This window comes from Mytilus californianus, unplaced genomic scaffold (genome assembly GCF_021869535.1).
Source record: "Mytilus californianus isolate M0D057914Y unplaced genomic scaffold, xbMytCali1.0.p SCAF_1, whole genome shotgun sequence".
NCBI classification, from domain to species: Eukaryota; Metazoa; Mollusca; class Bivalvia; order Mytilida; family Mytilidae; genus Mytilus; species Mytilus californianus.
Genome location: NW_026262581.1, coordinates 24128285 through 24250180, shown reverse-complemented (window position 1 = coordinate 24250180; position 121896 = coordinate 24128285). Strand labels below are relative to the sequence as shown.

The 121896-nt window shown below is 33.0% G+C and overlaps 5 protein-coding genes across 5 annotated transcripts; 4 read left to right on the top strand and 1 right to left on the bottom strand.

Annotated features, from left to right (window-relative positions):
• The first annotated feature begins 232 nt into the window (after positions 1-232).
• Positions 233-4107, top strand: LOC127717593 (uncharacterized). Its single transcript, XM_052223306.1, has 2 exons — positions 233-2690; positions 3225-4107. The coding sequence occupies exons 1-2, from the start codon at positions 314-316 to the stop codon at positions 4097-4099; spliced, it is 3252 nt and encodes a 1083-aa protein (XP_052079266.1). The 5' UTR covers positions 233-313; the 3' UTR covers positions 4100-4107.
• Positions 4108-11863: 7756 nt separating this feature from the next.
• Positions 11864-59456, bottom strand: LOC127717587 (slowpoke-binding protein-like). Its single transcript, XM_052223294.1, has 14 exons — positions 59332-59456; positions 55120-55193; positions 54296-54393; positions 50747-50824; positions 49545-49693; positions 46730-46840; positions 45995-46090; positions 45593-45678; positions 43737-43843; positions 40409-40506; positions 20151-20204; positions 19068-19133; positions 18657-18721; positions 11864-16511 (listed from the first exon to the last, which is right to left on the bottom strand). The coding sequence occupies exons 1-14, from the start codon at positions 59365-59367 to the stop codon at positions 16208-16210; spliced, it is 1422 nt and encodes a 473-aa protein (XP_052079254.1). The 5' UTR covers positions 59368-59456; the 3' UTR covers positions 11864-16207.
• On the top strand, positions 27564-29338 carry LOC127717582 (tripartite motif-containing protein 45-like). Its single transcript, XM_052223289.1, has one exon. It carries the CDS (start codon positions 27596-27598, stop codon positions 29072-29074), a length of 1479 nt encoding a protein of 492 aa, XP_052079249.1. The 5' UTR covers positions 27564-27595; the 3' UTR covers positions 29075-29338.
• On the top strand, positions 31323-34886 carry LOC127717575 (tripartite motif-containing protein 45-like). The gene has a single exon (XM_052223276.1). It carries the CDS (start codon positions 31839-31841, stop codon positions 33540-33542), a length of 1704 nt encoding a protein of 567 aa, XP_052079236.1. The 5' UTR covers positions 31323-31838; the 3' UTR covers positions 33543-34886.
• A 36681-nt stretch (positions 59457-96137) lies between the features above and the next one.
• On the top strand, positions 96138-115511 carry LOC127717570 (uncharacterized). The gene is made up of 5 exons (XM_052223262.1): positions 96138-96235; positions 104056-105509; positions 107479-107629; positions 112233-112371; positions 112730-115511. Exons 2-5 carry the CDS (start codon positions 104056-104058, stop codon positions 113431-113433), a joined length of 2448 nt encoding a protein of 815 aa, XP_052079222.1. The 5' UTR covers positions 96138-96235; the 3' UTR covers positions 113434-115511.
• The last annotated feature ends 6385 nt before the right edge of the window (positions 115512-121896 follow it).

Genomic DNA, 121896 nt, shown 5'->3' with positions numbered 1-121896 from the left:
AAAAGAAAATATGAGGCGTATACGCCAAGGATACAACAATCTAATGATACAACACCCCAAATTATGAAAAAAAAATTAAAAGACGAATAGAGGTCAACATACGGTCTTCAACAGTTGCCAAGTAAATTAATACAATGTAAATATTGATTAACCAATGAAAATTGTACTGTTTGTAATTTAAAATGGTTGCTGCTATAGATAACCCTCATTTTATTTTTTTCTGAAGTGCAATCAGTAACACAGATGAGTGTTTAAAGCATTCGTCAAGACAAAAAACTAGCAATGGGCTGATGATAAACTTTAAGCTCTCAGAATGTCCGGAGGTAAAGAGGCGGTTTTTAAAGATGTCAATATTGTAAAACCCAATTCTAAAGCTACACAAAACAGTCAGCAGACAGAAATTGAACAACCTACAGCTGGAAGTTCAAATGTTCAGCAGAGTCCTAAAGGCAGGAGTCCGGAACACATGATAGATCATTGGAAAAGTTTTCTTGCAGTTTCTTCAAAAGAACCTCCCAAGAAGCTACAGCAAAACGTTTCTCCTAAAACACAGACATCACAACTATCGGATATAACACAGTCTCTACACAATAAAGGCGAACAATATAGTTCAAGCAATGTAGGCGCAATAATATCAATACCAAACAATACTGTACAATTTCAAAAATCAGAAACAAGTCCGGTTAATATCGCTACATCTCGCGGAAACCGGATTATTACCGCAGATCAAAACCAATATGGTATTCCTGAATATCAAGTTCATACTGCTGGAAATTTTCAAGATCAGAATATAAATCTTCGGCAACAACCAATAACGTTTATCAACAGTTCGCCACAACCAGAGAGCAATGTTTCTTCCCCTGAACACAAATTAGTAATTGCTGAAAATATAGAACAATCATTAGTTCCCACAAAGTCAGTATCTCCGACAAAGACACCAAAAAATAATGTTAAATGGAATATGAATAAATTAGTACAAAACGATGATGATATGTCAACTGAAAAGAACAAAATACTAACGAATCTTCATAATGATGAAAGTAAACCACACCATGGTATACTGAAGTCAACTCAGCCAGCAAAGGTAGAAGACAATCGTTCCTATTTTCATGGAAGTCAGAGAGGTCAGCAAATTTCTGAACCAGGAAACCGGGTAAACCTTATGTTCAAACAACCAATACGGCAGCATGAAATATATAAATCTGTACATGAACAACAAAATGCGCAAACGATGAATTATCAAAGTCCATCACCACAGCCAGCTAATCCACAAAACGTCCATCAAATACAACCTCAATCACAATACCTTCATTCTGTTCATCAACCAGATCAGATTCACGGTCAACAGCCTAATAAGCGTGAAAATAACTATCCGAATCTACAAATTAACCACGAACAATATACACCACACAATCCTTATCAACAACTAAAATATCCACCGAACATGCCGAATCAACAGCAGCAGAACCTACATCAACAGCTTCAATATCCACCGTACACAACTGACCAACCGTTACAATACCTACCTAACTTGGCTAATCAACAACTACAATATCAAACGGAAACGGCTAACCAACAGCTTCAGTATTCACCAAACACTTCTTATCAACAACTACAATATTCATCAAACATGGCTAATCAACAGTTGTTCTATTCACCAAGCACGGCTAATCAACAACAACAATATACGCCACCGAATACGGCTAACCAACAGGCGCAGTATTCACATGACACTGCTAATCAACAACTACCATATTCATCGAACATGGCTAGTCAACAGCTACATTATTCACCAAACACGGGTAATCAAAACCTACAATATACATCATTGAACATGGCTAATCAACAGCTACAATATCCACCGAAAATAGTCGATCAACAGCTACAATATCCTCAAAACATGAGCAGTCAACTGTTTGGCTCTCGCGAACAATATCCACCAAACAAAGCTAATGAAGAACGTGTTCAAGTCTTGCAACCCAAACACGAGAGTTTCAACAAAAATAGAGATGACCAACAGGATTTTCGACAGTCAGGACAGAAACATGAAAGTTTTTACCCTGACCATCAGCTAACACAAGATAATTATTACCAGCAGGATGCAAAGATTGAAAGGGGACAACAAGGAAAAAATCGTATTGAAATTTATCATCCTAATTTAAATAACCAACCGACTGCTCGACAGATACAAAACCAACAGACTGAAGTTCAAACAAGTTCACTATCAAGTCAGAAACTTCAACACACGCCAACACAAAATGGAAGTATATATGCTTTACCGTTTACACAACCGATAAGGTGTACAGGTCAGGCTGCTACAGCAGATATTCAACATGCCGAACAAAGGTCGACGATACCAAATGCACAAGCGGCAGAATATCATAAGAAAGAGAATACACAGTCCCAAAAGAGAAAGTTACAACAAAAGCGTAATAAGAATGACAATACACAAAAGATAGAACTTGATTTTATTGCTTCGCCACCTGTACTATTTACTCCTGAATATCTTATGTTAAAAATACCCAAACAAGAGACATCGAATGCAAAAGCAGTGAGTAATGAGAAAAATAAAAAGCGAGACCAGTCTCCAGTCGATGGTGCAGAGAGTTTCAAGTCTGGGCCAGTGAAGAAGTTGAAGTTAGAGGAAGTTAGAATAAGTACTGCGAATATAGATCAGTATCCCGAAAGCGGTAAGTAATTATATTGAATATAACGGGAATATGCATATAGTACATGTAATGTGGCGTTTCCCATACCGTGGGGCTTTTAAAACGGTTTTTGGATTATCCATTACTCGTTTTTTACGTACCGGAATTATATAAATTGCATCTTGTTTTCCTTGGGTGCATGCACACATATAAAACACACACGTTGTGCCGAATTCTATTTTGTATATATACATCAAGCTACTATCGAGGACATAAAACAATCGAATATCATATGTTTTTTAAAGTAAAACATATAGAAATATAAAAAAAAAAAGGTTAAGAGACTAGTGTGTGACTAATTATCAAATTATTATCGAGTAAGTTTACTTGACCTTTATTTTTACTGTAACAGTTCCTCTTTATATGATTTTGGATTTAAAATGGTGGAGTATTTAATGAAAAGAAGTAGTATTGATATCATCAGAGACATATAATACAAGAGATTCGCAATTGTATTATATGTCTCTGATATATCATACAACATTAGTTCTTTTTTGTTTTAAATTCTAATTATAGAAGTGTCCAGACGAAGTGCTCAAATTTACAAAAGAGGATTTAAAAAGTATTTACTATCAAGATATGAAGAGGATAAGAGAATTTTAGTACATTCTAAAACTAAAATCCTGTGTGAGAAGTCCAGTCCTCCACCAAATAAAGAGTCTATCATTCATGCATCGTCAAATATACCATTAAAAAGGACACATGCATCATGTGACCTTGCACCGAAAGACCCGGAACCAGACGACAAAAAGCCTATTAAAAATGTGCAAATGTCTGTTGGAAACAAGGAAGATATTAATCTATTGTTAGACAAAAAAACAAACAGAGAGTCAGCAAAACAACAGAGTGAACAGTCCGTCGGTCAAGAACAGATTTTAGAAGACTTAGACAACATTACGACTTCCATACCTACAGAAAATGAAAGTGACGTTTCATTGGATCAAATCAGATTAGATCTTGCAATGTCATCGGACAGTTCAATGGCTTCAGATCATGAATCAAGTTCCAAAAATAATATTACTTCACGAGATAGTGATACATGTAGTGAAACAGCCGATTGCGCAAATTCGAGATATCTTGGACATGAAGATAATTCTTCTAATGCCCGTGATAAAAATAACCATACATCCTCAAAGCCTGTTACTGTCATATCGACATACTACAGCCAAATAACCAATCATCAGATTTTGCCATCATTTGACCAAGGTAGAAACGTTGGTTTTTTGATAGATTTCAAACCTCGGCGATTCGGTATCGTTGAACATGAAGACCATCAAGGACTAAATTTTAATGCAATTCCTGCTAAGGATACATTCAGCTACAGAATAATGCCACATGATCCACCATGGAACAATCTTTCTGCACTCCGCAAAACGGCCATTTTTTACTAGAAACATACTCAGACAGTACAATTATTTTCCTCAGATAAATTATGTATTTTGAATAAAGAATGTACAATAAATAAAAACTATTAGTGGCTGTACACGTCTCAGTGGCGAACTGATAAACGGTCGGAGACGATGTGGAAATCTTAAAGAGTCTAACCTGCATAAGGGTACCCTTTTATCCCAATTAGGAACTACATCAAGTTGTAATTGAAATGTGTTATAAAAACTGAATTCACATAGTTACATCAATGATAATTTTGACTTAATTTGAAAAAAAACCCAACATAATTGACAGGTATAATACGTTTTTCTGCAAGCCAAAACTCAATAACAAAAAAAAAAAAAAAACACCACACCAGCCACACACTTGACTATGTGAATTACGATTTTTGCTCTATTCTACATATCGGTCCTTTGATATTGTCCCTAAAAACTAAAAAAGTCTTACACTTAATCTTTATATTTTGCTTTGAGACCAGAATATTGTCGAAAAAATAATTATTTAAAACAAAACTTGCGTTTTAGATTAAGAAAGGGTCCGGGAAACGCTTAGAATGCACGAGTTTATTCCAGAGCTTCTCGCCGAAAAGTTTTGCCTCGCTCCACTCGGCAACTATATGTTTCCTCACCTCTAAAACAGGCTAGTTACGGCCCTGGAGAGTATTTCACGTTTAAAAAAAATGTTTACCATGAAAATGAGGTCAAGGACAATGGACATATGACAGACGGAAACTTTGTAACATAAGGTATCTGCATACAAAAGTATGAAGCATCCAGGTCTTCTAGCTTTTAGAATATAAAGCTTTATACAAATAGTTTAAGCCATCGCTGCCACCTCCGGATTGTAATCCCTTTGTCTCGCATTTTGCGACTTTCCTCGCATGCGAAACAAAAAAATCAAAAAGTATAATAAATCTACCAAAATAACACCCTTCAGATGCTCATATTATACTAGTCTGCCAGATATCAATATTCATAGTTTTGAGTTTTGCCTAACATATTTGCACTAATGCTTTAAACTTCTTGAATTTAGTGCAAAACTGCAAAAACTGCCAAATAGGGATAATCCTCAGTTAGAGGTCTTGTGATTAAAGTTAGAGTTATGAGCAACATCTTTACCCAAACAGATATTTTTGCAACAAATTATATTTTACATAGACATAAATGGGTGTAAAATATCTTTTTGGGTTACGGCTGTTTCACATTTCTATTTTGCCCAAGAATTGTGCATAAAATGAACAGTTGTCAAATATGTTAATTTCAACAAATTTATGACGCCATCAATATCTCATAAGTTAACCTTTTGCACTGAAGCGTCTATTATCCTGTTCATTTATCAATTGTGAATCAACCTAATTTTGAAAGTCCCGCATAATTTGATATATTTGTAACTTCAGTGGCCTTATAATGTCACGTGTCATACTTCATCCTTTACAACAATTAAAAAACATAAATAAAAACAAGAATGTGTCCATAGAACACGGATGCCCCACTCACACTATAATTTTTATGTTCAGTGGACCGTGAAATTGGGGTCAAAACTTTAATTTGGCATTATAATTAGAAAGATCATATCACAGGGAACATGTGTACTAAGTTTCAAGTTGATTGGACTTCAACTTAATCAAAAACAACCTCGACCAAAAACTTTAACCTGAAGCGGGACAGACGGACGGACGGACGAACGCAAAGACCTGAAAACATAATGCCCCTACTACTATCGTTGGAGGGGCATACAAAAAATCAAACAAATAAGTAAAAAAAAAAAAAAAATGTAAAAAATAGTGTTTAGAGGGAGTTCTTTTTACAAAGGTATGGAAAAAGACAAAGAAAAGATGTGACTTGCAAAAGCAGTCAAACCTGAACTTTGATCAAATAACCAGAACAATACTAGTAGTCTGAATCCCTCTCTTGGGTGTATTCTGCCAAAATACCAAAACATAGTCTTTAACAAATTGTACGAACATATGCGGCAAGTAATTACTGTCTAAAGAATTTTTTTCACCCGTTCTTAGATAGAAACAAAATGTTACTTCCAACAATGTTTCAAATTAAAAATTTACCTCTGCTGGTGGCCTTTTCTTTGATCTTGTCTAAGGTAACATCACTGGTTACATACCTTAACATGCAGAAACATCCAGGTTCGTTTAAATTGATTCAGAAGTTCATAAAAAAGAAAATACTTAATTTTTGGTCGCTAGAAGCCAAATTGCATCTTACATCAGGACCAAAGAAACAAAACTTGGAAAGTACCTTCTTCAGTATTATATTGTTTTGAACGCAAAGCAGAAGATATTTGCCCATAGAGTTTAACTATAATCTTTGACCTCTGTTAAAGGCCATATTTAATTTCAAATTGGTTGCCATCAAAGTAAAAACACTTATTAAGGACTTTTACAGGAACATAACTGGCAAATTTGGTTCAATTGGTCAGATATATTTATACACATGTATATATGTCTCTGAATTGGTTTAATAGTTCTTAAAAGATGATCTTTGAATATCAGACCAATTGCTCCCCCTTTTTGGCACCTTGAATCCATACTAGACTTTTCATCAAGTCCAAAATGATACCACTTGGTAAGTACCTTCTAATGGGCATGTGTAAATATTTGTTTATATTTCATATGTTCTTTTCAATAGCCATTTAAATTTTGACCTCAGCTGGCAGCCAGTTGAATTTCCGATTGGCATCAAAACGACAACACTTGTTCAGCAACTGCACAGGAACGTATCTGATTAATTTGGATTAAATTGATTCAGCTGTTCTTGAGAAACTTAAAGTCCAACCAATCAAAAGTTAGTGAACACCATGGGGACATGTTTGTTTATGAATCCAAACATGCTCATTTAAACAAGAACACGAGGCGGGGGTAAATAACCTCTCAGCTAGACAGATAAAACTTAAAACAATTCTATAGACCAAATATATTTCTTGAATTACCAGCAGAAACCTAGAAACTGACCCGGCAAAGCCACTAAACTTAATGTCCTTATAGCTTGACACTGATCATGAAAATTGTGCATTGAACCATAAAAATATAGATTAAGTCAGGCGACTCAGACAGACATCTGCACCTTACAACGAATCTGAAGACCATACATTGCTGACCTATTACTAAAAGCAGAAGTACATTGCTCATGTTAACAGACTTCTGCAAAGAGTAAATGAGAAACTGACCTAAGCATGAAAAAATTATATTGCTAACTGAACCATTTTTTTTTCTTTTCCATTTAAATATTATTCTGCCTTAAGATCGTTCCATGAGATAATTGTGTGGGCTAGCTACTTTATGTTGGTGAAACTCGACAAACTTTGCGTAAAAGGATGAATCAACACCGGTCTGATAATAAAGATCCGCAATTCAGGGTTCTTTGATTATAACCATTTTAATCAACCGGACCATGATCCTTCTTTATCTATGAAAGTACGCATCATCGAGAAAATTTATCACCACACAAATTGCCCTGTACTAAGTACTCGATCCTTTCCGAAAAGATAGAGAAAATTTCTGGATAAGGGAATTAGGTATTGCAATGCCATATTGGTTGCAATGATAATGTCAAAGGAGTAGGAAATTTGTCAAGTCCAGCCTGCAGTGATGTTAGTGTAATGAGTTTATTTGATACTACCTTACGACAACAACGTAACGTAGTCATTGGCAAAAACATTACCATCTGCCTAATGTAAAAAAAAGTCTTCCAAATCTAGATCGCCCTCTGGGAGCTTTAATGACCTTCTTTCACATCTTCATCATCCGTTAGGGTTACATTACATTAGAACTATTCCCTTTTCACTGCCTGTTAATTTTCTTAAATGTTTGAGAGATTATGCTCTTGACAAAGGATGCATTAATACATTTTCTCCAATATACAGACTTGTCAGTATAATTTGTGATGTAACTCTTTTCCGTCTTTTCAAACCAGTAAGATCGGAACCTTTACATGAGGAAAAGAGGAAATTCCTTCCTGTTCACTTTACCAATAGAGGAACTGATGCAATTAACATCTGCAACGTTCTACATCACAAGGAGGTACCATCTAAAATTCCTATTTATTTTCAAAATTAGTCTGTTCCTATTGTATCCTACAGTTACACCAAAACCATTGCACCCAAAGTATTTAACTATAAACAAGCATTGCAGGACCTTGATTTAGAACAATACCTAAAAAACCCTCTTACATGTGACTGTTCCCACTCGCCTTATAATTACAGCCCCTCTGGCCATGTTATTACTGGGGATCTTAATATAATTCAACATGAAAATCTCTGAAAGGTGATTTCTCATGGTCCTAAGTTTAGAGAACCCTAACACATCAATTGGAACCATGACTTCAAAATGATTATGGATTCCATTGAGGACTACGCCAGAGCATGGGCTAAACGAGAAGATTGAAGCTGAACTGTACACTTTGTCAGAATGGGTCAAAACAATCAGGTCTCTGATAAAACGTCGCATTCATAAGTTGAAACACTGTGTGAATGATCGACCAAAGTCCATTTTCAGAGACAAAGAGGCTGTGAAATGTTTATCATCTCTTCATGATAAGTATGTTGTTGTTCCTGAAGACAAAGCTTCAAATAATATTGTCTTTGTATGTAAATCGAATGTCTTGTAAAAGAATTAGGAATAAATGAGCACTCAGGTAATCCCACATACAAAGACATGTCATTTGACAAGGATGAGATTTTGGCGAATCATAAGTCCTTCACGGCTTCAATGAACATTACATTGAACAACAAATCAGAGGACTTACCTTGTTTGTATTGGATACCTAAGCTTCACAAAATTCCGTACAAACAACGGTACATTGCCTGCTCATCTGTATGTTCCACCAAAGAATTGTCCATTAGATTGACTAAAATATTGTGTGCAGTGAAAGAGGGTCTTCAGAAATACTGTGAAACTGTTTACTCGCGTAGTGGTATTAATCATATGTGGATTCTTAAAAATTCTTAAGAACTTCTGGATAATTTTAAATCTCTGTCTTTTTCTGAAATTAGTTCTATCAAAACTTTTGATTTTTCAACCCTGTATACCACCATTCCCCATGTGAAATTGAAAGAAATAATCCACATTGCCTTTCAACATAAAAATGGTAGCATATGCTATAAATTTATTACTTTGGGATACCACAGGCGCTTGGGTATATGATACAGAAATTTTTATTTTTAATTTTTTTTTTATTGATTAAAATATTCAATTTTCTATATTTATACTACATATCTATCACAACTGCGCATGTCTCACCTAGTTTCGAGTGATTTTACTAACTTTGAGACAAACCCCCATTTTACAATCCACACTAAGTTTCTTAGTGTGGAAAGTAAATTTGTCTCAAAGTTGGTAAACCCCCATTTTACTATCCACACTAAGTTTCTTAGTGTGGATAGTAAAATGGGGGTTTGTCTCAAAGTTGGTAAAATCACTCGAAACTAGGTGAGACATGCGCAGTTGTGATAGATATGTAGTATAAATATAGAAAATTGAATATTTTAATCAATAAAAAAAAAAATTAAACATAAAAATTTCTGTATCATATACCCAAGCGCCTGTGTGGGATACCATAAGGCATATTTTGTTAATAGCGAACAAAAGGGTAAAACATGCTACACAGAGGAACAAGTGATCAGTATGCTGGAGTTTCTTATCGACAACATTTTTGTTGAATTTGGAGGTAGACTTTTTCAACAAATTGTCGGCATTCCTATGGGAACGAACTGTGTGCCTCTCCTTGCCGACCTCTTCTTATTTTCATATGAATCGGATTTCCTTCAGACACTTGTCAAAAACAAGAAGATCAAAGAAGCCAGATTATTTAATTTCACTTTCAGATATATTGATGATGTTCTTTCCATTAACAATCCGAACTTTTCTGATTGGATTCCATTAATATATCACCCAGAACTAGAAATTAAAGAAACAACAGACACGGCTTCCTCCGCTTCATTTTTAGACTTATACCTCGATTTTTGACATACACAGTCATCTCAGTACCAGAATCTATGACAAACGAGACGATTTTAATTTTAAAATTATCAATTTCCCCCACCTTAGTAGCAATATATATACCAACTTCACCTGCATATGGGATATACATTTCCCAACTTATTCGGTATGCAAGAGCTTGCAGCTCCTACTCAGACTTTTTAAAACGTCACCAGTGTCTGAGCAAAAAGTTGATGAACCATGCAGGGGTATGTCAAAGAACATCTCGTCCTTTTTCTAAAAAAGTTCATCAGAAGGTACCAAGACCTTGTTGATAAATATTCCGTATCAACTTCAAAATAATAGATGATGGTCTTGAAGTAGATTCTGCGTACTGACCCTGTTTATCATCTTAATAACGTGTTATTAGTGTTCTTTTATTTGTCTTTATAAATATTACTTTTACTGTTTGGTCTGTTTTTGGTGATATACATTTGACGTGGCTCTGTACTTATGCATCCCGTCATTGTGTTGTTTGTATTATTTTTCATTTTTACTTGTGTGCTTTGTCTGTGTGACTTTTTATGTTTCTTTGATACATATGACATGTCTCTGTACTTTAAACATCCCACCATTGTGTTATTGTTCTATTATAATTTTTGCATACTTTGAACGACAAAATTATTTTATATCTCTACCGGTGTGAAGTTTACATTCTGACGTCAAACACACGATTCTACGCCAGAGTTAATGTTAAAATTACGATTCGGTCCCAGTGCTTAAAATCCCTCGATCCTTTATGGGTTGATTTGGCATACATAAATAAAATACAAAAATAAGTAAGCAATGAACAAGGTTGTTAAATGTGATATATGCTTTTTTGTGCTTCTTTGTTAAATATTTGTTGACTGCTGTACCCCTATTTTGACATTTTTACCTATTATGTCTGTTTGTTTTATTCACGCATCGTTGTCAATATAATGGAATTTGATGCGACTGTCATACAAGTGAGAGGTTTAGCGCTATAAAACCAGGTTCAATCCACCATTTTCTACATAAGAAAATGCCTGTAACAAGTCAGGAATATGACAGTTGTTGTCCATTTGTTTGATGTGTTTGTGCTTTTGATTTTGCCATTTGATTAGGGACTCTCTCAATTTTAGACCAGTTTGTGTACAAAAATTTCAAGAAGAAACACACCTATTCTTGGCCCCCATTCCTTTCCACATTAAAATTTTTCACTTTAAGCATTTATGGGGGGTGGGATCAATATTTCGTTATTTACACACCAGACCGTACTGGTTTACCGGAACTTTGGATACACCAAACCAAGTACTTCATATCTGAGAAACAGGCAATATATGCACTCAATTTTAGAATTCATTCATAAATTTTTGAATTATTCAAAATCATCAGTCAAAATGTGTTCTACAAGGATCACCAGTCCTTCACCTTTCATTTGATACCTAAACTGACCAAATATATTCTACATAGCTTGATATTTACACCTATGCATAGAAACTATTTTGTTTTAATATGTACTACTATCTAGTATGTTCTTTTTGACACATTTTAGCCCGATTTAGTAGTGATACATCTAACAAATTCTATCCGAAATTATTTTGCAAAGAATTCCACTCAAACCGGTGCTAAGGGCTGCCTTAAACTTGCAGTGAGTGTGAGAGTTTTTTTTGCTCCGTGTTGAAGGCCTCACTGTGACTTTGAGATGAAGAACAGCAATAAAAGCGCTATTCCTTAGCTTTTTGTGTTATTTTTGCTAAATGTTGCAGTTATAACTTAAAGCAAAACAAACACTTGGTTTATAAAACATAAGATCTAAAACTTCAATAAATTTATTAAATATAATTAATATATCTTTACATAATTTTAATAAAAATTCTTAAAACAAACATGTCATTTTTTAACAAAACAAAGAACAGAGAACGACAGTCGAACCATTCACAACTTTTCAGTAAAATATCACAGATTCTAATACTAAAGAAAATCCTAAGGCTGACCACTTTTCTTACAGGAGGTCTATTTTATAAGACCTATTATAAACTGCTAGCATAGAAATGAAAATTGCTCAGATGTCTATAAAAACTTTGATTCCCCCAAATTATTCCAGAACAATTTTAATTTCAAGCTATCAGTTCTTACAAAGGCTTTTAAAAAATGGGCCACTTTCAAGATAAATGGTTTTGCTGAGATCAGCATAATACAACCACAACATTTCAACATACTAGTATACAAAAATATACATATACAAGACAACTTGTGTACCCAGTATTGTGTTTGACCCAGTTATGTGCTTGGCACAGTAATAGGCTTGAGTATTTATCAGCAGTTTGTACATTATCCCTTTGATCCAACTGCCCAATATTTTTTTAGATCATGGATAGGACTTGAGACTTGAAACAACTAGATATCATTGAGATGGGAGCCATCTCTGTGGCTCCTCTGTGAATAATGTGTGGTAAAAAATTTGTATCTTTATCATTTGACATGGGGTTGTCAAATGAAACCAAAGTTTTTGACCTTGACCTTTGACCTAGGAAGTTGTACATAAATTATGACACACCGTCTGGTGTTGGTTTATATACATATGAAGCATAAACTTTGAAATCATTACGGTTCTCAAGATATAGAGCGGACACAATCTTTATCATAGGACATGGGGTTGTCAACTAAAACCAAAGTTTTTGACTTTGACCTTTGACCTAAGAAATTGTACATTATATTATGACACACCCTCTGGTGTTGGTTAATATGCATGTCAAGTATAAACTTTGAAATCATAACGGTTCTCTAGATATAGAGCGGACACGATTTGTTACAGACGGACGGACGGACGGACAGACTGATCACTTTAGGGCGTCTGCCATTCGGCTGGGCCCTAATTAAAAAATGACATCACGTAACACTGCAGCAACTTCACATGTTTGTGTCCTTTTCCGTCAATTTATGACTGAAATGGGCCCAACTTAATTCATACAACCGAACAACTATCACAACATTTTGTACACATAAAAATAAGTTTTCCTAACTATTTCATTTTGTTTCATATTCACAACCAAAAAACTTATTGTTAAGACAAATTGCTGATATAAAGAATAATGGCATTTTCTTATGTGATACTGACTTTATCAACTTGAATATCAGCTCGCTCTAACGGGCACGCTTGATATTCTTACTGATAAAGTCAGTATCAAAATCAAAAATGCTATTCTGTATATGCAATGTTAAAGTGTGCACCTGCATGATTATACACCTTACTATAGATATAATACAGCTGCAAAAGTTGCCATCAATTGAAATTGATGAACAAATAACTGGACTTTGCTGTAACAGGACAAATAATCACACAAACTGTATACTAATTTTGACTAAGAATTCTCATTGTATTTTTTCAAAATAAAATATACTATTAAATATTCTTGTGTTCTTGCAAAACATGCTTCATAATACCCTCCACCCGGAAAAAAGAAGATCTTGAAAGATGTTGCTATAACTGTTCCCTATAGCTATTTATAAAGAATATTTTCTTACGTAAAACTATTCTGTTTAAAAATAAGATTAGATCAAATAAAGGAAACTTCATTTCTAATTACTTATTCAAATAATTTAAAATTTATTTTTGCAACTTCGACAAATAATTTGAGATTTTGTTCTATCTCTGGGCAGAGGTCACACATAAAAGTTAAATGGGAAAAATTGTGTAATTTGGCATTTATTTCTACAGAAGAGAAAAACTATCTTAACTGAATATATGATATAATTTGGAATTTTAGTCACAAAAACTTTAGAGCCTAAACAAAGATTTTCAATTCAAAGGTTCCAGGGAGAGTGTATATCTCATTCAGTTCTTTCCTCAAAAATTTCATATTGATTTGGTAATAATTTTTTTCGATAAGGTAGATGATAACTAAAACAAACTACCAAGACTCTGCCCTTATTGGCTCTGTATTTATAAAAAAAAGATTAATATTGATTCATACTTTTTGTACAAAATGTTTTAATTCACTAAAATCTTGTAGCACTTTGTCCTTCTAAAGTACAATGGGAAATTTTGTATTAATATGAGTTTTTCTGTATATTTGAAGAGATGTCCTTCTCATTTGGAAAGAAATAAAAGGATATGGCCATCAGTATTAAGGATGTTCGCTCCTCTTGTTTTTGAATTTTTGCAAGATATTCGGAATCCTCTGGTTTTATCCATGTAGTGCCATTAAAAAATTTTGCCCACTAACCCCTACTTTTCTTTTCATAATCTGATTAAATATAGTTTAAAATGCCATCTTTGAAAATCTTATTAAATCCTTGTTATTTTTTCATACTTTTAGATAGAAAAAAGGTGCCAATGTTAAATGTATAAAAAATCTAGAGAGAATCATTTCCCGCCAAATTTTCAATGGCTTATATCTCGAAAAACAAGCACACGGACCCTTCATTTTTATCTGCTTTTTAAGTTCCTTTATTTATATACTTTCAATTTATAACAGTCTTTTAAAAAGCTTATTATTTTGAAATAGAGTAGCGAACATCCTTGAAAGGAGTAGATTCTGTTGTTTTTAAAAAAAATATGGATCACAAATTAGACTGACATGTTTATGACATATTAGGTTTTTTGTGAAAATAATCGCGGTTCTTCATCTTGTAGTTGCTTTATATCCATGCACAAAACAGTTCATCTCAAACAGGAGGAATGGTATAGACTAGAATCCACTTTAATAAGTGTTACTCTTTGATAATCATTGCTTCATATGACTTTGAAGGAACATATGTGGAAGTAATACAAAAATAAATTTAATTTAGTAAAAGGTAACACACAATCTGATCAAAATATGGATCCTGTGTCCAGGCTTTGCTTTAAAGGATCTGACAACACTTTGTTCTACTTTCTGTTCTGGTAATTATTATATCAGCCAATGAAATTCCAGCCTTCATATCTTTAAAAGTGTGTGTTCATCAGGACAAAACCAGAGGATCCTGAAAGCTCTCTTAAACAGGAGCAATGTCAAATTCTTATAAGTAAAGCAGGGATACAGGCCCTGTATTTCAATCGACTGGGTAACACAGTTTCTTTTTTCACCTAAAATTTGACAATTATTAAAAAAAAGTATAAAAAAATAGTTCCATCTTATACAGAATGATATATTCAACCTTTAAATTTTTTGCATTATATGAAAACTTTTCATCAATTCATTTTTCTACACAAAACTACATCAATTACATCAATTCAAACAAATCATAAACTTTAATAAACAAACTAAACAAAACATATATCATAATTACTGAAGCACCATACAAGCTTAAAATAAATAAATGGCACAATATTTGATATCACAATAAGTTCTTTTCCGACAAACAAAGGTACACAGACTTTTAGAACATTCTCCATTAAAATCATTAGAATGGTGATAGCTTGAAAACATAAACCCCCTTGTTTCCCCCCAAATCCCTTTTAAGGAAGTAAGGACTATAACTCCTAAAATAGTCTGTAATTATAATTTGCTAATTTTCAAAATTTTCTTTTGAGCATGTATTGTTATTCTTATTAACATAATTTTGTTGGGAGCAGGACAAAAGCCCCCTGTTAAAAGTGACAGTATTTTAGGAATTTCATGTACCGGTAGTAAATAAGTGTTTGTTTTAAGATTCATTTTTCTTTGTGTAGTTATTTTTTCATTTTATCTAATATTTTCATTCTTTTGTTACTTTCATTGCAAAGACAACATTATTTTTTTTTGTGTGGTACTATTATTAGTTAATTCAAAGCTAACTTGATACAACAATATTAACAATTTGTCTTTAATTGTAGATCATCAGGAAGAATACATTCATTTAATTACTTTTAAAAGCCATACAAACCCTATGAGGGCTTTTGTCCTAGATCCCCTTTTGTTACTGTAGCTATCCATTAATTTTACTCCATATTGTAAAATACCTGATATACAATAAAATTTATACATATTACACATGCAATACTAAAACAAGAGGATGACAAAGTTGTATGAGCCAAATTGTTTTTCCAAGTATCAATAAAGTAACTTATGCAAATAGTTTTCAACAATTTTGAGAGTACCTTTAGGAATATTCCTTTTAAGTATTTTGAATCATTATAAAATTTGATTAACCTAACATGTATAAAATGTCTAACAGATATGAGAATGGCACAGTTTTAAACTTTTGGAGCACTTCTATCATTAGTTGTGGTCTTCTTCAATTTCCTTCCGTGTCTGATATCTCCTAAAAGTGCACTTCTTTCTTTGGTAGCTGCTGGAGCATTCACTGCTGGTGGTGGTGGTGGACCTTTAGCAGGTGGTGGAGGTGGAGGTGGAGCTAATGGAGGGGGTGGAGCTTTGGATGGAGGCGGAGCTTTTGTGAGCTGAGCTGAAGACTTGGATAAAGATTTTGAAGATGAGTGCATTTTAGCATCTTTGGTACTTTTTTCTATGGATGTCGTTTTTCTTAAGGAGGACTTTCTGAAATTATAAATTAAATGCATCATATGAAAACAAATATGAAAATTTGCAGAAGTTCAGCTTTTCTGTAAAAATCAGTATGCTCTCTTCACTGGAGAAAATGAAGAACCTCATAAAGTTAGCTGCTTATTCTGGAAGTATGACCCTTCATGACCGAAACTACTGATTTCAAATTTAACACCGTGAAGATATACCTTAAGTGATACTTAATTTGTCTTTGAAAGGTTTCAGCATATAATCTTCAATTTAACTTAATTTTTTTTGTTTTTCTTTTAGTCTGTTATGTGCTGATTTGCAGTCTCATATAACCCACATCTCTTTCTCTGCATAATCATAGCTGCAAAATTATGTATACATCTTAAAGCTTTTAACTTTCAGCTCAGATCTTTCCTGTTAAAAACAAGTCTAAAAGAATAGCCTTCAACGTATTCAAATGCAGAAACTTTTGCATATTTAGTTTTGACTGACACTCAATAGTTCTAAATTGCACTCAAACCTCTTAATTTTATCCTCATTTAAAAAGGTTTTTAAGGATGTTCGCTACTCTGTTTCAAAATAACAAGCTTTTAAAAAGACTGTTATAAATTGAAAGTATATAAATAAAGGAACTAAAAAAGCAGAAAAAAATTAAGGGTCTGTGTGCTTGTTTTCGAGATATAATCCATTTAAAATTTAGCAGGCAGTGATTCTCTCTAAATTGTTCATACATTCAACATTTTTTTCTTTCAAAAACTGTGATTTTCAAATATGAAAAGAAAAGTAGGGGTTAGCGAGCAAAATATTTTAATAATGGCACTACAAGGATAAAACCAGAGGATTCTGAATAACTGGCAAAAATTAAAAAAACAAGAGGAGTTAACATCCTTAAACTAAATGTTATGGTTATTTGTCCTCAATGTTAATGTTGCAATGCAAAGTATACAACAAGAGTGCACAGGCTGAAATGTCTCGCCTGCTTTACTGACTATTGATTTTATGTTGATAGTCCTAGACATAGAGCTTTACTACAAGTATCACATAAACTTAACATGATCATAGAAAAAGAGGTCAAGGTCAGATAAACCAAACCGGAAATACATGTACACCTAGTTACAATCATTCCATACACCAAATAAAGTTGACCTATTGCTTATAGTTTCTAAGAAACAAACTTGACCAGGAAAACTTAACATTGACCATTGAACCATGAAAATAAGGTCAAGATCAGATTAACTATGCCAGACAGACATGTACACCTCACAATTAATCTATGCATTAAATATAGTTGACTTATTGCTTATCATGCTTATAGAATCTAAGAAACAAAGTTAACCATGAAAACTCAACATTGACCAATGAACCATGAAATTGAGGCCAAGGTCAGATGATACCTGCCAGACAGACATTTACAGCTTACAATCATTCCATACACCAAATATAGTTGACCTATTGCTTATAGTTTAAGAAAACAGACCAAAACACAAAACTTAACTCTAAGCAATGAACCGTGAAATTGAGGTCAAGGTCAAATAAAACCTGCCAGACTGACATGTACATCGTAAAATATTTCCAAACACCAAATATAGTTGACCTATTGCATATAGTATTAGAAAAAGACAAAACACAAAAACTTAATTTTAACCACTGAACCATGAAAATGATGTCATGGTCAGATGACACCTGCCAGTTGGACATGTACACCTTACAATCATTCCATACAACAAATATAGTAGACCTATTGCTTATAGTATCTGATATATGGACTTGACCACGAAAACTTAACCTTGTTCACTGATCCATGAAATGAGGTCGAGGTCAAGTGAAAACTGTCTGTCAGGCATGAGGACCTTGCAAGGTACACACATACATGTACTAAATATAGTTATCCCATTACTCATAATAAGAGAGAAATTGACATCACAAAAAATCTTTACTTTTTTTTCAAGTAGTCACTAAACCATGAAAATGAGGTCAAGGACAATAGACATATGACAGACAGAAACTTCATAACATAAGGCATCAATATACAAAGTATGAAGCATCCAGATCTTCCACCTTCTGAAATATAAAGCTTTTTAGTAGTTAGTTAACTATTCCTATGTCGAGCTTTCTGCGACAGAAGTCGCAGGCTCAACAAAAACCCTTATAGTGACAACAAATATTTACTTTGAAATCTGTCGCCCTTTCTTTACTGTTTTCAGTAATGACTTCATGGGTTGTGAGTAGCTGATCTACAAATGTATATAAAACAAATTTATTTCTAACCAAAGTACAGTGTGCCGTGCAAATAAACATGTGTTGCCAGAGTGGCTAAGAATTTAAATATTCAATTTGTACTGGAACTATATGACCACTGAACCATAAGATATATGATCACTGAACCTGAATAAAAAATATGAAATTGTAACAGAAAAAAAATAGAAATCTGAAAATTAATTATTCACTTTGACGTTATATATGAAATTTGAAATATATATTAAATTTGTTTTGTAAAAGATAAAAAATTGTAGTTTTAACTGATTCATATTTTGCCATGGACTAATCATAATCAAAAGTTATATAATTTAAAAGACTTACAGGTGCTGGATTAAATTTGGCTAACTCCAATAATTTCTCATGACAAAAAAAGTCTAACTCAGAAATCTGCAAGATAAAAAATAAATTAATTAAACATGAATATGAACATAAATAGCACATTATTTTGTTAAAATCATAAAAAAATAATAGATTCAATTTTTTAAAGCATCTTGACACACTTATTGCTGCATGACATAGGAGTGAAATTACAGAATTTCTATTACATGTTAAACTGTCACATTTTATTTGTTTGGGAAACTAGGGTATTCCATTGTAACCAAAGTGATAATATTTATTCTTTTTTAGTGAAAGAGTTCTTCAGTTTACCATGGCTTCAATAACATAGGTTTAACTATACTTTCAAAGCATATTATTAGATTTGTATTGCATGTACACTTCTTTTGCTTTGTAAACAAAGCCATGTTATATATTCCAATAAAACAAGGGATGCATGTCCTGATATCAAAATTAAAATTGTAACATCAGTTGTATATTGAACACACACCAAAAAATCAAAATGGACATTTCTGTTGGTGATGTCGGCTAAAATCAGTTTAAAAGCAAGCAAGTCATATTTGTACCATTTTTAATCGAAAAACTGGGGTTTTCAAAAATGTTTTTTCTTTATCAAAACAAAATGGCTTCCTTTCTACGTGTCTTATAGGTCCACTTTTGAAGTACAAAAGTTTTGCAATTTCCTATTAGAATAGAAATAATTCTTTCATGACATGCTCTACATATATATGCTCATTCTAACATTGACAGGCATTATATTTGTCAACATCTTACACCTTACTTACACTGGTATGTAAGTTCCATGAGATCACCCCCCAGATTTTGGTGGGGTGTGTGTTGCTCAGTCTTCAGTTTTTTATGTTGTGTTTTGTATACTGGTGTTTATCTTTTGGTCTTTTTCTCTTTTTTGCCATGGTGTTGTCAGTTTATTTTCGACTTCTGAGTTTGAATGTCCCTTTGGTATCTTTTGCCTCTCTTTTTACTTACACTGGGTTTAAAGATATTGACTACCCTTATTAAATGAGCATAGAGCATAACATGAAAGAGCTATTTCTTAAAGTAACATACCTCTTTGATTGATGGATATTTTCCACTTCTATTTTCAAATATATAATTTAAAACCTGTAATCAAAATACAGAACTAAACTAAACTTTTTACTTCTAATGAACAATGAATTAAAAATGTTTTTACAATTAAATATCAATACAAAAGAAAAGAAAGTTGCAAAACATAGGTTTAATACATAGCTGTGGATGCAACACAATCTTAAATATTTCAAATAACAGATAACACTTGCAAATATTAAAAATAAAAGCCTTCATTAAAAGTTGCAGCATGATACAAGATTACTGAGATACTAGATATCAGATACCAATTTGGATTCAAAGAAAAGTGGACACAGCATTTGACTCAATCAGTACTGTAATATCTTACCAAAATGCAAAGAGAAGCCAATAAAAATCAGATAAAAATTTCTTTAAGCAATTGTTTCTCTCAACATTTTTAAGATTCATATTTTAGTTTATATATCACGCTTAAGAGTTTCCATTGTTAATTGATGATTCATCTGTGGCAAATGCAGTTCATTATGACTCAGCTATGTGAATCCACATTTGACATTAGCAACTCTTCAACTACAGTACTGTTATTCCTTTTCTAATGCATTTTAATAAAAGAAATAGTGTATTTAAGCTAAAATAAACTGCTTCGCTGAGCGCAGCTGGATACGCCCGCAGAGGTCCAACCCTGAACAGTTGGGGCAAAAATGAACACAATATTCAAGCTTGATACAGGTCTGAATTTGGATTGTAATTAAATATTTGATATATTATAGGTTTCTGAATAAATGAGACAAAGAACTCGAAATTGGTTATATGAAAGATTCTTGCTGTTGTGCAATGCAAAAAACGAACATAAATTATTTATGCAATAAAACTCAACACATGTATCAGAAATGAGCTCTATCCTTGTGAGGGTAGCATACTTTTTATTAACCAATATATAATATGAATCAAACAGTTCGTTTCAAAGTTCATTTTTAAGCGCAATACAGCTTATTCTCAGTCGTTATTAATTAGGTATAAAAACAGTCATACAGGCTCGATCACAGTCAGCCAACCATTAATACATACAAATATACACCAATCTACAAAACAAGAAATACAACTTGAATAAATCATTATAAGTAAAACATTACTTTCCACATAAAAACAATAGATGGTCTTGATGATGGTGGGTGGGTGGGTGGGAGCTTAATACAGGCAAGGCAGTAGTACGGAGTATGCTACTCAGCGTAAGGCAGAACTTCGAAATAATAACATTATAAATTACATTTAATTTATATCAAACAGCAAGCACGAGAAACACGAGCCAAAATCATACGATACATAGAATACCTGTTTTAAATTTGCAATGAGACGAATTTCATCCAATGGAATACATTGTAAAAATTACAGGTATTCTAAAAACATGTCTTAATGTAAACAAACACACGTGTTTTACCAAAACATATACATGTGCTTCCATACTATTATTAAATATATTTATGTTCTGATTGGCCAGACTTAAACGAACATAAATTATTTATGCAATAAAACTCAACACATGTATCAGAAATGAGCTCTCCTTGTGAGGGTAGCATACTTTCGAAATTAAAGGGGGGGAGGGGTCATATGCCAAGGTTTTTAGAAACTGTTAATTTTTCTGATATGTTTTCCTGAACATACCCATCTTTTGCAGTTTCAGATGCCCATCTTCCATGTTTCTTGAATAACCTGCCATTTATACCAGCAGCGGCTGCAGCCATCGCACCACCTGCTCTCAAACTGTGTAAACCAAAATTAGATTTTTCTAGACCTAAAGATCCAAGAGTGTTTAACAACAACTCTCTAGCCCTTGTATAAGATAGAGGAGTAATTCCTCTTAAAACATAAGTGTTTGTTTTCTTACGAAAAGTTACTGCTCTAAAAATGAATTCGTTAGAATCGATTGCTATGTTAGCTTGTGATAAATATGTGTGTAACATAGATACCGGACATGTTATAGAACTAGTCTTTGAAATCAATACTGTACTACCTTCTCTGTGCTGGTCAGTCTTACTTTTTTCGATAAATAAAGACATATAAGTAGGATAAAACTGTATATCTGATCTTTTCAAATTAACAATCCTGCATAACTTAAGAGACACATACAGGCGATTCTTCTATGATTTAAAGTACTGAATTTGTTACCGTACTTTTGTACAATCTGGTACAGAATTTCAGGTGTAATAGGCTCTTTCTTTTTTACAATGTAATGCCCGATTGACCTATGAACTCCTTCTTTAATAGATGTACATAAAAAAGAATTACAAGGATCGGCAAATCAAGCTAGTTTATGTGACCAACTAATTGCATAGTAAGCTCCTTCAACTATAGATGCAGATTTGTGTTTTTTACATAAATGAATCAGGTATAACGAAACATCATAGTCTGATGCTGGTAAAGAATTAAGATTAAATGAATTACACCATCTACAAAAATTGTTAAAGGCGTACCTGTACTTCTTCTGAGCGTTTTCAGCTCTAGAGTGTAGACAAAATTCTGGAAGACACTTTGCTAAATTTTGTAATGGATGGTGTGGTGAAAGAATTTCTGATGACCACCTACCAACGCTGAAAATATCTGAAAAATGTAAAAATTCAAACAGATAGTGAATAAAAAAGTATATAATACATGACAAATGCGTTTAATATATAATCATTACTGACCTTGCTCCGTACTATAGCCTTGTCAGATTTCTAAAAAAGACCTCGCTATCATTTCTATAGCCTTGTCAACATGTTTCATGTGTATGTCACAGTAAAACAAAAACAGTTATCTACATTGTTCTTAGCCTAACAGCTCAAATATCAAAATTTAAATTCTTAGAGCCAAAAATGGAATTCTTGTTGTTCCCTTGAAGAAATATGCATTGTTCACTGGAAAATTCAATTACTTCCAATACATAATGACGAAATTCCATGTTTCTTCTCAATAATAAAGTCCAAAACGATGAAGACAGCCATTTTGGTACTATCAGGGTACCTTCGGCTTTACAGAGTACTAAATGATTTATACTTTTAGTAACTTAATCAATAGGAGGGACTATCCAATTATTTTCATTTTTCCAATTTTGTGTAAAAGCATTAATAGCTTCACTCCCGGGATTCCAAAATTTTGAATTAAATCGCTTCAATTTTGTATTAGCAAAATTGGCAAATCTATCAACAGTATAAGGACCCCATAAATTATCCATGAATTCAAAAAACTCCAGAGATGTTTGCCAGTCATCTATATCTATCATTTTAGACAAAAAATCAGCTCTACAATTTTCTGATCTAGGTACCCATATTGGATGTACAATGACTCCTTCCTTTGAACAAAATTTAAAAATGTCATATGCAAAACACTTTAAATGCATCTTGGTGCTACCTCTATTGATTATTTTTACACAGTTTTGATTATCAGTGTGCCATTTGACAGTACTGTTTTTTAAAACAGATTTAAATGAATACAAAGCTAATTGAATAGCCCTTAGTTCTCGCCAAGTAGAACTCATGTTTTTCTCATATTCGCTCCATGTGGAATGAAAAACGTTCATTCAACTCTACAGTAAAAGCACCTGGTGCTACATTACTAGCATCTGAATACACCACTATATATGTTTGGTAAGGTGTCATTCACAAAATTCTTCTGATTAAGATTTGTCAAACTGTCTGACCAAAATCTCAACTCTGCTAATACACACTCAGTGTAAGCAATATTTAAATTACCATCCCATGATTTTCTGTTCTCAATTGCAAAATATAAATGCCTTGTCATTAGGCTTGTGACATTGCCCATAACTGGAGATATAGAAATAATTCTACCTGTGAATTGTGCTAACTGACGAGCACTTATAATGGGAAATTTATTCAAAATATTGTCAAGCGATTCTTTTGCATCATTTAATCTACGTTCAGACACTGCTAAACTAAAGCTTTTCGAATCCCATATTAATCCGAGCCATTCCAAGCACTGAACTGGATCAAAAATAGATTTTTGTTCATTTATAAAAAAAATCCAGCTAATTCCAATATAATTCAGATATATTTTGACATTCTAAATACCCTTCTGACATACCTAAACCATCATCTTGATAAAGCATTATATCTACACCGTTTTCACGCCAGTATTTAACCATAGGTCGTAAATATTTTGTAATTAAAGAACCTTCGTGAGCCACGTCCCCACATTGTCATTGGAGAAATAAAATAAGTGTAGGAAAAACAATTGAATCATAATTTCCTGTCAATATGCACATCTACATAGTATGTCCTTACTATCTACAAAGTTCCATGAAATTTCTGTGGTGTGGTTTCAGAGGAGTTGCGATGACAAACTGTTGCAGTAGTACATTGAAGCAAATAAGTTCAAAGGGGCGTACATGTAACTCCTAGAAAAAAAATTGAATCGTAATTTCCTGTCGATATGCACATCTACATAGTATGTCCTTATTATCTACATAGTTTCATGAAATTCTGTGGTGTGGTTTCAGAGGAGTTGCAATGACAAAAGGTTGCAGTAGTATATTGGGCAAATAAGTTCAAAGGGGCGTAACTCCTGGGAAAAAAATTGATTCGTAAATTCCTGTCGATATGCACATCTACTTAGTATGTCCTTATTATCTGAAAAGGTTTCATGAAATTCTGTTGTGTGGTTTGAGAGGAGTTGCGATGACAAGAAACAGGACTGATGGACTGACGGACGGACAGACAGACAGATGGACTGGTCCAAAACATTATACCCTTCGCAAAAAATTTGCGTGGGGTATAAAAATGTAAGGCGCTGAACTCAAACCAAAAGCTAAAACTGAAAAACAATAAAACTTTCCGTTCCAAGAGAACCCTAAATATGTATGTTGCTCTTTGCAGATGTCCAAATGAAAATATCCAGATTTTAAATCAAATTTAATTAGGTATATATCTTTCTTAAAAAATTGTTGAGCAACTTTCCAATCTTCGAATTTTATTTTATTTTTCATAACGTATAAATTCAATTCAGATAGATCTAATAACAATCTCTTTTTCTCGGACTTTTGAATGGCAACACTTAATGGATTTACTACAAAAGGCTGGAATGGTACTTCGTGTACGCATCCGTTTTTCGAAAGTTCAAGAACAGCTTCGTTTACAAAATCAGTATTATCAACTGCAGATTTATTATTGCGGAATTTCATAGGAGGTGGTAAACTCACAAAAGGAATCATATAACCTGATTTTATAGTATTAATTATAAATTTGCTTGCTCCAATGTGCTCCCAAAAAGCTACATTTTTAGATAAACTACTTTTGACCCCTTTGGCGAATTTGGAAAAATCAACTTTATCAAAATACTTAACATGTTATGAAGTATATTCATGTGCTCATGCAACAAATATTCATCTACTAAATTAAGATACTTATCTTTTATCTTATGCTGCTGGGTTGTTCCTTGGTGTAAATTGCTTGCTGCTTCTATTGGGACAGTTTGTCCTCCAGTGTCCAAATTGGTGGCATTCATAACACATGTCATAGGAAGTCGCCTCTCGGCGACTGTTCCTCTGAAAGGGTGGCTGGTTGTACTGTTGAAGAGGCATATCTGCAGTATTAGTAGGAGATCTGGAAACAGTAGCTGGAGGCTTAGCGTAAGGTTTAGTACGATTTTTCTTCTCCTTGATGGTTTTGAGATCTCTGCTTTCAGCTTGTCAGAGTCTTTTCTCGTCATCTGAATCTGATGCTGTTTCGGCACTCTCGTACTCACGAACTGTGGTCCATCCAGCAGGAGATTTATCGGCTATTCTGATGAGCTTATTTCTTTTGTTCAACTTTAAGATAAGTCCAGAAATTAAATTTATAGAAACAAAATCTTCCTTCGAAAAACGTTTTTGCAGCTTATGTAGGTCAGCAAGGACTTAGGAATTGAACGTAAATTGGATTTGATTACCTTCACTCTTTAGTTTCACAGACACTGCCTTTTTCAACTTAGTGGCTATGGAGTCGTTGCCCGACACTAACTCGTTCTTCAGCGCAGATATTTTAGAATCAAAGTACGACGTAAAAAGTTGAAAAGTGCTGTCACTTATTTGACGCTGTGGCGCTGTTTGCTGGGTTGCTGTTGACGGTACTGGTATAGGCAAACTAGGAAATGCAGCTTCTGTGTTAAGAACGAAAGGAGTTGTAGACTCGTGTAGTAGTAATTCGTCTTCGTCTTCGGAACAGTGGTCTGTCATGGTTAATACAGGCAAGGCAGTAGTGTACGGAGTATGCTACTCAGCGTAAGGCAGAACTTCGAATAATAACATTACATTTAATTTATATCAAACAGCAAGCACGAGAAACACGAGCCAAAATCATACGTTACGATACATAGAATACCTGTTTTAAATTCGCAATGTGACGAATTTCATCCAATCGAATACATTGTAAACATTACAGGTATTCTAAAACATGTGTTGATGTAAACAAACACACATGTTTTACCAAAACATATACATGTGCTTCCTTACTATTATTAAATATATTTAAAAATGCTACCGAAATCCTCCATTTTTAAAATACTTCACAAAAATGTTGCACTATATTACTATTTGAGTGAAATATCAATTAATATTAATACGGACAATCAAGTACACATGGCCTACTTCTTATAATTATATAAATTTTTTGTAAATGTGTTTAATTGTGATATAAAACGTAACTGTCGTTTGCTCTGGTTAGACTTTGTAATCATTGATATTCAAAAGGTGTTTATTTAATCATTGATAAAATTATTGTTTTCTTAATTGGTACATGCAGTGGTTGAGCTCTAATTGTGGTAGATCCTGCCTGAGACTATAATTATCTCACAAAAGATATTAATGCAGTGGGTTTTATGTTAATTAGGCAATAACCAACAAAGCATAAATTTCTATTCTTAGAAACTGTCTTTCAAGGGCAATTACTTCTATAAGGGGTCAATAAACCATCTTAGCAGCTTCACCCTTTTGTTCTATTTTTAGAAACACTGAATGGCGGCCACAATGTCAATGGATGGTGAATCAAATCCTCCTCTACAAATTAAAAACTAAAATTCCAAGGAACATTCAGGTAAAGTTTGGATAACATTTATCTGAGAAGTTTCAAAATTTATTTTAATAGGTAACATTGACAAATAACCACACTGACAAGTGATGGCACTGGCTCACAAAATCTTTTATGTCAGAAGAGCTAAATAAAAAACCTTCTGAATAAAATTGATCTATTTTAAATCTTTTGTTAGCAATCATTGTTCTCAAACGATTCAATAGTTTAATTACTATACACTTAATTTTATCAGTCCTTTAAATATTTGTATGATAAAAACTTTTGAAGTATTGATCAAGTCATGTAAATGTATTGTATGACCCTGTTATCATTTTACCTGCAGATATTATCTTGCAATGAGGAAGTAAAATATATTTTTAAATCACAAGTAGTCAGTGAAGAAGTATAAAAATGGCGTTTTCCCAGTCAATTGGGAAAGCACAGACTCCAGCGGTGTGTCAGTTCTGTGAAGAATTGAAAGAGATTAAATGGAAGTGTATTAACTGTGAACTATTTCTATGTCAACTGTGCTGTTCAAAGATACATAGTAAAATCAAGGCATCTATGGAACATGAAATTATTAATTTAAAAGATTTTGAAAAGGAGGATTTTGCCACTTCAGTGCGTAAAGTTGACCTTGAAAACATGGAATGTAAAATCCATCCCAAACAGAAATGTTTTGTTTTCTGTAAAGACTGCAGTGAGCCCTCTTGTTCCAAATGTTTAATGGAGACTCATAAATTACATGACTATAAAGCCATTGATGAAGAGTATAAAGAAATAATCTCTGAAATGAAGGAACTAATAAAACAATTTGAAGTCAATCTTAAACTCTTTAGTAATGAAGAGGAGCAACTGCAAAAAAAGCTTTCAGATGGTGATAACAATTTCAAAGAAACAAGGGATTTAATTTTGAAAACTGAAAAAGAAATGAAAGAGGTCATTTCAAAACATGCCAAAGACCTCTTACAAGAACTTGAAGCAAAATGGAAACCGACAGAAAATATTATCAAAAGAGAACTTTCAGCCATAAAAAAAAATGAGGAAGAGATTGAAACCAGGAAGAAAAAAATATACCAAGCAGTGCAGTCTCATCAAGCCATAGACATTTTCTCTACAAGTAAAACTTTAGATAAGTCATTGCCACATTATTCAGTTAAAAAAATCAAAGCAAAGAACACAAAGTTCATTCCTACAAATATAGAATTGCAAAAAGGAAGTCAGTCAGTGTTGGGTGACATTTATACTATTCCAGTCATGGAGGTGATAAACACTTATCATAGTAATATTGAAAATGTGACAAACATACTAATATGTAGTGACAAAACAGCATTTATAGGAAGCACCAATAGTAAGAAAATACAAAAAATAAAATTTGAAACTAATAATATCAAAGTAGAGAGAGGAATTCAGATAAAAGTACAAGATATTGCAAGGATTAACGATGATGAGATACTTGTTTCATCTGGAAGAAGTGATCTAAAACGATATATCAAAGATGGACAATTAACTCCAATCAAGTCCTTTTCTCCCTTAAATACTGTATGTGTTCATGTTACTAAAGACAATGAGATAATAGTAGGGTTAGTGGATTCTAGTCCTGATGTATTTCTAATTACAAAAGGCAGTCACAGAAAAATTGTGATTATGAACCAAGATGGTGACATTCAACAAACTATTGAATATGGTAGATACAAACAGAGACTGTTAACAGGTCCTCATAGAATCAAAAGTTTCAATGATAAGATAGTAGTTGTAGATATTATAAACAAGGAATGGGAGGGTAGGGTAGTAATGTTTGATTATGGTGGGCAAATTCATTGGACCTACAATGGATGTAATACTATCATTTCTGATCAGTTAAGTTTTATCCAGCAGATGTGTCAATAACCTCTACAGAAATGATTCTAGTTTCTGACTGTGGAAAGCATGCTATACATGTATTAAATCCTGCTGGAGAGGTCATTGTATGCAAAGACGTAAAAGTCATAGGAATAGAATTACCTTTCAGTCTTGATATTGACAATAATGAAGTTTTATGGATTGGATGTAACACCTCGAACAAAGACAAAATTAAAAAGGCTAAGATAATCTGTGTTAAACTAACTTAATTTGGAGGCTTTTGTCAAAATACATCAAACATTATCACTTAAACTTAGAACATTTTTGTATCAATCTGAAACTGGTAAGATCTATGTTATAATATAGGAATGTTTACAAAGACGGTAGGGGACCCATGATAATATAGTTCTCTCAATTTCTTTGAATTGTTTCCCCTTTGACAAATGTATTTCAAAAAGCAGGAAGCAGGTATATTATTTGGTAAGAAAACTTTCATGACCTGGTCTGATTGGTCACTAGAATAAGATCTTTATCTAGGTAGCCGATTGAACAGCAATCTAAGTTGATATTTTAAAGATTGAGCTGATCTGCACATGAGACTCCCAATGTTTAAACGAAACAAAATGATCATTAATCATTAATCAGGATTAAATTAGTTTAAAAACACACTAGTATTTTAGCTGACATCTAAACATACATGTAGGGTGGTCTGGTGTTATGATTAAATTCTCAGCCACCCTGAATAATAATAATATTTAGGTCCAAATTCACAAGAATTCCTGATGACAAATTCTCTGTAGAGAGTGATTAACATGTAAACCAAATAAAAAAAATAACCTCAAAAAATAATGTGTCTATTCCCATATCACAATATAATAAAGTCCAAAATTCCCAACAAAAAAACTTGCTATTCCTGAATTTCCCGCAAATTAAACGGCTTAATTCTAATTTCCTGTATAAAGGTCTTTCTGCTCTCTCTCTCTCATCAATTTAACTAAAAGATGTTATTATTTTCATAGAACAATGTAGTTTGTAGTTTAATAATGTTCATCTTTGTTGATAGTCAGTGATCATTACACATGCATATGTAATTTATGAAATATCTCAACAGTTTTTTTGTTCACTGGTGCAAAAGACCAGTTTGAGCTAAAATGCCATCATTTTGCATCCATCCTTCCTGTATTTCGTTTGTCTATAAACATTTAATTTTTTTGTTACTGAAACCAAACTACATCCAGATCATCCTTAGGGTTTCGTACTTTAAATCTATTCTCCTTGTCAATCAACTAACATTTCTGATGTTACATCAAACAGAACATTGGGGAAATACAGGCAAAAATATTCTTATATTCTGAATTTTTTATGTAAATTTAACTATATGTGTCTTTACAACACTTAAGTTCTTATCTGCAGCCCTATCTTAAATAAATAATCTTCGTAATTCATACCACATGTGGTGTGTATCAGGGAGATACAGTCTGGCAACACTATGTTATGTGTTTGTAATGTGGCTAACAAGATGAAACTGAGAAAATCATTATGCACTTGTTGAATGGGAAAAGTCAGTAAACCTGAATGACAAATATTGATAAAAGAAATTTCAAATTCAATTAACAGTAACCATTTTTGAAATATCATATTCTTAGATACATGTTTTAATCTATATTCCCTATAAGGAGCATTCAAGTAAAGTTTGGCAACATTTGACCAAGAAGTCTTAGAGAAGATTTTTTTATTAAGTGTGCGAAAATGGATGGATGGCCAGATGGAAAAAAGATGACAAGTGATGGCAATAGCTCGCATTGCCTATTAGTCCAGATGAGCTAAAAAACATCTTCAGAAACAACACTTGACTCTAGTATGCAGCACTTTGATGAAAATACTGTAACAGCTGACTATATGCATTTTAATGTACCAGTAAACACTTACAAAATATGAAAATTAAATGTATCATCAAAAATAATTTTGATAATGCAGGTTTACAGACACCTACAGAATTCCACTTGTATTTTCATTAAGTGACGTAATGTAACTTGCTTACTGCAAAAAAACTACACTTTTGGTAATGATCTTCTCTTGATTCAGATACAGATAAAACAGTTCTTTTTTTCAAGATCCTTTAAATTATAAATTCTACTCTAATAGAGCTCACAATTTTTTTAATCTCTGTGTGGTACCATTTTCTTTTTTGTTACACTCATATGAGTATATATTCTCATTTAACTTTTTACTTTTTATTTGCTTGAAAGTATGAATAGTTAAGTAGGGATTCAGACTGAACAGTTAACAAACATGTTATCGTTCTTTTTTTCCTGAAAAGTAATTTGTATTATCCATTTTGAGTTCCTATCAGTCTACAATAAAAGTATCTTGTTGAAATATGTCAAAGTTGTAAAAATTAAAGGCATAGTACATGTACAGTTTGATATATCACACTGAACAGTGATGGCAATAGCTAACATAGCCTTTTATGTCAGGGAAGCCAAAAAAATGTCTGAATAAAACTGAGGATTTCTTTCCTTATAATAGAAAAATTCTCAATAATTCAATCTCCAATGCTTCTTATGTTTATACCCCCTTTTCATTTTAAATCTTTTGTTTGCAATCATTGTCCTCAAATTATTCATTGGTTTACTACACATTTACTTTTATCAGTCCTTTAAATATTTGTATGATAAAAACTTTTTATAGATTTTATTAAGTCATGTAAATGTATTGTATGACCTTGTCATCATTTATCTGTAAAAATCGTCTAACAATGAGGAAGTCAAATATATTTTTAATCACACATAGTCACTAAATACTTATAAAAATGGAGTTTTCTCAGTCATTACCAGGAAAAGCACAGACTCCAGCTGCGTGTCAGTTCTGTGAAGAATTGAAAGAGATTAAATGGAAGTGTATTAACTGTGAGTTATTTCTATGTCAACTGTGCTGTTCAAAGATACATAATAAAATCAAGGCATCTATGGAACATGAAATCATAAATTTAAAAGATTTTGAAACAGTGGATTTGGCCACTTCAGTGCGTAAAGTTGACCTTGAAAACATGGTATGTACAATCCATGACAATCAAAAATGTTTTGTCTTCTGTAAAGACTGCAGTGAGCCATCTTGTTCCAAATGTTTAAGGGAGACTCATAAATTGCATGACTACAAAGCCCTTGATGAAGTGTATAAAGAAATAATTTCAGAAATGAAGGAACTAATAAAAAGATCAGAAGACAATCTGAAACTCTTTAGTTATGAAAAGGAACAACTACAAAAAAAGCTTTCCAATGGTGACAACAATTTCCAAGAAACAAGAGATTTAATTTTGCAAACTGAGAAAGACATGAAAGAAGTCATTTCAAAACATGCTAAAGACCTCTTAAAAGAACTTGAAGCAAAATGGAAACCAACAGAAAATATTATCAAAATAGAACTTTTAGCCATCACAAAGAATGAGGAGAAATTGGAAACTAGGAAGAATAATCTATTGCGGGCACTGCAGTCTCATCAAGCCATAGACATTTTCTCTACAAGTAAAACTTTAGATAAGGCATTACCCCAATATTCATGTAAAAAAATCAAAACAAATAAAGTAAAGTTCATTCATACAAATATAGAATTGAAAAAAGGAAGTCAGTCGGTGTTGGGTGACATTTATACTATTCCAGCCATGGAACTTAAAAACATTTATCGCAGTGATATTGAAAATGTGACAAACATACTACTATGTAGTGACAAAACAGCATTTATAGGAAGCACCAATAGTAAGAAAATACAAAAAATAAAATTTGAAACTAATAATATCAAAGTAGAGAGAGAAATTCAGATAAAATTGTTTGATATGGCAAGGTATAACGATGATGAAATACTTGTGTCATCTAAAAAAAGTGACCTAAAACTATATACCAAAGATGGACGATTTACTTCATTCAAGTCTTTTTCTTCCTTAAGAACTACATGTGTTCATGTAACTAAAGACAATAAGATAACAGTAGGGTTAGTGGAATATAGTCCCGATGTATTTCATATTACCAAAGACAGTCACAGAAAAGTTCTGATTATGAACCAGAATGGTGACATACAACATACTATTGAATATGATAAGGACAACCAGAGACTGTTAACACAGCCTAAAAGAATCAAAAGTTTCAATTATAGGATAGTAGTTGTAGATATTATAAACAATGAACGTGAGGGTAGGGTAGTAATGTTTGATTATGGCGGACAACTCCATTGGACCTACAATGGATGTAATAGTATCATTTCTGATCGAGTAAAGTTTTATCCAGCAGATGTGTCAATAACCTCTACAGCAATGATTTTAGTTTCTGAGTGTGGAAAGCATGCTATACATGTATTAAATCCTGCTGGAGAGGTTATTGTATGCAATGACGTAAAAGTTTTCGGAATAGAATTACCTTTCAGTCTTGATATTGACAATAATGAAGTTTTATGGATTGGATGTAACACATGGGGGGAAGATAAAATTAAAAAGGCTAAAATAATCTGTGTTAAACTAACTTAACTTGGTGGTTTAGTCGAAATACATAAAACATGATCACTTTAGCTTAGTAACATCTTTGTATCAATTTGAAATGTCAGATCTATGTTATGATCTAGGAATGTTTACAAAGACGGTAGGGGACCCCTGATAATATATTTTTTCAATTTCTTTTAATTGTTTCCCCCTTTGACAATTGTATATCAAAAATCAGGAAGTGGGTATATTATTTGCCAGAAAAGTTCATGACCTGGAATCATTGGAGTGTGACCCTGTCATTGTGATGTTTTAAGATAAAAGTAGCTGATTGAACAGCAAAGATGATTTTTTTAAAACTGAGTTGATCTGCCCCTGAGAATTCCCATGTTTAATGCTACAATTTTAAAAAGATCAGTAAAAATTTTGTTAATTAGGATTAAATTATATAAGAAGATGCGGTATGAATGCCAATGAGACAACTCTACATCACAGTCACAATCTGTAAAAGTAAACCATTATAGGTCGAAGTAAGGCATTCAACACGGAGCCTGGTTTAAATTCTCAGTTACCCATAATAATAATGAAAATAAAAAAAAACTATTTTATTAAGGTCCAAATTCACAAGAACTCCAGATGTCTGATAATGACAAATTCTTTGTAGAGAGCGATCAATATATTACCAAAATTCAAATGTTCATTTGATAATTCATACCTGTTAACTGACCCATATCCTGCGGATGAAACCCGAGAATTTCACCTCTCACCCGGGATTTTTAAAATACACGGCGGGTTGTTAAATAGCCAGGAAATTCGGAAAATGGCCCATTTTAACTCGGATTCTTGAGCCGTTAGACTGATTTAATAAGTGATTCTCCTTTGAAATAATAGCAAATTCATAATTCATCTTGGACATGAGGTTTAACAAGCTGTGTTAACTGTCAAATTAAGTGACCCATTAAGTGCATGGCTTTACTTGACAGCTTATGTGTCAAACACACTGTTAATTAACACCAATTACCTTACCATAAAGTCATAAATAATTTGTGCATTTCAAAGTTGCTTGACAAAAAATTTTGAGTTACTTCCCCTTTTTTGGCACCTTTCACAATATACTCCTTAAATTTATGGTTTTTTTTTGTAAAATGATTAAATCTAAGGCAAATTAAATGCAAATACATATCAGAATATTACTTTCTATTATTTTTTAACCTTAGAACAATTAAAAAATTAATATTTTGAAAATTATTTTTTTCATCTCTAGTTCCTTTGAATGCTTAAATTATATATTATGATACCAACTACCTCTATTTTCATTATGATTCTTATGTAAAGTGATGATACATAACCTTAATATACTGTAAAAAATATGGCTTGCGCATCTCAATAAAACTAGAAGAGGGGATATGGCCTGGCTTGAATTGAAATAGTTATATTTTGATGGCTCTTATATGTATAAATGAAAAATTAAATATAAAACACTTCAATTATTTTTAGTTAATACATAACCATGTGAACATGTTTTGGAAACTGTTAGATTTAAAATATAAAAAAATGTCCCCTAAATATTTATATTCAGCTAAAAAAAAGTTTATACACGTTATGACCTGAGATTTTCTCCTTCAATGCACGTCTAGACCCTGGTAATTTTATTTCCAAATATATTTTTACAGCAATTACATTCTCTTTAGTGTTAGAAAAGGTCTTATAACTAAAAGATGAATTAAACGTACAATATAAGTAAAAAATGTTTCAAATATAATTATTTTCATAGAACAATGTATTTTGTAGTTTATGATATTCATCTTTGTTGATAGTCAGTGATCATCACACACATGTAATTTTTGAAATAAAGGAATATCTCAACAATTTTTAGTTCATTAGTGCAAACGGCAAGTTTGAGCTAAAATGCCATCATTTTGCATCCATTGTTCCTGTCTGTCTATGGTCTGTAAACATTTAAAAAAAAAAACACTTTTTGACTGAAACCAAACTGGATAAAGATCATCCTTATGTTATTGTTGTTTTAACCTATTCCCCTATTACTCAACTAACATCTCTGATGTTACATAAAAAGAACATCGGACATTCAGGCAAAAATTTTATTCATATCTGACTTTTTATGTTAAATCAACTCTATGTGTCTGTTAACCTAAAATGTTCCCATCTGTAGCCTAATTGTCAAATAAACAATCTTGGTAATTCTTATTACAATTGTAAGGTGTATCACGGAGAAAACAAGATGAAGATCAGAAATTCATTATGTACTTGTTGAACATGTTGAATGGGAAATATTGAACAAAGAAAACTGAAATTTAAACAACAGTGGCCTAATTTGTTGATAGGTCAATCCCCAGATAAAATTTTTAATCGAGATTCCCTACTGGGCATTCAGGTAACTTTTGGCAACATTTGGCCTAGTAGTTTCATCAGAGAAGATTTTTTTAAAAGTGAATGATGAAAGAGGGAGGATGACAGATGATGATGATGATGACAAAAGATTGCAATAAGGTACATGGCCTATAAGTCCTTGTGGGCTAAAAAAAAACTTGTCAAAAACAATACCATTTGACTATAGTGCAGCATTTTGATGAAAATACTGTGACAACTGACTAAACACATTTTAATGTGAACACTTACAAAATAACATGAAAATTTAATGTGTCATCAAGAGTAATTGGAATAATGCTTCCTTACAACAACAACAGAATTCAACTTTCATATTCCTTATGTGACATAATACAACTTGCTTACTACAAAGAAAATTATACTGTTGGTTATGATCTACCCTTGATTCATAAACAGATAAGACATTTCCATTTTTAAGATCCTTTAAATTATAAATTCTACTCTAATAGAGCTCCATTTTTTTTTAATCCCTGTTTGCAGAGATCATTTTTGGGAACGCACCCTGCCCCATTGGCGAAATACTTATTGAAATGTCCCATTCTGATTTTGCAAAGGGGTTGAAATGACGCAATAAATTAATACTAATGGAGTTTACTTATGTAACAATGAGCGCCCGGTCCTAACAAAACAAACTTGAACATCATCATCAAGATGGGGTAACTGTCATGTAGGTATATTTTGTTACTCTGAATATCTCCAATTTCCTTTTAAAGAGAAACGATGAAATATGAGAATCCAGAACATCTTTTTGATAAAATCATTTCAGCATTTGATTTGAATATCAATTGGCCATCAATGTGTTTAAATCTACTCCACTCACATCATCCCACCCAAAAAATTAAGAAAACTCTCAAAAGGGCCAACAAACTCTATCTTTTTGATCACCTGCAATTTCCAAGAATACTGGAAATGTGGGTGAAAACAAAATAAGTCTCAAAGGCCTAGTTTGAACACAGCTATGTCCAGGGACAAGGGCGTGATTTGAAAAAGTATCTGCTATCAGAACGAGCTAACACTATACATGTATATTGATATTTAATTTATCTTCTACTTCTTGGCACTTTGATTTTTTCTCATTGATATATATAGGAAACTAACAAATCAATTAGAAGAAATAAAATTCTCTTATCTAAGAAAATCTTGAATTTATTTTGACAGAAAACAGTTTGAAAAAAAATATTTGCAGAACAATAACTGAAGCATCAAAATTAAAGACATGAGTACACACACTGAAATGTCTTGCCTGTTCTGCTTATCATTGAATTCATTTAAAAAGTCTGTAATATGAAGCTTTTACAACAACTATCATATAAAATTTACATTATCAATGTTTTATGAAAATGAGGTCACTGTCAGTTGATCCCTGTCAGACAGAAATGTACACTTTACAATCATTCTATACACCAAATATAGTTGTCCTATTGCTAATGGTACCTGAGAAACAGAACAAACCACAAAATATTAATATTGACAATGAAAAAGAGATCAAGATCAGATGTAACCTGCCAGTCTGACATGTACATATAACAATCATTCCATACACCTAATATAGTTGACCTAATGCCTATAGTATCTGAGATAGGGACTTTACCACGTAACTTTAACCTTGATCACTGATCCATGAAATGAGGTCGAGGTCAGATGAATCCTACCTAATTGGCAAGTACTGTAGAGGTTGCAAGGAACCCATATACCAAACATAGTTATCCTATTACTCATAATAAGTGAGTATTTCACTTTACTAAAAAAACTGTAATTTTTTTTCAAGCAGTCCATCACTAAACCATGAAAAAGAGGTCAAGGACATCACATATGACAGATTGAAACTTCATAGCATAAGGTATCTGTATACAAGGTATGAAGCATCCTTGTCTTCTACCTTCTGAAATGTAAAGCTTTAAACAAATAGCTTACGCCGACGCCACCTTGTAATCCCTGTGTCTTGCATTCTGTCGCAGGCGACACAATAAACTACATGTTTTATAATCTAAAAAATATATCAACTATGATTCTTGTAGTAAATGCTTAAGGATGTACTTAGGTGAGGTTTTGGAATTTGTGTCAGATGTTCGGACTCCTTGGTTTTTTTCCATACGATACAAGGTAAAACATTTCTGGCCCCATAACACACATTTATCTTTTCATATAAGTCTTAATAGCTCATAAAAGGTCATTTACCAAAATTTAAGCAGATTCTTGATTTTTTTTCTTTTGATTTGAGACCCAAATAATACCTATGCAAATATAAGGTAAAAGTCCGAGTCAACCTTTTCCCGCCATATTTTAAAAATCAAATATCTCGAAAAGGAGCTCCATGACCTATCAATATTTTTAGCTTATTTTGTTCATTAACTAATGCTCTTCCGACTTATAGTATCAATTTTAAATTTTTGATTTTTTTAATTTCACCTAAGTACATCCTTAAACTTATAAATGGACATACAAAGGCTGTTGGACATACAAAGGCTGTTCAGCATTGGAGAACAGTGAAGAAAAGAGTTATTTTCAACAAAAACAAAATTAACTCTTTTTAAAAAAGTTATTGAGATAATAAAAAAATGTTCCCAGGAAATTGCATCTTAAGTCTCTCCAAAACCAATAAATCCATTTTTTTAATGGGGTCTTTGCCTCCTGGACCCCTACCTTGGTGCTGCCCCTGGACATTGGCCCCTTATACCCCTGGCCTCCAAATGAACCATTCTAATTGATGGAAAAAATTCCAAGGAACCCCTGCTGTGTGGTACCAGTTTCCTTTGCTATGTAACACTCATATGAGCATATATTCTCATTTTTCCATTCAGCTTGTGTTTGCTTGTTGAAATCTGGTGTGTTGACCCTAATTGGGACACCTCATATGTAAAGCTGTGGTCACACCTTACGGGATGGCTGGAACGGACGCCGAACAGATGAAAAAAAAGTTTTCCGTTGACAAAACTTTTATCTGTTGGGAGTCCGTTGGTGTACTGACCAAATAATACGAGTACCGTATAAAACAGACACCTAACACAAGCAAACCGGATAAAGCGGATGAACAAGATAAGCGGAAATTTAAAGGCGAACAATAATGATACATGTAAATCACATACACATGACCTTAAATAATTAGAAAGTTTCCGTGTAACTGGTTTTAGTTTATTCTTCAAAATGCTGCCAAAGGGTAGGGGTGGAAAAGGAAGAGGATAAAAATGTCAGAGAAAAATGCCAATAACGCCGCCTGACCATGATTCAGAAGTTGAGCCGACATTCATGACACTCAAGAAATCTGACATACCAATAATTGGCATTTCTGATGCGAAATTTTCAATTGGCATTTGTCCGTTTTACATTAGGTACGTATCCATTTTATCCATTATCCTTCCGTTTATGTCCGTTTCACATCCGTTCATCATCCGTTTTATCCATTATACGTCCCGTAGAAGTCCGTTGGTGAATTGGTCCACCAGACCTCCAACGGATGTGTAACAGATACAAAACGAAAAAGGAAACGAAACGGACGAGTACCGTAAAAAACAGACGCCTACCGGACGTTCAACAGACACTTCATCCGTTGGACGTCCGTTCAAATCTTTGAACATGCTCAAAATTTTCCACCGGACAGAACAGAGGTCGACGGATAAAACGGACATGAAATGGATATGGACGGACGTCTAATGGATAAGAACGAATTGAAAAAATGTTATCCGTTCGGCGTCCGTTCGCTTTCTCCGGTAACATGTGAATGGGGCTTTAGAGATATGCAATATCCATTCCATACCAACATCAACTTGTTTGATAATATGTTCTCAATCAGAATTTTCACGCCAACATTTGGGAGTTAAATTTTGGTGTTGTTGGAAAATATGTTGGACAGTGAATCTATACTTACAGGTCAAATTCAACAGAAAAAAGCAAACAAAATACAAAGCTAGCTTTTCTACATGTAAAAAATATTACAAACAAGAATGTGTCCATAATACACGGATGCCCCACTCGCACTATCATTTTCTATGTTCAGTTGATCATTAAATTGGGGTCAAAACTCTAATTTGGCATTGAAATTAGAAAGATCATATCATAGGGAACATGTGTACTAAGTTTCAAGTTGATTGGACTTCAACTTCATCAAAAACTACCTTGACCAAAAACTTTAACCTGAAGCTGGACAGATGGATGAACAGACGGATGAACGAACAAACGCACAGACCGAAAAACATAATGCCCCTAGGTGGGGCATAAAAAGCTGTGATAAAACCATTACAATTTTTAGATTTTTCGATGCAGGGTTCTGTTAAGTCAGTAATGTTTGCCTGTGTTTATCATTGCAATTGTTGAAAAATGTACAAAAAATTAATATTCAGGAATTGTTGCATACAAATTATGCTATACAAATGAAAGTTTTTAGTTTTGCAATACCTATTCTGTCTAATTTTTTGTCATAGCTAAATAATCACAAAATTTTCTGAATTTACATCAAATAAATAACCATTGATACTAAGCAATAAAGTTGATAGATGATTTCAACTCACATCAACAGCATCAGGACTTTTACACTCAGACAAGGCTCCTGGTGTTGGGTGGGCTGTCTGTAGTTGTTTGCCAGTACACATCTCATAAAACAAATGACCTGAAATATCATTTACAATGTACTTATAATAAATCTTCAACTCACAACTGTCAATCTGTAAAGTGTTTCACAGTAACAACTGGATAAATCCTGTTAATCGTTGGGCCAAAATGAAAATCTAAATAAATGGAGAATGTGTCTATGGGACACAGATGATGCCTCTGCTTGCATAAAACGTTATAAAGGGACACAACTAGAGAACTGTAAATGCGACCTCACCCAAATTCAAAATTGATCTGTGGTTTGTGGTAATAAGCTTTTTGTATAAGTTTCATAACATTTGGTCAAGGAAAACTAAAATTAGAGAACAGAAACCAATTTCGGGATGAACAGACGTACAGACGGACAAGGGTAAATCTTAATGTCCCCTCCCCTATGACGGGGGCATAAAAAAATAAAAGCTAATCGTTTAGAGAGCAATTAAAGTTCTTTCCACCTACAAATTCACACTTGTTGATCATTTAAGTGGAAATGAACTTCAAACTAGAGGCTCTCAAGAGCCTGTGTCGCTCACCTGTATTTACTGATGCTTTGGAAATCATGTAAAATAAGGTTAAAATCATAATTAATAGTATTAGATATTAGATATCATAATGATATCTAAGATAATAACAAAAAACTGCAAAATTTTTGTAAAATTACTAACTCAGGGGCAGCAACCCAACAACAGGTTGTCGGATTCATCTGAAAATTTCAGGGCAGATAAATCTAAATCTGATGAACATTTTTGCCACCTGTCAGATTTGCTCTAAATGCTTTAGTTTCAGAGATATAAACCAAAAACTGCATTTTACCCCTATGTTCTATTTTTAACCAAGTCGGCCATGATGGTTGGAAGGCAGGGTCATCGGACAAATTTTTTAAACTAGTTTACCTAATAATGATTATGGCTCAGTATGGTTAAATTTGTCTCAGTAGTTTCAGAGAAGAAGTTTTTTGTAAAAGATTACAAAAATTTACAAAAAATTGTTAAAAATTGACTATTTAGGGCAATAACTCCTAAAGGGGTCAACTGACAATTTTGGTCATGGCAACTTATTTGTAGAACTTACTTTGCTGAACATTATTGCTGTTTACAGTTTATCTCTATCTATAATAATATTCAAGATAATAACCAAAAACTGCAAAATTTCCTTAAAATTACCAATTCAGGGGCAGCAACCCAACAACAGGTTGTCAGATTTGTCTGAAAATTACATGGCAGATAGATCTTGACCTGATAATCAGTTTTACCCTTTGTCAGATTTACTCTAAATGCTTTGGTTTCAGAGATATAAGCCAAAATCTACATTTTACCCCTATGTTCTATTTTTAGCCATGGCAGCCATCTTGGTAGGTTGGTGGGGTCATTGGACACCTTTTTTTAACTAGATACCCTAATGATGATTGTGGCTAAGTTTGGTTAAATTTGGCCCAGTGGTTTCAGAGGAGAAGATTTTTGTAAAAAGCTAACGACGACGGACGACTGACGCCAAGTGATGAGAAAAGCTCACTTGACCCTTCGGGCCAGGTGAGCTAAAAAGATATGATTAAAAAAGATTTTTTTTTGTAAAATAGGGGAGAAAAATCATATCAACTTATAGGTCACTTTAGGCATTAAGAGAAAGCTTAGCTTACACTTATTTCAAATATACATAGGTTTTTGAATCTTTCTAGTACAGGAGAAAATCAGCTTATTTTGATTTTATCAAATGATAGCTAACTTTACACTGATTCCAAAAATATGAGGTTTCTATATATAATTTTACTCAAAAAAGAGAGAGAATTTCCTATTTCAAGTTTTAAACAATATGTATGCTTACAATACACTGATTCCAAAAAATACATGCACTTTTGCTTGCAATAAGGGAGATAATTGGTTACCTCTGGTTTGAAAAACAAATTTTCAGGTGTCATATGACAGCTTACATTACACTAATTCAAAAAACATATGGTTACTATTTTCTTTTACTTGAATAAGGGAGATAATTTGCTACGACTGGTTTACACAATGTCACTTCCGGTGTTACATCATTGGTTACTTATGCTGATTCCAAAAATATAAGGTCTCTAGGTACTCCATGGCTGTGAAGCTATTATAATAACTAATAAATCAACTTTTTGTATTCATCATGAAGCTCCATAAACATTACCCTTCCCAAGTTTCTAAGTCTCATACAAAATATTTGGATACTGTGGATTCATTTTTATTCATGGTATACCAATTTTCGTGGGTTTCGTGGGTCACAGCGAACCACGAATTTAAGAATTCAAGGAAGAATAATCCCGAGAAATGTGTATGGAGTCGGATGTTTATTTCCGGTTATGTTATGCAGTTCTAGTATAGTGTTGACTATCGATAAACACTGTAACATAACATATGTTTTTATTAAAAGAAGATACAAGTATTTTCATTAAATCAATAATAAATATATCGAATATCAGTGATAATTTACTTTTTAAAATTGAATAAAACTGTTCATGGAAAATAACTGCAAGTTGTTAATTACCGTGTCATAGTGTGGTTTACTGTTGATTAAAAATCAATAGGATTAAGTACGTGGATATTGTCCGTAGGTAATATTGTTTATGACAGGAACATTTATTTTCACACCTTTTACTTATATGACTGTTTATTATATCGTGATTAGGGAAATGAGCTTTCAATCATAGAGTTTTGAATGCCTTATAAAATTCCAACAAGAATTTATAAATTGTAAAACAAACAAATAATTAGTTGTCTCTGTCACTTATTGTAATTGAAGTTTTCAATGAACACTTTAACCTAGAATGACCAAGCGAGGATTTTTACAATTCAAAACTTTTTCAATGAATTCCTTCTTTTTTGTTTGTTTGATTATTGATCAAACCAAGGAGACTAAATGATCTCCTAAATTAAAAAGAAATCCACGAATTACGTATCTGAATTTTTTTTTCTTTTTGTAATCAGCGATCCACGAATTTACGTATACCACGAAACGCCTTTTTTTCTCTATCCACGAAAATTGATACCCACAAATATAAATGAATCCACAGTATAGTGTTGTCAATTTATTTTTGATAGTTTGAATGTCATTTTGGTATCTTTTGCCTCTCTTTTTTTTTTATATTTTTCTGACGCAGTACATATATTTATCGTACATTTTCTATGTATCACATATGTATTACTATACTACATGTACTATAGAAAACTTAATTTTGCAACATTGTGGTGTTGGGTAAAACACTATATAATGAACTTATAAACTTACCAAAAGAGACACTGTCTATGGCATCCATTTGTTTACTAACTTTTTTCTGTATGAGTGGATACAATTTTGATGTATATCCTAAGAATGAATTCTCTATGGCAGCCAACCTACAGATAACACTAAAATCATGTAAAAAGTTTATTTTACTACCAATTAGTCAAGCAACCTTTTCTTTAATAAATGTGCTTAACTATGACTGGCAGTGTTTGAAAGCTATTTGTTTTCCTTTTAATATGATATTGACTAAAATATAATCTGGCATATTTTCTAAGTTGTGAAAAGGTACAGGTTCTTTACATGTCAAGAAGTTTGGAAAGAGTTATCTCTTCTTTCAGTACAAAGCATATATTCTTGTACAGATACTGTTTGCAGAGTTTGCAAGGTGGTGAATGGTAAAACAGAATTTCATTCAACCCACTGAACAATTGCAATTTACTAGTCTGAAAAAAATAAACTGTTAACACAGAGATATGTCTCGCCTATTTGTTATTTTGATAATGCAAATGTTGAAATTAAAATAGCAATACTCTAACATGTAAGTTATGCAAATATTCAAAGTCAATGAACCATGACTGAAGGTACAGGGCTAAACAATCTCCATGGAAATGAGATGTGCTAATGCTAATACAACTGCAAACCAAATACCATTGACTTTTCATAAGTCGTTCCCTTTAAACAAACCTGAACACAAACATTAACTTGTAAACTATGTAAAAGTTTCAAAGTCAATGAACCATAATTAGGGGGTGGGGTTATATAATCTCCATGGAAATGAAACTTGCAAATGCCAATACATTTGCATACCAAATATCATTGACTTAACATTAGTGGTTCATCTTAAACTGAACTAATCACAAACTAATACATGTAAACTAAGCAAAAGTTTCAAAGTCAATAGACCATGATTGAGGGGTAGGGACTCAATAATCTCCATGGAAATGAGATGTTCTAATGCTTATACAACTGCATACCAATTATCATTGACCTACCACTAACGGTTCCCCTTAAACTGACCTAATCACAAACTAATACATGAAAACTAAGCAAAAGTTTTAAAGTCAATAGACCATGAATGTGGGGGGTGGGGCCAAATAATCTCCATGGAAATGAGATATGCCAATGCTAATACAACTGCATACCAAATATCATTGACCTACCCATAGTGGTTCACCATGAACTAGACCTAATCACAAACTAATACATTGTTGACAAGGCGAGACAAAAATCACTGGATGACAATCAATCATTATTTAACTAAAAATTCTAAAATCTATAGAAACACAAAGGATATGGGGTATCCATCCACGACACAAAATCAGTACATGCACAGCAAAAAACACACAAAAAGAAAAGGAACAGGGCTTTTATTGCTGTTCTTTATCTCAACCACTCATCCGAGGTCAAGTGTTTCGTCATTTATTTGGAATGCATGAACTACGTTATGAGATTTGTGTAAACCAGATACTTTGAACAGTGTGCCTTTTTTCGATATGACACTTTTTGATAGTGTAGTCAATCTCCATATTTTTTGGTCCCTCATATTAATTAAACACACAACTTGACAAGGACAGATACAAATCATGCACAAAAAAATCAATAGTAAACACAAATATTTGATAAACAGGAAGAAACACATGATGTATGATACCAAATTTCTTGAACATCTGATTTGTAGTTTTTGAGAAAAGTGTGAACAAAACTTTATGTGACAACAGACAGCAGGGGTATAATTATCAATACTTCTTCAAATTAATATCCTGAATCAGACTGGATATAACTATTAAATCAACACCTACAGTCAAATAATGTCTTTGCTAGATTGATGTTTAGACAAAAAAATGAATACTGTAACTCACGTGCAACATCCGTCTGACATCATAACATTACTAGACGTTAAATGCCCATGTGTTGGAAATCCTTTGCTGTCTAAAAAAAGTAATGCCTAAAAAATATAATTTTCATCTTTTTTAAAGCTGTAGTTTTTACTTGACACCTTACACAGATCATTTTTATTTTATTTCATTCTCTAGTTAATATATAATACATTATTACAGATAAAAATATGTCTATGGTCAAAATTCAGTTGAACAATGGTAATAAAAACTTCGCTCATTTTTACGTTTTACAAACTGTAGGCATTAGCTTTAAACATAAAGAATCCTGTTGGGAAAAGATTCAAAGACTTAGTTTTTGGATCATTGTGAGGTCCTAAATATACCATCAACTGTACAAAAATCAGATTCATAATACATTTGTACCTCCAAAATCTGTCTTCCAAAGAGTTTTACTTGAGTATTTATTAATCCCTTAGTTTTCTGGAAATATTTCTCTTGGTAACTTGTCGAATAGCGTTTCTGAAAGTGATAAAAAAGAAAATTAATAATGTCTATAATGAAAGAAATTCAAACTAACAAGATGATATGTGAGCTTTTGTATGATTTATATATCTAGCCTTCTTTTAGCTTGAAATCAAAGGTTATCTGTTAACACTTATGTTGTTATAATATTTAATGCAAGATTTAAGATGTTTTTTTTATGTGTGTTGGGTGTTTAACATCACTTGTGGCACTCTTGGCTATTTCATGATGGCCAACTTATATTGGTGGAAGAAACCAGTGTACCTATAAAGAACCACTAACTTTAGAAGGAAAACTGGCAATCCAAGTGTCGAAAATATCTCACCATGAGAGGGATTCATCTTCACAACCTCAGTGTTAAAAGGCTAGAGATCGCTGTAAATGCTGTTCTCATGGCAACTGTTCACCAAAGATGCCAAGATTTAGAGAAAGATGTTAAAAATGTTCTCAATACTGTCAAGTTGATCTTCAAAACTTTTCCACCAAGCAGAAAAAATAGTAATTATTCTCAGGCAAGAAACTGCATTGCATAAAACAAATAAGCTATCACATTTACAATTTCTCATACTATCTGAAGTAGGCAGGACCAAGGTATCAAGCCTTTTGTTAAAAATAGGCTTACATATAAAATTTTACCTGGAAAATATAATCTTTAAGTGACCCTCTGCTGGCTACAGGCTGAACAACAACAATAAGTTTCTGGTCTATCACAAAATCTATATCAGTTGTTGGGAAAATGTATGGATGCTGGAAAAAGAGACAACAATACTTATATTAAGCAGTAAATAATGATTAGAAACTGTTAATATTCTGGTAAAATAGTTTATCTACCACAATTTTTAAATACAAAAATAAGAAAATCTAGTATGATTGCCACTGAGACGACAAATTACCATATTTCTTTTGATATAAAAATAAGATGTGGTAAGATGGCCAATGGGATGACAACTATCCACCAGAGTTCAAATGACTTAGATTTAAGCAACTATAGGTCACCATGCAGCTTTCCAGTTCACCCATGACCAAAACTGATACTACATAGATATTATTAGCCCCTGTTACTGAATTTGCCAGTACCAATTTCATGCAACAAAATGTGCAATATCCAACTCTACAATAGATTTTCAGTTCGAAATTGGCCTCTCAGTGAACAAACACAGTTATAAATTCATACACATAATAAAATGCTCCGTAGGGCACAGCTTGATACGACCACAGAGGTCGAACCCTGAACAGTTGGGGCAAGTATGGACACAACATTCAAGCTTGATACAGCTCTGAATTTGGATTGTGATTAAATATTTGACACAGCATAGGTTTCTGACACAGAATGAATGTGGTTTAAGAACTTAAAAATTTTAAATTGGACATTCACCTATTATGGTCCAATATCCAAAATCTAAATACATGGTTAGATTCAGCATATCAAAGAACCCCAAGAATTAAATTTTTGATGAAATCAAACAAAGTTTAATTTTGGACCCTTTTGACCTCAATGTGGACAAAGTTGATAACGGGGCCCAAAAATCAAAAATCTAAATACATGGTTAGATTCAGCATATCAAAGAACCCCATATATTCAATTTTTGTTGAAATCAAACAAAGTTTAATTTTGGACCCCGATTTGGACCAACTTGAAAACTGGGCCCATAATCAAAAATCTAAATACATGTTTAGATTCAGCATATCAAAGAACCCTAAGAATTCAATTTTTGTTAAAATCAAACTTAGTTTAATTTTGGACCCTTTGGACCTTAATGTAGACCAATTTGAAAACGGAACCAAAAATTAAGAATCTAAATACACGGTTAGATTTGGCATATCAAAGAACCCCAATAATTCAATTTTTGATGAAATCAAACAAAGTTTAATTTTGGACCCTTTGGACCTCAATGTGGACCAATTTAAAAACAGGGCCAAAAATCCAAAAACTTAATACACGGTTAGATTCAGCATATTAAAGAACCCCAAGAATTCAAGAATAAAACCCCATTGAAATTGGTCAAGAAATAAGCAATTTATTCGAAGTATCTTCTTTTGCACAATACTGTGCAATTGAATATTTCTTGCTATTGCGCAATACTGCACAATTGACAATTTCTTGCTATTGCGCAATATTGTGCTATTGGATAGTTCTTGCTATTGCGCGATACTGTGCAATTGAAGATTACTTGCTATTGCGCAATACTGTGCAATTGAAGATTTCTTGCTATTGTGCAATACTGTGCAATTGAAAATTTCTTGCTATTGCACAATACTTATTAATAATAATTTACACATTCTGTTTGGTGTGTATCTCCTACCATATCATTATTATTTGCTTTTAAATATAAATCAGAAATAACCAACTTAAAATGGAAAATTTTAAAAGAAAAAAAAAAGGAAAAAAAGAAAAAAAAGGAAAAAAAAAAAGGATTCCCCCCCCCCCCCCAAATTTTTTTAACCCCCTAATGATTCATCACCCCCAAATTCAATCCCAGCCTTCCCTTTGTGGTATGGTACCTTGCAGTACAATTTCAGAGAGATCCATACACTTGAACACAAGTTATTGTCTGGAAACTAGAAAAATGTGTTTTTTGGCCCCTTTTTGGCCCCCAATTCCTAAACGTTTCGGGCAATTACCCCCAAACTCAATTCCAGCTTTCCCTTTGTGATATGGAACCTTGTAGTACAATTTCAGAAATATCCAAACACTTACACACAAGTTATTGTCATGAAACTAGAAAAATACTTGTTTTTTGCCCCTTTTTGGCCCCTAATTCCTAATTTTTTGAGGCAATTACCTCCAAAATCAATCCCAGCATTCCCTGTGTGGTATGGTACCTTCTGGTACAATTTCAGAGAGATCCATACACTTGAACACAAGTTATTGTCTGGAAACTAGAAAAATGTGTTTTTTGGCCCCTTTTTGGCCCCTTATTCCTAAACGTTTCGGGCAATTACCCCCAAACTCAATTCCAGCTTTCCCTTTGTGATATGGAACCTTGTAGTACAATTTCAGAAAGATCCATACACTTACACAAGTTATTGTCATGAAACTAGAAAAATGCTTGTTTTTTGCCCCTTTTTTGGCCCCTAATTCCTAATTTTTTGAGGCAATTACCCCCAAAATCAATCCCAGCATTCCCTTTGTGATATGGAACCTTGTGGTACAATGTCAGAGAGATCTATACACTAACACACAAGTTATGGCTGGAAGTTACAAAAATGCTTATTTTTGGCCCCTTTTTGGCCCCTAATTCCTTAACTGTTGGTACCATAACCCCCAAAACCTTCCTTTTGTGGTATTGAACCTTTTGGTAAAATTTCATAGAGATCCATTCACTTAAACAAAAGTTAGAGTGCGAAAACCAATGTGTCTTTGGATGACACAGGACGACGATGACAACGACGTCGACGACGCCAACGTCATACCAATATACAACCGCAAAAATTTAAAGGAATATTTTACTTTTAATATTGAAAACAATTCTTTCAATGTTCTTCTTGTTGATGAACTGAATGGTATTGGTATGTTAGAACACAACTGTGTTATTGTTAGAACTTGTTCTTTATTCATGCTGTCTTTGACACTAAACCAATGACGACCAAATCTAGAACCTGAAAAATAAGAAGAAAATTAGAACTCACAATGCGAAAATTTATTCAGCCATAAGTATTATGAGATTCAGACCTCTCCATACCATGGCAGTTCTTTTCTGTATTTAAGATGTGCAGATGCCTTTCTTATGATCTCCAGTTATTTGCTTAAAGGTTCTAAGTGTACCCCACATCTACTCTTATCTATAAGGTGATAACTATACAAGCAAACAAACCTGTCAACCTCTGAAACCTTTAAAGAGTGAGATCCCACCCCCAGCTATGATAGCTGAGGGGGGATTTTGCGCGAACTACATTTTCAAGTTAAATATATGACCTGTTTACTTATTTATCTACAAAACACCAATAAGAGTTAATAAATATACTTTATTTCTTCAATTCATGGTTATAATCTATAAAGTTTTGTTTTTTTTGCCTTTTTCATTACCTCTGAGTCTCATAAGAAGAATAAGAATAAGTATAATAATTCCTTGGACTATTATACTTTCAATATTTGAATTTTGTTGTGAGTCTCACACTAAGCATGCTTTCAAACGTCGTACAGACCATCAGAAGAAACTGAAAAGTTGATTGAACATGATGTGCAAAATGAAGATTCATTGTCAAGTGTTGAAGTGAACTTGGTCGTAAAAATTGAAAAATCTTTCATTCAAATTCTGCTTGACATTTCGATTTGCAGCTATCTATTTCGTCTTTTTTACACTGCCGCTTGGTCCACACAAAGACCTCTATCTTGTTGGAGTTGACATAGCAGAAATGAATTTCGATTACTTATAAATTGAACATAAAAACTACTGACCAAAGTTTTCAAATGATCGCCGATTGTTTATTTATTTCAATTGACAGTAATGAAAAAGCCAGAGAATTACAAACACGGGTCATTCTAGGTTAAATATCCGAAAGCAGGAGTTTTTAAACTCCCACGCACAAGTGGACCGGCAAGCAAGATATTTCCGGAATTTAGTTATTTGCGCGGGAAACTCCCGCTCAAAACGGGAGGGTTGGCAGGTTTGCAAGCAACATAAAAAACACATCAGCTAAATTGTGACTTACCAATATTTTCCATCCTTTGAACTGAATCATATTGTGGATTAGATCTCATATAAAACTGACAACTCATCCATGCTTCATCTACAATTCAAAATAATATATCTTTCAATGCATAACTAAGCATTTAGCTGTGGGAAGAAATAAACTTTTGCTATAAACAAATTTCTTTGGAAGGAACAAATCTTCAGAATTTCTAGAACACACAGTCTTAAATCTAATACCAAAGTAACATTAATTTGCTCTCATTGAATAAAATTACATACAGAAGAAAAGTATTCAGGATGCTTGCTATGTACACAATTTTTTAACATTCCTTTAATATTTTGTAATTCATACAGCTTTTCCCTAGGTAATATATTCGAATAGCTTGCTCAGCAACCCAAATTTATCTCAATATTTGTTTTTAAAAATACGTCTGAAATACTCCTCTGAAAAAATAGTTTTCAATTCTTGTTTCTGTTATGTGTTTATTCAGTTTGACATTTGTTTCCTCTAATACATTTCAAAAGAATATTCCAGAGATAAAACTTCTAATTTTCTAAATATTTTGTGTGACTAAAGATCAAGTGCACCAACAATCCTTTTTTAGTACAATTTTGCAATATTATACATTTTCTATTGAAAAAGACCTCATTTCTGAACATATCTTTACTTTCGGCGAATAATTCTATCGACGATATTGACCCTCTACGAGCAGATATACGTTTTGAAGGCAACACTCTCACCGACTTCCACCCTGCGTCAATTGATGAAGTGTCGAAAATAATTCTAAAAGCGTCAAGTAAATCTTGTGAACTCGACCCAATCCCGACTACGCTTTTGAAAACTTGTGTAAACAGCATTGCCAGCAATATTACGATGATCATAAAAAAGTCATTATCAACTTCTACTGTACCAGTATCGTATAAAGAGGCTATTGTGCGACCTCTGTTGAAGAAACCCGGTTTAGATAAAGACACACTGAAAAACTATCGCCCGGTTTCGAACCTTCCTTTCGATTCTAAAGTTCTCGAAAAAGTTATTGAAAGTCGTCTAAAAGAGCATCTATTGTCAAACACTCTTCATGACCCTGCTCAATCTGCCTATCGTGCGGGACACTCAACCGAAACAACGTTACTTCGAGTTCACCATGACATTGCAAGTGCGCTAGACAAAAACTGTTGTGCCGTTTTATTGATGCTCGACCTTTCTGCGGCGTTTGATGTGATTGACCATAACATTATCGAAGCTAGATTAGAATATGCTTTTGGAATCTCAGGTTCTGCTCTGAACTGGTTACTCTCTTACCTCCGAGATAGGACACAGCGTATAGCAGTAGGCTCGGCCCACTCCAACGAATTTCGTCTTAATTGCGGTGTGCCGCAGGGCTCCGTGCTTGGCCCAAAGCTATATACTATATTTTCGAAGCCGATCGGCGAAATCTGTAGACGTCACAACATGTCTTATCAATGCTACGCCGATGATACGCAGATCTATTTAGTTTTCGAACCTCTTGATAACTGGAAAAACACATCGAATCGAATTGAGGACTGTTTGGCCGATATAAGTTCCTGGATGTGTGTAAACATGCTTAAACTGAACGAGGACAAAACGGAACTGATGCTATTTGCTCCGAAAAAATGAATGAAAGATTTGAAGGATTGCAATCTCACCTTTAAAGGAAACATCATTACAAGTTCTGAGTGTATTAAAAATCTGGGTGTTCATTTTGATACGACTCTGTCAATGCACCAACAAGTCAGTTCAGTTTCGAGATCATGTTTTTATCAAATACGAAATATAGGCCGCATACGTCCGTACATCAACGAGGATGCATGTAAAACTCTGGTCAATTCGTTAATCATTTCTAGATTGGATTATGGCAACGCTTTACTCTATGGACTACCAGCTTACATGATTCAGAGACTACAAAGGGTTCAGAACACTGCTGCTTGAGTGGTTACAAGAAAAAAGAAATACGAACACATTACTTTGACACTTGAGTCTCTTCACTGGCTGCCTGTGCAATACAGGGTGCAATACAAAATATTATTATATGTATTCAAGTCCGTGAAACATGAAGCGCCATTATATCTTAGTGAACTTGTAAATTTATACAGGCCATCAAGATCATTAAGGTCTGAAAACAACTTAACACTCGTAACTCCTATTGTGCGAACCAAAACCTACGGCAATAGAAGATTTGATCAAGCAGCGGCCATCCTTTGGAATGCATTACCAAAAAAACTTCAAAATGCAAAGTCGGTGCCTGTATTCAAAAAGAACTTAAAAACTCACTTTTTTCGACAAGCATTTTTAATTCCTTAAATTCGTTTCTGTGATACATTGTGCCATAGACGTTAGCCTGCTTTTGATTTATCGAACCTTTCTTTTAACTGGAGATATGTTTCATTTATAATATGAACATTGTATGTTTTTAGTAGCACACATATTTTTCATTTCAGTAATTATATTTTTACATGGTAATATTCCTTTTTCATCTTTTGAATACGTTTTCAAATTTTTAACTTATATTTGATAATTTTTAATAGCAATCTTATTTTAGACTTTTTTGGCTATTTATTTTACCAACTTTATTCAGTATAATTTTATTTTGATTCATTGATATATATATTCCACTTTTTTGTAAAAATTTCCACATTATTAATCCTTTTATCTAGAAAAGTTTTAACACTTAAATATTTATTTTGTGTGTTCATGTTTTATATTTTTATCACTGTCTGTGTGTATATTTCGTTTAACATGTGATGTAAAGCGCTTTGAGTAATATTGTTTTAGATTTAGCGCTATAGAAAAATTGTAATAATAATAATAATAATAAATATCTAAGGTAAATCATCACTATATAATTTCTCAGATAGAATTTTCTTTTACTTTGCCAAATATAGATTTCACCATAGTTTTTTCAAAAATATAATAAAAAGTTTGGATCACTATGCTATTTTTCAAGCTACAAGTCATGCAAATTTGCCCAATTTTGCATGGATTATTCATGAAAAAAAATCTTTTTTGAGAATAAAAAAGAAATCTTTCGATAGAATTTTAAAATAAAATATGAAGATTTGGTCTTATAATATGCTTTGAAAAAATATAGGGAAAAATTGGTGTCACCCAACTTGTTTTCTTGCTACAAGTCAAAATTAAAGTTTCATTAAGATTCCTCTATAATATTTTTACTATAAGAGTTATATCCCCTTATATGGCTAGGTTGAAAAAGTGAAGCGTAAAAAAGCAAATGTTAAGTTTTGTTTAAACAGTTTGAATAGTACAATAAATCTTTGAATGTTTCTCTATTTTAATAAACAGTTTTAAACAATAATTGCCAATCAGTTTCAAAACTTGCAGATTTAACATGTTTAAGCAAAGACATAGCCTGATTGTCCGACCGTGCGAGACCCTCATGGGTAGACAAGGTTGTTAAACATCCCCTTGGTAGTAGCCTGATTGTGTATTGATATTTTACAATCCAAGATGGTGGTACACAGCCTTACACACTTAAAATCTGAATAGCTGTTTATTTCATCTATAATTTCTAACAATATGAAATCAAACCTCTCAAAATATTTTCCTGTTGAGTCTTATCAAATCTGATTTTCTGTGGTAGCGACTGTTCATCCCTCAATGCTGTGTAGTCAAAACGATGACATCGTCTATAAAGAGAATTTTTTTTAAACATTTATGAATTATTCATATGTTAGATTTTAATTGCAGGGTTTGCCATTTAAGGTTGTCCGATTGTCAAGGACAAGTGAAAGTCATTCTAATCTAAGCTGCAGCATACTTGTCTGATGAGCAGGTAACAAATGAAAGTTGAAAACATGGAAAAGTACCAAATCTAGCTTACACATTTCTATTTCGTCAATAAATCATTTTCTATAGCAAATTCAATAAAATTGGCCAATCAGAGTATGATTCAGTCGTTGATGCACATTTTTGATGAACCAATCATGAGACCTAGCTATTGCAGGAAAACTATTAACCATTTTGTAAGACTCAATAATAGAAAACAGAAATCACCTAAAAATTATCAAATTTTAAATCTCAAACAAATGTGAAATTACAGAAATAAAAAAAATAAATAAATAAATAAACACATTTATTGAACTCCTTCAAATTCAGTCCCTTCTTGGGAGACGTTTCTTGTTGGTAAAAAAATAATGTATAAATGTATGACATGTAAGTTTAACCATACAAAAACTATCATTTCCCCAACTGTTGGTAGCAATAATGGCTTTTTAAAGGATTTTCTATTGAATTTGCCTATAAACTATTTTTGTAATAATGGTGTCCTTGTTTAAATGCAGTTGGAGTCATCAACCCAGCAGTAATTTCTAACATTGTGTCCAAAGGGGATTGCTCTTCATTATATAACATACCTACATCTGGTGCAGATGCAATAAATAATAACAACTACAGCAATCAAAAGGACAACCCCAGCTACTATTGGAACCTGTAAAATAATTTTAAATCGATGACCAAGAAAACAAGACTATGCAAAATATAACAGTACACATAAGGTGATTTGGTGCATAATTACACCTTATGTAAGAATCCTGGGTTTTGATTGGTTGATAGCCAGTGTATTTTTCACCAATTTACTTTTATCAAATGAATATCGTTCATTTTTAAACAGCACCGGGGTATATGCAAAAAGGATATGCCTTTTTTACCCTCTCTGCCGTGGTATTTGCCAAAAAATACTCTATCCGACTGGACGCTTGTAATGTCACGATCATCAATGCGTTTTATGACACGATCATCAATGAGTTTTGTACGTTAACATTCGGTGTAATTAAACAGATATAGCATGTTCTTGAGGGGTATTTGCGAAAAATACCAGTCTGAAGAATAAATTTCCCTCGCATTACGGCTCGCGAAATTTAACATTCTTTCGACTGGTATTTTTGGCAAATACCCCTCCTTAACATGATATATCTGTTCAAAATACCACAGTACATGCAAAGTGATTCAGTAACCAAAAAAAATATTACCCACAAAGTGATACAGTATAAAATATAACTCTTGCTAGTGTTGGATAATCGGTTGAAATACATATATTCCATATCATTGCAAAGTTTTATATGTTCATATTTGATCTTTTGTTTCCTTTCCATATTTTATTTAGCAATTAAAACAGTGAAGCAATTAGAATTATAATTGAATTTATTTTGTCTTATAATAACAACTATAACACTAAAATGTCTTCATTTCAATGGTATCATTCACATTATAATTTTAAATACATAGCTGTATCAAAATCTGAATGCTTCTCATTAAAAAAAGATATATAAAGTATTAAGCAATTTAAAATTAATCAATAAATAAAACAATGCATTTGCATTGAAATATATACATTCAACTAAGGGGATCCAACCAATGTCTGGTAATTCATGTGGTATGTGTATTTTTCACTTTTGTGATCATTATTCTTCTGTCAGCTGTGTCATTCGTGCGTCTATACTTATGATTGTAAGAATATAGAATTGTTTCAAAGTTGATCTGTTTCCGATCTGTGATTTGTATATATTATAATGGCGGACAAACCAGGAAAATTTACAAAAATAAATTATGTTTGACAAGCAATTGGAAAGAATTATGACGTTTTTAACGCAACAAAAAGGCAATTTGCACCACGTTCTGATGTAGCAACAAATTTATTTTGTTGATAAACTGAATGATTTGATGTACGCTCTCGAGTAACAACTACCAGAATTGAAAGAAAGTATTTCATAAAAAGTTATTTATTTTAAATAAAATACGATCAATCTGTACAGTCAATGCTTTTACCACGTTTATAAAGAAAGAAATTGCTTATGTCTTTGATCATAGGATGTTTGACATTGTTATTGTCATCTACTGATATTATTCTTTTACAATTTGTTTGACTGCGCATGTAAAATGCAAACTGGAAACAGACCAGAAGTTGATATGCTAAGGTTCCGGAAACTATAACGAAAATCGATTAAATAAATTCCCAATTGATTATAGACATCGCCAAGCCCAACCAAATGATTACTAACTAATTCCGATCATTGGAACAACACTAACTCTTGCTGATGTGATATTCACCAAGGCTCTAAATTAGTGGTCAACAGGTCGCTAAAAATGACATAAAATTGTGAAGGGCAACTTAAAACTTTGCAAAAAAGTCTTGATTTTGTAACTGGGGTCCAAATAGCCTGGAATTATGATAACGTCATCACCCATACTTTGAGACCAATTATGCATTGTACTGTCATGACTATGACTTTCTGAATAAGGGGGAAGACCATTTGATATTCTGAAGGGTGGGGGTGCAAAATTGAATTGAATATTCATTTATAATTGCTGCTATGGCACATGCCTATTTTTTTCACTTTTGTACACAATTACTTCTGAATTTTGTGTTATAATGTATACATTTTCACCCTGTCTTTTGCAAGATTATTGATTATTTCTATTCAACTCTGTCAAGCCTTTCCGCAGTCCCATCCTCTCCCCCCTAAAGATGATGTATTGCAGACAGACACAATAAAATCAATAACAGCAGAGGAAACTTGGTAAGAATTTGTTATAAAAATATATCTATAAAACATGTATGCATTTTAATTTAGTCTTAAGTTTTCTATGTTGTGTTTTGTGTACTATTGTTTGTCTTTTTCTTTTATAGCCATGGCGTTGTCAGTTTATTTTCGATTTATGAGTTTGAATGTCCCTCTCAGGTATCTTTCGCCCCTCTTTTAAAGATCATTTATCATGTTTATCTATTCTTGAAGACTTTATGTTGACTGAACAGTCAGTCAGGGGTACTACTTGTACAAGTAATTTTTATTTACTTGAAGAAGTAATTATAATATACTTATATAAGTAAATTTGTAGGATACTTATACAAGTGTATTTTATTTACTTGTATAAGTAAATTATTTTTTGGCCTAGTTATGTCCCTTAGACATTCAGATTTTTTTACTTATACAAGTAAAAAAGTCATCCTATCTTCTTTTCTTGAATTCTTAGAACTTCTTTGCTCTAACAGAATTTTGAATTGTCTGTCCTTTGTAGATGTCTTTACTATTCATTTAAGTGTAATTTCATGGACAATGAAAATCTCATTTGTCTGTTATCTTTAGAACACTGCTCATTTACAAGCCCCCAAGGAGCAATTTTTGAAGGCCTTGCGCAAATACTTAAGATCTTTGCTCAATCAGTTTCTTTGTTGAATTAATGAGATGAAACATTGAACTCTTATCCAAAATTATGAGCTAACCTGAGAAAAATTGTTAAAGGCATGATTTTACATCTCAAAACTTGAGAATTTTTGTGGGATTGTAAAAAAAATTTACTTAAATACAAGTAATTTTTTTTAGAAAATTAAGGGGAGATTATTCAAACAATATAATTAACTTGTATAAGTATATTTTATTTACTTCTTCAAGTAAATAAAGATTACTTGTACAAGTAGTACCCCTGACTGACAGTGACAAATTATAACAGCTGAATGTTTTTCTATTTTTTGTGTTCTTGGATAGCTATCTCATTGATGTATGATAAATTGCATCTCCTGTTATTGTAAATATGTGATATTAAAATGCTATGGGGTTAATTTTTTAAATGTCAGGAATCTTTAATAGTTGGGTAGTATATGGAGGTGATTTTCTCTATTTTAACTGTTTAAGGTTCATGTGGACCCTTTGACTAAAATGGCTGCATTTTCATCCAAAATTTACTCTGAGTACAGATAAACCTCGGGAGTATCTGGAAATATGTTAAGGCATAGCATGCTCTAGATAAATAATACTCATACACATTTTAACTGGATTTTGCAGTGCACTTTTTTTCATTCCTCCAGAAGGGGCCAAAATAAATAAAGTTGGGAAAGAGGTTTGAGAACTTCCCTAAGGAAATATTGAAGTGAACTGTATTGATTGCCGTCAGGCGTCAAACAGTCTTTTTGGCAACCGATAGCGTCAAATTGGTTAAAATTTTATCGTGATTCATCAAAATATCCTTATCATAATTCGTCAGAGGTATGAAATATTTAACTGTTACCTTTAGTTTAGGAAAGAATTTAATGTGATTTGTTAAAATAAGTTGATTTTTTTTTTATCGTCACAAAGAAAAGGTTCATTTTATTGTCATGCACCAAAAATTACCGATAATCATTGGCAAGATTTTTTACAATTGTTCGTCATGAAAGTATCCCCATTAGTCATTACAACCCTCATAGATGGACAATAGATACCTGACAATAATTGGTGATTTAAACTGTTTACTTGAGTGGACCATATCAAGTGAAACTCAACTGTTTGTTAAATTTATCCTCTTCTGCAGGGACAAAAATAGTGCACAGCAAAATCCAGTTAAGTTTTGAATTTTCTAAAACATAAAATGCATTTGAATTTTATTTATCTAGGGCATGATATGCCTTAAAACTTTTCTTCAAGATACATAGGTTAGTCTGTATTGAGACTCAGAGTAAATTTTGAGGTGAAATAGGAGCAATTTTAGCCAAAGGGTCCACATGAACCTTGTAGTTGTATATGTTTATGACTTAAGTTTCGTTCAAACTTTTTTCCTCGAGATTTATGGAATTGTGTGGATCTATTATTTACCCAGACATTATCCTCTAAGAAATTTATAAATGACATTTCTTCAATTCAGCAGTAACATCATTTAAACTTTGAGATGGTGCATCGTGTGTTAATCGTTCAAGGGAGATCATATGACAGACGACGGAAGTTCACACGGAAGACAACTCCAATTTGTCAATTTTGACATTTGGCGGGGTTACACTAATGACTGGACCGAATGACAGGACAATGACAGGACCAAAATGAAAAATGCTAATAATTTTTTTTTATTTCTCAAAGGATTTATTACATAAATTACAAAAAAAAATTAAAGATTTTTTTTTTAAAAGCTTGCGAAAACGTGACCTGACCAACGCTGACAATGACAGGACCAAATGAAAATGCTAATAAGTTTTTTATTTCTCAAAGGACTTTTCTCAAATTTGAAATATAATAAGATTTCACCATTTGATACATAAATATAAGAAAAAATAGAGAAAACAAATATTTAAAGCTTGCGAAAATGTGACCTGACCAACGTTGACGATGACCTGACTGATGAAAAGTCCTATAATGTCTTTGTTATTTTAATTACAAAATTTGTAAATGATTAAATGTTGAACCATAGTTAATAAGATATTACTAAAAAATCCGAAAAAAAAAAAATTTGGTAAAAAACTTGACCTGACCAACGTACGTTGACTGTCCTGACCGTTATCATGACCAGGAAATATGACTATATACCTATTTATATGTAATAGTATTTGCTTCCAATTTACAGAAATATTAAGATTTAAATTTAATCATTCATTTTATCAAATATAAAAACTTTAAAAAAAAACTCATCTTGATCATCAATGTTCTAATTATTCAATTCGTCCAGACTAATCTAAATTAAATTATCAGCTTATTGTAATTAGAAAACGGACTTCACCAATTCAATTATGATCAATGGACATCTAGTAGAGAATATAAGCATAGATATAATAGCCATAGATAAAGTACTGAACCCACATCAAAAGCAGATGATATTTGCCGAAATTTTATCACCCTCTTATTATATACATGTCACGCTTGGTGTTAATTAGCCTTCATTGGCAATTGCCGTCTATCGATATCTAATAAATTGTGAATCGGGAGAGTAATATGTCATTCTTCGGACAAGTTCGGTAGTTATCGTTATCTTCCGGTACATCATTTTTTTTTTGGAATGTTTATATACGTGCTTAAAATACAAGTCAAGGTGATCGATGTATAATTACATTGTTCTTATAAGTCCTGAATATTCATCAAATATTTTCCACCGAACGTTGTGAAATCAACGATCATATAATAAATCACAGTAATAGAAAATACACAACTAGTTTCATACCAAACCAAAGAAGTTATAAAAATAAAGTACATAAAAAGTACGTTGACAACTAAACGGGCAGACTTACGGAGGGTTATATAGCCGTATTTATAGAAAGAATAACACCCCTAACACAATTCTAAGAAGGATATATATTGTTTACTTCAAAAATGAAATCGACAATCAGATTAAACCATCCGCTATTTAATTGCAAAACAAGCAACAACAAAAATGTAAGCGGAAAAGTATTATATATATAAAAGAAAAAAATCAGAGACATGATAATTGTGCTATTTCCCAATTATTTAATGTATTCAGTATGTCCACCACTTACGTTTTCTTCACCAAACGGCGTTTTAAAATTTATAATGTATTCATTTTTTTCTCTTTATTTTTCAAAAACTTCGTGTTACCGTTACGACAGAAAGTTTCAACACTTTTTTTTGTGTTCTAAAATATTATAATTTCGTTTTTCTGGTTTAAAATGTGATTATACTGTTTTGAATCTCGATAGAAAAGAATTGTCTTTAACTCGCCATAGAAAAATTCGACCAGGTTCGACCTCTTAACCACGTATACCATCAGTAGTTGATATGTCTCCTCTTGTCAATCATACAGGTCTTATTTCCCGAGTGCAACCGATGCAAGTGCTATGGCAATTTAATTTTACGTGCCTGTTAAGTCCATTTTCCATAATTTCTCTATTCTATTATTTCAACAACAGCATAACCTTTTTATTTGTTGACCGATTTTCTCCAAATAAATTACAATCCGAACAGTTTTTACAACCAGACGCTTTTCATTGCTACCGCCTCGCGGCATATTTTTACTTGAGACAGGTAACGCATATTGATTATCAGCTGATAAGACGCGTGCCCGATAATTTAAATATAATTATGATAAGAAATTAGTCTATTGGGAGGATGTCGGCAGATATCATCTACATCACAGGTCACTTCGCGCCGTGCCGTGCGTTTGATATTTCAAAGGAAACTACATGGGGCTCAGTGTGATATATTCTGAGTACTTTATCTATGGCTATTATATCTATGATATAAGTCAGGTAGCGTTTAATTCCAATATCAAATTTGTGTATAATCTATATACTGATTCTGTAAAATAATTCAAACTGTTTCGCTAGCATTCTGCATGACACAATTTAGTCATCCCAGAGTACAGGACGAGGACCTATAGCTAGCAGTGTACCCCACCCTGAAATAAAGAAAAATAAGTATGATTAAACATGCAAATAGATCATTAAATATGTACTTGTAAAAGAACAAATAAAAAAGTAAAACTTTTAATAAATGTATAGATCACAATAAAAATAAAATGCTCCGCTGGGGCGCAGCTTGATACGACCGCAGAGGTCGAACCCTGAACAGTTGGGGCAAGTATGGACACAACATTCAAGCTTGATACAGCACTGAATTTGGATTGTAATTAAATATTTGACACAGCATAGGTTTCTGACACAGAATGAATGTGGTCTAAGAACTTAAAAATTATTAATTTACCTATTCAAACCATATCATTATTATTTGCTTTTATATATAAATCAGAAATAACCAATTTAAAATGGAAAATTTTAAAGAAAAAAAAGGGAAAAAGAATCCCCCCAAATTTTTTGAACCCCCTTATGATTCATCACCCCCAAACTCAATCCCAGTCTTCCCTTTGTGGTATGGTACCTTGCAGTACAATTTCAGAGAGATCCATACACTTGAACACAAGTTATTGTCTGGAAACTATAGAAATATGCTTATTTTTTGCCCCAAATTCCTAAACGTTTAGGGCAATTACCCCCAAACTCAAACCCAGCTTTCCCTTTGTGATATGGAACCTTGCAGTACAATTTCATAAAGATCCATACACTTACACACAAGTTATTGTCCTGAAACTAGAAAAATGCTTGTTTTTTTTACCCCTTTATGGCCCCTAATTCCTAAATTTTTGAGGGAATTACCCCCAAAATCAATCCCAGCCTTCCCTTTGTGGTATTGTTCCTTGCAGTACAATTTCAGAGAGATCCATACACTTGAACACAAGTTATTGTCTGGAAACTAGAAAAGTGCTTATTTTTGGCCCCTTTTTGGCCCCTTATTCCTAAACATTTTGGGCAATTACCCCAAAACTCAATTCCAGCTTTCTCTTTGTGATATGGAACCTTGAAGTACAATTTCATAAAGATCCATAGACTTACACACAAGTTATTGTCTGGAAACTAGAAAAATGCTTGTTTTTTTCCCCTTTTTGGCCCCTTATTCCTAAATTTGGAGGCAATTACCCCCAAAATTAATCCCAGCATTCCCTTTGTGATATGGAACCTTGTGGTACAATGTCAGAGAGATCTATACACTAACACACAAGTAATGTCTGGAAGTTACAAAAATGCTTATTTTTGGCCCCTAATTCCTTAACTGTTGGTACCATAACCCCCAAAATCAATCCCCACCTTCCTTTTGTGGTATTGAACCTTATGGTAAAATTTCATAGAGATCCATTCACTTAAACTAAAGTTAGAGTACGAAAACCAATGTGTCTTCGGACGACGACGACGACGACGACGACGACGACGCCAACGTCATACCAATATACAACCGCAAAATTATTTTGCGGTCGTATAAAAACTACGTCTATGTTTGAAAGCATTAGAAATCAAAATTATGTGATAGAAATTATCCTACCTATAAAAATAACTGAAAGGTAATGCATGTAAACGATTATCAAACATATTAACAAACGAAAAATTTATTGACTTTCGGGAAAATTTAAAACTAAGAAAGATATCCTGCACAAGGCTCGGTCATACTTCAAGCAGTCCGCGGAAACAATTATTTACTGTTATGAAAATATTTAAAACTACACAGTTAAATACAATATACTACTATAAATACAATAAAAAGTTCAAATAACGCGGTGCTCGTCACAGTACCAATCTTACGAAAGGGGAAAAAAGGCCATTCATTTATAACTATATGAGTTCTTTTATTTAAGTTTCCTCAAATTATAAAAGCTGACCAAATTTCCTTTATTCTTTTATTGAGACAATGATCACCAATTATCCTACTAATCAGTAGCTGATTACATTGAATGTATATTGATATTAATTGGATTAATAAGCCAGTAATCTAATCAAATCTAATCACAATAAGCTGATAATTAGATTAGTTTGGACAACGTGTGCATTGGTAAGGTCACGTTTTTTTTTACTCCTAAACTGTTTTTTCCACCGTTTTTTTTTTATTTGATAATAAACTTAACTGTTTAATCTTAATGTTTTTATAAATTTGAAGCAAATCATTCACATATCAATAAGTATAAAGTAGTTTCCCCGTATCAGTACGTACAACGATCAGGACACCGTGGGCAGTCAACGTTGGTCAGGTCAAGTTTTTTATCCCCCCAAAAAAATGTCCCCGATTTTTTTTGTAATATCTTATTAACTATGGATCAACATTTGACCATTTACAAATTTTGTAAGTAAAATAACAAAGAAATTAGGACTTTTCATCGGTCAGGTCATTGCCGATGTTTGTCAGGTCATTGTCAACGTTTGTCGGGTCGTGTTTTCGTAAGCTTTAAAAACAAATTTCGTTTTTTTATTCTCGCATATTTATGTTTTAAATGATGATATCTTATTATATTTGAAATTTAAGATAAATCCTTTGAAAATTAAAAAAGTTATTAGCATTTTCATTTGGTCCTGTCATCGCCGATGTTGGTCAGGTCATTGTCAACGTTAGTCGGGTCACATTTTCGCAGGCTTTTAATATTTTTTTTTTTAACATTTTTCTTATATTTATATTAAAAGGTGAAATCGTATTAAATTTCAAATTTGAGACAAATCCTTGTGTGAATAAAAAAGTTATTAGCATTTTCATTTGGTCCTGTCATTGTCGAGGTTGGTTCTGTCATTGTCAGCGTAGGTCAAGTCACGTTTTCGCAAGCTTTTTTTTTTTTTTTTTAATTTATGTATTAAATGGTAAAGTCTTATTAAATTTCAAATTTGAGATAAATCCTTTGAGAAATAAAAAAGTTATTAGCATTTTTCATTTTGGTCCTGTCATTCGGTCCAGTCATTAGTGTAATTTGGCGGGAAAACCGATTAGTAATTTTCAAAGTGCCTGTACACAACACAATCAATCGTTTAATGTTCTAATACTGATCGTCTTGAAGAGATTCCGGCGAATATGAACAGTATATATATATATGATCGAATTTATTCATCACATCATGAAACAACGCAATTATAAAGATAGGATAGTACTACTTTAATGGAGTCAAATCTAAAATGTTATGAACTAAAATTCCCCTTGATTAATTAATGTGCGAGTCCCCATTTAATAATAATAATGGAAAAAAAACATGATAATACACATCCCCTTTCAGTCAAAATATAAATATTGTTGCGGCCAATTCCGTTGAATGTCTGCAGAGACATATACGTCTCTAATATAGACAAAAGAATGAAGATGTTCATAGTTCAAATAGTTGGCGAATAAACCAAAAAACTGCACCAGTCTGCACCAGTGTTGACCAAAGGAAATTTAAGTTATAAGACATTGTGAAAACTTTTGACTTGCAATTTGACGAAGTAATTTTTTTCAGACAACACCATAACGGATAGCATTGGCAAAGGTACTTTTCAAAAACAAGATAAAATATATATGTCAACACATATGATTCATCCACGGCCTAATCTCACGCTTCCACTTAATTCAACCAGAGACATATATATGTCTCTGATTCAAAATTATTAAAATTTAAATTTCTTCCGATAATTGATGAGGAAATCGTAATTGGTTTTTAGCGTTCCCAATGAAGGAAAATTCAGGAAAATGTATCGGACTCCCCAAATTTATATTTATGTTTATTGTACATTTTAGACCTTGGTATTGAAACTTCTCATAGTGATATTGATATAGCCGGGTAAAATGGCGTTCCGACTATATTAAATCAAGAAATATATTTAATAATAATACGGAAGCACATGTATATGTTTTGGTAAAACACGTGTGTTTGTTTACATCAACACATGTTTTTAGAATACCTGTAATGTTTACAATGTATTCCATTGGATGAAATTCGTCGCATTGCGAATTTAAAACAGGTATTCTATGTATCGTATGATTTTGGCTCGTGTTTCTCGTGCTTGCTGTTTGATATAAATTAAATGTAATTTATAATGTTATTATTCGAAGTTCTGCCTTACGCTGAGTAGCATACGCCGTACTACTGCCTTGCCTGTATTAAGCCCCCCCCCCCCCTCACCCCCCACCATCATCAAGACCATCTACTGTTTTTATGTGGAAAGTAATGTTTTACTTATAATGATTTATTTAAGTTGTATTTCTTGTTTTGTAGATTGGTGTATATTTGTATGTATTAATGGTTGGCTGACTGTGATCGAGCCTGTATGACTGTTTTTATACCTAATTAATAACGACTGAGATTAAGCCGTAATGTGCTGAAAATGAACTTTGAAACGAACTGTTTGATTTATATTATACATTGGTTAATAAAAAGTATGCTACCCTCACAAGGAGAGCTCATTTCTGATACATGTGGTGAGTTTTATTGCATAAATAATTTATGTTCGTTTAAGTTTGCCGATTTAGAACATAAGGAATATTTCGCTCCTTAAACTTTTTATTTTAGCAGTCTGGCAACTCCAAACTAAATGTAATGTAGCATACAAACAATAACAATATATATATAAGCACAAGCAATTAAAGGATTAAGAAGATTAACAGATGCCAAAGAGAAATAACAATAGATTAAAAGAGTAATTATTGTCCGACACGTATATGTAAATTATTGTCCAAACTGTCACAGAGCATAAATAATTAAATGAATAGACTAAATGAAATTCAGTCCTTTGTCCAAGATTATGACACTTAATCTGTGTAAAACACTTATGTCTAAAGTTACGACAAAGTCCAGAATAATATATGCAAAATATGAAAATAGTACGGAAGCGCCACCCAACTTTTTTTTTAATATATCTTCCTATGTTTGCGAAATAACGCAAACCTTTGCGAAATAACGCAAACCTTTGCAAAATAACGCAACCATTTTTTTTATATCTTATTTCTTATATTAAGAATCAAAGGAAGCAGCAGTTTTAAATGGAGGAGACTGCATACATTGAAATGTATCCTCCTTTGTACTCATAACAAAGAAAAATGCTTGAATATTTAGAACATATCATTGACTAATAATGAGGAGGATAATAGATATAAGAAGATGTGGTATGAATGGCAATGTGACAACTCTCCATCCAAGTCTCAATTTCTATCAAACCATTTAATATAGGTTAAAGTAAGGTCTTCAACACGGAGCCTTGGTTCACACCGAACAGCAAGCTATACAGGGCCACACAAATTATATACTTGATAATACATGTATATATATTACAAAGAAAATTGAGTAAATTGAAGTTGTATCGAAGAATATAAAAAATCCACCCTGCTAATATAGCTATAGCCAAATATAAATATACTTCCAAAGTAAGCTCTCGTTTGAGGATTGTGTAAGGTTGGTTAGATCCAAACAAGCTACCTTTTTGCAATAAAATGAAGATGTTTTATTATTAAAATTATGTTCTCTGCATTTAAATTGCTATACCCAAGTATCTTAAAGTTACTTCACTAGATCGAAATAAAAATTCCATGAATTTCTATCAAAGAATCTTGATCATATTCTGAGATTTAAAAAAAATCTTGCATCAAAATTTAAAAAAAAAATGTTTCTTTATTAATAATTCATTTTAAAGCAGAAAGATCATTTTGTCTATTTGACTTGAAAGTTTCACAAATGTATGACATTAGTTTTGCTCTTTTAATTTGAATATGCCTATACCATATCTATTTTCTTGTGAAATTATATACTTTTTCTGATGCACAAATCATTCTTAATTTATGTATAATTGCACTTCAAGTATTCCATTATTCCTATGCAAATTTATTATAATGAGTTGACCTTGTAGTTATGGTTCTTTTCCTATCTACTAGTAAATCACAACCGAAATTAATGACGACGGACATATATACAAAACTTAATGAATAATTGAAATCAAGATGTTTGCGTTATAACTCAAAAGGTTTGCGTTATTTTGCAAAGGTTTGCGTTATAACGCAAAGGTTTGCGTTATTTCGCAAAGGTTTGCGTAATATCGCAAATGTTTGCGTTATAACGCAAAGGTTTGCGTTATATCGCAAAGGTTTGCGTTATAACGCAAACATAGGAAGAAATATTAAAAAAAAAGTTGTATGGCGCTAATACGCTTCCGTTAAATAGAGTAAAACACTTGAAATAATAAAATGTTGTATAAAAACTTATTTCGCACTTCACAGTACAAATAGTCCGGTCAAACTTATATCATAGTTTACGTCCAACGGGACAGATTTTCCTGTCCTTGATTGTAACATTCCGTCTGTTTCTATATTTTTTTCGAATTTAACCTTATTTGTGTTTGCTAATATAGTATGAAATCATATATACTTGTAGCCAAGACCCCCCCCCCCCCCCCCCCCCCCCCCGGCTATGTGGCCCATACACTTCAAATATTTAATGAAAATTTAATTTGACAGAAATGAATACTACAAATTTTTAGGTTCTGTCAGAGTACAGACAATCAAAATCCCTCTCCTCGTGCAATAGTATAACACATTTGACTTCTACATCTTTTACATAAGTACTTCATATTTAGAATTTTTAGACACAGGGGCGGATCGAGCCATTTTTAAAAGGGGGTTCCAACCAAGGATAAAATAGGAGTGTTAGGGTTCAACAATATGTCCCCATTCAAAAGCATTGATCGTCAAAAAAGGGTGTACTAACCCCCGGATCCCCCCCCCCCGGGTGCGTCTAAACACTGCTAAGGAGTCCTTAGTGCACCAAGGACTTATAATATGCCACTAAGGACTAGATGGGGTGCTGTTACCCAAGGATTATTTTTTTTCAATTCAATCGTAATTCGTACTAAGTATGAAGCAGTAATAGAAAGTGGAAAAGCCAACACCAGGTTTTATAGTTTTTTCAGAATTTAATCATATTTTTTAGTGAAACCATTTGTATTTACACCCATCTTTGTCGGAATTAAAATAAAAACAAAAAACTTATAAATATATCTATTCCTTTTGTCTTGGTATCTCTTACATAATCATTTAACAAGCGGTGTCTTCCCGATTGTCCCACTTTTTGAAATTACAGGTAAAAAAGTAATGAAATTTTGTGGGACAATCGGGAATATGTTTGTGGGACAATTGGGAAGTTTAAATGTGGGACAATTGGGAAGTTTAAATGTGGGACAATTGGGAAGTTTAAATGTGGGACAATTGGGAATTGTTTTGATAGTGATTAATTTGTTTTTATAGTCTGTATCAGTTAATTACAGGTTACTAATCACTGTAACTTATAAAATATGAAAAAAACCATGAACAAATAATAATACTTACATATTATATTTTGCACATACATGTAGTAGGTACAATTGAAGTATCATCAAACATGGAATGTAATATGAAATCATATAATTTTAGCCTTAGATGCATGATTTTTTTAATTAGTTTTTATTGGCTTTGAACTAGCTGTCAGTAACTGCGAGTACTCTAAGATCTGTACTTAGTGTCTTTGTTGTGGGGATGTATAAGTAGCCGTCCACGTCCATGTCCACTCTGTGATTTGTTAGATGTATTTCTGTCTGTACCCATCTGATGAGATAAGCCTTTTTCAACTTATTTTTTTTAGTTTATTCTTATGCTGTACTGTTACAACACTGTCCCAGGTTAGTGGGAGGATTGGCGCCTTCAAATAAGTTTAACCCCGCCACGTTCTGTATGTGTCTGTCCCAAGTCAGGAGCCTATAATTCAGTGGTTGTTGTTTGTTACTGTGTAACACATTTGTTTTTCGTTCATTATTTTGTACATAAATTAGGTCGTTAGTTTTTCTAGTTTGAATTTTTTTACATTTTTCATATGGGACCTTTAAAGCTGACTCTGCTGTATGGGCTTTGCACATTGTTTAAGGCCGTATTGTGACCTATAGTTGTTAATTTCTGTGTCATTTAGTCTTTTTTGGAGAGTTGTCTCATTGGCAATTATACCACATCTTTTTTTTTATGGAAGTCTGGTTCTTCTTTATAGTTGGTGACGAGTCCTGTTGACGGCACTTTATGGCAAAGACACTGGGAATATTGGAAAAACAACCTTTGATATTGATTCTTAGAAAGGCTGATCTGGCAGAATTCTAGACAACAGCTTCGTTATCAAAAAAAGTTGTTGGGTTCAGGTGAATCTGACGTTGGGTGTTAGCAGTCTTCAATAGTGCAGAGAATGTTGTATTCATGTCCTCTGACTTCCCTAGTAAAATTGTAAAGACTTCTGGAAAAATCTCTCCATCAACAAGTTCGTGTAAAGTGTAGAATGTAAATGAGTTTATACCTTTTTTTTTTAAATTGCATGCATTATTTATTCAAAAACTTTATAGAGAAAATGTAATTAAAATTACGGTATTGAAATTTGTTTTATAAATAACGTTACATTGTAGATATATTTCATAAATCAGAAATAAATTTTTTTTAATCAAAAGTGCATTAATCCTAGGATTTAAAAAACATTTTTTTTTATACTTCTATAAAATTAATATTAAATGTGCAATAAATTAATTCTTGTTTATTTAGCAAAACAAACAACAGTTACATTGTTTATCTAAGAACATTTTTCTTCATAAAATAATGTGGGACAATCAGAACTTTTCATGTGGGACAATCAGAACTTTAAAATTTTAAAAAGTGGGACAATCGGGAATAAACCTAACAAGCTGACAACACTCTAACTTTTTAGTTGGCGAACATCAAAGTCGTGCACCTATGGCAAATAACTTTGTCGGGAAAGAAATAAAACAAAAGCAATATTATTTGTCCTTTTAATCATTGTAAATAAGAACAACACATTTAATTATAAAATATTAAGCATTAATCTTTTCGATACAATTGTTAATTACTGAAAATAAAAAGATTATGATTGTTTAATCATGCAGTTGTTATGTTATATGGCACGTGTCAATCGGTTCACTGATTTTCGGCATATCAAAGAAAAACCGGCACGTGCCTAAACAATGCTTAATTACTCGTTTATTTGTGATTATTTTTCTATAAAATTTTTAATTTATGCATCAAATATCAATCCCTAACTTAATATGTAAATATAATAAAATAATACATGTAACAGCACCCCTTCTAGTCTTTAGTCGCATAGTATACGTCTTTAGTGCACTAAGGACTCCTTAGCAGTGTTTAGACGTACCGGGACCCCCCCCCCCACCTGGATCCACCAGAGACATATTGCCAGTATTATTCTAAGTTTCTTTAAAAACAATGACCATCATATATACACATGAATATCTTGTTTATGAAGGGAAATGATTTATGTTATACTTTGAAACACTCTCATATCAACAAAAAGTTCTCTGAAACTGTCATCATTAAGATTTCTTTATATCCAACCCGTTTTTTTGTTTTGTTTTGTGAAACTGCTTTCATTTTACAGTCGGCATTCCTATACGAACCAACTGTGCTCTTCTTGTCGACCTAATACATATTTTCACAGACGTCATTAAAATTTGTATTGCCCCTTAAAAGAACACTTGTATCCTGTTGATGACCTTATGTTGACCCTTGGTGTCTTTTTTGATTCGGTTAATTGTGCTGTATGGTTGCGGTATATATTTGGCATATACTCCATTTCTTTTTTTTCCATATCATAAGAAGAGGGACATTAAAAAGCATCTCCTAATAGGGAAACTGTGAGACGAACCCTTTTTTCTTCCAGAGTAGCAATGTATTTGAATCTATATTTAGATGCTTTTTTCCATATTTGATATTCGTCCATTATATAGAATCAAAAGATGCATGATATGATTCCCAATCAGATAACTTGCCACCCGATACAAACGACGTAGAAGTTAGAAACTATAGATCGCCGTACGGTCTTTTATTTACAACGAGCATAACCCATACCACATATATATAGTAAACATTAAAAGGCCTCGACATGATAAATGGAAAACAATTTATGTTTTGGCTTATTGTGTTAATGGGTTGCTGTCTATTTGACCTATAGTTATGCATCGTATCTTTTATTCATATTAACAGGAGTGGGACATGAAAACGCACGTCATAATAGGAAAACTGTGAGACGAATCCTTTTTTTGTCCCAGATTAGCAATGTATTTGAATCAATATCTATATTCATTTTCCATTTCTGATATTCATCCATAAAGATGTTAAGGGAATTGTTCTATCAGTTGGTTCCATGCAGTTGCAGTTCTCTGTGATATATACAATGATAGATCTAATGAATAATGAGACACAAATACAACTTTATATTTTTCTTAGGGGAATGAGAAATGATCAGATTAGTTCTTTTGATTTTCTTTATTGATCAAGATTAAGTCACGTGGTTGATGCTAATCAAGTATACAGATTCTGATATCAGTGAACGTTTTGACGTAATATACAGTAAAACAAATATTAATACGTCTAGACGTATTAACGAAATATAAGACAGGAGGTAATTTGTAAGCTCAGACAGCAACGTACGAAATGTAAATGGTTGTATATAAAGGCCATTTAAGAAGCTGTCCAGAGAATATTCATCAATTTATGAAGGATCTATTAAAAGGAACATGTCGTAACTGCGATAGCCCTTCTGACAAATGTATAATATCCAATGGGACTATTCAATTTCATAAAATATCTAACTTGTTTGTATTCTTGTTAGACGGTTTGAGTTGGTCATGTTTATGCTTAACAATTATTATAATACATTTTGGTGTGAAATATGTGATATTTACCAACCTTATAGACTGATTTGTATCTTCGAAATCAAGCCTCGAAATTGGGGGACCATCATTGGTGTTTTGTCAAAATTCAAATCAGTCCTTACTCCCATTATGGAATTTAATTATAACTCAACAAATCGGATAAGCAACCAAGGACAAAAATGGGTTTTCATCATACATTCACACCAACCCCATAATGCCGCATTGAAAAGACGCGATTAATATTACACGTACGCGCGTATACGTCGTTTTCCATGTCATCAGTGGTAGCGCCAATCGACGCATATCATACCTTAACCTTGTCTCTCAGTCCGATATTGGTGTCTCGAGATAATACCGTGGAAAATATTGATATCTTTGATAATAAAATTTTCTACATTTTCAAAGAAAGTTAATATAGCTATGCACTATTTTATATGTGTAATTAGTTTTATTCAATGCTATATGATATCTAACCAATAATTATGTATCTCTCAATAATTTGATTTGTCCATTGACTTTTTTTGATATTTTGAGATCGCAATTTCCCGTTTAAATTCTATGCATGGGTTCTGATATTACACTAAATACACGGAATAGCTGTCACAGAGCATAAATAATTAAATGAATAGACTAAATGAAATTCAGTCCTTTGTCCAAGATTATGACACTTAATCTGTGTAAAACACTTATGTCTAAAGTTACGACAAAGTCCAGAATAATATATGCAAAATATGAAAATAGTACGGAAGCGCCACCCAACTTTTTTTTTAATATATCTTCCTATGTTTGCGAAATAACGCAAACCTTTGCGAAATAACGCAAACCTTTGCAAAATAACGCAACCATTTTTTTTATATCTTATTTCTTATATTAAGAATCAAAGGAAGCAGCAGTTTTAAATGGAGGAGACTGCATACATTGAAATGTATCCTCCTTTGTACTCATAACAAAGAAAAATGCTTGAATATTTAGAACATATCATTGACTAATAATGAGGAGGATAATAGATATAAGAAGATGTGGTATGAATGGCAATGTGACAACTCTCCATCCAAGTCTCAATTTCTATCAAACCATTTAATATAGGTTAAAGTAAGGTCTTCAACACGGAGCCTTGGTTCACACCGAACAGCAAGCTATACAGGGCCACACAAATTATATACTTGATAATACATGTATATATATTACAAAGAAAATTGAGTAAATTGAAGTTGTATCGAAGAATATAAAAAATCCACCCTGCTAATATAGCTATAGCCAAATATAAATATACTTCCAAAGTAAGCTCTCGTTTGAGGATTGTGTAAGGTTGGTTAGATCCAAACAAGCTACCTTTTTGCAATAAAATGAAGATGTTTTGTTATTAAAATTATGTTCTCTACATTTAAATTGCTATACCCAAGTATCTTAAAGTTACTTCACTAGATCGAAATAAAAATTCCATGAATTTCTATCAAAGAATCTTGATCATATTCTGAGATTTAAAAAAAATCTTGCATCAAAATTTAAAAAAAAAATGTTTCTTTATTAATAATTCATTTTAAAGCAGAAAGATCATTTTGTCTATTTGACTTGAAAGTTTCACAAATGTATGACATTAGTTTTGCTCTTTTAATTTGAATATGCCTATACCATATCTATTTTCTTGTGAAATTATATACTTTTTCTGATGCACAAATCATTCTTAATTTATGTATAATTGCACTTCAAGTATTCCATTATTCCTATGCAAATTTATTATAATGAGTTGACCTTGTAGTTATGGTTCTTTTCCTATCTACTAGTAAATCACAACCGAAATTAATGACGACGGACATATATACAAAACTTAATGAATAATTGAAATCAAGATGTTTGCGTTATAACGCAAAAGGTTTGCGTTATTTTGCAAAGGTTTGCGTTATAACGCAAAGGTTTGCGTTATTTCGCAAAGGTTTGCGTAATATCGCAAATGTTTGCGTTATAACGCAAAGGTTTGCGTTATATCGCAAAGGTTTGCGTTATAACGCAAACATAGGAAGAAATATTAAAAAAAAAGTTGTATGGCGCTAATACGCTTCCGTTAAATAGAGTAAAACACTTGAAATAATAAAATGTTGTATAAAAACTTATTTCGCACTTCACAGTACAAATAGTCCGGTCAAACTTATATCATAGTTTACGTCCAACGGGACAGATTTTCCTGTCCTTGATTGTAACATTCCGTCTGTTTCTATATTTTTTTCGAATTTAACCTTATTTGTGTTTGCTAATATAGTATGAAATCATATATACTTGTAGCCAAGACCCCCCCCCCCGGCTATGTGGCCCATACACTTCAAATATTTAATGAAAATTTAATTTGACAGAAATGAATACTACAAATTTTTAGGTTCTGTCAGAGTACAGACAATCAAAATCCCTCTCCTCGTGCAATAGTATAACACATTTGACTTCTACATCTTTTACATAAGTACTTCATATTTAGAATTTTTAGACACAGGGGCGGATCGAGCCATTTTTAAAAGGGGGTTCCAACCAAGGATAAAATAGGAGTGTTAGGGTTCAACAATATGTCCCCATTCAAAAGCATTGATCGTCAAAAAAGGGTGTACTAACCCCCGGATCCCCCCCCCCCCCCCGGGTGCGTCTAAACACTGCTAAGGAGTCCTTAGTGCACCAAGGACTTATAATATGCCACTAAGGACTAGATGGGGTGCTGTTACCCAAGGATTATTTTTTTTCAATTCAATCGTAATTCGTACTAAGTATGAAGCAGTAATAGAAAGTGGAAAAGCCAACACCAGGTTTTATAGTTTTTTCAGAATTTAATCATATTTTTTAGTGAAACCATTTGTATTTACACCCATCTTTGTCGGAATTAAAATAAAAACAAAAAACTTATAAATATATCTATTCCTTTTGTCTTGGTATCTCTTACATAATCATTTAACAAGCGGTGTCTTCCCGATTGTCCCACTTTTTGAAATTACAGGTAAAAAAGTAATGAAATTTTGTGGGACAATCGGGAATATGTTTGTGGGACAATTGGGAAGTTTAAATGTGGGACAATTGGGAAGTTTAAATGTGGGACAATTGGGAAGTTTAAATGTGGGACAATTGGGAATTGTTTTGATAGTGATTAATTTGTTTTTATAGTCTGTATCAGTTAATTACAGGTTACTAATCACTGTAACTTATAAAATATGAAAAAAACCATGAACAAATAATAATACTTACATATTATATTTTGCACATACATGTAGTAGGTACAATTGAAGTATCATCAAACATGGAATGTAATATGAAATCATATAATTTTAGCCTTAGATGCATGATTTTTTTAATTAGTTTTTATTGGCTTTGAACTAGCTGTCAGTAACTGCGAGTACTCTAAGATCTGTACTTAGTGTCTTTGTTGTGGGGATGTATAAGTAGCCGTCCACGTCCATGTCCACTCTGTGATTTGTTAGATGTATTTCTGTCTGTACCCATCTGATGAGATAAGCCTTTTTCAACTTATTTTTTTTAGTTTATTCTTATGCTGTACTGTTACAACACTGTCCCAGGTTAGTGGGAGGATTGGCGCCTTCAAATAAGTTTAACCCCGCCACGTTCTGTATGTGTCTGTCCCAAGTCAGGAGCCTATAATTCAGTGGTTGTTGTTTGTTACTGTGTAACACATTTGTTTTTCGTTCATTATTTTGTACATAAATTAGGTCGTTAGTTTTTCTAGTTTGAATTTTTTTACATTTTTCATATGGGACCTTTAAAGCTGACTCTGCTGTATGGGCTTTGCACATTGTTTAAGGCCGTATTGTGACCTATAGTTGTTAATTTCTGTGTCATTTAGTCTTTTTTGGAGAGTTGTCTCATTGGCAATTATACCACATCTTTTTTTTATGGAAGTCTGGTTCTTCTTTATAGTTGGTGACGAGTCCTGTTGACTGCACTTTATGGCAAAGACACTGGGAATATTGGAAAAACAACCTTTGATATTGATTCTTAGAAAGGCTGATCTGGCAGAATTCTAGACAACAGCTTCGTTTATCAAAAAAAGTTGTTGGGTTCAGGTGAATCTGACGTTGGGTGTTAGCAGTCTTCAATAGTGCAGAGAATGTTGTATTCATGTCCTCTGACTTCCCTAGTAAAATTGTAAAGACTTCTGGAAAAATCTCTCCATCAACAAGTTCGTGTAAAGTGTAGAATGTAAATGAGTTTATACCTTTTTTTTTTAAATTGCATGCATTATTTATTCAAAAACTTTATAGAGAAAATGTAATTAAAATTACGGTATTGAAATTTGTTTTATAAATAACGTTACATTGTAGATATATTTCATAAATCAGAAATAATTTTTTTTTAATCAAAAGTGCATTAATCCTAGGATTTAAAAAACATTTTTTTTATACTTCTATAAAATTAATATTAAATGTGCAATAAATTAATTCTTGTTTATTTAGCAAAACAAACAACAGTTACATTGTTTATCTAAGAACATTTTACTTCATAAAATAATGTGGGACAATCAGAACTTTTCATGTGGGACAATCAGAACTTTAAAATTTTAAAAAGTGGGACAATCGGGAATAAACCTAACAAGCTGACAACACTCTAACTTTTTAGTTGGCGAACATCAAAGTCGTGCACCTATGGCAAATAACTTTGTCGGGAAAGAAATAAAACAAAAGCAATATTATTTGTCCTTTTAATCATTGTAAATAAGAACAACACATTTGATTATAAAATATTAAGCATTAATCTTTTCGATACAATTGTTAATTACTGAAAATAAAAAGATTATGATTGTTTAATCATGCAGTTGTTATGTTATATGGCACGTGTCAATCGGTTCACTGATTTTCGGCATATCAAAGAAAAACCGGCACGTGCCTAAACAATGCTTAATTACTCGTTTATTTGTGATTATTTTTCTATAAAATTTTTAATTTATGCATCAAATATCAATCCCTAACTTAATATGTAAATATAATAAAATAATACATGTAACAGCACCCCTTCTAGTCTTTAGTCGCATAGTATACGTCTTTAGTGCACTAAGGACTCCTTAGCAGTGTTTAGACGTACCGGGACCCCCCCCTCCCCCCCCCCCCACCTGGATCCACCAGAGACATATTGCCAGTATTATTCTAAGTTTCTTTAAAAACAATGACCATCATATATACACATGAATATCTTGTTTATGAAGGGAAATGATTTATGTTATACTTTGAAACACTCTCATATCAACAAAAAGTTCTCTGAAACTGTCATCATTAAGATTTCTTTATATCCAACCCGTTTTTTTGTTTTGTTTTGTGAAACTGCTTTCATTTTACAGTCGGCATTCCTATACGAACCAACTGTGCTCTTCTTGTCGACCTAATACATATTTTCACAGACGTCATTAAAATTTGTATTGCCCCTTAAAAGAACACTTGTATCCTGTTGATGACCTTATGTTGACCCTTGGTGTCTTTTTTGATTCGGTTAATTGTGCTGTATGGTTGCGGTATATATTTGGCATATACTCCATTTCTTTTTTTTCCATATCATAAGAAGAGGGACATTAAAAAGCATCTCCCAATAGGGAAACTGTGAGACGAACCCTTTTTTCTTCCAGAGTAGCAATGTATTTGAATCTATATTTAGATGCTTTTTTCCATATTTGATATTCGTCCATTATATAGAATCAAAAGATGCATGATATGATTCCCAATCAGATAACTTGCCACCCGATACAAACGACGTAGAAGTTAGAAACTATAGATCGCCGTACGGTCTTTTATTTACAATGAGCATAACCCATACCACATATATATAGTAAACATTAAAAGGCCTCGACATGATAAATGGAAAACAATTTATGTTTTGGCTTATTGTGTTAAATAGGTTGCTGTCTATTTGACCTATAGTTATGCATCGTATCTTTTATTCATATTAACAGGAGTGGGACATGAAAACGCACGTCATAATAGGAAAACTGTGAGACGAATCCTTTTTTTGTCCCAGATTAGCAATGTATTTGAATCAATATCTATATTCATTTTCCATTTCTGATATTCATCCATAAAGATGTTAAGGGAATTGTTCTATCAGTTGGTTCCATGCAGTTGCAGTTCTCTGTGATATATACAATGATAGATCTAATGAATAATGAGACACAAATACAACTTTATATTTTTCTTAGGGGAATGAGAAATGATCAGATTAGTTCTTTTGATTTTCTTTATTGATCAAGATTAAGTCACGTGGTTGATGCTAATCAAGTATACAGATTCTGATAACAGTGAACGTTTTGACGTAATATACAGTAAAACAAATATTAATACGTCTAGACGTATTAACGAAATATAAGACAGGAGGTAATTTGTAAGCTCAGACAGCAACGTACGAAATGTAAATGGTTGTATATAAAGGCCATTTAAGAAGCTGTCCAGAGAATATTCATCAATTTATGAAGGATCTATTAAAAGGAACATGTCGTAACTGCGATAGCCCTTCTGACAAATGTATAATATCCAATGGGACTATTCAATTTCATAAAATATCTAACTTGTTTGTATTCTTGTTAGACGGTTTGAGTTGGTCATGTTTATGCTTAACAATTATTATAATACATTTTGGTGTGAAATATGTGATATTTACCAACCTTATAGACTGATTTGTATCTTCGAAATCAAGCCTCGAAATTGGGGGACCATCATTGGTGTTTTGTCAAAATTCAAATCAGTCCTTACTCCCATTATGGAATTTAATTATAACTCAACAAATCGGATAAGCAACCAAGGACAAAAATGGGTTTTCATCATACATTCACACCAACCCCATAATGCCGCATTGAAAAGACGCGATTAATATTACACGTACGCGCGTATACGTCGTTTTCCATGTCATCAGTGGTAGCGCCAATCGACGCATATCATACCTTAACCTTGTCTCTCAGTCCGATATTGGTGTCTCGAGATAATACCGTGGAAAATATTGATATCTTTGATAATAAAATTTTCTACATTTTCAAAGAAAGTTAATATAGCTATGCACTATTTTATATGTGTAATTAGTTTTATTCAATGCTATATGATATCTAACCTATAATTATGTATCTCTCAATAATTTGATTTGTCCATTGACTTTTTTTGATATTTTGAGATCGCAATTTCCCGTTTAAATTCTATGCATGGGTTCTGATATTACACTAAATACACGGAATAGCTGTCACAGAGCATAAATAATTAAATGAATAGACTAAATGAAATTCAGTCCTTTGTCCAAGATTATGACACTTAATCTGTGTAAAACACTTATGTCTAAAGTTACGACAAAGTCCAGAATAATATATGCAAAATATGAAAATAGTACGGAAGCGCCACCCAACTTTTTTTTTAATATATCTTCCTATGTTTGCGAAATAACGCAAACCTTTGCGAAATAACGCAAACCTTTGCAAAATAACGCAACCATTTTTTTTATATCTTATTTCTTATATTAAGAATCAAAGGAAGCAGCAGTTTTAAATGGAGGAGACTGCATACATTGAAATGTATCCTCCTTTGTACTCATAACAAAGAAAAATGCTTGAATATTTAGAACATATCATTGACTAATAATGAGGAGGATAATAGATATAAGAAGATGTGGTATGAATGGCAATGTGACAACTCTCCATCCAAGTCTCAATTTCTATCAAACCATTTAATATAGGTTAAAGTAAGGTCTTCAACACGGAGCCTTGGTTCACACCGAACAGCAAGCTATACAGGGCCACACAAATTATATACTTGATAATACATGTATATATATTACAAAGAAAATTGAGTAAATTGAAGTTGTATCGAAGAATATAAAAAATCCACCCTGCTAATATAGCTATAGCCAAATATAAATATACTTCCAAAGTAAGCTCTCGTTTGAGGATTGTGTAAGGTTGGTTAGATCCAAACAAGCTACCTTTTTGCAATAAAATGAAGATGTTTTGTTATTAAAATTATGTTCTCTACATTTAAATTGCTATACCCAAGTATCTTAAAGTTACTTCACTAGATCGAAATAAAAATTCCATGAATTTCTATCAAAGAATCTTGATCATATTCTGAGATTTAAAAAAAATCTTGCATCAAAATTTAAAAAAAAAATGTTTCTTTATTAATAATTCATTTTAAAGCAGAAAGATCATTTTGTCTATTTGACTTGAAAGTTTCACAAATGTATGACATTAGTTTTGCTCTTTTAATTTGAATATGCCTATACCATATCTATTTTCTTGTGAAATTATATACTTTTTCTGATGCACAAATCATTCTTAATTTATGTATAATTGCACTTCAAGTATTCCATTATTCCTATGCAAATTTATTATAATGAGTTGACCTTGTAGTTATGGTTCTTTTCCTATCTACTAGTAAATCACAACCGAAATTAATGACGACGGACATATATACAAAACTTAATGAATAATTGAAATCAAGATGTTTGCGTTATAACGCAAAAGGTTTGCGTTATTTTGCAAAGGTTTGCGTTATAACGCAAAGGTTTGCGTTATTTCGCAAAGGTTTGCGTAATATCGCAAATGTTTGCGTTATAACGCAAAGGTTTGCGTTATATCGCAAAGGTTTGCGTTATAACGCAAACATAGGAAGAAATATTAAAAAAAAAGTTGTATGGCGCTAATACGCTTCCGTTAAATAGAGTAAAACACTTGAAATAATAAAATGTTGTATAAAAACTTATTTCGCACTTCACAGTACAAATAGTCCGGTCAAACTTATATCATAGTTTACGTCCAACGGGACAGATTTTCCTGTCCTTGATTGTAACATTCCGTCTGTTTCTATATTTTTTTCGAATTTAACCTTATTTGTGTTTGCTAATATAGTATGAAATCATATATACTTGTAGCCAAGACCCCCCCCCCCCCCCCGGCTATGTGGCCCATACACTTCAAATATTTAATGAAAATTTAATTTGACAGAAATGAATACTACAAATTTTTAGGTTCTGTCAGAGTACAGACAATCAAAATCCCTCTCCTCGTGCAATAGTATAACACATTTGACTTCTACATCTTTTACATAAGTACTTCATATTTAGAATTTTTAGACACAGGGGCGGATCGAGCCATTTTTAAAAGGGGGTTCCAACCAAGGATAAAATAGGAGTGTTAGGGTTCAACAATATGTCCCCATTCAAAAGCATTGATCGTCAAAAAAGGGTGTACTAACCCCCGGATCCCCCCCCCCCCCCCGGGTGCGTCTAAACACTGCTAAGGAGTCCTTAGTGCACCAAGGACTTATAATATGCCACTAAGGACTAGATGGGGTGCTGTTACCCAAGGATTATTTTTTTTCAATTCCATCGTAATTAGTACTAAGTATGAAGCAGTAATAGAAAGTGGAAAAGCCAACACCAGGTTTTATAGTTTTTTCAGAATTTAATCATATTTTTTAGTGAAACCATTTGTATTTACACCCATCTTTGTCGGAATTAAAATAAAAACAAAAAACTTATAAATATATCTATTCCTTTTGTCTTGGTATCTCTTACATAATCATTTAACAAGCGGTGTCTTCCCGATTGTCCCACTTTTTGAAATTACAGGTAAAAAAGTAATGAAATTTTGTGGGACAATCGGGAATATGTTTGTGGGACAATTGGGAAGTTTAAATGTGGGACAATTGGGAAGTTTAAATGTGGGACAATTGGGAAGTTTAAATGTGGGACAATTGGGAATTGTTTTGATAGTGATTAATTTGTTTTTATAGTCTGTATCAGTTAATTACAGGTTACTAATCACTGTAACTTATAAAATATGAAAAAAACCATGAACAAATAATAATACTTACATATTATATTTTGCACATACATGTAGTAGGTACAATTGAAGTATCATCAAACATGGAATGTAATATGAAATCATATAATTTTAGCCTTAGATGCATGATTTTTTTAATTAGTTTTTATTGGCTTTGAACTAGCTGTCAGTAACTGCGAGTACTCTAAGATCTGTACTTAGTGTCTTTGTTGTGGGGATGTATAAGTAGCCGTCCACGTCCATGTCCACTCTGTGATTTGTTAGATGTATTTCTGTCTGTACCCATCTGATGAGATAAGCCTTTTTCAACTTATTTTTTTTAGTTTATTCTTATGCTGTACTGTTACAACACTGTCCCAGGTTAGTGGGAGGATTGGCGCCTTCAAATAAGTTTAACCCCGCCACGTTCTGTATGTGTCTGTCCCAAGTCAGGAGCCTATAATTCAGTGGTTGTTGTTTGTTACTGTGTAACACATTTGTTTTTCGTTCATTATTTTGTACATAAATTAGGTCGTAAGTTTTTCTAGTTTGAATTTTTTTACATTTTTCATATGGGACCTTTAAAGCTGACTCTGCTGTATGGGCTTTGCACATTGTTTAAGGCCGTATTGTGACCTATAGTTGTTAATTTCTGTGTCATTTAGTCTTTTTTGGAGAGTTGTCTCATTGGCAATTATACCACATCTTTTTTTTATGGAAGTCTGGTTCTTCTTTATAGTTGGTGACGAGTCCTGTTGACTGCACTTTATGGCAAAGACACTGGGAATATTGGAAAAACAACCTTTGATATTGATTCTTAGAAAGGCTGATCTGGCAGAATTCTAGACAACAGCTTCGTTTATCAAAAAAAGTTGTTGGGTTCAGGTGAATCTGACGTTGGGTGTTAGCAGTCTTCAATAGTGCAGAGAATGTTGTATTCATGTCCTCTGACTTCCCTAGTAAAATTGTAAAGACTTCTGGAAAAATCTCTCCATCAACAAGTTCGTGTAAAGTGTAGAATGTAAATGAGTTTATACCTTTTTTTTTTAAATTGCATGCATTATTTATTCAAAAACTTTATAGAGAAAATGTAATTAAAATTACGGTATTGAAATTTGTTTTATAAATAACGTTACATTGTAGATATATTTCATAAATCAGAAATAATTTTTTTTTAATCAAAAGTGCATTAATCCTAGGATTTAAAAAACATTTTTTTTATACTTCTATAAAATTAATATTAAATGTGCAATAAATTAATTCTTGTTTATTTAGCAAAACAAACAACAGTTACATTGTTTATCTAAGAACATTTTACTTCATAAAATAATGTGGGACAATCAGAACTTTTCATGTGGGACAATCAGAACTTTAAAATTTTAAAAAGTGGGACAATCGGGAATAAACCTAACAAGCTGACAACACTCTAACTTTTTAGTTGGCGAACATCAAAGTCGTGCACCTATGGCAAATAACTTTGTCGGGAAAGAAATAAAACAAAAGCAATATTATTTGTCCTTTTAATCATTGTAAATAAGAACAACACATTTAATTATAAAATATTAAGCATTAATCTTTTCGATACAATTGTTAATTACTGAAAATAAAAAGATTATGATTGTTTAATCATGCAGTTGTTATGTTATATGGCACGTGTCAATCGGTTCACTGATTTTCGGCATATCAAAGAAAAACCGGCACGTGCCTAAACAATGCTTAATTACTCGTTTATTTGTGATTATTTTGCTATAAAATTTTTAATTTATGCATCAAATATCAATCCCTAACTTAATATGTAAAAATAATAAAATAATACATGTAACAGCACCCCTTCTAGTCTTTAGTCGCATAGTATACGTCTTTAGTGCACTAAGGACTCCTTAGCAGTGTTTAGACGTACCGGGACCCCCCCCCCTCCCCCCCCCCACCTGGATCCACCAGAGACATATTGCCAGTATTATTCTAAGTTTCTTTAAAAACAATGACCATCATATATACACATGAATATCTTGTTTATGAAGGGAAATGATTTATGTTATACTTTGAAACACTCTCATATCAACAAAAAGTTCTCTGAAACTGTCATCATTAAGATTTCTTTATATCCAACCCGTTTTTTTGTTTTGTTTTGTGAAACTGCTTTCATTTTACAGTCGGCATTCCTATACGAACCAACTGTGCTCTTCTTGTCGACCTAATACATATTTTCACAGACGTCATTAAAATTTGTATTGCCCCTTAAAAGAACACTTGTATCCTGTTGATGACCTTATGTTGACCCTTGGTGTCTTTTTTGATTCGGTTAATTGTGCTGTATGGTTGCGGTATATATTTGGCATATACTCCATTTCTTTTTTTTCCATATCATAAGAAGAGGGACATTAAAAAGCATCTCCTAATAGGGAAACTGTGAGACGAACCCTTTTTTCTTCCAGAGTAGCAATGTATTTGAATCTATATTTAGATGCTTTTTTCCATATTTGATATTCGTCCATTATATAGAATCAAAAGATGCATGATATGATTCCCAATCAGATAACTTGCCACCCGATACAAACGACGTAGAAGTTAGAAACTATAGATCGCCGTACGGTCTTTTATTTACAATGAGCATAACCCATACCACATATATATAGTAAACATTAAAAGGCCTCGACATGATAAATGGAAAATAATTTATGTTTTGGCTTATTGTGTTAATGGGTTGCTGTCTATTTGACCTATAGTTATGCATCGTATCTTTTATTCATATTAACAGGAGTGGGACATGAAAACGCACGTCATAATAGGAAAACTGTGAGACGAATCCTTTTTTTGTCCCAGATTAGCAATGTATTTGAATCAATATCTATATTCATTTTCCATTTCTGATATTCATCCATAAAGATGTTAAGGGAATTGTTCTATCAGTTGGTTCCATGCAGTTGCAGTTCTCTGTGATATATACAATGATAGATCTAATGAATAATGAGACACAAATACAACTTTATATTTTTCTTAGGGGAATGAGAAATGATCAGATTAGTTCTTTTGATTTTCTTTATTGATCAAGATTTAGTCACGTGGTTGATGCTAATCAAGTATACAGATTCTGATATCAGTGAACGTTTTGACGTAATATACAGTAAAACAAATATTAATACGTCTAGACGTATTAACGAAATATAAGACAGGAGGTAATTTGTAAGCTCAGACAGCAACGTACGAAATGTAAATGGTTGTATATAAAGGCCATTTAAGAAGCTGTCCAGAGAATATTCATCAATTTATGAAGGATCTATTAAAAGGAACATGTCGTAACTGCGATAGCCCTTCTGACAAATGTATAATATCCAATGGGACTATTCAATTTCATAAAATATCTAACTTGTTTGTATTCTTGTTAGACGGTTTGAGTTGGTCATGTTTATGCTTAACAATTATTATAATACATTTTGGTGTGAAATATGTGATATTTACCAACCTTATAGACTGATTTGTATCTTCGAAATCAAGCCTCGAAATTGGGGGACCATCATTGGTGTTTTGTCAAAATTCAAATCAGTCCTTACTCCCATTATGGAATTTAATTATAACTCAACAAATCGGATAAGCAACCAAGGACAAAAATGGGTTTTCATCATACATTCACACCAACCCCATAATGCCGCATTGAAAAGACGCGATTAATATTACACGTACGCGCGTATACGTCGTTTTCCATGTCATCAGTGGTAGCGCCAATCGACGCATATCATACCTTAACCTTGTCTCTCAGTCCGATATTGGTGTCTCGAGATAATACCGTGGAAAATATTGATATCTTTGATAATAAAATTTTCTACATTTTCAAAGAAAGTTAATATAGCTATGCACTATTTTATATGTGTAATTAGTTTTATTCAATGCTATATGATATCTAACCAATAATTATGTATCTCTCAATAATTTGATTTGTCCATTGACTTTTTTTGATATTTTGAGATCGCAATTTCCCGTTTAAATTCTATGCATGGGTTCTGATATTACACTAAATACATGGAATAGCTGTATAAAACTGTTTTATCTCGAAGTCTACTTCAAAAATGACTTTGTTAATACAACATTTTTTTGTCAAACAGAATTCCCTTTCCTGTATGTTATTATAGTTTGTTTTTGATTGCAGCCCGGAAAATACTAACCCCCACCCCCTCCCCCTCAAAAGAAAAACACAAATGGTCGGTGACCTTTGTAAATATGTTAAGTAAATGTTTGTGGTGATCGCCTTTCAGGGGCGGATCCAGGATATTAGGTGAAAGGGGCGCAAACTTAAATTTTTTTAGGTAAAATTATCGAAATATTCTTTATAAAGCGGAGGACAACTCATGCTTTGCAAATTTTAGGGGGGGGGGCACGCCGGCCACGCCCCCGCCTGAATCCGCCCCTGCCTTTGATGACATATATATTTATCAGTATGTTGTTCTTATGGTTGATACACGAAAAAAAGTCATGTATTTTGTACATAAAAGGAATATTCTAATTGTATTATGTCGTTAAGTTTTCAGACGGCATACTTCGTCATAAGTACAGACAGTACCTGGATCTCAAAATATATTAATTTTACAGCAATAGGGAAATCCATTAAGTTGATTGGTTTCCAATTTCATTACTTTTCTAAAACTATAGCATACGGACTCAATTTCAATTAAGCTTTTATTTTTATATCAAGGCGGTTAGTAATGACATTCGAAAACAACTTTTGCCGACTAATGCTTACGACTTTGTTCAGACTCATTCCTCAGCTCAACGTGCAAAATTTAATTTGTATCGAATTTATTCTGTTAAAATAAAACAATAAACTAACCAGACAGTAATCAATACAAATTTGTGGTAAATTTTATCATGTGATCAATAGAGAGACCTCGGTTGTCTCGTAGGTGTAATTTTTAATTTCGATTGTCTACAGGGCATTTGATGACATACAGCTAGTCCACTCAAAGTTACATTTTTCAATTGAAGAATCTATATATCTACTCTTCTTACATACAGTAGCAGTGTGCTATGTCGTCTTTGGAGAATAGTGACATATTGCCTAGCCACATGTGCAATACAATTAATCCTTTCGGTCCGCAATCTATATCCTTTCCTCCGATCGAATAGCTGCCGAATTTTTGTAATGCTAAACTTGATTGTCGAAAATATGTAAATTTCTGTTGCTTCTCGAAACTATGCATTTTAGCACTGGCAAATATGAAAACAAAGGAATGTGCTTAAAACACTAAACAATGATTGTGCATGCTTTTTTTCTGCGTTAACATACTAATTCTAAGAAAAATTTCAGTAAAGATTTTTTTTTACGATTAGAATTTTTATTTAAACCATGAACGTATATTTGATGCACGGTATTCGTGAGTCATATGAATATATTCTTGAAACATTGGCAAAAAGACTTTAAGCAAATATCAATGAAATCAAGAAAATTGCACTGCTTAGAACATTACAATACGTTGCAGTCAAACTTTATAGGTTCCCTGTCATCAGTTCTAATGAATTAATGTTTGATTTAGAAACCGTACGCAGTTAGTACCAGTTGATGGGTGTTGACGTGTTTAAGAAATATATTTAGCTTAAGGTCTTGGTCAAGGTTTGAATAATCACAATTATTTTGTCTTGTATTACTCCATGATGTATATAGCTTTGTTAATTAGTTAACAACTGAGGAATAAATGGTGTTGAGCAAAATCCATTATTAAACGGAAAACATTTCACCAGAATACAGTATTTACACTAGACCGTGTGTTGTTCGCAGGCGCGGACCCAGTATTGGATTGTAGGCCTACGGGGAGGGATCGGGGGCTCCTGAGGTAAGGGGTTACTAGATAGATAGAAGATTTGGTATGAGTGCCAATGAGACAACTCTCCATCCAAGTCACAATTTGTTAAAGTAAACCATTATATATATATAGGTCAAAACGATATTTTGACAAATAATTGACTAATTTTACGAAAATGTCTTTATGAGGGGCACCCCGTCTGTATCCCCGACTGGTTCGTTGTTGTTGTTTGTCTTTGTATGAAGAGGAAAACAAGACAAACTAATACTTCTTAACAGCCCCGAGTGGGAGATGCTTATCGTGGCCATAGAAATGCTGCGTCAAGAAATATCAGACATTTTTTGACTGAAAAAATCATTTATCGCAGTGGTACGAATCTACGAAAAAAGTATATTTCACTGGTTTCTTTCTTAAAGATCAGTATCTAGTGCTTAAACGTTTTTAAACGACTTTAAAAAATAAACTGAAAAGTGTACGTGTGTTGGGGTTTGGTTTAGGTAGAAGAGACATTTTACCCCATTCTTTACCCTACCCCCCCCCCCCCCCCCCCAATTCTCAATCATCGAATATGCTTCTTATGTATCCCTTTTCTCGCTTGCATCCACTGAATTAAAACGGTCCCCAACTGTCAGAGTACAGACAATCAAAATCCCTCTCCTCGTGCAATAGTATAACACATTTGACTTCTACATCTTTTACATAAGTACTTCATATTTAGAATTTTTAGACACAGGGGCGGATCGAGCCATTTTTAAAAGGGGGTTCCAACCAAGGATAAAATAGGAGTGTTAGGGTTCAACAATATGTCCCCATTCAAAAGCATTGATCGTCAAAAAAGGGTGTACTAACCCCCGGATCCCCCCCCCCCCCCCCCGGGTGCGTCTAAACACTGCTAAGGAGTCCTTAGTGCACCAAGGACTTATAATATGCCACTAAGGACTAGATGGGGTGCTGTTACCCAAGGATTATTTTTTTTCAATTCAATCGTAATTCGTACTAAGTATGAAGCAGTAATAGAAAGTGGAAAAGCCAACACCAGGTTTTATAGTTTTTTCAGAATTTAATCATATTTTTTAGTGAAACCATTTGTATTTACACCCATCTTTGTCGGAATTAAAATAAAAACAAAAAACTTATAAATATATCTATTTCTTTTGTCTTGGTATCTCTTACATAATCATTTAACAAGCGGTGTCTTCCCGATTGTCCCACTTTTTGAAATTACAGGTAAAAAAGTAATGAAATTTTGTGGGACAATCGGGAATATGTTTGTGGGACAATTGGGAAGTTTAAATGTGGGACAATTGGGAAGTTTAAATGTGGGACAATTGGGAAGTTTAAATGTGGGACAATTGGGAATTGTTTTGATAGTGATTAATTTGTTTTTATAGTCTGTATCAGTTAATTACAGGTTACTAATCACTGTAACTTATAAAATATGAAAAAAAACATGAACAAATAATAATACTTACATATTATATTTTGCACATACATGTAGTAGGTACAATTGAAGTATCATCAAACATGGAATGTAATATGAAATCATATAATTTTAGCCTTAGATGCATGATTTTTTTAATTAGTTTTTATTGGCTTTGAACTAGCTGTCAGTAACTGCGAGTACTCTAAGATCTGTACTTAGTGTCTTTGTTGTGGGGATGTATAAGTAGCCGTCCACGTCCATGTCCACTCTGTGATTTGTTAGATGTATTTCTGTCTGTACCCATCTGATGAGATAAGCCTTTTTCAACTTATTTTTTTTAGTTTATTCTTATGCTGTACTGTTACAACACTGTCCCAGGTTAGTGGGAGGATTGGCGCCTTCAAATAAGTTTAACCCCGCCACGTTCTGTATGTGTCTGTCCCAAGTCAGGAGCCTATAATTCAGTGGTTGTTGTTTGTTACTGTGTAACACATTTGTTTTTCGTTCATTATTTTGTACATAAATTAGGTCGTTAGTTTTTCTAGTTTGAATTTTTTTACATTTTTCATATGGGACCTTTAAAGCTGACTCTGCTGTATGGGCTTTGCACATTGTTTAAGGCCGTATTGTGACCTATAGTTGTTAATTTCTGTGTCATTTAGTCTTTTTTGGAGAGTTGTCTCATTGGCAATTATACCACATCTTTTTTTTATGGAAGTCTGGTTCTTCTTTATAGTTGGTGACGAGTCCTGTTGACTGCACTTTATGGCAAAGACACTGGGAATATTGGAAAAACAACCTTTGATGTTGATTCTTAGAAAGGCTGATCTGGCAGAATTCTAGACAACAGCTTCGTTTATCAAAAAAAGTTGTTGGGTTCAGGTGAATCTGACGTTGGGTGTTAGCAGTCTTCAATAGTGCAGAGAATGTTGTATTCATGTCCTCTGACTTCCCTAGTAAAATTGTAAAGACTTCTGGAAAAATCTCTCCATCAACAAGTTCGTGTAAAGTGTAGAATGTAAATGAGTTTATACCTTTTTTTTTTAAATTGCATGCATTATTTATTCAAAAACTTTATAGAGAAAATGTAATTAAAATTACGGTATTGAAATTTGTTTTATAAATAACGTTACATTGTAGATATATTTCATAAATCAGAAATAATTTTTTTTTAATCAAAAGTGCATTAATCCTAGGATTTAAAAAACATTTTTTTTATACTTCTATAAAATTAATATTAAATGTGCAATAAATTAATTCTTGTTTATTTAGCAAAACAAACAACAGTTACATTGTTTATCTAAGAACATTTTACTTCATAAAATAATGTGGGACAATCAGAACTTTTCATGTGGGACAATCAGAACTTTAAAATTTTAAAAAGTGGGACAATCGGGAATAAACCTAACAAGCTGACAACACTCTAACTTTTTAGTTGGCGAACATCAAAGTCGTGCACCTATGGCAAATAACTTTGTCGGGAAAGAAATAAAACAAAAGCAATATTATTTGTCCTTTTAATCATTGTAAATAAGAACAACACATTTAATTATAAAATATTAAGCATTAATCTTTTCGATACAATTGTTAATTACTGAAAATAAAAAGATTATGATTGTTTAATCATGCAGTTGTTATGTTATATGGCACGTGTCAATCGGTTCACTGATTTTCGGCATATCAAAGAAAAACCGGCACGTGCCTAAACAATGCTTAATTACTCGTTTATTTGTGATTATTTTGCTATAAAATTTTTAATTTATGCATCAAATATCAATCCCTAACTTAATATGTAAAAATAATAAAATAATACATGTAACAGCACCCCTTCTAGTCTTTAGTCGCATAGTATACGTCTTTAGTGCACTAAGGACTCCTTAGCAGTGTTTAGACGTACCGGGACCCCCCCCCCCCCCCACCTGGATCCACCAGAGACATATTGCCAGTATTATTCTAAGTTTCTTTAAAAACAATGACCATCATATATACACATGAATATCTTGTTTATGAAGGGAAATGATTTATGTTATACTTTGAAACACTCTCATATCAACAAAAAGTTCTCTGAAACTGTCATCATTAAGATTTCTTTATATCCAACCCGTTTTTTTGTTTTGTTTTGTGAAACTGCTTTCATTTTACAGTCGGCATTCCTATACGAACCAACTGTGCTCTTCTTGTCGACCTAATACATATTTTCACAGACGTCATTAAAATTTGTATTGCCCCTTAAAAGAACACTTGTATCCTGTTGATGACCTTATGTTGACCCTTGGTGTCTTTTTTGATTCGGTTAATTGTGCTGTATGGTTGCGGTATATATTTGGCATATACTCCATTTCTTTTTTTTCCATATCATAAGAAGAGGGACATTAAAAAGCATCTCCTAATAGGGAAACTGTGAGACGAACCCTTTTTTCTTCCAGAGTAGCAATGTATTTGAATCTATATTTAGATGCTTTTTTCCATATTTGATATTCGTCCATTATATAGAATCAAAAGATGCATGATATGATTCCCAATCAGATAACTTGCCACCCGATACAAACGACGTAGAAGTTAGAAACTATAGATCGCCGTACGGTCTTTTATTTACAATGAGCATAACCCATACCACATATATATAGTAAACATTAAAAGGCCTCGACATGATAAATGGAAAACAATTTATGTTTTGGCTTATTGTGTTAATGGGTTGCTGTCTATTTGACCTATAGTTATGCATCGTATCTTTTATTCATATTAACAGGAGTGGGACATGAAAACGCACGTCATAATAGGAAAACTGTGAGACGAATCCTTTTTTTGTCCCAGATTAGCAATGTATTTGAATCAATATCTATATTCATTTTCCATTTCTGATATTCATCCATAAAGATGTTAAGGGAATTGTTCTATCAGTTGGTTCCATGCAGTTGCAGTTCTCTGTGATATATACAATGATAGATCTAATGAATAATGAGACACAAATACAACTTTATATTTTTCTTAGGGGAATGAGAAATGATCAGATTAGTTCTTTTGATTTTCTTTATTGATCAAGATTAAGTCACGTGGTTGATGCTAATCAAGTATACAGATTCTGATATCAGTGAACGTTTTGACGTAATATACAGTAAAACAAATATTAATACGTCTAGACGTATTAACGAAATATAAGACAGGAGGTAATTTGTAAGCTCAGACAGCAACGTACGAAATGTAAATGGTTGTATATAAAGGCCATTTAAGAAGCTGTCCAGAGAATATTCATCAATTTATGAAGGATCTATTAAAAGGAACATGTCGTAACTGCGATAGCCCTTCTGACAAATGTATAATATCCAATGGGACTATTCAATTTCATAAAATATCTAACTTGTTTGTATTCTTGTTAGACGGTTTGAGTTGGTCATGTTTATGCTTAACAATTATTATAATACATTTTGGTGTGAAATATGTGATATTTACCAACCTTATAGACTGATTTGTATCTTCGAAATCAAGCCTCGAAATTGGGGGACCATCATTGGTGTTTTGTCAAAATTCAAATCAGTCCTTACTCCCATTATGGAATTTAATTATAACTCAACAAATCGGATAAGCAACCAAGGACAAAAATGGGTTTTCATCATACATTCACACCAACCCCATAATGCCGCATTGAAAAGACGCGATTAATATTACACGTACGCGCGTATACGTCGTTTTCCATGTCATCAGTGGTAGCGCCAATCGACGCATATCATACCTTAACCTTGTCTCTCAGTCCGATATTGGTGTCTCGAGATAATACCGTGGAAAATATTGATATCTTTGATAATAAAATTTTCTACATTTTCAAAGAAAGTTAATATAGCTATGCACTATTTTATATGTGTAATTAGTTTTATTCAATGCTATATGATATCTAACCAATAATTATGTATCTCTCAATAATTTGATTTGTCCATTGACTTTTTTTGATATTTTGAGATCGCAATTTCCCGTTTAAATTCTATGCATGGGTTCTGATATTACACTAAATACATGGAATAGCTGTATAAAACTGTTTTATCTCGAAGTCTACTTCAAAAATGACTTTGTTAATACAACATTTTTTTGTCAAACAGAATTCCCTTTCCTGTATGTTATTATAGTTTGTTTTTGATTGCAGCCCGGAAAATACTAACCCCCACCCCCTCCCCCTCAAAAGAAAAACACAAATGGTCGGTGACCTTTGTAAATATGTTAAGTAAATGTTTGTGGTGATCGCCTTTCAGGGGCGGATCCAGGATATTAGGTGAAAGGGGCGCAAACTTAAATTTTTTTAGGTAAAATTATCGAAATATTCTTTATAAAGCGGAGGACAACTCATGCTTTGCAAATTTTAGGGGGGGGGGGGGGGGGGGGGGCACGCCGGCCACGCCCCCGCCTGAATCCGCCCCTGCCTTTGATGACATATATATTTATCAGTATGTTGTTCTTATGGTTGATACACGAAAAAAAGTCATGTATTTTGTACATAAAAGGAATATTCTAATTGTATTATGTCGTTAAGTTTTCAGACGGCATACTTCGTCATAAGTACAGACAGTACCTGGATCTCAAAATATATTAATTTTACAGCAATAGGGAAATCCATTAAGTTGATTGGTTTCCAATTTCATTACTTTTCTAAAACTATAGCATACGGACTCAATTTCAATTAAGCTTTTATTTTTATATCAAGGCGGTTAGTAATGACATTCGAAAACAACTTTTGCCGACTAATGCTTACGACTTTGTTCAGACTCATTCCTCAGCTCAACGTGCAAAATTTAATTTGTATCGAATTTATTCTGTTAAAATAAAACAATAAACTAACCAGACAGTAATCAATACAAATTTGTGGTAAATTTTATCATGTGATCAATAGAGAGACCTCGGTTGTCTCGTAGGTGTAATTTTTAATTTCGATTGTCTACAGGGCATTTGATGACATACAGCTAGTCCACTCAAAGTTACATTTTTCAATTGAAGAATCTATATATCTACTCTTCTTACATACAGTAGCAGTGTGCTATGTCGTCTTTGGAGAATAGTGACATATTGCCTAGCCACATGTGCAATACAATTAATCCTTTCGGTCCGCAATCTATATCCTTTCCTCCGATCGAATAGCTGCCGAATTTTTGTAATGCTAAACTTGATTGTCGAAAATATGTAAATTTCTGTTGCTTCTCGAAACTATGCATTTTAGCACTGGCAAATATGAAAACAAAGGAATGTGCTTAAAACACTAAACAATGATTGTGCATGCTTTTTTTCTGCGTTAACATACTAATTCTAAGAAAAATTTCAGTAAAGATTTTTTTTTACGATTAGAATTTTTATTTAAACCATGAACGTATATTTGATGCACGGTATTCGTGAGTCATATGAATATATTCTTGAAACATTGGCAAAAAGACTTTAAGCAAATATCAATGAAATCAAGAAAATTGCACTGCTTAGAACATTACAATACGTTGCAGTCAAACTTTATAGGTTCCCTGTCATCAGTTCTAATGAATTAATGTTTGATTTAGAAACCGTACGCAGTTAGTACCAGTTGATGGGTGTTGACGTGTTTAAGAAATATATTTAGCTTAAGGTCTTGGTCAAGGTTTGAATAATCACAATTATTTTGTCTTGTATTACTCCATGATGTATATAGCTTTGTTAATTAGTTAACAACTGAGGAATAAATGGTGTTGAGCAAAATCCATTATTAAACGGAAAACATTTCACCAGAATACAGTATTTACACTAGACCGTGTGTTGTTCGCAGGCGCGGACCCAGTATTGGATTGTAGGCCTACGGGGAGGGATCGGGGGCTCCTGAGGTAAGGGGTTACTAGATAGATAGAAGATTTGGTATGAGTGCCAATGAGACAACTCTCCATCCAAGTCACAATTTGTTAAAGTAAACCATTATATATATATAGGTCAAAACGATATTTTGACAAATAATTGACTAATTTTACGAAAATGTCTTTATGAGGGGCACCCCGTCTGTATCCCCGACTGGTTCGTTGTTGTTGTTTGTCTTTGTATGAAGAGGAAAACAAGACAAACTAATACTTCTTAACAGCCCCGAGTGGGAGATGCTTATCGTGGCCATAGAAATGCTGCGTCAAGAAATATCAGACATTTTTTGACTGAAAAAATCATTTATCGCAGTGGTACGAATCTACGAAAAAAGTATATTTCACTGGTTTCTTTCTTAAAGATCAGTATCTAGTGCTTAAACGTTTTTAAACGACTTTAAAAAATAAACTGAAAAGTGTACGTGTGTTGGGGTTTGGTTTAGGTAGAAGAGACATTTTACCCCATTCTTTACCCTACCCCCCCCCCCCCCCCCCCCCCAATTCTCAATCATCGAATATGCTTCTTATGTATCCCTTTTCTCGCTTGCATCCACTGAATTAAAACGGTCCCCATTTTTCTTTTTTACTGAAACTGTTACGATATTCCATAAATCCATTATTCCATCATTTAATCTTACTATGATCAACATAAATGTACTTAATATCTCCCACATTCAAATCAATCATTCGGGAGATGTTCATTCAATAATTTTATGAGTAGTTCCGTGTGAGGATCAATAAAATGACATTATTGGAAACTTTGGCAATATTTCCCCCCATTCAGCAGCTGATTTTGTACATCATCAACCGGTTCAGTTATTTTTAGCAGAAAATAAGCTCAAGTGTTTACTTAATTTAACTTGCAGAATTCTTTAGAGGAATAGATGCGGCGTGTAGTTTTTTTAGGATATTAAAACAATGTATATATAAATGTAAGTATCCTTTGCTTTTCTACCTCAGTTTATTTAAGACATTTGTATAAAAGAGTTGATTGTTGTAAATATCGCTTTATTACGTACAAAAGGTATTGAAATCTCAAAATATGATGTATCATTAAACCAATACACAATTTCTTATCTTGATGGAGCCATCAAATATTTCATGGCGATTGAATTCTAAATACCATTCAACAGCAATATAAGAAATTTCTGGTTGCTGTATTCACACATTACGTTCTTATCTTGCAAAATCACAGTATCATGTGTATTGTATAAAGATATATTTCGAACATGCCGACAATTAATAAATATTCCATCCAATCCATATGACTCCGATCCCTTTAACCAATTTTAAATTAATCAAAATGCATGTCTGAATTCAAGTAAAATTGATTAATATAGAAGTTAAAAGAAAAATGTTGTAGACATGAATGATTATTATACTCTTGTGTATTTCTTTGGGATATTTGAAATTTATTCAGAGGTTGAAATGTATGAACAAATCATCATTCTCCCTTCGATACGAACCATGATATTTTACATTTCCTGATGGTATTACCTAAGGTATCCATAAACTATATTATCTTACTCTAAATTGTTTCTTCTAGGTTAAGTCTGCCAATTTTTTAAATCAAAATTTTTAACCATTCGTATACACTCACAACAATATCCATGTCGAAGGCCTCTATATTTGACTCTGCAACGAAAGTCATCAATAAAAGTGCGCAGTTTCTTTGCTTTGGGGTATAATTGTAGAGTGGGTGTAATTTTGTGCCATGAATCATTAAAAACACATCCCTTCTTTTCCATTTATAGTATAACTGAGGTTGAATGATCTTTACTATCTATTGTTTCAAAAGGTCATTGAGCTTACATGCATTAACTTCACCTGAAAGACCATGAAAACGTGGCTGCGTATATTTGTTGCTTATTAGGACACATGTCCTGGTACCATAAAGAAACCCATTTCTACTTCGGGTATCTTTCGTTTAAATAAAATCTCCTTTTAGGTATTTGTTGATAAGCTCAATTTACATTCTACTATTTAAAGATTGATTTTTTTATAGTTGGTACTTGATTTCAGAGATGGAAGGTTAGATTTAAGGTTGGGGTGGGAGTATGTCACGGAGATTACTAATACACGTTTTTGCCAATTACCAATGAGTCGGAACCGTTTCTATTAGACTTTCCCAGGTTATGGGGAGGGTTTGGCGCCAACAAACTAGTTTAACCCTGCCACATTCTTTATGTGCCTGTCCTAAGGCAGGAGCCTGTAATTCAGTGGTTGTCGTTTGTTGCTGTTTATAATATTTGTTTTTCGTTCATTGTTCTGTATATAAATCAGGCCGTTACTTTTCTCGTTTGAATTGTGGTACATTTATCATTTCGGGGCCTTTTATAGCTGACTATGCGGTATGGGTTTTGCTCATTGTTGAAGGGCGTACGGTGACCTATAGTTGTAAACTTCTGGGTCATTTGGTCTCTGATGGAGAGTTGTTTCATTGGCAATCATACCACATCTTCTTAGTTTTATACACTACTAGTCTTCGAGGGTATAATCAACCAAGTAACTAGAGTTCGATCCGGTACTGACATAATTTTTAACGATATATATCATAAATTTTGTTATTATACTTGGGTACTAAGTTTTCTTTTCTCAATGGCAAAGTTAATCTTGTACGGGATTGGATGTCAATGTCCGTTTCCTTTTTTTTTGTTTGTGTCCCCTCAAGTATTTCATATTTTATCCTCCCAAACATTTAGTCTCGATCGTATCTGATGAAGGTTATCGAAAGAGCACGTTTCGTAAGCATGGGAATCGATACCGTGTGGCCTTCTTTCTTGTATTTCGTAAATATAAACAATTAAAAACCAGGGGTACCAGTCGAAAGGAAATCCTCGATATGCAATTCCTTCAGTCAATGCAAAGTATACATATCCCAACAAATGCCAATTCTATTCATATTTAATTCATATATATTATGCATATACAATTTTTTTCATATATGTTTTACCAGGAACATATATGTTAGATATACTGTTCCCAGGTTTTACATTGTATATATTTTGTGTATACCGGGTATAAGACATCTAGAGGGCAACATAACTACAATGTAGATATAGAAATGTTTTATGCAATCACGTGTATGCAATACGTCAAGCTCTCAATCATCCCGAGTAGAAAAAAATATGACAAAATTAAGCAAAATCTATCAAGATCTGACATCAACTCCAGATTCTCCAAATAACATTAAAAACAACAAACAAAAAAAAAAAACAACAAAAACAAAAATAACAAAACAACAAAAACAAAACATTAATATATGACATAAGAAAACTGCACTGATGAGGTTCCTGACTTCGGACCTTTTTAGATCTCGACCCTTTATTCTTGATCAATTAACTAGCAAAAGGTGCATACAAAAACACACAATAAAAATCCGTACAGGAAAAGCATTTAATTTTAATGAACAGTACAACAGATAACAAACACAAGTACACAAACAAAAAGTAACCTATAGAATACCGTATAAAAATGCCTGCAGCAACTGAAAGCATGCTCAAAGTACTTAGCTTGTTGATTGATTGTTAATTCCTTAAGGTCCAGTTGCAAATATTTCATGCATGTTCAGGACGACTTAGCCTGTTGATATAAACTCAATGTTCGTTAGAAAAACTGTATCAAATGTTTTTTTTCACTATTGACGTTCTGAGCACATGTTTACTTTGGGCATTGCACACGATCGTATTTTATTATGTACTGTTCGTGACATTTGTTTTATGATATATATTAGAAAAATACAACGGTCGGTGTTAGCGTTTAAGAGGACTTTTTTGTATATAAGTACATTTATTACTTTGATCTTGCTTCCTGTTCTTTAAATATTATACAATTATTGCCTTCATCAAAAAGTTTTTAATATCCCAAATCATTAAATCGTGGAAAGGTTATTTTCCCGGAGGGAAATAACCTTTTCAAATTTTAATATTTTTTAGATGTAACTTTTTACGAAGGAATTTATTTGTATTATTATACTGAACTAGAATAGATAGTTATTTTTCAAAATGAAAAAAACACGCAAAATTTAAATGTGTTAATTTTACTATACGTGCAAAGCCGCGCCAAATCTGGATGTTGTTCTGTGTATATTCGATTTTAGGTTTAGTGTCTCATTAACGTATTACATACCCAACTGTCCTCTACCTGTTTAGAAACAGGAATCTAAAGTTCTTACTTGGTTTTGTTCGTCGTATGTTTACCTTCATTGCTATTTTTTACTTATAAACAGGTGTAGGTCTTGTTTGTATAATGTTTCGCACGATTCAAGTTTACGTGAACTTTTTCCCATCACTTGGCGTCCGTCGTCTGCCGTCGTCGTCATCGTCCGTCGTCTGTTAACTTTTACAAAGATCATCTCCTCTGAAACTATTGAGCAAAATTTAACCAAACTTGGCCACAATCATCATTGGGGTATCTAGTTTAAAATATGAAATGTTTCTGATGACCCCTGCTGCCAACCAAGATGGCCGACATAGCTAAAAATAGAATATAGGGGCAGCATGTAAGTTTTGTCTATTATTTTGAAAACAGCTATAGATAGAAAAAATCTGACAGGTAGAATTGTTCAGAATATTGTATATTTACGTCAAAACTGTCAGACGACTTTTTATAGGAGTTATTGCCCTAAAATGACAAATGTTTACTACTTTTTTTTTCCATTTTTGCCTATTATCTTGAAAACTATAATAAATAGAGAGAAACTTTAAACAGCAAAACTTATCAATAAGACAAGATCTTCAAATAAATCAAATGGTTGAAATCGTCTGATGACCCCTTATTGGAGTTATTGCCCTTTAATGACGATATTTACTTTTTTTTTGCGTTTTTGCCTAATATCTCAAAAGAATATTAGATAGATAGAAACTTGAATTAGCAAAAATGATCAGCAAGACAAGATCTAAAAATAAGTCAACATGGTTTAAATCATCGGATGACCCCTTATTATAGTTGTTCTATTTGATAACGATTCTTATCATTTTTTTGCGTTGTTGACTAATCTCTGAAAAACTATATTATAAAGATAGATAGAAACTAAAATAGATCTAAGCAAAAATGATTAGCAAGAGTAGATCAGCAAAGAAGAGATTTTTGTCATGAATTCTATTCTAGTCTTCAAAGATGGAGATTGTCCATTGTTGAAGATGCACATAGACCTAGGTGAGTCCTTGTTAGAGTTATTTCCCTTTAACGACGATTTTTATCATTTTTTTGCCATTTTGCCTCAAATCTTAAACATTACAATAGATGGATAGAAACTTTAAACAGCAAATGTGATCAGCAAGACAAGATTTACAAATAAGTCTATGGTCGAATTCTTCAGTCGACTGGTTATTGAAGTTATTGTTCTTTAATGACGATTCTTACCAATTTTTCGCGTTTTTTACCTATTATCTTGAAAACTATATAAGATAGATAGAAACTTTAAATAATAAAAAAAAAAAAAATCAGCATTCTGCCTGAAAAGTTAGTAGATAGGAGTGATTGCCCTTAAATGACAATTTTTGTTTACCCTCTTTTGTGTTTTGTGCAAAAACCAAATAAGTTAGAGAGAAACTGTAAACAGTAGTCTACAATGATGAAGATGCACATATGCCTAGGTGAGCGACACGGGCTCTTTATAGCCTCTAGTTTCTATACATAACGTTTTAACAGTTTGAAAAATAAATGGCCTCCATGTCGGCTAGAAAAGAGCAAAACGCGAAAAATGTATCCGCGAAAATGACTGGTTTGACTAGTATTCCAAATGAGACAATCGCCTACCAAAGACTATTGGATGAAGGGGGGAAGTGCCCTTTACTATATTGGTTTATATTTCATCTGCATAAGAAAGCCGTTTCCTTCAAGTCTGGCATTATTTGATAATATATTATACCATATATCATATTCATAAGCTTCCTGTTCGATCAGATCAAAAGATCAGACAATGTTTTAGACTATGCCAGTTGTAAATGCTTTTATCATTAATCTCAATATTTTTGATAATACAATTTAATTCCTTTGCACATCTTATGTCATTATTAATTTAAAATCAGAAATTTATTACCTTCAGACCTTGCAAAAAATTTCTAAATCATTTCATTTTTCTAAATTATCTCACTATCTTTTTAACTGATAGAGCACGTGTTGGCATTTCTATAATGATTCGTTACAAACGATATGGAATTGAATCAGTGAGTCTCGTGCCAAAACCAGCACGAGAAGGCAATGAGATGTACACGATGATTTCAAAATAAACCTCTATCCTTAAAGCAGTAATCGCAAATGCAAATCCATTGTTCTCAATAACTTTAATGTTTAGTGGTTATTAATTTTTCAAAGATAAACGCAAATTCGCTTAAGCTTATAACAGATGGTTTGAAGTTATACAGTGTATATAATGACGTAATATTTCAGTTTTTGAAGGAAACACCAGACAACTTGAAAGATTTTCTGTTTGTCTCATTTATAACAGATTTTCCTAATGGAAAACTTTTTTTCCTTATTGGTCATATAGCTCTTCACGCTTCCAAGAAGAAAATACATCATTGGCTTTCGATATTTTTGGGTTTAAGCATTTCTAATGAAGGTAAATCCAGAGAAGCGCTTTGGATACACCTTTATAAAGTGTTATTGTCATCATCTGGCCTAGGTTAGGGAGGGTTGAGCGCTCACAAACATGTTTAACCAAGCCACATTCTTTATGTGCCTGTCCCCAGCTGAGCCTGTTATCCAGTGGTTGTCGTTAGGAGATGTCTGCCGTGAATAATGGCTTTAACTTTTATTGTTTTAACGTAAATCAGGCCCTTGTTCTGGTACCCTTTATTGCTTTACTATACGTACGATAATAGTTTTGCTCATTGTTGAAACCCGCACGGTGACCTGTATTGTAGTTGTTCACATCCCTGCCTTTTGCTCTTTGGTGGACAGCTGTCTCATTAGAATCCAAACCATATAGCTCCTTATTTTGTATAACTTCTTTATAACGGGTACGGAAACATGGTTGTAACTCGTACTGCCTTTTTTTTTTTGGCTTTCAAATATGCGCGTTCCTGATGAAGGTAAGTCTAGAAAAGCGCATCCGACGCATGGAATTTATAAATTGTTGTTTTCTTTTTTTATGGTACATATGTACTTTTCGTTGACTTAGAAAAATATACATCTATAATTATCTGGTGATCTATTAGTTTTTTGTCTAAAGTTGGAATATAACGATATTTATTCAATCTAACGATGCAATATAATTATCCATAATTGAATACATAAACACATATTTTGATTCCGCTTTCATTGGAAATCCAGGCATCAACTGTTTGATCCTAAACCGAGAGTAATAAATCATAGAAATTAAGTATTAATAATGGAATAGCTTGTTGTCAGTCATCAATTGGGAGTTTCATAAACATGCAAACCACATAGAAAATAAACTAAGTATTAATAGTTTTAGATGGAAGATATATACTAGAACTGTACATGGCATTTCACTAATTAACCAGAACTTAAGCAATTCATTGGGTTAACAATTACACAATTCATACACGCATCTTAATTGACAAAACAGAAGTTTCAACCTCAGTTCGTCAGATACACCATCATTATTTCAAGATGAGACGCAGATTTTTCAAGGTAACACATTTTTATGCATTTTATCTATTTTATATGTATTTAATATAGGTTTGTAGAGTAGTAAAATGCCCTTATAATTCTTTATCTATTTATATGACGAGTGGGAAAATCGATTTTACAATAAGTTCTAATGCAAGAAATAAGTACATTAGAACTCTTATACAAGTTAATGCAGACGTTGATACATAATCTTTTGGAATTAAAAGATTCAATCTTGCTTTGAAAGAAAATATCTATTTCTTTCGAAAATTTATGAAAGCAATTTTAGCTATTTGAAGTTTATTATCAACAGAATATGCCTATTTTGTAATAAAGTAATGAGAAAAACCACAACCAACATTGAAAAGCAGGAAAAGGAGATATTCAAGCTTACAATATTTGAAAAAAAATTATGTTAAAGTAAACGATAATTTAATTGTTATCTTCAGCTATTACATGTCTCAGAACACTAGTTTCTTTGTCAGTTTTTTTTATCTATAATTTAGTTTATGAAATATTAATTGATTCAGTTTCATTATCATCCCTCTCCTGCCGAATTGATGGGACTAATTATACTTTAATTGGTGTCTTTTGTATGGCTTTATCGTATTACAATAACTTTTGTACTTGGTCCAGTGCTCAAATGAAAATGTTATAGTCCTACTTCAAACACTTCTTTCAAGGTTAAGATCTACATTCGATACGCTAAATTCTGGGTAATTGTGATATGTTCCTTCGCATGGATGCTTATATCCTGAAGTTGATCAAAGATGTCAAAGAAAAAGAAAATAATTATGTGGTGAATATTATCAGTATTTCCTGAAACAAAATAGTAACTTATCAAGAATACGTTTTCTTCAATATATTCTTATTCTTAACCACAATATAACATCACATACTATATATATAATAATTACTTTCCTTTCTTATCAATTTCGTCGGGAGGTAAACATGAAATCAGCTATCTTGACGAAAAAAAATTAGTTTCCCTGTGAAAACTATCTTGATGAAAAAAAAAGTTTATCCTGTAGTGTATTGAAATGCATCGTTATGCTCACAAATCGACAATCACATATCTACATTTATCTTTTGTCGATTTATTGCTCTCATAATCTTTCTAGATTATTAATTAAAATATCAATCTGACTTGTTTTTTTTTTTCTGATTACAGATGGACTCTGAGGAGACAATAACAGTAGCCAGCTACAAATCTATACATTTTGGAGTAGATATTATAGAGGGCGCCCTAAATCATTTACAATTTCTTAAAAACATCAACAAACACAGAAACTTATTTCACGTCCCGCTTTTACGTCGGGCTTTGCGTCGATATGAACAGCTTTGGTTAGATCTGGCCGCGGAACACAACGAAAAGGTTTTAACAGCCCCTTTAGATATAGAATGGATTTGGCATTGTCACATGCTATCACCGATATGCTACGAAAAGGACTGTAAAAATCTTGTGGGTAAAACAGTTAATCATGTGATTGTAAAGGACAAAGAGAGACAAAAACATCTTGAAATTACAAAAAAGCTTTGGGAAGCAAAATACCCAGATACTCCATTTGAGATAAATATCGATCAAAATGAGGACGAATCTCCTGAGGAGGAGAGGGACAGTGTTGATATGTGGGAAAGTAAGTTGACATATGATGTTGTCTCCGCAGCTATACGACAGTCAGCGTTTAATTATCAAGTTAGCCTCCCGCATTATTATGACAAATACTTTTTAAGGCAAGCTGTAAAGAGGTACAAGAAATTATTGTTCTTGAAGGTTCAACATCAAGGACTATTTTTTGTTCCTTGTTACGATAATGATTTAATCTGGCACACACATCAACTTCATCCTTTAGTTTACAAAAAAGACACAGAACGGATTTTAGGCAAAATGTTCAATCATGATGACTCAGTCAACGATAGAAGTTCTGGATCTAGATTACTGAGAGCTGAGTCTAAAACGAAGCAATTTTGGCAAGAAGCATACAATGAAAGTTTCTCCCGAAACGGAGCGATGTACAGAGGAGACCCTCCAATGGGACAGCTGCATAGATTGTCTTCAAGTGATGTAATGTCGTTTTCTACAAAGAGAGCAAACATTAAACTAGATAACATTCAAATTGAGAACTTACCTGAAATCATTAAAAGTTACAAGTTAAAAGTTCAATATGTTTCCAATGACAAAGAAGGCCCAGTAATACTGAATTTTAAAGGTCTACCTAGTCACTGGGACAAGAAAAAGGGAATTGAGTTTGAATTTGACACAAAAGACTATAACTATTTGAAATTCAAACTTATTCATCAACCAAAACGCATGTGTTTTAGTGCTACCATTGAAACTGCCGAGGCCAAGTTTCACGTTCTTCCTTTAGCTGAATCAAATACCGGATGTGATACTGAATTATCAGAAACATTAGTTCTAAACGAAGAAAAGAACATAACATTGAATTTCAATGGGAATATTCACGTGTATGATAAGCCCGGACCGTGTTTCTTGTTTTTAAAGAATGGAAACTTTGATAGGAGGTATTGTATCATGCCTGAAAATATACGACAATTGTGGGGACCAATCCCGTTGCCAAGGCTCCCAGCAGGACAAGATAATAACTGTGTAGTTGCATCCCACAAGTAAGTTAGTTACAATGTATCTACTATTTTTACTCATGTACTTATGAGGGCTTGGATGGGGTGGTCTTCATTTCTGTATTCTTTAATATTTTGGGCCATTTTTCTCTATTCTTTTTTTTTTATTTTGGTATTTATTCTCAATACTTAATATTTTGCACATTTTTTTCTATATTTTTGGCATGTTTGTCTCTATTCTCTATTTTTATGGTCTATTTTGCTGTAGTTTGGACCCTTTATTCTCTATTCTGTAAATCCAATCTACACCCTCATTTATCATGTCGTATATTTAAAATTTAAAATAGTAGAACATTCATGACTGTTGTATCTATATTAATGAATATAAAATAATGAATTTATGAAGAAATGCGCATCTGGCGCAGTGAAAATGGCACTGTTAATTCTTTTGATGGACAATAATTACCCATAACAATTAATTATTAAAATCTAATGAGGTCATTGACAAGAAAACTAATTTAAAATTAAGAATAATTGCGTAACAAATAAACAGAAACATTGGACAATAAATAGGTACCCACATTCTTTACCTTTATTTATCTATCTTGGTCTATGAAGTATTTTTTGTTTAATTTAATGTAAAACTATGATTTTTTTCGATACTTTTTAAAATTTGAACAACTGACAAAATATCAGAAAACCTTAAAAAAAACCAAAACAAGAAAAGTAGGGATAAGTATCTATCACATCTATGATTATAGTATAAACAAATGTTCACTGATCCATATCAAAATATCACAAAAAAATATTTAAAACTCACCGCATAATCATGTGCTTGCTTAAATATTTTAACAGCACGTTTGGAACCAACGGCGAAATTTAGTTTTGAACAGAACGTATTTCAAATACTTTTAGGTACAATTACATTCCAGTTTCCGTGCTAGTATCCTAACCTCATCGGTGGTCTCGTGATAGGGTACTCGCCTTGAGTTCGGGAGATCGTGGGTTTGAACCCTGGCTGGGTTAAACAAAAGACTTGGAAATTGGTATTTGCTGCTTCTCCGCTAAGCACGCGTCGTTTAGGAGTAAGAGTCTGAATAATGTGTCTAGGTAAGGTAACATGTCTTCCAGCAGACTCCTAACTTGTGAACTAGCACGTTAAAGATCCGGGCTCAGCGTGTCGGTCTTGTACAAAGCAGGGTTTATATTCATATCATGTTATCATGTACTCGTCCTGAATATGCATTTAATTTGCCACTGCACTTTAAACAGCCACTCATTTATCCATCGATCTTTGAGCAATCTGCATAACATTTTGGAATTTTTGGTTCTAAAGGCTCTTCAAACTTTATTTTATTTTGCCTTCCAACTGATTTAACTCGAGCGCCATTGATGAGTATTATGTAGACGAAACGCGCGTCTAGCGTCACACATTTTAATTAAGCCTGCATGGTATCATCGCTTCGTCCCCGGTGGTATCACTAGCCTAGTAATCAGAATTTCTGTATTGACATGAAATATCAATGATCCAGTTAATTTCTGTAAATTTTTGGTTTGCAAAATTTTCAGTTATTTGGAACGTTAAGGTTTTTCTACCCCAGGCATAGATAGCCTTATCTGTATTTGGCACAATTTTTCAGATTTTATGCTTTCAACTTTGTATTTGATTTATTTTGACAAACTGATTTGATTCGAGCGCCACTGATGAGTCTTGTGTAGACGAAACGCGCGTTTGGCGTCACAAATTGTAAGCCTGGTATCTTAGATGAGTTTTTCATTCCCTTTTTTATATTTTTTTTTTTGGCAATTTTCGTATGTGTCACTTCTACTAGTAAAGTTTACTTAATATACTTCGATAAAAGTTAAATGAAGTTAATCTATGCTCCTTGAAATCAATTACTACCAAATTTTCTTTTTTACACAAAATTTATTGAAATATTATTAAAGTCACTAGGGGAGATAAAAAAAGGAGAGCCCAATCACGTAAACATGTACCAGTGTTTTGTATTTGCAGGTTTGTAAATCATATGGGAGAGATGACGTTTACCTGTCGAGTAATACACAGTATACCGTTACTGATGTCAGCGATACAAGTGTTCTACCATGACAAAATGGTAACAGTGGCACATTTGATCGGTCCAGAACAGTTACCGTGTTCTACTGAGGTAAGTTGTTAAAACTGGTAACGGTACTATATTTAATACACATGCAGAAGATCTGAACAGTTATCACATTATAGAATATTTAATGTTAAAAGATATTTGCATAGAGTAATGATCCAGGCCTAGATTTTGCAGCAGGGTGGTACTATTTCTACACTTGGAAGTGAAAGGCTATTGGGGTCGATGAAAATGACGCAAAGACAATTTCATGTGGTTCTATTTCTACATTTGGAAGTGAAAGGCTATTGGGTCGATGAAAATGACGCAAAGACAATTTCATGTGGTTCTAATTCTACATTTGGAAGTGAAAGGCTATTGGGGTCGATGAACATGACGCAAAGACAATTTCATGTGGTTCTAATTCTACATTTGGAAGTGAAAGGCTATTGGGGTCGTTGAACATGACGCAAAGACAATTTCATGTGGTTCTATTTCTACATTTAGTAGTGAAAGGCTATTGGGGTCGTTGAACATGACGCAAAGACAATTTCATGTGGTTCTATTTATACATTTGGAAGTGAAAGGCTATTGGGCTCGATGAACATGACGAAAAGACAATTTCAGGTGGTTCTATTTCTACATTTAGTAGTGAAAGGCTATTGGGGTCGATGAACATGACGCAAAGACAATTTCATGTGGTTCTATTTCTACATTTAGTAGTGCAAGGCTATTGGGGTCGATGAACATGACGCAAAGAAAATTTCATGCAATCCTAGAAAATAGGCTAAATATGAAACAAACAAATCTTATATTTGCAGTTTTCATCTTAACAGTCGGTAGGTCTTTAGCCCTGAGTCTTGCAGCACGTGAACAGGCATTATCAGCGACGTCACAATGTACGAGGAGAAGTTACTAGTATCAGCGATGTCACAATTTGTGAGGAAACGTAATCAAGCTTGCTTTCGTCAAGCGTAAAACTGTCTATGGGAGGGGAATCAAGTAATAGAATAATAAACAGATTTTCGTTTTTTTATGTGTTAATATCGTGAAGTATCAGCCGCTCAACACGACTTGAAACTTTTAAGCTCGTTCACTCGCCAAAAAGATTCACATTGTGGCTCGCGGCTGATATTTTACGATATCAGTAAGTAGAAAACCTGATAATCTATAGTTAATGAATCTAATGTTAAAATAAAACGACAATCGACAATTTACTATTGACGATGAAACAATTCACCTATAACTTTGCAAAAAAAAAAAAACTCTTGAAAAAAGGTTTTCCACGCTAAATATGCATGTGCCTTGCTGGCCCTAGTCAGGTTTCTCGTTAGTGGCTGTCTTTTGTAATATATCTCAATGTGTTAATTTTGGGGAGTTTATTGGATGGTAGATTTTTATATTATCTGTTTTGTAAAGATTGGCGATCTAGAGCTTGAGATATTGTATTGACATCTGTCTTTTGTTGAAGACCATATACTGACGTGTAGAAGCCTTTTGGTTTTTTGTACTGTTGGGATGCTGTCTCATTGACATATAAACACCATATCTCTTTAAGTCATCTTAATTAATAGTCTCTAGTACCTTTCAGCACTTTGAATCTGATATGTTAATCTTGGTTTGCTATCTCATTGACATATAAACCCCAGATCTCTTTAGGTCATCTTAATCAATACTCTCTAGTACCTTTCAGCACTTTGAATCTGATATGTTACTGTTGGGTTGCTGTCTCATTGAAATATAAACCTGAGATCGTTTTTAGTCATTTAAATTAATAGTCTCTAGTACATTTCAGCACTTTGAATTTGATATGTTACTGTTGGGTTACTGTCTCATTGACATATAAATCCCATATAGATTTGAGTAATCTTTATTCCTACTCTCTAGTACTTTTCAGCACTTTCAATCTGATATGTTACTGTTGGGTTGTTGTCTCATTGACATATAAACCCCAGATCGTTTTTAGTCATCTTAATTAATGGTTTCTAGTTCTTTTCAGCACTTTAAATCTGATATGTAACTGTTGTTAAGATTTGATTCGTTTCATAAACCTAAAAGTTAACGACTTTGTTTTGTTTATTGAGTATCTTAGTTAATGCTACTGAACCAGTTTGTGAAAAAGAGAACATTTTTGTCTGGAGGATATAGACTTGTTGGCTTCTCTCCCAATATGTATTATCTGACAGAAAAGTGAGAGTTTACATTAAGATTACAATACAATATACAGGATATATGTAAACAAATCATAAGGATATCACATGTATAAATTCAGAATAATAACATTTAAGTTAACAATTTTACTGCACCAGATGCGCATTTCGACAATCAATTCCTTTTAACCAATATTTGTATCGATTGTGGAATATACTGTAACTTTCATTTATCTTGTGAAGAAATCATGTGTTCAAGATATATGAGGGTCTGTGTGGAAAGGGGGGGGGGGGGGTCCTTCATTTCTGTATTCTTTAATGTTTTATGTAATTTTTCTCTATTCATTATATTTTTGCACATTATTCTCTATTCTTTATATTTTTGTCCTTTATTCTCTATTCCTTATAATTTAGCACCCCATTGTTCCCCATTCTCTCATTTTTTTGGCCCATGTTTATCTATTCTTTATTTTTTTGCCTATTATTTTGAAGTATTGGCCTATTATTCTCTATACTGTAAACCCCATTTAGACCTCATATATGGATCTATAGTTAAACAAATTTAATTATGACATTAACATAGGTCATGACTGACATAGAACATCTACTCCTCGACGTAGACGCAGTCATGGTCATCGTCATTATACATCACCTACTTTGCATGATGTCTCTATTAATGACTTGCTGCCATTTATACAAAAGCCATTAGGTATTCATCACATTCGCACGAAACTGTATTCATTACCCCTTTCAAAACTTCATTCTCTGTTCAATTTATGTTTGGAAACCACTGTTACAAACCCTCATTCAAACCAATACAAACTTACAGCTATCATTTCGGATATTGCAAGTCACAGACTTTTCAAACCTGGATAATCATAGGTCTGTTCTATATTCCTTTGGAATTTCAACCAAAGATGAAGAACTGGATCTTCCATCACTGTATTGGATACCTTAACTACATAAGTGTCCTTACAAACAACAGTATATTGCTGGGTCTTCCAAGTGCTCCACGAAACCTCTTTCGAAATTATTAACATCTATTTTATCAGAAATCAAAGCCGGGCTCCAAAGTTATTGTGAAACTGCATATTCTAGAGGTGGCGTGAATCAGATGTGGATACTAAAAAAATCCAAAGATCTTTTAGAGTACATACAATCTAAGACTCTCTCATCTTGCAATAGTATTAAAACATTTGACTTTTCTACACTTTACACAAGTATTCCTCATTCCAAACTAAAAGATAAATTGAAAGAGTTGGTATTACTTTGTTTCATTAAAAAGAATGGCGAACGTAGATACAAGTATCTTGTCTTGGGGAGGGATAAATCCTACTTTGTAAAGAATCACTCTGATTCAAACAAAAAATTCTCTGAAACTGACATTATCAAGATGCTTGATTTCTTGATTGACAACATATTTGTTACGTTTGGAGGACGTGTTTTTCAACAGACTGTCGGAATTCCAATGGGAACCAATTGTGCCCCTCTTCTTGCCGACTTGTTTCTTTATTATTATGAGGCTGACTTCATACAGGAACTTCTTAGGAAGAAAGATAAGAAGTTAGCAATATCCTTTAACTCTACGTTCCGCTATATAGATGATGTTCTCTCACTAAAAAATACAAAATTTGGTGACTATGTTGAACGAATCTATCCCATCGAACTAGAGATAAAGGATACTACAGATACAGATAAGTCTGCCTAATATCTTGACTTACATCTAGAAATTGACAATGAGGGTCGGTTGAAAACAAAACTTTACGACAAAAAAGATGATTTCAGCTTCCCAATTGTGAACTTTCCATTTCTATGTAGCAACACTCCAGCAGCGCCTGCATACGGAGTATATATCTCCCAATTAATACGATATTCCCGGGCTTGTGTTTCCTATTATCATTTCCTTGATAGAGGATTGCTGCTCACAAGGAAGCTATTAAACCAAGAGTTCCAAATGGTGAAGTTGAAATCATCCCTTCGTACATTTTACGGACGCCATCACGAGGTGGTTGACCGTTATTGAATAACCGTTTCACAGATGATATCGGATATGTTCCTTATGTCGTAACTACAATACCCTTCCCTTTTCACGAATGTGACTTACCGAATTAGACTATTTACCGGATTTGTAATAACATAAGCAACACGACGGGTGCCACATGTGGAGCAGGATCTGCTAACCCTTCCGGAGCACCTGAGATCACCCCAGTTTTTGGTGGGGTTCGAGTTGCTTAGTCTTTAGTTTTCTATGTTATGTCATCTGTACTATTATTTGTCTGTTTGTCTTTTTATTTTTGGCCATGGCGTTGTCAGTTTGTTTTCGATCTATGAGTTTGACTGTCCCTATGGTATCTCTCGTCCCTCTTCTACACATGTAGTTGATAGACTATAATATATAACTAAGATCTGTAAAAAATGAAAATGTATTTTGAATTACCAATGTATTAAGAAATTTCACATTTTCACATGTCTTTTAATCAGCATATATTTACTTAATATATTGTTTTTCAATTTCATAGGTTTCAGACCCTAAATCTTGTCCATCACTGAACTCTAAACAGGGACAACGTGCTTTGTTGATAAAAACAGAAGAGGGTGACTGGGGAATTCTGATTGGACAGTGGACTGGGTTCCGGAGAGGAAAGCCGGGAACCAGAGGTAATGCTGAAAGTTAGTTTGTACTGTTTTAAAACTATTGAAACTGAGAAAAATCTTTGTTTATGCAAAAGGTTGTGAAAAAAAATCCAAGCTACTTATACTAGCCATATTAACTGTTATATTGCAATGCTTAAAAATTTTGTCGTGACGAAAATTTAAATTTAGATAACTATTATCTGATAACTAAAAAGGCAGTTAAAATAATTTCATAGTTAACGTCACATAGAGTAAATTAAGAGAAATGTATCTGCATGAATGATCAAATGATGACAATAAAAGCAAAAAGGTAATAGGAAAATATTACTCTTATAACAATAGATTCTTCTTAAAAAAATCTAGTCACTCATCTCTTTTACAGCTCAAAAAGGACTTAAAGGAAGTCCAGGTACATTGACAATCCGATTCTTCCATATAAAGAGCGGACACTGGAACCATTTAGCATTACCTTACTTGGAAAATCTATTTAAGTTTAACCTTGGCGATTCAAATGTGGATCTTCAAAATGGCGTCATCACCATATCTTCTGAAAATGGAGAAGTCGCTGAGAATCTTACAATGGCGTTTGGTGTTGCACTGCTTCATGTTCTCTGTCAGCCAAGGAAGAAACTGAAAAAACTAGGAGAAAACACAACGCCAATGAGAGGAATGAAACTCATACGATCCATTCCCTCCAGCGATCTAGGGCTAGTAGTCGCTGCAGGATATTCTGTAGATGCACCAACCAATCAGTTCATCAGGAAACTTCAACTGAGGAACAGAAATGGTCCGTGTTCATCAAAGGACGATACTGAAATGGTTGGATACGGAATGGGTGTCGATTTTGGAGATGCTATAGCAGAGGAGCTTGGAACAGAACCAATGACTGAGGCACAAAACACGTTAGAAGCACCTGGTGAAGCGTCTGCTGGTGACATCGGTGATACTGGTGCTGAGGTTGCCGCCGAGGCGGGAGGCGAGGCAGGTGCTTGTGGAGGTTGTGGTGGGTGTGGTGGTTGTGGGGGATGTGGGGGTTGTGGTGGAGCGTGTGGTAGTTGTGGAGGATGCGGTGGTTGTGCCGGTTAATAGAAGAACGTATGTACGAAGTGTTTGCGCGTGCGTGTTGTAAGATGATACAGTTTCAGTCATTATATAATTCAACGTTGTAATGTATGCAAAGTATGTGATAGTGATACAACTGAAATCCCACTTGATTTTCTTTTCAAACAACTATGTGTAGCTGCATTTTGAATTTTTCGCACATATTGTTAATTGTATTAGAATCAAATATATATGCTGAAACCAGGTTAGCTTAGCCATCCTAACGCCACGAGGCTTGCCTATAGAGCTTAAATTCAGACAGGCAAACCCGTCTTATCGTAGTTTGTCTTAATTTGCATCGCACTCAGACAGGCAACCTGTATTTAGGCAATTAGTTCATATTCAAATATTTTAATTATTTCATTTAAATAACTTCTTTCAAAATGGTAAGCAAAAATAAAAAACATTGCAAAATTATCGCAAACGCCAAATAAATAAAGGAACCCAAATTTCAGTCTTGCTCAATATATGAATACTAAATAGAATAAATCAAATGTAAATGAAATATTATCAAGCAAATCAATTATCAGCCTGAAATAATTAAGTAAAGAAAAGGGAAATAATCCATTCCTATTACATATGTATAGATTGAAGTTGCATCCGCATTTTATTTTACATCTCTGCAAATATGTTCAGATTGAATATTGAATCATGTGATTGTAGTTGAATTGGCTGATGGTGGCAACTCGAATGAGAGGGTAAAATGTTCTGAGTTCCGTTCAATGTTCCTTTCAAAAATCTGTATAGATATCGCAAACCCTTTACAACTTCTGCTATATATTATGTGTAGCTGCATTTTTAATTTGGTCCATATATTGTTACTTATATTAGAATCAAATATATAAACAATGTATGTATAGAATGAAGTTGTATTCGCATATTTTTTTTCACACCTCTGCAAATGTGTTCAGATTGAATATTGAATCATGTAATTGTAGTTGAATTGACTGAAGGTGGCAAATCGAATGAGAGGGTATTGGTATGTTCGAGTACTGTTGATTTTTACAATTCTATCTTCTGATAGAACAAAATGGTAGGGATATTTCCCCCTGAATTTATTTCACACCATGGACATTTTCAAAAAGTTTTTTCAATCTTTGAAAAAAATTATATTATTATAGCATTCATGTGTGTACTTCTTATCAGAGTACCAAATTATCAACGCCTGATTAAGCCCAAAACTGCAATTTTGACAGACTTTTCCCAATTTTGAGTATTCATATCATGTCTGGCTATGTATGAGAAGGAAACCCTTCACCAAAACCAAAACTTTGTTTGGAAGTGTAGTCTTTTAAATACAAATTGATTCATTTTGCTTAGTGGCGCCCTTCGATGCAATATTTGACAAAACAAATGTAAAACTTGCACATTCATATCAAAATGCAGTTAACAGCAAAATGTAACGTCGTATAAAATTTTGGAAAAAATTAGAATTGTCGAATAACTTCTGAAATATACATGTATTATATAGACTCTTTAAAATTCAATTTCAGGTATGATTTGACAACTTTTAAATGGTGACCATGTGTGTGAAACAAAAACAGGAGAAATTGGCCAATATCTCTTTTTGTAATGAAAATTAAATTGATCTCGACAGTTTTTCCTCTTGAAAGTTGTTACAATATTGGAAATTCATCCATTTAATCAATTGAATGTATTATTCCTGTGTTGCGAAAAAGGAAATTAAATACAAGGAGTATTGTTATAATCCGATTTTCACAAATAGATATTTTAAATGCTTAAGCAATGTTGAATTTGTTCTATTCAATTTTAACTCTTATGCAATTTGAACGATTTTATATCCACATTTCATTTAACACATCATGCAATTTATATTTTGTGTATTTCATAGTCAAAGACATTAATGGATAAGAGAGATAAAAATGTACAATTTTCCTTACAATGGAGAAATGATTTTTCTTGAGGTTGCACTGTAGTGTTAGATCCTGGATATTTCAGGAAATTTATAATAAACGTTATCCATATGTGATAAATTCGTTTTTTTATTGCTTTCTTTTACGAAAGCTAAACCGTTTAGTTGTTTTCACAACAAAACTATTTTAGTCACAATTAATCATACATTAGATTGTACATTGTAACAAATAAAATGTAATAAAGTGTTTTTCAGATAAAATCTGTTTTAATCAAATGTTTTGGTGTTGATCGTGAAATTATATAAAAAATACATATTGATATACACGTAATACATGTAGCACGAACTAATTGTTTTCCATATACTCGTCTATATTCGGCCGATTCCGTTGTTATCTATTGGATAGAAGCGGATAACCCGAGGATTGCCGATTAGTTTCTCAGAGTGTCAATTTTATTCCGGAAACACGTGTTGTGCGCGTGGAAATGATATAGCTACAACCATGTCATTTTCCACCCCGAATTAGAGCTCGGTAACCAGTACCTCTGCATTGGCAAGAATTTTTAATGAAACATTTTGTATTTAAATTTCCAGTTTCTTAAATTTTGTAACTGTAGTTAAACTAGGGTTTCAAAACTTCAGGCAAAGTTGACATAAGACAGTTTTAGCTGTCCTGGTTTTATCTATTGTGTCTGTTTTGTTCACGCATCGTTGTCAATATAATGGAATTTGATGCGACTGTCATACAAGTGAGAGGTTTAGCTAGCTATAAAACCAGGTTCAATCCCCCATTTTCTACATAAGAAAATGCCTGTACCAAGTCAGGAAAATGACAATTGTTATCCATTTGTTTGATGAGTTTGAGCTTTTGATTTTGCCATTTGATTAGGGATTTTCCTTTTTGAATTTTCCTCGGAGTTCATTATTTTTGTGATTTTACTGTTTAGACCCTTTTTTGTTTGATGGTCTCTTTAGATTTCCAAGCATTTGACATGGACTTTGACCGTTTATGGTGAGTTTTATCAAACATATTTCTGGCGACGGATATCTTATACGTTTGTACGTAAACTTTTTTTTGTAGATTTTGGTAGAACTGTTACCTTCGTGTTTATATAAACACTACAGTAAATTTGTTCATATGTCCATCTAAGTGTTATATATAGATCGTGTTTGGTTTTACCCAGAATGATACATTAATATATCTATTGGTCTCAGATTTTACACAATGTTGGCAGTGGAGAAATGAAGTTGAATTTGTGTTGTTCCAGAGTTATGGGACTTTAATCTTCATTAAGGAGGAAGTCTTAGAGTTGTGCAATACAATAACTCTGCTTGATTTATAAGAAGCCAATTTATTAGCCTTCAGTTTGTTTGATATCTTGCTAGCTGTCTTCTGCTTGGTGATTTATGATATTGAAGTTGTTTGATAATAGGTTCACAGTCACATTAAGTCTTGTTTAAGTAATTTACTATTTTCTTTGTCAATTTACAGTAATGATTCCATCAGACTGCATAATCAGATGTGATGATTTTGAAATTCTCGATAGGCCTTGCATTATTTCTTACAATATTAAAGAAATGACAGGTTTGCATACACAACGAAATATCTTGAGATCATACACATGCAGTCCGGAAAAAAATATGTAGTGGATGTACAAAATTCAAAGATATCTATTTCCCGCACGAAGTATCGTATCTATGAAGGGCCATTCGGATCACAATTCAATTTTGAACACGTTCGCTAGAGCAACGTGTTGCTGTAGGTTCGTGTACTCTAAATCACGGCGTTCCCGATGGTTCGCGTACCCTAGAGTGATGCGTAACAGTTAGATTGTTAGAGCAACGCAATGCAACTATTGCACGTTTGAAATTGCCTACGTTGTACAATAGGAACACACGACATCCCAAATACATTTGTAAGGAACACGTCTGATCGAGGAAATTCAAGAAAATATGTTTTCACCAGTAGAATATGCCCTTACATAACAACAATTTTAAATGGAAGATTCAAACACGAGGCAATTTTTTAAAATGATATTCAACGAAATAACACTTTGTTAATTTGGTGCGTCCGAAACGCTTTTCTGGATTTACCTTTAGCAGAACGCTAACAAAATAAAAATTGTACGCTTAGGACGTATAAGTAATTCAATACACGAGAAGCAATACGACATAAAAGGAAATAAACGACCTCATCTAAGGTCAATTTTGCCTGAGGGATTTGGAATCTTTTTTCTAAATGATGTCGAAGAATTTAAGACACATATCAGAATCGAAACACTGGCAACTGAGCTGATCATGCACTTGGTGCATGGGTGACTAGCAGACCCAATGCTCACTCTTTATTAAACTATGAATTCCAATATAAAAATAAGGAGATGTGGTATGATTGCCAATGAGACAACTATCCACCAAAGTTCAAACGAAGTTGATGTAAGCAATTATATGCAACCATACGGCCTTCAACAATGAGAAAAACCCATACCGTATGGTCGGCTATAAAAGGACCGACATGGAAAATACGAAACAATATTAATTCAAATGAGAACACTAAAGGCATAATTTATAACAAACCAATTTACGAAAAACAAATATGACAGACATGAACCAACGACAACCACTCAACTACAGGCTCCTGACTTGGGACAGGCACATAAAGAATGTGGCGGGGTTAACAATGTTTGTAAGCGCTCAACCCTCCCCCTTACCTGGGACAGTGGTGTAACAGTACAACATAAGAACAACCTATAAAAATCAGTTTAAAAAGGCTTAACTTATCAGATGGATACAAATAGAAATACATCTACCAAAAACACAGAGTGGACGTGGGCGGGTACTTGTACAACGTCAGATGAAATATTATACTACATGTAAATCCAGGCACATACAAACAAATTAAAAAAGTAAAATAACTGGAACCATATGTAATCCTTTAATAGTGGGACTTAGTGTGATGACAGCTAAGGTATACATTTTCTGATATGATTGCAATTACATTCATGCGATTTTCAACGTTACATCTGAAAAAAAAACACTCTATTAATTTCATGCATCCAAAGTGCTTTTTTGGATTTATGTTTTACGCTCAAACCTAAACATTTGAAAGCCAGGGATATATAAATTTCTTTAATTCTTCGTCAATTTATCCCTTTCTGCACCCATTGCATAAAAAAAATTAATCAACGTGTGGTTCGTTTGATCTTAGCGTTCTTCATTGGTTAAAATCCGATTATGACGTCGAATTTACTTGCTTTCCTCTGAAATTCCTATTGTGGCGGCATGAAAAAAGGCGACCATGCCTGATGACGTCACATAGAAAGAACACATCTTTTTACAGATCATTCGAAAAGACAGAATAAGTTTGCCTGCATATTGTTTGAAAATTATTAGAGAAACAGATTCCACCACCAAATTTCGTGTAATACGATATTTATCCACTCTCGACAGTTAAATTTTAAATATTTAAAACGCTCGGCGAGACTCGAGTTTTAAATTTGAAAATTTAACTGTCTCGAGTGGATAAATATCGTATCACACTCGATGCAGTGGTAGAATCTAATACGTAGAAACGTTTGAAATTATATATTAAATAAACTGATCATCGATAAATGGGACCAATGAAGATTAGTAAAATTCATCTAAGGTAAACTTTGCCAAATAGGGAGTTTGGTAAGTGTCAAAACCAGGAATATGACACCTGGTAATAATGGTATATAAACAATAGATGTCAAATCTTCGACAAGAAATGTCCCATGTGAGTGGAAAAACTAAGACATAAGTGATAAACCAACTCGTGGCGGCGACGGTAGAACTAATTTAAAGGACATTATTTTGTGGATCTCGCTCATAGCCTTGCATCATGCTGGAGTAGCTTTTAAGGTAAAAGAACAACTCGGTTTGTGAAATCTTCAAGATGAGATCACGTGCATGTAACATACTGAATCTACGTCATGCATGGGCTACAAAAGATACTACTCTGAATGAAACAATTACAATAAAAAAAATGAGTTGAATTGTCCTTTAGCGTCAGTTTCAAAAAATTATTTGGATATGATGCAAGCATTTGTATATCCACAGAATCATTAAATTCAATGTCACTAGATGCGGGCGTGTACACTGAAAGAGTAATCTCGTGGAATATTGCTACACAGTAAATGATAAATCAAATGAAAAGCGTTTGTATTGCCTTTTTGTTTCTAATTTCACACAAGTTGGTATTCACTTTAAGTATTTAAGTATGTATGTACCAGAAAGACGAGACGAGGCGAAAATAGTAATACCTCTAGAAAGGTATTCAATAAGCAATTTAAAAAGAACTTTGACATGGTTATTAATCATTAATTTGACAACAATTCGGTGAGAGATAATAAAGAAAAGACCAAGAGCTAGACTAATCTTCTTTGAAAACAATTAAATAACTGTAACCAAACAAGCAAGTCAGACTTAGGCAAATACGTATTTTTAGATCAATTACATTTCATGCAATATGGTAAAGACTGTAAGATGTTAGACTTTAGAGGAAAAAAAGTAGTTAACTCCAAGATAAATGTAAGTATTCATAATTTAAGTCCAAGATCATTTTCAACATGAAAAGAGTTGCATCATTTCAGATTAAGCTGGTGGGTCAATTACTAAACAATAATTAATGACTAATATTTCTGTCTTATAACGATAAAGAGATGGGAAAGTAAATTTTAAATCCAGTTCTGTATATCCAAACAACAGAAAAAATATTTGAAGTGGATCTATTGGTCTTTTAAAAATACATAGTAACACTTTAAAATCCCATTACACGAATTCTTGAATTTCCTGTTTTTTTTTGGGTTTTATTCTTGGCACAAAATCTAATATGCCAGTCTTTTAAGAATTGGTTAGATAAAACTTCAGGTGAAGAAAAAGTACGAAATAAACCCGACTCAAAACGATATGTACACCTACAATATCAATAACACAATATGGGATAAAAAAATATTTAATGAAAGCATTGAAATAGAAACAATTACTTCTGTACAAGATATTTAAATACAAAGAATCTACCACCAAACAAGAAAGACTTCCAATTGATGAGTTAGTAATGTAATTCACTAAATAATGCGAACAATCGTCTTTTCAGCAAATATGCAAATTTTTCTACCTCACGTATCAGTTTTCAACTTTTTCACAGCTGACTTCATTTAGCTACATTGTTTAACAGTAAATATATATATTTTAACGAATAATGCATACATGTATCACAGTGTTGATAGCCAATAACTATTGTGCAATCTGATTAAAATCCGATGTTGTGATACGCTACACTCCCTGGTGGAGAGAATCGTAGCGAAAACTAACAGCTGATTTTAATGGAATTGAAAGTTGGGCTGCTGTCATGCTTCGTACTATATTTGGCATTTTAACTTTGATTCGAGTGTTACTAATGAGTCTTTTGTAGACGAAACGCACGTCTGGCTAAAAAAAAACCTATATAAGTCGGGTATCTTTGAGGAGTTTTTTTTTCATCGACGTTTGCCCAAAATTCTCTATTATAAATAAAAAGGTTAAGGTAATAAAAGTATAATTCTTACAGCCAATAGTTTGAAGTGAAACTAATAACGATGTTTTTGGAATGCATTTTAATTTTTTTTACACAAATTATGTTTAAACCAGCTACGCCGTCGTTTATAAAAAAAGGAGACGTGGTATGATTGCCAATGAGACAACTATCCACCAGATACAACATGGCGTGGATGTAAGCAACTAAGTAGCAGCGTACGGCCTTCAACAATGAGCAAAACCCGTACCGTATAGCAAGTTAGCTATAAAAAAAGTTGTTTACGTCAATCAATTACCTTCAAGTGATCCTACGATACTCTGACTTTTCAAGTAGAATATTCATATATCAACGTGATTCAAATCATTTTTGAAATTTTCTCATGAGAATTCAAATATAGTTGAAAACTTCAATTACAAAGTTTGGTATATATAAAGTTTGAAGTCTAATGTGAAATTCTTTCGTTGTTGCACATGTCCCTGTGGACTTTTATAAATTCAATTTAATCTTATGCAATTTATGCAGATTTAAATTTGACGATTACAGCGAGATTTTATGCACCTCAATTATTTAATTGCGGAGAGTTGCTTACTTCGTCGTCTATAAAGGCGACGGAGTTGAAGGAAGTTCCGAACACTGCTGATTTATATACAATTACCATGATGTGATGGAATTGTTGCATAATATTGATGGATATATAGTGAACTGATTAAGTTCAACATGTCGCAAAACTAGAAGTTATCTACATAATAATTGGTAGACAGTTTAAGAATTGCGTATTTAGAAATGTCCCTTGCATTTTGAAGATCAAAAGCGAAAACACAAAATATCATGGAGATTCAAAACAAACGAAGAAGGAAGTTTGTCCATATCGTATATAAGAATAATAAGAATTAAAGGAATTAAAGGGAGTTGATATGAAAATAGTATTAGAAATAAAACTGGCTGTAATGTAACATTATAACAATGGTATTTAGTTGGACACATCAGTTACGGATTTGAGCAAATAAATTAGGGATACTTCATGCTAAATAAAGGCAACAGT

Coding starts and splice junctions, on each gene's coding strand:
- LOC127717587 (XM_052223294.1), bottom strand. CDS start 59,367: ATGTCATTTATAAATTTCTTAGAGGATAATGTCTGG. Junction 50,825..54,295: donor ACAGGAAAATATTTTGAGAG/GTTTGATTTCAT, acceptor TTTGAATTGTAG/ATGAAGCATGGATGAGTTGT. Junction 43,844..45,592: donor ATGTCAGACGGATGTTGCAC/GTGAGTTACAGT, acceptor TGTTATCTGTAG/GTTGGCTGCCATAGAGAATT.
- LOC127717570 (XM_052223262.1), top strand. CDS start 104,056: ATGGACTCTGAGGAGACAATAACAGTAGCCAGCTACAAATCTATACAT. Junction 105,510..107,478: donor TGTGTAGTTGCATCCCACAA/GTAAGTTAGTTA, acceptor TTGTATTTGCAG/GTTTGTAAATCATATGGGAG. Junction 112,372..112,729: donor AGGAAAGCCGGGAACCAGAG/GTAATGCTGAAA, acceptor TCTCTTTTACAG/CTCAAAAAGGACTTAAAGGA.
- LOC127717575 (XM_052223276.1), top strand. CDS start 31,839: ATGGAGTTTTCTCAGTCATTACCAGGAAAAGCACAGACTCCAGCTGCG.
- LOC127717593 (XM_052223306.1), top strand. CDS start 314: ATGTCCGGAGGTAAAGAGGCGGTTTTTAAAGATGTCAATATTGTAAAA. Junction 2,691..3,224: donor AGATCAGTATCCCGAAAGCG/GTAAGTAATTAT, acceptor TTCTAATTATAG/AAGTGTCCAGACGAAGTGCT.
- LOC127717582 (XM_052223289.1), top strand. CDS start 27,596: ATGGCGTTTTCCCAGTCAATTGGGAAAGCACAGACTCCAGCGGTGTGT.